The 144,179-nt window shown below is 34.8% G+C and overlaps 6 protein-coding genes and 1 long non-coding RNA gene across 9 annotated transcripts in view; 5 read left to right on the plus strand and 2 right to left on the minus strand.

Annotated features, from left to right (window-relative positions):
- Positions 1-6,639: 6,639 nt before the first annotated feature.
- Positions 6,640-17,936, plus strand: LOC18434445 (receptor-like cytoplasmic kinase 176). Its single transcript, XM_006844515.4, has 6 exons — positions 6,640-7,338; positions 8,204-8,532; positions 8,800-8,935; positions 11,391-11,533; positions 11,682-11,805; positions 17,251-17,936. The coding sequence occupies exons 1-6, from the start codon at positions 7,269-7,271 to the stop codon at positions 17,712-17,714; spliced, it is 1,266 nt and encodes a 421-aa protein (XP_006844578.1). The 5' UTR covers positions 6,640-7,268; the 3' UTR covers positions 17,715-17,936.
- A 2,319-nt stretch (positions 17,937-20,255) lies between these two features.
- Positions 20,256-23,625, plus strand: LOC18434444 (uncharacterized). Its single transcript, XM_011625135.3, has 4 exons — positions 20,256-20,604; positions 20,772-21,019; positions 21,465-21,684; positions 22,288-23,625. The coding sequence occupies exons 2-4, from the start codon at positions 20,774-20,776 to the stop codon at positions 23,325-23,327; spliced, it is 1,506 nt and encodes a 501-aa protein (XP_011623437.1). The 5' UTR covers positions 20,256-20,604; positions 20,772-20,773; the 3' UTR covers positions 23,328-23,625.
- An 11,396-nt stretch (positions 23,626-35,021) lies between these two features.
- TIM8 (translocase inner membrane subunit 8) lies at positions 35,022-47,255 on the minus strand. Its single transcript, XM_006844513.4, has 2 exons — positions 47,056-47,255; positions 35,022-35,522 (listed from the first exon to the last, which is right to left on the minus strand). Exons 1-2 carry the CDS (start codon positions 47,101-47,103, stop codon positions 35,337-35,339), a joined length of 234 nt encoding a protein of 77 aa, XP_006844576.1. The 5' UTR covers positions 47,104-47,255; the 3' UTR covers positions 35,022-35,336.
- Positions 47,256-77,920: 30,665 nt separating this feature from the next.
- LOC18434442 (glycerophosphodiester phosphodiesterase GDPD1, chloroplastic) lies at positions 77,921-82,199 on the plus strand. The gene is made up of 8 exons (XM_020667255.2): positions 77,921-78,334; positions 78,454-78,635; positions 79,844-79,903; positions 80,035-80,115; positions 80,505-80,705; positions 81,045-81,140; positions 81,260-81,456; positions 81,801-82,199. The coding sequence occupies exons 1-8, from the start codon at positions 78,244-78,246 to the stop codon at positions 82,033-82,035; spliced, it is 1,143 nt and encodes a 380-aa protein (XP_020522914.1). The 5' UTR covers positions 77,921-78,243; the 3' UTR covers positions 82,036-82,199.
- Positions 82,200-105,325: 23,126 nt separating this feature from the next.
- On the minus strand, positions 105,326-122,605 carry LOC18434440 (uncharacterized). 2 transcript variants are annotated; one of them, XM_011625131.3, is made up of 3 exons: positions 122,167-122,605; positions 114,743-114,837; positions 105,326-105,604 (listed from the first exon to the last, which is right to left on the minus strand). In XM_011625131.3, exons 1-2 carry the CDS (start codon positions 122,296-122,298, stop codon positions 114,754-114,756), a joined length of 216 nt encoding a protein of 71 aa, XP_011623433.1. In that variant the 5' UTR covers positions 122,299-122,605; the 3' UTR covers positions 105,326-105,604; positions 114,743-114,753. The 2 variants fall into 2 exon arrangements, with proteins under 2 accessions (XP_011623433.1, XP_006844573.1); XM_006844510.4 differs by lacking the exon at positions 105,326-105,604 and having other exon boundaries at positions 114,441-114,837.
- LOC18434441 (NAC domain-containing protein 83) lies at positions 106,506-109,180 on the plus strand. Its single transcript, XM_006844511.4, has 3 exons — positions 106,506-107,571; positions 107,699-107,985; positions 108,679-109,180. The coding sequence occupies exons 1-3, from the start codon at positions 107,391-107,393 to the stop codon at positions 108,913-108,915; spliced, it is 705 nt and encodes a 234-aa protein (XP_006844574.1). The 5' UTR covers positions 106,506-107,390; the 3' UTR covers positions 108,916-109,180.
- Positions 122,606-134,455: 11,850 nt separating the features above from the next.
- LOC110007279 (uncharacterized) overlaps positions 134,456-144,179 on the plus strand; it is a 10,553-nt gene continuing 829 nt past the window's right edge. Inside the window, exons 1-4 of one of the 2 annotated variants that reach the window (XR_002280961.2) lie at positions 134,456-134,809; positions 138,063-138,755; positions 139,013-142,330; positions 142,983-144,179. The exon at positions 142,983-144,179 is cut by the window's right edge and continues 829 nt beyond it. This is a non-coding gene — a long non-coding RNA (uncharacterized LOC110007279). The remainder of the gene's footprint in view (positions 134,810-138,062; positions 138,756-139,012; positions 142,331-142,982) is intronic. The other variant, XR_016058344.1, reaches the window with a different exon arrangement.

The following is a 144,179-nucleotide window of genomic DNA, read 5'->3' on the forward strand; positions in this document are numbered from 1 at the left end:
GGGTCTTTCTTTTGTGCCAATCGAATCTGTTGGATTAATTGGGGTTCCGCCTTAATATTGGCAATCATACTTACCACACCATTAATGGACGGAGTTGGATGCCAATCCACTATTTCCTCTAACAATCGCATTTCTTGGATCATTAGATGAGTTAAGACTCCCGTAGATTTTCTACTTAGAGCATCGGCCACAACGTTAGCTTTTCCTGAATGATAATGGATTGTACAATCATAATCTTTTAAGAAATCCATCCATCTTATCTGCCGCATATTTAAATCCTTCTGAGAGAAAAGGTATTTCAAACTCTTATGATCCGTGTATATTACGAATTGCTCACCATATAGATAATGCCTCCATATTTTCAAAGCGAATACTATTGCGGCTAGCTCCAAATCATGAATTGGATATTTTTTCTCATATTCTTTCAACTGTCTGGATGCATATGCCACTACTTTTCCATATTGCATTAATACACAGCCCAAACCTTTATATGAAGCATCACTATAAATAACAAATCCCCCACTCCCCTCAAGAATAGTTAAAATAGGTGCTGAAGTTAACCGAACTTTTAGTTCTTGAAAACTCTCCTCACATTCACTTGTCCATTCAAATTTGACATTTTTCTGTGTCAATCGAGTCAATGGGGTTGCGATTCGAGAAAATCCTTCTACAAATTTTCTGTAATATCCTGTCAATCCTAAAAAGCTTCGAACTTCAGTCACATTACTTGGTTGTTTCCAATTAACAACGGCTTCAACCTTTGAAGGATCAACTGATAGACCTTCTTTTGATATGACATGTCCTAAAAATGTCACTTGTTCAAGCCAAAACTCACATTTACTAAGTTTGGCATACAATTTCTTTTCTCTTAATATTTGCAATACCATTTTTACATGCTGCTCATGTTCCTTCTGATTCTTGGAATAAATTAAAATATCATCGATGAATACCACAATAAATTTATCCAAAAAGGGCTTAAAGATCCGATTCATCAAATCCATAAATGCAGCTGGTGCATTGGTTAATCCAAAAGGCATGACTAAAAATTCATAATGGCCATACCTTGTTTTGAAAGCTGTCTTGAGTACATCTTCACTTTTAATCTTAAGCTGATGGTATCCATATCTAAGATCAATTTTTTAAAACACTTGTGATCCTTGTAATTGATCAAATAAATCATCAATTCTAGGTAATGGATACTTATTTTTCACTGTCACTTGGTTCAACTGTCTATAATCAATACACAATCTCATAGTCCCATATCTCTTTTTGACAAACAGTACTGGAGCACCCCAAGGTGACGCACTGGGCCTGATAAAACCTTTATTTAATAATTCTTCCAATTGTTGTTTCAGTTCTTAAGTTCTGTAGGAGCCATTCTGTAAGGTGCCTTAGAAATTGGTGCTACCCCTGACACTAATTCAATGGAGAATTCAATTTCCCTGTCCGGCGGTAATCCTGGCAATTCTTCAGGAAAAACGTCGGGAAATTCTCGGATAACCGGAGTGGTATCCAAATTTATTTCTTCATTCCTATCTTCTTTGATATAGGCAAAAAAACCTTGACATCCTTTTCGAAGGAGGCGATTAGTTCGAATACAAGAGATTAAATATGATAGGGAGTCTTCTTTGACACCATTGAAGTAAAATACTGGTTGATTCGGAATACTAAAGGTAACAATTTTCTTATAACAATCAATACTTGCATGGACTGCAGAAAGCCAATCCATGCCTAAGATTACATCAAAATCTTGAATTTTCAAGAGTATTAAATCAACCAACAGTTCCTTTTCTTCTATCTTTATTACACATAATTTGTACATTATATTGGTGTTAATTGAATCTCCCATCGGTGTGGCTACCTCTATAATATATTCTAATTGTTCTGGTTCTACCTTTAAGTGGCATGCAAAGTGTTGTGACACAAATGAATGAGTAAATCCAGGATCAATCAAAACATGAGCTACTTTTTGGAAGATAGTAAGAGTACCTTGGATCACTGATTTTGAGGCCTGAGCGTCTTGCTCGGTAATCGCAAATACTCTTCCCTTCATCTGAGGCTTTGGAGCTATCTCTCCCTGTTTTGGAAGCTGTTGTGTCTGTAAGCTAGGACATTGTTTAATCTGGTGTCCCAATTTTCCACATTTAAAACAGGCTCCGGTATTCCAATAACAAGGGCTTGATCCATGATTTTCCCACATTTTCTACATGGTTCTATTGGGTTTTGAAATGGCGAGGGCCTTGGCTTCTTGTTTGGCCTTTCAAACTGTTGTCGATTAGATGATGTAGGTCTAACATGACTGTTCTGATTTTTCGTCTTTTGGTAATCTTCAAAATCTTTTTCGACAATTTGGGCACGATCCACTATTTCAGCATAAGTTCTTAATTTCAATACTGATATTCTGCTTCTAATAGCTGGCCTGAGACCCCTTTCAAATTTCTTCATCTTTCTTGCCTCATTATTAATCATATGTGGTGCAAACCTGGCCAATTCAGTAAACTTGGCCTCGTACTGTGCTACTGTCTTATTTCCTTGGATTAATTCTGGAAATTCCATTTCTTTTTTGTCTCGAATAAAATATGGGAAATACTTTTCATTAAATGCCTCTAGAAATACTTCCCAAGTCAAGGGTTTATTTTCTTTGACCAATACTCCTTTTGCCATTCGCCACCAGTGTTGTGCCTCACCTTCTAATATAAAAACTGCCAAGGCCACCTTCTTATCATCAAGACATTCCATAACCTCGAATATTTTTTCCAATTGCATAATCCATCCCTCGGCTTCCAATGGGTTTACAGCACCTTTAAAAAAAGGTGGGTTTAATTTCTTAAATTGTTCGATATTGCTCCCACCATTTCCTGTAATTGACTGCCTGGGTGGATTGTTGTTTTCCATCTGATGTTGCATTAGAGCAACCATATTTTCCAAGGCTTTGTGAGTTCCTTCCATATTGGCTTCTGCTATTCTAGATCTTGACTTTATCCCGGTCTGTGCACACAATAAATGTGATTTTTAAGTACATTCTTTTTAAATTTCCTAAGGATCTTAAACCTATTGCTCTGATACCATAGTTGTCACACCCTAAGAATTTACAATACTATTATTCCTGAGATGTGACAGACAAAACATATATACATCTATTGATAGGACAATTTACAGTGGCGAGGTCTTACAAAGTAAATAAAGAAAGCTAGCACAACAACAGTATATTCCAAGGTTGATCTTGACTAGCACTCAAAATGAATCCGCAGTTATCCTGAAAAATGTTTACCATAGTTTGATGAGTTTGGCTACTCAGTAAGTGATCATCATAATCCTAAAAATAATCATGATTGAAAGATATCAATATTTTCCAAAATGAGATCTATTAACAGAAATGCATCAACAGTTTCACTTTCAATAAATGCATAATTAAGTATAATCCGAGTAATTGAAATGCTTATAACACTTTTAACGGCAATACATAATTCAAAGGATTTCACAAAATACCCTACTGGCGTCTCAAGTAGGTCACCTATATACCCCATCAGCGTCTTGATGGGTCCACTTAATCCCTATCGGTGTCCCAGATAGGTCCACTTAATCCCTGCAGGTCCACTTATACCTCACCGGCGTACCGGATGAGTCCACTTAATCCCTACCGGCGTCCCAGATAGGTCCACTTATACCTCACCGGCGAACCGGATGAGTCCACTTGCATACTTAAATTATTTCTAAATCTCTTTAAACATTCGAAAGCAGCAATATCATGTACTCAACATATCACTGAAATCATTAATATGAATTTCACTTAAACCATTAATAACAGTCACTCTCTATAACATTTCAAAAATAACCAATCAAATATTTTGGGCTCAAATTTAGAAAGGTAGCAGTTTGTAAAGGCATTCTAGCATAATTGCCAATTTAATATGTATAGAAAAACTCTTACAGAAATTCAAGAATACGGAAATTATCACAATTTATGGGATATCAATTCACAAATAAACATTTTACAACAATATTATAATCAATTGCAAAAATGTCAATTTTTAAATAATAAGGCAGTCATTTGCACATGAATTTTCAATGTCTAAATATTCAAAACAGTAGAAGGAAATATCACAATTTTTTTACTAAAAGCAGAAATATCACATTTATTTCTAACAATAAACAAGAAAAATAAATAAATTTATTTTCTAATTTACAGCATTCAAAATTTCTAACATAGATAAAATATCACAATTTTTATCAAAAGATTATTTTTCAAGATAATGAGGTCACGTGCGCATAAAATTTATCGCGCCTAAAATTCATGATAATAAGCAAAAATAATTATTTCATTTTATTTTTAAAAAGAATGGATTATTTTTCGAGACAATGAGGTCACTTACACACAAAACTGATAAAATAAAGATCCTAGACGGAAATATCACTATTTATTAAAAATAGACTATTTTTCAGAAAGACGATGTCACTTATCCACAATTATTTGAGAGGGAGCTTCCGATAAAAAAATTCGGTTCGAGAGAGAAGTTCACGGTGTTTCGACCAGAGAGAGAGAGATCTTAAAATTTTCTAGAGTGGGAGTGCTCACCTCCCCTATTTAAATTCTTATAACGTATTATTATAATATTTTATTACGCTCTACCTCATACCTGAAGTATCGCGTTAAGCGTATGCTTTTAACATACGAAAACCACGTCCGCTAAAGGACGTGGCGAGCGGCAGGCATCAAAAGCAAAAGCAAAGTCAAAGGCAAAAGCAAAAACTTTTGAAAATAGTGATGGTCCCCAAGGACCATCATACTCAAACAGACCATCACCTATTTAAAAGCATCTTTTCTCCTTTTTTTTTTTTTTTTTTTTTTTTTTTTTTTTTTTGAAATTTTAGGATTGTTACAGGAAGGCTCTAAAAGGGTAAGGGTTAGAGATGTAATACAAGTAGTAAAAATGCATATGATGGCTTTGTCATCTTATCTAATTGGGATAAGGCTTGGATGATGATTTTATTTTGGGGTGTAGTTTCCACAAGGTTGCAACCTTAAACAATCCAACTAAGGTGCACTTTCAAATTTTATCATAATATATAATTTTGCTGTAAAATGTTCTTAGGATTATTTCAAAATCTATTTTTATATCTAATTATAAAATTTTAAATTCCAAAAATGGTTAAAATCAAGTAGATCAATAAACATATGAAAATCTTGAAAATGGATGGTGTAGATAATATGTTGTAAGATGCACTATTTCTAAGACTCAAAATATTTTTATTTTTCATAGTCATAAATTTCGATGTCGAGATGATCAATCACATGGGTTTTCAACATTAAAATAACATTTTTCGATGGATTTTTAAGGTGCATCCGTAGTTCTACATTTTAATGTTGCAACGTTATATTAACTTTTTCCTTTATTTAGAGGGTGCAGTTGGCATATGCGGATGCATTCGTAGCTATAGAGGTAAGGTGCACCTTCAAAATTTATCATGTTATATAATTTTGATGTAAATTGTTCTTAGGATTATCTAAAAATCTATTTTTATATCTAATTATAAAATTTTAAATTTTAAAAATGCTTAAAATCATGTAGATCTATAAACATATGAAAATCTTGAAAATAGACGGTGTAGATAATATGTTGCAAATTGCACTATTTCTGAGACTTAAAATCTTTTTATTTTTCATAGTCATACATGCCGGATGTCGAGATGATCAATTAATGGGTATTTCAACATTAAAACTACCTTTTCCGATGGATTTTTGAGGTGCATCCGTAGTTCTACATTACAAGGCTGCATCCTTATATAAAGTTTTTCCTTATTTAGATAGTGTAGATTAGATACTATCTTAAAATATATTTGATAAGTTTTAAGAGACATGTCAATTCTATACCTCTTGGTAAACGTTATACAATTGCCACCTTTGCTACAACACCAAATAAAAATTGGACCTATTTAAGTTAGGGAGCTCGTATACTTTGCTCCATCTAGAGCATAGTTTATATCTACTCCATCAGTCAAAATACCTACTTAGAAGATTTTTTTCAATCTAAAATTTTGGAAACCACATAAGAATTACTAAAAGATTATTCTCAAGAGAAAAACTTTTGAAATTTGAGTTTTCTGACACTTAGATCTATTTTTTTCAAGTGCATAGAAGATATAATTAAGATTTTTTATTTTTATTTTATTGAAGTTAATATATGAGTTGAAGTGGTTACATCTACAAAAAAAATTTGGGGTACTAAAAAAAAAAAGTTAATATATGAGTTGAAGTGGTTACATCCCAAAAAAAATTTGGGGTACTAAATTTGATTTTAGGAATGATTTTATTTCACCCAGGGAGTAAATAGACATTCTCATCCCGTGGGTACATTATATTTTGGGTTAAATTCAATCGTGGGACCACAAACTAATTACGATTGGACGAAGAAAACCAAACAGGGGCAACCTTGTTATATAATAAAATTTTCGTGGGATTTACGTCATTCAGAAAATTGTCAGAAAAGAGATCATTGTGAATCCTCTTATTCCTGGAAATGTTTAGGGGGATTCACAGCAATTTGTTCCCATTTTCTCTCTCATGTTCTATTCATCTCTCTCCACACTTTCTCTCTGTAGAGCTTCTCATATTCTCTCTCTAAACTATATTCTGGTTCATCTCTCTCCTGAGTAGCTTTCACGTTCTTCTCTTTTTTTTCTGAATGTTGTGTAATTTTTTATTTCTTTCTCTCTCTAGAGTTTCTCTCTTGAGAGAGTGGACGTAGTCGACGGCTGCCTCGGAGTCACCAACCGTAGGAAAATCCGACATTTTCGTAACGCCTTTCTCTCTCTAGACATTCAGAGCGGAGTCACTGATTTGCTTGCTGCCCTTTCTCTCTCTAACCTCCGTGTAAGAACCAGTGGATTAACCCTCGTTTCTCTCTAGCGTCGAAGAGAGCTCATCAGCCTCTCTCTCTCTCTGACTGAGCTAGGGTTCCTGGATTCTCTGCTACGCTAATTACTTTCTTCTTTACCTCTATGACGAATTTACGTCTCTGATTGCTGATGAGTTCGGTATTTGCTCTCTCTCTCTCTCCCCTAATTGGAAAGAATTAAGATGATTTCTATTTTGGGTAAAGCCCAGCTAAGCTGGTGTCTTTCTATCTGTGTCTGAATATGCCCTTCTGAGTCAATATTAACTAAGCCTTAAACTGAACTAGGGTTTCTGCAATCTCCCTCTCTTTCTATCTCTAGAAGGTTTCTACTATATCTTTCTCTCTTAATGAGGGAGAATTTCTAAAGTTGCGATGGGTAATTGTTGGGAGAAACCTGTCAAGGAGGAAGAAGTACTGGTAAAGTTCAGTGCTCCATCTTCAGGTAATTTGAATTACAGTGGGTTTTTTTCGTTCAATTTTGACTTAAGCTGCTTTATGTAATTTTTTTCGAATTTAGTTTCATTTTGTCTTTGATCTGTGTATTGCAATTTGATCTTAAGGTAAATTACTTATTATGAATTTCATCTTCAATTAAGCATTTGAAACGTTCCATGTGTTTCCATACTGTTGTTTGGGGATTTTCATCCTGTTGTTCTGATGTTGTGTGATATATGCTGTGTGTGTGTGTGCCCATGCTTGCATTCGTGCCATGCATGTGTGCGTGTGTGTCTGGTTTTATTAGCTTGATTTTTCTTTCTTCTTTGTAAGTGTAGTGAGTGTTATCACTTAATGAGACTTTGCTTAATCTATGTCTTTTTGGGGATCTGGTTGAGATTATGTTCATGGGATTTGTTTTTTCTAATTTCTGTCTGGCAGGGAACTGTAAATTATGCTTCTGTTATCTTATCTTTGTCAATGGTCATTGGATGATCAAATAGAAAAATAAATCACTTAATATACAATCATAGTGTAAAATCAGGGCTCCCTTCAACTGTGCTGTAGCTGTTGGATCAGAGACGGTATAGTGTTTTGAAGATATTGAAGTTCAAATGTCTGATTTTGGGAAGCCATCCATCTACATTATCACTCACACCCCACCACAACTCGGGTTTCGAATTTTCTTCATTAATAAATCATGCATGTGGATTTCTGGGGTTTAAGCCATCACATTTTGTAGTTAGATTGAAATTCAAAACTCTAAATTGGACCTTGAATATGAAGAACAAGTAATTTGTTTTCTTCTATTTGCTCGTCTCATCACAATTCAATCAGGACTTTCAAGTCTGTGATTTTATCTGTCTTTACAGAGGTCCCAAAGTCCAGTAGTAGAGATGTTAAGTCTTCGTCTACCTCTACGCAAACAATGTCTTCTGCCAGTGACAGTGTTTCATCAGAAAATGCATCAGAAGGTCAGATACTCCCTTATGCCAATATAAGGGTTTTCACTTTCAATGAGTTGAGAAGTGCTACAAGAAACTTTCGCCCCGATAGTGTACTGGGAGAAGGGGGATTTGGATGTGTATTTAAGGGCTGGCTCGATGATTCTGGGCTCATGGGCTCGAAGAGTGGATCTGGTATGGTTGTTGCGGTTAAGAAGATGAACAATGAGGGCTTGCAAGGTCATAAGGAATGGCTGGTAAGAATCTAAATCAACCCCTTCTTCATCTTTGTACTTGAATTGGTTTTGATTTTCTGTCTGTTTTCTTATTGGTGATGTGGGTGGGCTGTTCTTTTCTGTTTTTTTGATCGGTGGCCTTTGTTGGCTACAATAGACGTTTATGTAGGCTGAATCGTTTCCTCCCCATGCAATTGATTGTTTGGTAACTGATATTCATTCCTAGGAATACAAGTGAAGAAAGCAACTTCATGGAGTTTGTGTAACTTTTACTTGCCATTTGAATAGGCTGAGGTGAACTTTCTAGGTCAATTCCAGCATTCCAATCTGGTGAGGCTGCTTGGATACTGCTTCGAGGACAATCACCGGCTCTTGGTCTATGAATACATGTCAAAGGGGAGTCTTGAAAATCACCTTTTTAGACGTAAGTATTGACATGTGTCTATTATTGCTTTCAATTTATATAAAGCACTAATGAGATGATCGTGTCGGTTGCCTTTATGTTTTGTCAGTAACTTTTCCAAAGATGACTGAAATCCTCGTATGTTTTTTGTGTGCACTTTCAAATCCTTTCTTCTTTTTTTTCTTGTTTGTTTGTTAGAAATGTTTACATTGATAAACTTCACTTCCTCTTATTTACCCTGCATGTTACTCAAAAGTCTCAGATTTTTATTTTGGATTCCTAGTGTAATGATATGCTCTGTATTAGCTGTGTACTAATGAATAGTATATATTTGTCCTGCAACATTACATGGTTCAAAAGTTATCTGAACTCGGAGTTGGATGGGAATCACCCATTGGAGTGATCATCCAGCTGGGGACCACTGGAGTTTCATTTCTGGTCTTCCAGACTTGCTTTCATCGACGATGTTGGTGTTGGGGCGAAGGGGAATGCCACTATTACTACGCTACGAAAAAAACCTAGCCCTTTTCCTTCGCTACTAGGAGTGTAAGCAACTTATATTAGCGCCGGACCTTTACTCGAATTGTTCGTGTCATGTGCAACATCTGTCAATGATGGTTCAAAGAAAATGTAATACAGTATCCACTTTGTTGATGGGAATCATTCTTCCATCCCTATAATTAAAGAAACAATGTAATGTGATATCCAATTCCCTTGCCTTTTATGGTCCAGCTGACAGGGTCGAAGAGAATATCTTTGGTGGATCGTCAGACCTTTATGTTACGTAGTATGTACTATGATTAGTCCCAGTTGATGCCATTGACAAGAAACTATGGGCTTAACAGTCCAACTTGAGTCACTCAGTCCAATAAAATAGGAAAAGTACAGCTTACTCATCACATGTATTCTATAAACAGAAAGTGCATCCACGTGCTTTTTGGAGTTCTATGAGGACATGAAAGGTCAACTGCCATTGCTATGGTTCATCTTCACCATTGAGCTCGAGAATGGATGACCTATACCTTATTGATGTATTTTCTAGCATATAGGTTTTGCTTTTCCCAACAATGTAAACCTTTCTTGATTCCTTCTTGAAAACCATTAACTTTTGAAAAGTCCCGAGGTTCCTTTGCTGCTATTGTTCCAACAGCTCAAAGGTTTTGGCTAATATTGGGTGTCTTAGTTAATAGCACCTTCTAGTCTCTCATGTTACTGTGGTGGAAATGGCCTTAAAATTTGGAAAATGGTGATCAGTCGTCCAAAACAAACTTGGAAAATATTGAAGGCATGCATGAGAACATAACCGAAATACCCTTGATATAGATAGGCCTTTATCTATGTGCTCCTTTGTCCTTGTATCTCGAAGGGACAGGGTTCTTAGGAGAATTTTAGAATTTTAATCCGCAAAATTTATGATCAAAGTGCTCATTTATTAAATATGAAACTGCAGCCTCTTGCTCTGTGTGAACTTCAAATTGCAAACTTTCTCGTTGAAAATATTTGTATATGTTGACATGTGAGTGAGAAATGCCACTAACATAGGACAACCTTATATATGTTGAAACTTTCTACAGGACAAGAACTAAATCAGAAATAAATACCAATATCCATCTCATACTGTACTTATTAAAGTGGATTCTAGGCATACGCTTGCAGAGACATTGTATTTGGGGATGGGATAAATGTATCGCTGAGGCAATACTTGTATGTGTTGGCACGCAAATGAGAAGTGCCCCTAATACATGACATCCTTATAGTTGTTGGAACTTTTAGCAGGACCTGTCCATTATGTGCCTATTGAGTTGGATTCTAGGCATAGTTGTTAGACAATTAGGATTCTGTTTTAGCTCTGTCTCTTCTCTTCAGCCAACTGACAAATGAAGACATTGAGATTTTCATTAAGGGTTGTGGGCCGTACCCCAACAGAAATTCTCCTTGCACCAAGCTTGTACTCTCACCAGGATCTGGAATGTAAACTGAGAATCCCTTTGCCTGCTGGGCCTTGTAATTTAATCTGTCAAAGTTTTTTCTTATATTTTATATTTTTCTTTTTAGTATCACACTCTTTGTTTTACGCATAGGCATAAACACATTTACTACACCCACTGCGGTCCGGACTTCTTTTAGTTTCAGGGTTCTTGGCCATCACATGCTCAACAACTGATTGTGAATGTGTCCAAAGCTTCATGGTTCAAATATCGATTGACATATTTTTGAATGGGCCCTTGTGAATATTGGGTTACATGATCTTTTTGGGAAGCTTTGTGTTTGATACTGGTTTCTATGGGCACTATTCCTATATTTGGATAAAAACAATATTCAGCTTGTTTCATTTTTCATAAGACAGCAAAATATGTTTATTCTGGGCTAGGACTTTCGTGCAATTAAAGCTTACTTGCAGAGATTAGTTTGCTCTTTATTTTCCATTACATTGTCAGAATTGATTGCCAGTGTCTAAACAGGTTTTCCTTTGCAGGAGGTAGCACCCACCAGCCACTTACATGGTCTATAAGAGTAAAAGTAGCGCTTGGAGCTGCAAAGGGACTTGCATTTTTACATAATGCATCCAGTCCTGTGATATTACGTGATTTCAAGACATCTAACATTCTGCTTGATTCGGTGCGTGTTTTGCTACTCTTTGATTCAGAGCTCTTAAATTGTTTATTTTTTTGATAACTGGTATGGGTCCCATTTGCTTGGCATATACTTAAATTGAGTAGAAATTTTATCTCCATTGGCTAATGGTTAAATTCCATTGTCTGCACAGAACTATAATGCAAAGCTTTCTGATTTTGGCTTAGCTAAAGATGGTCCAACTGGGGATCACACACATGTATCAACTAGGGTGATGGGCACCTTTGGTTATGCTGCTCCTGAATATGTCTCTACAGGTGATGGTTCTTGTATTTTGAGATCAATACACTTCCAGACACTTGGGAGCACTGTTGATGAACAATGTTGATATTGGTCTTATCTGGCTGTGTTTTAAGCGATAGATTCTACTTGAAGCATTATGTATCTTCCTCAAAGATCTTACTGTGCCCGATTTTCACAGTTCACATATTTCCTTTCGTTGAATGTGTAGGATTTGAATTTTTTGATTTGCATGCTTTTATTCTCTTGGTTATTGAGCATCTACACACTGTGTCTTGATATAATTCTTTTCGTATGTTTATTTAAATAATGTGACTGCCACCATGTATTGTGTGTAATTTGGTGGATATAATTCTTTTTGTATGTTTGCTTAAATAATGAGACTGCCGCCGGGATTGTGTGTTATTTGTTGAATAAGGTATCAATTCAACTCTTTGTCATACCTCGGACCTGGGAAATTTTGATTATGTCCTAGAGTTGAGGTTAACTGCGAAGAAATATGTTAAACACATGTGGGGGTATGGTTCTTTGTATGCTGATCTTATAGTAATATGTACTGGAAGTCTAGAGACTAGATTGAAGTTTATGAAGTTATCCCACAAAAAAAAAAAAAAAAAGAAGAGAGAGAGAGAGAGAGAGAGAGAGAGGCATTTGATATATCTGTTTAAAAACTCAATTTGAGTCTAGCTGACTCATACTAGAAGGGACCTTAGTCAAATGAGTTAAACTCATTATCAGACTCCCTTTGAATACTATAGGAGAACTGTTCTTCAACTCTTTTCTTTCCTTCTACTGGGGAGACCCAAAATGGTGTAAAAGATTCAATAAAGTTGTTTGAGTTGCAATCCTGTTTCATTCATGAGGATTAACTATTTTTTGCTGTTCTTATTTAATGTGTTTATTGTCTTCATAAGAATAATCTTCATTTGGTTTCATTTGTTTGTCGAAATAAGTTTGTTTACCATTTATTTGTAAGCTTTTGGTTTTAACAGAAACCATCAGAATTATTATTAAGGAAAGTAAGATTTCATTCAAGATTTTCCATATTTGAATCTAATGCACACTTTATTTAAAATGTGAAATGATAATTATTGTCCCTCTTTTAGTGCAATTAGATTACAAATTGCTTTTATTTTATTTTCCCTTTCTTTAATTACCCCCAAAGAGAAAGAAATTGGAAACTTTCTGAATCGGCGCAGTGTTGCTTAGGACTTGAGTCCTAAGTTGAAGTTCTAGTTGTGATCTATGTGTGGAGTTTGAAGCCACAGGTGTCAAAGGCTAGGTGCAAGCATGTGGTGGGTATGAGGTATAGTTACCAGTTGCCTTTGAGCATGTTGTTTGAGGCACACATTGAACTTGAGGCTTTTGCCTCTTATTAAGTAAAGCAACCTTGAGAAACTATTTTCTCCAGCCCATTGAAGCCCTACAAGGGAGAATGGTGGTTTTAGGATTTATTAGAGCCCTTTTCCCCCCTTTATTGTGGGTGTCAAGGCCTTGTTATTCCAGAAATGTTTTTGTGTCTATATATTTGATGTTGGAAATCTTGTAATTTATGAACAAATTCCATTCAAATACAGTTTGTTCCATGAACAAACAAAATGGATGTTTTGGGGTCTGGGACCCTCTCCCTTGGATTTTCTTGGGCCAAAAATCTTATTGAGGCACTTTGCTTGTGTATATCTATTCATTTCTTTGCTCTAACTATAATTATGTGATGAACTATAAATTAAATTATGTTTTAACTTTTTTCTTTTGGTTCTATATTTTATGGAAATGTATACAATAAGACCATTTATCTTTAATACAAGGAAGCCACAATCATTATCGGCCATTAGATGTGAAATCGGGTGGTTGGGGATGTGTCATTGACTAGGCACAAGGTTCAAAATAAAATTTATTGAATTACGCAACACACTTTGAGCCACTAGATATCAATTTGATGGCTAAGGATAATTGGGACCTCCTTGTACCAAAAATACATGGTCTCATGGTATACAATCTCATATTTTATTCAATCTAATACACACTTATGCTAAAAATAAGTACAATAATAAGCATTTATTTTGTTAGTAATTGTTTCATCTTGTAAAAAATATTGACAAAATGCTGAAAAATAGGAACTAATTTTTCTCTTTCATTATTATTATTATTATTATTATTATTATTATTATTATTATTATTATTTGTATTGTAGCTATGTTCTTTTATTTTCAAGCTTGTTGTGACAACATCCAAAATGGAAGATCTGAATGGATTCTTATTTGAAGTGGAGAATTTCCTTGGGAATAAATTACTCTTTATTAAAAATTGAAATAGTCTTCATTGTTTCACCTTTTCTTATTTCCATGATATTGCAAGTTATAATTTAAATTCCTAATATTTGAAATGTAATCCAGTAATGCTTACTTTATTTTCCCATTCTATAATTTTTCAAAAACCAAAAATGAAAAGGGGAAACATTTCTAGTCTACTCAATTTTGTTTGCTGTGGCTTGTTATTTATGGAATTGTGAAATGACTATTGTTGAAGCTTGAGGGTGTAAAGTCTTTAAGTCTCTACTTTGAGCCTCACCAGAAAGTAAATTGTGACTATCCATTGTTTGAGGCAGTGTTCTAGGGACATGGATATTTGAGGAACTGCCAGAAACAGGTATGGGGCATCGGATTCCCCATTCCATGATGAACAAGGTTCATACAAACTATCTTATAAAGATATAGAAAAATCCAACATTATTTATTAATATTTTATTATAGGATGATTGGCAAAAAAACTCAACTATGCCTTGGTCAAATTCTATGTTTTTCTAAGTTCAAATATGTCCACTTTAGACAAAAGAGAAGATTGAAGTATGAATTATTGATGTAGTCAATTGTCAGTCAACAAAAAGAATCCAACGAAATATGTAGCACGACGTGTGTCGTGTGTGTCCGACATGGGTACAACATCCAAACAGAATAATCTATGTAACGTAGGTTTGAGGAATACAACTCACTCTTGAGGCTTATGCTTCATACCAAGTAGTGTCCTCTATGAAGCCATTCTTAGTATTTCTTTTTGTCTCTCCTAGTATTGTAAAACTGTAATTAAGGGCAAAAGGGGTGCTAAAGACCTTATACTTGTCATTGTTGGCATATTATTGGAGGAAGTACTTTTTTCAGATTTTATCATGTCGGTCTTTTTACTTGGATTTTTCTATGGAGTTAAATATATTTAATTGAAATAAATACATTTATCAAAATGATTTTTTATTCAAGAAAGTGTAGATGAATTTACACGATTGGAAGATAAAATTATGTTAGAAATTTTAAGAATTCTTTAATTTTTACTTCCAAGCCTTGCAACTAGCATTAAATTTCTCGGTTAACCAAAAAGGAAAACTAGCCTTAAGGTGCTAGCTTTTAGGCAATTCCTCTTTAGGCAAGCACTTTTCTAGACCTACTTTTTCGGTAAGTGATAATTTTAGTTTCTAAATTCAAACAAGTCATAGAATTTCAAACTACTTTTTAGGAGAAATAATAGATTTTCTTTTTAAATTTAATTCGTAGGCTACCATCTAGATTGGTGTTTCATATCTAAAAAATTTGCGTTCTTAACTACAATCCCATTATTATTGGATATACTTTTGATTATGATCTTTTAATTATGATAATCATGGGGGGGCTTAAATTATCTCAATAAAATTCATTTTACTGGAAATTACCCCAAATATTATTTGTAAAACAATTTAGTGTGATGATATCATGATAATATGATGCTATGAGAATAATTGTTACTGTGCTAGACACCCCATTTGTGGCCCTATGTAAAGGATTTGGAGCTTGCCTCTTATTTTATTTTTAACTCCCGAATTGTGTTTTCAAAATGCCCCAGCCAATTTTTTTGTGTTGTATGACTTGTATTGTGATGCTGGCGGCAAGAGGTATATACAGTCTCAGGACTCATGATGCATTTAGAAAACTTTCTGATGTTAAGCAACATTTTGTTTAAACAAAAAGAACCTTGGTCGAAGACTTAACAACATTTCCATAAGAGAAACATATCTTGAGCTGCAAAATTTTTCGTCGAAATATCTCACACATGTAATTTTGTCACTTAATCACTCACATTTGTCAACTAACTGTGAAATCATTTACCCACCACTTATCCATTGACATTTAGATATATATATATATATATATATATATATATATATATATATATATATATAGTAATGCTGAAAATAGATCATAATGGATGTGTATTGGTAAATGGTCTCATCATATGCTTTCCCTTGCAAGAAAAGAGTGTTGTGCTCATTTTGAATCCTAAATCCCAAGGATAAAAGACATAGATCTTTTGTTTGGGGAGAAAATATCCTTATTGCTAATCTCATGGTCTTATGAGTTCTGGACAAAATGGCTAAAAAGTATTGCGGCTGTTCATTTCCTACTACAAGAATTAGCTCCTGCTATAAAAAGTAAAGCTTTTGGCTTTCATTCCCGTACCCGTACTAGTCAAGATCAATGTCTTACTGATTTCTTACTATTAAAAAAATGCCTTGCTTATCCTTCCTATATAATTATATATAATAAAAACATTATTCCTACTCACTTTCAATGGTTTCTTTCATGAATTGACATATTTACAACGAAATATGGTTTTTCCTTGATGATGCGTAGATGTAGCTGAACTAAATAATTAATGTATTCATTGGCTGACATGGCTGCTAATTGCTCTATTGTCCATAGCAGCACGCAGAGATATCTTTTGATTGCGTGAACTCTCTTAAATTTAAGAAAATAGAGTCCTTAGCATTGTCCATTCATTTCCTGTTGGTAGCTGTGGCTTCATTCATGCCATTTAATTTATTGAAACAAAATCAAGTAGCAAAGCTATGTGAATTTCATTGTCTAGATGCACACATCCTTACTGATGCCAGATTCTCAAGCAGTGTAGCATTATCATTTTTTGGAAGAACTATGGAACTATATATTTTTTAGGAAGTGTACTCTTTGATACTTGATGACATTATTAATTTCCTTCAAACCTCACAGTATGTGAATTTATTTTGTAAATCTATCCTATCTCGTTTTCATCAACAAAAATGCTTCTGCTTGTGAGTGATGTAACATCACCCGTCCAGCTTTAAAGCTGGCAAACGAAAAATTGGCTATGAGGTCTTAATGCCTATATGAGAATTTCATTTTTCTATATCAAAATAACTTGGGGGAAATTTTGCTTTCTTTTTGTGACCATTCATGATGATCCAACCTTAACAATTTTTTTCCCCTCTTGCCTAGTGCATTTCTGGGTTGAGAGTTCTCAAACACACACTCATGCATACAAAATTCTCATGTTGGGTTTCTATTTTTACCTTCTCTATTGTTCTGTACATAGCAAGATTGAAACTTCTTAAACTTGCACAGACACACACACACAAGCATGCATAGAAAATTCTCATGTTCTGTTTACTTTTCCTTCAGGCCATTTGACTGTAAAGAGTGATGTCTATGGTTTTGGTGTGGTTCTTCTCGAAATATTATCGGGGCGACGAGCTCTGGACAAGAACAGGCCTACTGGAGAGCAAAACTTGGTCGATTGGGCCAAGCCCTACATGGGCGATAAGCGTAAGGTTTTCCGTATCATGGACAATAGACTGGATGGCCAATACCCAATGAAGGCAGCCTGGGTGGCTGCAACAGTTGCTCTCCATTGCCTCTCTCTTGATGCAAAAAATAGACCTCACATGAATTCTGTGGTTGAGACGCTCGGGAAACTGCATGATATATCAGAATTGCCCAGGCCAAGGCCTCAAAAGGTCGTAGGAAATCTCAATGATAATCGACCACAAATGAAGTGCAATAGTGTGAATAATCAATCCTATGGCCATTCCTCTGAGAATGACCCACATAAGGATTGTTCTAAGTCTGCAAGAAACTCAAGGTGACAACTATTGATTATTATCTTGATTTCTTTTTCTTTTTGTTTGATATATAGTTTCACTCTTTCATGGCTAGATATATTGTGGTTTTTTCGCAACTTGTAAATTGCGATTCCCTTGGGTGGCTGATTGTTTCTTTTCAATTTATTTTACTTTATTGTTTGTGTAACTTCAGGACATGTGCCATATGAAATTTATAGATTCGATTGTCTGATTGTGAATGGGTAATATGGTGTCTGTTTCCTTACCTTGTATGTGCATAGAGGCCTTGATGAAAGTTTTCAACTTCATTTGTTTGATAAAGAAAGAAAAAAGGTCGACTTCATGGATAATTGATTTGGGTAGATTGTTGTAATTAATCTCATTCACAGACTTATATGGACAGGCAGCAGCTCATGTGGAATCACAGGCTCCTGCTTAGGCATGTTTTTTTTTTTTTTTTCTCTTTTTTTTGCAAGTCAGCCGGGAAAATAGTCCCCTACCATGTGTATTGATTGAAAGAATAGGGATACAAATTGAGTTGCCTTACAATTTGATGCATCAAAGACAAGAAGATAAGACACAATGTCAGGAGGTCGAGACCTCAGAACTATTGCTGCAGACATATCAAGCTCCCCCCTTGCTAAAGCAAGAACAACAAAGCATATGTGCCGAATGGACTATTTGTCCGTTCATATGGGAAATATTTGCCATTTGAATTTTCATCAGGGGCAGCCCTCTTTTCTATACAGAGGACACAGGACCTTTAAAGAAGAATCACTCAGAAACCAATTTGTCACAGCCCCATTCCAATGCAAGGTTGTAGAAACAAGAAAACGAAGAAGGGAGGTCATAAAACAAGTTAATTAGTCCTCTTTCCAATTTAAGGGCCAATGTGGCAGCAAGATACAGAGAGGCTTATCTTGAACTTGGCTAACGGCTAGCCGAGGAAACCAGGGGCCATGGTTCAGTGTATTTGAAGCTTTGGTGGCATGCCAGGATAAGATTACCCTTCGACGATAATTATGCATTTAATCACTTTGACAATAATGGAAAATGGTTGTTAGAAAAGACGAGAAATTGGGGTTCATGCAACGGAGCGTGGCATGCAGTGGTTTGGAGCTCTTAAACTCAGAACCTATGTTTGGAATAGAATCTCAAAGTTACCATACAGTAAAAATGAAAGGAGAGAGAAAAATGCAAAACATTGTTTTGATTTATATGCTGGCAAATAACTAAATTTGGTATTGTTTGAGGACCCACTCTGAAATTTTTGACGGAACTTTCGATATGGCGGTTTCTCGCCTCACGCCTCATGGCCACAATTTCAAATTTTTGGTCCATCTGCTTGCTCATCATACGGTAACATTTAAAAGAAAAAACTGACATAAAAAATAGAGGTTGGGTTCATTTGCCAATTGCATTGGAATTGTTTGGCTATGAAGCCTTAAAATAAAGGGGGGGGAGGGGGGGGGGGAGGGGGGGGGGGGAGATTAGACTACACTGTTAAAAGATAAGCAAAAAGCAGAGAGGAACTCAGGACTGGTGGCCTTTTGCTAGTCATTCACCTTACTACTGAACAATTAAAGTCATTCACCTTCAACAATAAATTTGTAATGAAATTCTTTAAAGCATTGATTTGTGGAAGAGTCTTTTAGGGTATTTCAAAGATTGAGGGGCAACTTTGGCAATTTAATAAAGCATATACATTTTCCTCTGTTATTAAAAATATTGATAAATACCCATTTCTAAATGCACTTTAGAAAATAGGAAGGTACTGGCCTATTTGTAAATCCATTTAAATGTTTTTGGAAGAGGGTGAGCATTTTTTTCATTTAAACATAATTGGAAATATTGATGGACACCCATCTATTGCCTAGTGTCAATAAAGAAAATGACCCGGATTGTATGCGGCCAAGCCAGCATATGTAGAAATGTGGACCTCTTAATAAATCTATTTTTGAGATGGATTTTAAGACCCAATTTTTAAAGACATTTAATCTCTAATATGGAGATTATGAATATGAAAAAATAAAATAAAATTTAAAAACCAGAAATAATAATTTTAATAAAAAAATATTTAGACCAATGGTTTCTTTTGTTTTAGATAGAACATCTACTTGCATCCATTTTAAAGATGGATGCTTTACACTTTCTGGTCTATATATGAAGAAATGCAGTTCAGCCTGTATGAAACAATTTTACTATTGAACATGTCCAAGAAATTAATGGGTGGTGAGAAATTAATGGGTGGTGGGTACCAAATGCACTAAACCCCTGAAACCCAAAAAAAATAAGCAAAAGCACAGACCTAAAACAAAAATAAATGGATCAGGGGAGAGAAGAAATGGGATCTAAGAGAGAGAATGGGAAGAGAGAGAAAGCGTGAGAGGGCCTTGATTGGAAGAAGACCATTGACTTTGAGGGTGGGTATAGAGAATCTTTTATAGGGCATTTAAATCCATGGTTAGGACCAAAGCAATTGCATTTAAGCCCCTAAGTGAGAAAAAGTAAAAAAAATAAAAAAAAGCTTTGCAGCTATAAATGCCCATTAATAGCACAGCGGAAGGGAAATGGCTCATTTGGGGCTCACAGTACTGGAAAACCGTGCTGTATTGGGAAAGCGTGCGTTAAACCTGGCAGTAAAAACACAGCAAAAGAATCCTTTTTTCCCTCTCAGTAACTTTCAAAGAAAATAAGAAAAAAAACCCAAAAGGAAATTGAAAATATGCAGCATAAAGGGCTCAAATTTTAGCCTACAGAGTAACATTTCTCTTCTTCCCCTCTCTCTCTCTCTCTCTCTCTCTCATAGATCTCATAGGCCTTCCATGTCCAGCTTGAGAAGAACTTGCAGGAGTTCTCCTGCCCTTTCCAGAGCCTGAAACTCTGCAATATTGGCGAAATTTAGGCCTGGGAGGTAGGCTACTGACCCATGTTTCTCTCTCTTCTGATCTTTTGGCTTATGGGTTTTTCTGGGTTTCTGGTTCCTTGCTGTTCTTCACAGATTGATGGTATTTGTTCACTTGTTTCTCTCTTTCATGGTTGTCTCTATCTCCCTCTCTTCTTTCTCTCTCTTGTTTACAGGAATGTATAAGAATCAGTTGCAGGAGTTAGCCCAGAGGAGCTGTTTCAATCTTCCATCTTATGCTTGTATCAGAGAAGGTCCAGACCATGCTCCAAGGTTTAAAGCTTCAGTGAACTTTAATGGAGAGATCTTTGAATGTCCAAACTATTGCACCACTCTTAGACAAGCTGAGCATGCTGCTGCTGAAGTGGCCCTTAATACTCTCTCTACAAGAGGACCCTCCAGGTCCTTAGCTGCAAGAGTTCTTGTATGTAAAATCATTACTTTTCTCTTTGTAAAAGCCCGTGTTATGTTAATTTGGTTCTCTTTTTTCTGTCATTTTTTGCAAAGACTCGGTCTTCCTCCCTCACACCAAACCCATTTCAGTTTTCATCTGTTTATCTCTTCTCCCCTGCCATTTTTGTGCATATGAACGAGCCTCTTTCTCAATCATCAAATTGGACTCAATTTTTTTCTTCCCTTTAAGCAAAAGAAACCAGTCTTTATCTTACTTGAAACCCATTGTCGATTTCTCCGTTTTTATCATTTTTAGGCTGAAAAACCAGTCTCTCTCACTAAAAGTATTTTTAGTCTCTCTCATTAAAAGTATTATTTTTTATCATTTTCTTCTCTTCTGTTCTTGAGCTTATGGATGAAACTGTCTTCTACTTTTGTAATTACATATGGGTGTTGTGTACTGTTTCATTGTTTAGGATGAGACAGGGGTTTATAAGAACCTTCTTCAAGAAACAGCTCATAGAGCAGGGCTAAACCTCCCTCTTTACACTACGGTGAGATCAGGGCCTGGTCATCTCCCTGTTTTCACATGCAATGTTGAGCTTGCTGGTCTGACATTCAATGGTGATTCAGCAAAAACCAAGAAGCAAGCTGAGAAAAATGCTGCCATGGCTGCCTGGACGGCTCTCAAACAATGTAAGCCTATCTGTAATCTCTCCCTATTTTCTTGATTAAATTCCTTAAGTGCAGCGCTCTCTTGTTTTTCTTTCTCGCTCTACAATTCTATTGTCTTCTTCTCTTTGAAATCCAGAACTAAGTGCATTGCTCTCTGGGTTCCCTTTCATCCTTTGCATTGTCTTTCTTGTTTATAATTCAAAACTATGCAATGTTCTTTGGGTTTTCTCTTGTACTCTGTTTTTCCGTCTCTGTGTCATTTTCTTCTCTCTGTGTTCACTTTCTCACTCTACTTTCTTTCCCTTCTCTTATTTAATTACAATTTCTCAGTCTGTTTTTCTTCTCTCTCTGCCAATTTTCCTCTCTGGGTTCTGGTTGTCACTCGACTTTTCTTCTCTCTGCCAATATTTCTCTCTGGCTTCCCTTTCTCATTCTTCTTTTCTTCTCTCTCTACCATATTCTGTGTTCATTGTCTCACTTTGCTCTTCTCTCTATACCAAAAAATTTATCTTTGCGTTCTTTTTGTAACTCCATTTTAAATTTCTAATCTTGTTTAAAATCCAAAACCGTCCTAGGTTCTCTTTCTGATTCTGTTTTTCTTCTCTCTACCATTTTTCCTTGTAGTGCCGCACATGGGTTCCTCTCAGACAAACAGGGATCCTGATAGCAATGAAGAACAGGAGCAAGTCATTGTAGCCAGAGCTTTAGCGAGCTTGAGACCCAAGGACGAGAGTGCTAAACCAGTGAGACAAAGCCAGCACCAACAGGGCATTCCAAGAAGAAGAGTGATAATGGGTTATAACAACAACCCCAGCAATGGTCACTCTCTCTCTACACATTCAAATGCTATGCAGCAATATCAGCAATGGAGATCCCCTGATAGGGTTCCAGACATTGTTATTTATCAGAAACCCCAACAGACCCAATCTCGATTCTTGGCTCTTCCTGCTCCTCCCCCACCTCAAACTTCAAAGATCTTACCTTTAGGAACGATTTTTAAGCCCTCTGCAACTCAAGAACACTCTTCACCTAGAGTATCAAATGTTCCTCCAATTTGTGCTAATGATCCTCATGCATTTGTTTCAAAGAGAGTCATGCCAGTTCAGATTAGAACCAGGCCTCAGGTTAAGATACAGGAGGTCCAACCTCCACTAGAGGAGCACCAAAAAGATGAAGATGAATGGCTTGGTGTGAAATCTGAGGTCACAATTAAGCCCAACGAAACAGAACCCATCAACAATGGCAACAATAGCAACGGCCCAACCCCTGTTTTCAGGCCAAGAAGTGGGTATTCAAGGCCTTTCTCTCTCCAAAACACTGTAATTTTCAATGCTCCGCACCCTGAACATAAGAACCATCCAACCCAATCTGGCTCCAAGATTTTCAGGCCTCAAGCTGCGTCTCTTCCACAGTTGATGGTGCCTGTGGTTAGGGGTGGTTGCAATGTCAATCCTCGAATTCTTAGAGCCGACAATTTTAACGGAGGAATTCGAGCTCATGCAGTTGCTCCTGCTGTTCAGATACGCTCAGTGGTACCAGTTTGTGCGTCTCCTCCATTGAGGCCGTCTTCAAACCCAGTTGAGAAGAAAGAAGAAGGTCCAAAAAAATTAGAGGAAACCACCATCTCAAGAGCCAGTTCAAGTCTCAGCAAGCTTCAGTTATGAGGCCTTCTTAAACCCAACAAAGAGAAAAAAACACATACAACTCTCTCCCCCTCTCTCTCTATCTTTCCATTATTGTGCCCTCATTTCCCAATCTGATACTTTTACTATATGATGGATAGGATTGCTTTTCCTTGCATGATTCAAAGTCCATGTTTTTTCAGCCAGGGGAGTTTGGGGGATGGGGGTTCCCCTCAAATTTTGTTTCACCTGAAAGTATGTTCGTCTGTGAATGATTTTTTACTGTTGAAAAGTTTTCTCGAGTTTTTTATGAAAGAGAGAGTCGGTGCCTTTTCTTCAAGGGTCTCTTAATTCAAGTTATTGCCTGATATTGAATGGTTTTGCAGGCATAATTCAGATAGGAAAGGAAGTCTTTTAAGAGAGAGAGAGAGAGAAACTTAATTGTGGGGAGTGAACAGGGATGGGCAGTTGATGGCATTGAATGCCAAGCAGGAAAGGAAACAAATGGGGAGTGATAAACGCAAGCGTTAAGTTGTGGTCAGTCAATTAATGGCCTTGTCTTCTTCAGTGCCCTCAATTAATGCCTTTCTGTAAAAGAAGTTTGCAGTAGGAGATTACCTTCCTCTATCTCTCTCTCTTTAACTTAGCAATTGGATAACTCTCTCTCGAAAGTTTGAATGGAGTAACTCTCTCTCCAGGTCTAGTTCCTCTCTCTCTCTCTCTCTCTCTCTCTCTTAACTTAGCAATTGGATAACTCTCTCTCTAGGTCAAGTTTCTCTCTCTCTCTCTCTCTCAACTTAGCATTTGGATCTCTCTCTCTCTCTCTCTAAAGTTTGAATGGGAGTAACACACTCTCTCTCTAGGGCCAGTTTTTTTATCTCATGATATTTTCATTTGATATGGTGAAATCTTATATTAAAGGGTTGGGGATTTTCTTTTTCGATGGGGAAATAGCCGTTTGGGTGGTTGCATGTGATGGCCTCACACCTATGGCTTAAGTGATGCAGTGACTTACGTATCCCTAGAATGGGCCCTTTAATATCAATGCTCTTCACTCTCTAATCAATAATGGTAGGCCTCACGCTCAGCAGCAATCTTTAAGGCCATTGCCTTTTTCTTTTCTTTTTTTTTTTTATTTTCTCTTGCTGGTGAAAGGCAATGCTTCCTCCTTAAATGCTCTTAGGGTATTTTTTTAGTGCCTTTTTGTTTTATCTTTGGGTGTGGTTTTATAATTTTATTATGAGCATAGTTTTGGTGTCCAAATTTGTTTTCCATCTCTAATTATAAAATTATAAAGATTTATTAATATTTGAAAATCTTGAAAATGGACTGTCCCAATTGATATGGATGCTAAGAGGGTACACATGCACCTTCCCCACAGCCAATATTAGACAATAAAGAAAGGAAAAAGTTTATTCAATGTTGCACTCTTAAATCGTAGAATTACAGATGCGCCTCAAAAATCCATTGGAAAATATTGTTTTGATGTTGAAAAACCTTTTAATTGATCATCTTGACATCAAGAATAATGAATAAAAAAAAATATTTTTTTATTTTCAGAAATAATATATCTTGTAATACATTATCTAGACCGTCTATTTTCAAGCTTTTCATATGTTTATAGATATATTTGATTTTAACCATTTTTGGAGTTTAAAATTTTATATAATCTTATGAATTTTTCAAATCAAAATTATATGTTACGATAAAATTTGGAGGTGCGCCTTAATTGGATTGTTTAAGGTTGCAACTAACCATACCTATAAAGCCAAAAGATATTATTCTCCCACGGGAATATATTGCCTATTTACTCCCTTGGGTAAAAACCCTATGTACATTTGAGTTTAGGACTCCAATTTTGGAGTGGAAACTTCTTCAACCCATGGATTAACCTCAATAATAAAATAAAAATAAATAAATAAAAATTCTTAATTGTACTTTCTATGTACTTGAAAATAATAATGTTGCAAGATTGAATAGAGACCGTCCAATTTTTAGAAGAAGAGATCTAAGTATTAAAAAACTCAAAATTTAAATTTTTTATTATAAAAATAATTATCTACTTATTCTTAGGTCGTTCATAAAATTTCAAATTGAAAAAATTCTGCTAAAAAAGTCTTATGACGAGGGAGTAGATATACATTGTGCTCCCATAGGAGCATGGTTTACACATCCAAAATTAAAATTGAAAGCAAAATAAAATTGTGATCATGAACTTTATTCCGTTATAATATGGACCATTGGAGGTGCTTGTGCACCAATTTCCTGCCGGGATTATCTATAAAGAGGCCATTTATCTTTTGTATATTGAGGCACAATTATTTTTGTCTCTTAAATTTTAAAATGGGTGGTTGTAAGAGTATCATTAAATAATATGGACCATTGGAGGTGCTTGTGCACCAATTTCCTCTCGGGATTATCTATAAAGAGGCCATTTATCTTTTGTACATTGAGGCACAATTATTTTTGTCCCTTAAATTTTAAAATGGGTGGTTGTAAGAGTATCATTAAATAAACACAAAGTTCAAAATAAATAAATTTCTTGGATTTTGTGACTCACCTCAAGCTATCTAATTTGACATCTAACGAGTGAGAATGATTGTGACGTCCATGTACAAAAGATAAAAGATATCTTGTTAGACAATCCCTTTAATCCCACATGAGGTTGATGCTATTAAACAATAAGGAAATGTATATAATTATACCATTATTTTTTTTTGTACATAATGGTCAAAAAACGTTTATATAAGGATGAGGCTCTAAACAATCAAATTAAGGTGCACATCAAAATTCACTAAAAGAGGTTGTTTCTAAGCTGAAAGACCCTTCACTCGATCATCTCAACCTCAAGATGTATGAACATGAGATAAAATATATTTTAAGTCTTGGAAATGGTGTATCTTGTAATGTATATTTAGACCGCCAATTTTCAAGATTTTCGAGTGTTCCTAGATTTGTTCGAATCTACACTATTTTTTAATCTTTAAATTTTATGATAGGATGAGGTTTCTATAGGGCCTAGGTTTTATGAAAACAAATAAATCCTCACCTCAAATCCTCATCCAAAATGCACTTTTGGTAACGAAAATCTCCATGATGACTCTAAAATCAATTTTCAATACTGACAATGAATTCGAAACTAAAGAAATGGCACAAATCTTGCAAATCTATGAACACTTACTTTTAGGGCGAAATGAATGGTCTAGATAATTAATTACAATAGGCCCTATTTTTAAAGCTTGAAATCTTCTTCTTTTTTTTCTCAACAATAATGTTTAAGCCAAGATAATTGATGTAAAAGTTTTTTTATGCTGAAATTACAATATTTGATGAGTTATGAGGTGAGACTTTACTTATTTTAATAAGATCGTAGCCCTATCAAACTGTTTTTCTTTATAATAAGATTTGAAAATAAAATTTCATCATAATATTTCAGATACTAAAACAACATATTCCCGTACTATTTAAAGGTGTGCCTTACTTTGATTGTTTAGGGTGGCAGCCTTATACAAACCACTGTCATATTTAAAACTATAAAGTATGTCGCCATCATAGAGTTGGACATTCGCCATAGTAGAGCTCCTTTGGCCTTTAGAGGAATTAGGCTGTCTCCAATTAACAATACTCTCGTATGTTGGGTCTCCTTTTTGTAGACCAAAAGAATTCCTCTTTTCTTTGACAAGAGCATCTATGCTATGATTCCACGGGAATATATTGTGTATTTACTCCCTCCCCCAAAACACTTATTTAGAAAGATTTTTTTGATCTTAAATTTTTAGAAACATATAAGAATTACTAGATGAATATTTTTAAAATAAAATGGAATTTTGATTTTTGGAGACGCTTATATCTAGCCCTTTAAAATTGGACTGTTTTGATTCAATCTTGAGGTACTAGTTTTTTCTACCAGATAACGTGTTTATATGGGAATTTTTTTTAATTGATATTATTCTTTGGATAGTAGAGATTAAATCCCCAAAATTTGAAATCTAAATAGAATCCCATGTGTTTTCCCTGATGGAGTAAATGGATAGTATACCCGCATGGGAGTAGGAAGTCTTTTGGATTTTGACAAATGTAATTTATTGTTATAGAGGAAACTACAGCCTATCACTCAAATGAGGGATACATTAAAAAAAGGGTAAGGCAAAAAAGAGAGAATCCATTCTTAAGTAAACCATTTGGCTCCCTATGGACATGAGAAAAAGGTAATCACAAACAAAGGAGATATTCATAACTTGCCGCCATAGCGACCTTAAGCTCCAAGGTACTTCTTGCTCCCTATTACACCTAATTATCTGTGTTTGCAAATTTGGGCGGTTCAAATCGGAACCGCCCAGGGGCCGGTTTCGATGATCCGGCCGGATATTTTAAAAAAATACAAAAAATTATATAAATTTCTCAAAAATAAGGGATTCATTTGTAATGTGTTTTTAAATATTTTTCATGATTTTGGCAAAGATTGAAATGTGTTTTGGCCATCAATACTTATTTTTACATTTTTCCCATTTTAAAAATAATTTCAAATATACCACTGGACACAAATTGATTTTTTTAAAATCCATTTTTTCACTAATTTTCAACTTCACTTTGACGTGTTTCGTTTAATCGTGCTTTAAATATAATTTTCATATTTTTATAGATTTGTTTTATATTTTTTTATTTTTTAACCACTTTTTGTCGGGACTTGCCAGGTTAGGCCAGTTTACCGGCTACTTGGAACCAGCCCTTGGCATGTTTCCAAGGCTGGTTCAATTTTTCAAATTCTGCTAATGACATTCATCGAATACCCTTCCACCACCAGAGTGCTATTGAAACCTCTATTCCGCAAAGTCAATAGACCCTGCAAAAGAGCATTTAATTTGGCATAATTAGTTGTGTGCACCCCACGAGGAGCAGAAATAAAAAATTACAGCACCATAATCATCTCTAAGAACTCCATCAAAACCAGTTCGATCAGGGTTACCCAATGGACTTCCATCAAAGTTGAGCTAAGTGCTAACCACATCTATATCAAAATTCCAGTGTTTGGAATTCTTGAAAGATGGAGATGTTTTAAGATGTTTTTGTGGCACCTGGGAAGCACCATGGAGCATCCTATCTTTGAAAAGCCTCACTCCCAGAGATCAAATAAAATGACAATGAAAAAATAAGTGGCCCCTGTTTCTTCACCCATCTTACAGAACAAACTTTTCCTCGCGTTCTCCAATTATCCACAGTAATTTTTATTTTGGATGCAAAAAATGCTTAAGTTTTATGTGGAATAGGCCATTTCCAAATCTTATTTAGCCTTAGTTCACTCCACCGCTAATCTATTATTAAAGAGCAAACGTAAGCAGCTTTCCACCATTACTTGAAATATAAACACAATCCAGATTCGAGAACAAGTAAGAAAGTTGAGATATCACAATATCAGAAACCTTATTATAGGAGCATTGAATGTTTTATACCCAACCAACATTAGTTCATTGCACCAAATCAGCAATCTTCATCAAAGGATTCATAGCTCTCGCAAACAAATCCGGGTACAAATAGCAAGGGGCCCATCTCCAAGCTAATTATGAAACCAAGAAGAAGTATTATCCCCTTTTCTAACCAACCATCGGATGTTTCTATCCACTATACATCTGCATTGGGATATAACTTTCCAAACTTGTGATTGCTGCTCACCTCCTTGACCACTTTTCAGCAAATTAGTTAACTGGTCCACACCATATTTAGCTCTTAGAACCTTCAACCAAAGTTGATTATCATCCTGGATTTATCTTCACCACTATTTAACTAGCAACTCCTTGTTAACCAGCTTGCTTATCCTAATTTCCAAATCCCAATTCTTTTTTGAAGTGCAAACTTTTTCCCAACTAGCAAGATGACATTTTCTTCTGTCCTTATAAAAACCCACAAAAAGTTTTTCATCAACTTTTCTAAGTAAACAACCACAGGACTTGGAATATGGAGTAAGGACATTTAGCATATAGGAAAATTTGCCAAAGAGAGTGGTGTGCCCACCCAAAGAAAGGTATTTAGCTTTCCAAAGGTCTGTCTATCTCGACTTGAAATCTGTAGAAGTTGGATCCCATATTGCTCAAATCTATGGAAGCTGGATCCAATATTACTCTTGGCTGTCTAGAATCCGAAATAGGTGAACCAAGGTATATGCTAGGGAAGATTCAACTTTATAGCCAAAGGAATCGCCAAAGAGTTAAGCAATATCTCATCACATGCCACAACCAACATAGAAATTTTTTGAAAACTAAGCCTAGATTCACCTCACAACACCTGAGAAATTGAACGATATTAGTGATTTGTAGAGGTTTCGCATCACAAAATATGAGTATATCATATTAAAGATGTGAGACCCAAGGGTCCCGAGCTGAGATCCATTCACCCATCCCTTATCGATCGCATTACAATACATTTTGCTCCAAGCCTTTGCAACCAAAGTGATTAGAAAAGGGGAAAGGGGGTCTCCCTACCTTAAGCCTCTCGTGGCCTTAAAAAACTCCTTGAGACTGCCATTAATGATAACTGAGAAGTGTGCATTAGAGAGACTGCCAAAAATTCACTTATACCATTTACTACCAAAATCCATACTTCTTAAGATTTCAAGCAACACATGTCATTCCACCCTACTATAAATCTTTTCCAAATCGAGCTTGATAACCACCCCTAGATTATCTCTCAATGCTCTAAAGTTAAGACATTCCTGGGCTATAAAAACACTACCAACAATAAGCATATTCCTGATAAAAACAGATTGTGGGCCCGTGCAACTCGTTGGAGGAGCACCTCTTTTAACTTACCAATAATCTTGTAAAGGCTAGTTACTAAACTAGTAGGTCTTATGTCCCCCAAATGGGCAATGGCAGACTTCTTGGGGATTAAGGCAATGTATGTCGAATTAATTCCTTTGAAGATCTCCCCCGTCTCCATAAATTCCTTAATCATCATAAGTAATTCATGCTTTAAAATGATCCAAAATCTTTGAAAAATGATAATATAAAACCCATCATGTCTCGAAGTTTTATCCTCTGACAAAGAGAAGACTCTCTTTAATTCCTCCTCTAAAACTTCTATCCCCAATTGTCCAGCGACAGAGGAAGGTAAGTGACTGAAGGCCACTCTACTAAAGCTTACATCAAATTTTAACTCGAGAGAAAATCTTATGAAAGTGGTAAATAATTTCATTTTCCCAACTTTCATAATCATCTTCTTCAATTCCAGCGAATTTTAAACCTGACTAGTCATTAGACCTACATCTCGCACTTACAATTCAATGAAAGAATCTTGTGTTTAGATCCCCTTCTTTAAGCCACTTCACATGAGGTCTTTGTTTCCAATAGAGCTCCTCCAATCTCCAATAATCATGCAGAAGATTTAGCAACTGAATTTTTCAATTCACTTGCTCCTAAGTTAAAAAACAGCCGTCAAAAAAATTATGCTGGAGAAGATCAATCTCCACGTCTTTCTTATTTTCCATGTTTCATTTAGCCAAGTTTCCAAGATTTGGAGGGCCAGACTTTACTCTTCGAAAAGTCTTTCATGGTTTATTTATAGACAAGTATACCACAAAATTATGATATCTACTGCGAGGGGTGTCCACCACCCGATATCACTGATGAACGGTAGAGATTAACAGTTGCCAATCCATTTGGTTGACTTTTGGGTGAGACGGCAATATTGAACCATTCTCTATTATAATGTAATCTTTTTTTTGGGTAAATTTATTTTGGGACCTTTTGAGGCACTTGTTTCTCTAGTCCCGCTGGATCAGCCATTGCCTGGCTGGAGCTGGAACAATGTTTTCGATTCACGAATCTTTTATTCATATCAAACATCCAGAATCGGAAAAACAAAAAAAATCCCACAAGTTTGAGTGCAAATAATTAAGAAAACAGAAAAAGGGGCAAAACCGAAAGGGTCAATTTTTTGGAGAGCAAATTCCCAATTCCGTAAGACAATCGCCCGATTAGTCAGTGAGGCTAATCTGCGGATCCGGATTTGACGATTACAATCCAAATTGACATTTCTTAAAACTTTGGTTTCACCTCATAATTCACGCACTATCCTCTTTCCCCAATGAAGAATTTGGGGGAAAAAAGAAAAAACTTTTAACTTGATTAGATATCTTACAAGGGTGTGGTTTTGTATGAGAATGCAACCTCAAACAACCAAATTAAGTTTGTATGAGATTACAACCTAAAACAATCAAATTAAGGTGCACCCCCCAACTTTGCCGTAAGTACTATTAGCATTGAAAATTATTCAGATGGTATGAGAATCTTTTTTAACTCTAATTATATAATTTTAAATTTCAAAAATAGTTCAAATCAAATAGATCTATAAACACATAAAAATCTTTAAAATAGATAGTCCAAATAACATGTTGCAAAAGATATTATTTTTAGGACTTGAAAATGTAACATGGGTTTTCTCCAAAATCTTTGAAAAATTAGGGGTGGCAAAGGCCGGGTCCGGGTTGGGCAAGACCCAGATCCGGAACTAATAATATAATGTGGGACGTGGACCTAACCCAAAAATTAGAATATCTATGTATTTAAGTATATTTAAATATATTTTATATGTTGGGACCCAAAAAATATTAGCGGACCCGGACTCGGACCCAGACCCAAATAGTGTTCGGATCTAAGATTTGGACCCGGACCCAACCCACCGGGTCCAACCGGATCGAGTCTACCCCTCGGGTCGGATCCAGGACCATTGCCACCCCTACTTGGAAAAGTGTTTGGTGAGTTGACCGACTCATACGATTTTTGTACGGTCTCCCTATGAAATATATCTCAAAGATGGATTTTCGAACCAAAATTTTAGAGTTCAATAATCTCAACCCTAACAATGATTGAAATTTGAAAGTTTTCTTTTTCAAAAAATATAAATGCTATTTTATGAATTCATTTCTTCACCGTCCATTTTATCTTTTAGTGGATGTAACATTTTCTGACATCCATCTTAGAGATGGACATTAGATAGACAAGGGATCATAAGTCGGCTGACTCACCAAAACCATGTCCTTAAAAGAAACTTCACAAAAGCTCTATTAACGCTTCTTACTGATCCCCCGTGGTAACATGTACTCTCCTGAATCTGAGCTTAACGTTGCCATTAGCTTCTAATCCTGTTGTATTCACCATAGTTTTCAGAGTCTCATCAGTTCTTGCAACCATGCTATATAAATTGGGAATCTGGATTTTAAAAGATACTTCCCCTACCCATTGGCAAAGCCAGCACCAACTCAATCCGGAACTAAAACCCTGCTGCATCTTATAAAAACGTCAGAGAAGTTATGCTCTTCCAAGCAAAAGATGCCGACTTTCGGGTCAGTTTTTTCATGATAATCTGCTCCTCACCCAACCCATATTTGTTTTGCAGAAAAAACTTCCCGAGGTGACTTATTTGCTGCTCCCCTCCACCACCACTTGGTTAATAGCGCTTCGTTTTTTAGTTTCAACCTACACATCCCCAGAACCCCCTTGCTTCTTTGGAGTGCATATTGAGGCTAGAAACCTAAGTGGTATTTCTTTTTAGAACATGGTTTCTATGTGTTCATGTAGAAATGAGTCACGTCTTAAAAATCTATTTTTGAAATGGATGTAATCTCTAACATGGAGATCATGCATATGAAACTCAAGAACGAAAACATTTGGACCGTTAGTTTCAATTATTTTTAAATTGATCACCTATTTGCATCTATCATTAAAATGGATGTTTTATACGTCGGGGACTAAAAATGTGGTCCCTGCTGCATGAAACAATTTTCCTTCTTTTTACTCCTTGAACCACTCCAAAGGAAACTCCTTATCATGCTTTCTAGTCTATTAAGGACAACAGTGGGGCCCTAAGCAATGAGAAATGGTATACCGGTAGATTAGATAGTGTTGCCTGATCATTTCCCTGCCATGAAAAATACCTTAATTTCTAGGAATCTAGTTTATATTAAAACATATCAATGATTGGATCCCAAATTGATCAAGTCCGCCTACCTTGCAACAATGGAATACCCAGGTATTTGGTGTCGATGAAGTCCGCATAACAAAACCGAATCAGTTTGCATACGATTGGACAACCTTGGACCTGCAGTTAATCCTTCTAAATTCGGTCTTCCTCATATTAAAATTTCAGCCCGAAATAAGTACTCATCACAGAAGTGGAAAAGTCAAAAGACTCTTCACTATGTGCCGTATCAACATCATTAAGCAATGAAATATCTATCTACATATTGAAGGTGCGAGATGACCCGGCAATTTGCTGGAGTAAGGAATCCACTGAAGACACCTTTCAAATTTATATATTATATCGTTAGGCTCAAGGATTGAACTACCAGAATAGGAAAGGGAATAGAAGGCTACCTTGTCTAATTCTTCATATACCTTTCAAAAAACAATAGATCTCCTTTCAAACAGTATGAAGACCCCTCCCCCAGGAGAGGGATCCCTAATCCAATTTCTCTCTCTCTCTCCAAAACCTATCAGCCTTTCGATTTCAAATAAATACTTCCACTCGACCTTATCATGAGCTTCCCCAAAATCAAGTTTACATATAAGGCTTGCTTCTCCTGAGATATTTTTAGAATGAATGGCCCATTGGGCAATTAAATTGGTGCCAATAATTTGTCAATCATTCAGAAATGATCCTAGCAACCAATACCAAAAGGCATAGTTCTTTCAGAGATCCCCATGAACAATGATCAGTTCTGCTACCCTAAAACTTCAATATTTTTCTGGTGGCCAGAAATTCACAACCATACAAAGCACTTTCTAGTCATGCATTTGAAGTCATGCGTGTACTCTTCCGGTCTTGCAATGGTCTCAGTTTTTTTCCAAAATGGAAAAGAAGCCATAGCCATTGATATTCCCAACAGTCAACCAAGGAAAGAAAATACCACATGCATGTGAAAGCAAATAGACCGCACTCTGGAGCCCTCTTAGGGTCATCGGTCTAACTTCCTTTTGTGGCAAAAAAAAGTAGACAAAATAGGAAGATGTTTAAGCACATGACATACAAGATTTTCCCTCAAGTCATGGCCCCACCTATAGGAAATTGGCCTCGAATCTAGCCTGCAACTCCATTGGTTATTTGCTTGAGCTTGCGAAAGAAAAAGGAAAAGTATACAAAAAAACTATTTACTTTTGGAACAAGGTGGCAAACACTATGTCCATTAGATTTCCAAAAGGGTGGTTCCAAGAGTGTCCCTAAACAGACTCAAATTTCAAGAAAAAAAATCTTGAACTTTTTGACACACCTCAAGCCATGTAATTGGTCATCAAATTGCTTGGAGTAAGTGTAGCCTCATTTAACAAAGATATATGCTATCATAGTTTACAATCCAAAGAAGAATTACCACTTATTTCAGTGATGCGGTTAGCATGCGCAAGCCCACACATTTAGAAATGAGGGCCCTTAACAAATTTATTTTTAAAATAAAATTCGATCCTAATTTTTAGAGAATATATAATATTTAACATGGAGATCATGAATATGAATAAATAAATAAATTTTGAAAGCTGGAATAATAATTCTATTAAGAAAACATTTGGACTGTTCGTTTCAATTGTTTTTTTGATGGACCACCTATTTGCATCCATCTTTAAGATGGATGCTTTTATATACCTTTGGACCGCATATTGTACAAATACGCTCCAGCTGGCATGAAACAATTACTCGTATTTTAGTGTATGGGATGACTCATATAGACTGCAAGAGAAGTCAGGAAGAGAATTTGTGAACCCCAGAAACTGGAGGAGTCTTTCACAGGGGAGGAATCTGCAATATTCATGGGCCTTTACTGGCATGAAGAAACAATACCTTTCAGTTTCACATCAACATAAGCATGAGTACTATGACATTCTAAAGATTGCGAAAGCAGATAAAGACTGCTGAAGTAGTTCTAACTATGCATATCCAGATATCGATCAACTGCTTTTTTTTTTTTTCCAGTTTCTGATGTAATTTTCCATCTCTCAAGTTCCAGTGTTTTGAACTTAATAAAGACAAAATTTTGATTTGTTATTGGTGGAGCTCACTAGATTTCCATTACATGGATTGGAAGCGCCTCAAGATAAGTTGGCTCATCTCCAGGTACCTCTGAGCACAATTGTTGAGGCAGGTTGATTCACTAGAGCTGAACTTGCTTCCTGGTGAACCAGAAATACACTTGTCCCAACACACACTTGTAAGCTTCCCCACCATCTCACTGAACATGGCTTTCTGCTTCTCTTGCTGCACAACACCCAAGAGGCATCAACCCAAAACCCTAAGAAATATCAAGATTTCCTATGTTGTTTTTGTTATTTTTTGTTATTGCTTTCTAGGGTTGGGGGGGGTAGAGATATTGGTTTTGCATGAAATTTCATGCATATATCAAGCAGGCAAATCCTGAAAAAATAAAATAAATAAGAATTGAAATAGATAAAAGAGATTCAAGTAGATGACAAGCATGCTCAACAACGTGATGCTGTTCCTTGAGGATGAAGAAAAGAGATTAATTTTTCTTTTTTATTTTTGACAAAAAAGCATTCACAAATAATTTTCAGCTTTGGCCAGTCACAGCAATGAAACAGTCACGGCATATCCAAAGAAATCTTGCAACTGCATTAGGACGATCCGTAAGAGTTCCTACCTCAAAAAAGTCTTCCATTATTTTATTCAAAATAAAGATCTATAATTTTGTTCAAAATAAGTAAAAACAGTGCAGTAAAGTACTATATTCATAATTCTCTCAAAGAGGGCCTGATACCAGGGAAGCTAATTTAGGAAGTACATAGAAAATGGAACTCTTTCAAGCCAATGATCATCAGTTGGTAGGTCAGAAAAACGATTTACAATATTTTTAGTCCATGGGATGAGTCATATTCCTTGTGACAGAGAAGTCTTGGCCAACAAAATAATGCCATTTTGAGTTTGGTGTTAATCTCAATTACAAATGATTCCTATGTTGTTTTTGTTATTTTTTGTTATTGCTTTCTAGGGTTGGGGGGGTAGAGATATTGGCTTTGCATGAAATTTCATGCACATATCAAGCAGGCAAATCCTGAAAAAATAAAATAAATAAGAATTGAAATAGATAAAAAAGATTCAAGTAGATGACAAGCATGCTCAACAACGTGATGCTGTTCCTTGAGGATGAAGAAAAGTGATTGATTTTTCTTTTTTATTTTGGACAAAAAAGCATTCACAAATAATTTTCAGCTTTGGCCAGTCACAGCAATGAAACAGTCACGGCATATCCAAAGAAATCTTGCAACTGCATTAGGACGATCCGTAAGAGTTCCTACCTCAAAAAAGTCTTCCATTATTTTATTCAAAATAAAGATCTATTATTTTGTTCAAAATAAGTAAAAACAGTGCAGTAAAGTACTATATTCATAATTCTCTCAAAGAGGGCCTGATACCAGGGAAGCTAATTTAGGAAGTATATAGAAAATGGAACTCTTTCAAGCCAATGATCATCAGTTGGTAGGTCAGAAAAACGATTTACAATATTTTTAGTCCATGGGATGGGTCATATTCCTTGTGACAGAGAAGTCTTGGCCAACAAAATAATGCCATTTTGAGTTTGGTGTTAATCTCAATTACAAATGATTCCTGAATAAGACAAAGTGCGCTACATGTTTAGGCAAAAAATATGGAATTCCTTTCTTAATAATAAATTGTAAGACATGTCGGTTTTTCATTTCATTGTCGTAGAAGATTATATTTGTAGACATGGATTGATTCCATAATTGCAAATCTAGGGGAAATCCAAATTTCAAGAGTTTTTAAGTGATACAGTGTAACAATTTAAGCTCAAGAGTCGAACTCCTTGCCCTAAACTTTGAATAGATTGCAGACCGTTTCATTCCTTAACTGCTCTAGGGTGGTTAGGAGTTGATCCTCTAGGGTGTTAAGTGTTGATCCTTTAAATACAAATGCTCCTACTCTTTCTTGCTGATTTTTCGAGTAACTCACAGAAAGTATTCCTACACAAAAAAACAGCAAGAAAGAGTAGAAGCATCTATATCCAAAATTTTGAAGTATTGTACACTACGTACTTAGCCATATAGAGTGCATGTTACTCAAACCAAACAAACACATACAAATATATGTACATACAGGGACATTTATACATACACGATCAAATAAATATATATACACATATACAATATATGTATGTACATGAATTTCTAAGGTTAACATCCCATAAATACCAGTTGGATAAAGTTTCAACATCTCATTAGCCATCTAATTGCAAAAGTGTTTGTATACTATGAGACCACTTATTTTTTATACGAGAAGGTCACAATCACTTTTAGCCATTGGATGTGAAATCCAATATATGAAAGTATGTCACAACATTCGAGAAATTTTGTTTTGAACTTTGTACCTAAACAATGATACATCCTCAACTACTCAATTTCAAATCTAACCATCAATGATGATTGTAACATCCTTGTATCAAAAGTAAATGGTCTCATTGTATACATTTCCATTACAAAAACACCCTATCTTTTCTTGAAATTGTATATTAATAGGAGATATCTTGGTCATTTTGAAGTGGCATGTCATCTCAACATCACCTAATAGATGCTATTTCTTGCAAGTACAATCTCATTTTAAAATATCTTGTAAATTTCAAATGTACCCCAAGGCTGAAAGGGCACTATGAATGCTATAATCCATACCACAAACACAAATGCATGTGGAGGAAACTTCACTTGCATACCCACAAAAGTAACCAAGGATATTCTTATGCATACAGATATATATAAACCATAGTTTTTGGGTACGGGATCAGGAATGGTTCCAGGATCGGCGGATCAAAGCTATATTGAGGATCCCTGTGTTAGGGATCGATGCCGTACAACCTCAAAGGTCGGGATCGAGGTCCATGTGTGTTGGGGATCGAGCTCCTTTATTATATAGAATCGAGAATTATTATATAAAGGTGCGAGATACTATACGTAAGAAGCGAAGTTCCCAAGGGCATTTTTTTGAGTTCCTAGGGAGCACATTAATGAAAGTGATCCAAAATATTAACAAGCAAGGAATAACTTTTATAGGAGCAAGCTCCATTTTCTTAGAACACGAGTTCCTCGTGTAGGTAATAAGGATCCGAGGCTTTAAAATGTAGCTCCCGGTGTTGTTAACCAATAACATGTAGGCTTTGTCTTTCTATGAAATAAATAAGGAACTTTAAAGCGATCCCATATTGGTGGGCTCTGGATGCCATATATGGAGATGCTTGTGTTCCGTTATTTTGGAGTCTAGATCCCAATGCACTCTGGAGCGCGAACCATAAGACTAGGGAACTAGATCCTGAATTGTTCAGGAATGCGAAATTAAATTGTAAGGAACTCATTCCCTTATAAGATGGAGCGAGATCTGGAAAACACTAAATTGAGTTCCAAACGAGATCGGCTCTGGGGTCGAGAAAATCAAGGTTCTGCAAGGGAACGCCAAGCAAGGGAGGAGATCCAGATAACTATGATATAAATGAGCTCCAAGCATTTTCACAAAATTAAGGACAAAACCCAGAACAAACTCTAACCTCTTGGTTTCAGGGATTGTTTTAGCTAGGAAACCCATAGAGCAGGATACTTGAGCCTGACAAGCCTTCCAAAAACATTAGTTTAAGGTTCAAAGGGGGTGTTAGAAACTTCACTTGCACCGTCACAAGAGTTACCAAGGCTATTCTTATGCATACAGAAATATATGAACGAGCTTCAGGCATTTACACAAAATTAGGGACAAAACCCAACCAACTCTAACCTCTTGGTTTCAGGGATTGTTATAGCTAGGAAAGCCATATAACAGGAAATTTGAGCCTGACAAGCCTTCCAAAAACATTAGTTTAAGGTTCAAAGGGGGAGTTAGAAGCTTCACTTGCACCCTCACAAAAGTTACCAAGGCTATTCTTATGCATACAGAAATATATGAACGAGCTTCAGGCATTTACACAAAATTAGGGACAAAACCCAAAACAAACTCTAACCTCTTGGTTTCAGGGATTGTTATAGCTAGGAAGCCCATATAACAGGATACTTGAGCCTGACAAGCCTTCCAAAGACATTAGTTTAAGGCTCAGGGTGTTACACTAAATTACCAAAAAAATAAAAAAGAAACGTGCTTAAATTAATATACCTTCATAATTTTATAAACATGGGTGTAACCTTGGTTATCCAATAGAAATTTTCAGACAGAGAAGGGAATCCATACTATGAGACAGTGTCTAAAAATGATAACCAAGCCTTGTACTTGCCAGGGACCTGAGCCCAAGTTGGTCAAAGAATTGGCCAAGCCAAAGGCAAGCTGAAGTCCTAATTCAGCCAAAATTTTTGGGAGAACACGCACCCTAGGCTCAGGAGACTCGCCTGATTTTTGACGACTCCCTCCAGAATCACTATGGTCCCGATCCCGAGCTGACTAAGGCAACTCCGAGCAGGCTTGGCGATATTTAAACCACTCTTATGAGGCAAGAACATAAATGAGGTGGCAGTGATGATACCATAACAGTTGAAAGGTACAAAAAAATGATATATAACATACAACAGTTTTATGCATCAATAGCATTTACCAAGTGATGCTGGCTTGACAAGACCATACGAAATGGCCAAACTACAAATTAAATAACCAACTGAACCATTACTAAAAGTAGTTATGTAAATAGACTATCAACATATGTGTGTGTAACAATAATTTCGGGAAGGGTTGTAATAACTTTCACAATGCATGCTGGACGTCCTTATCATTCACCACCATTTTTTAGACAAAGCTTTATCCTCCTTTCTAACAATATTTAATTGTAAAGTAAGCATAGTTTCATCATTTCACATGATAATTTCCAAATTAGTGCTAAATGCATATAAGTGACTGTTCATTAAGCACTCGCCAAATGTGAGGTAACTAATTGCTTATTCCCATCAATGTATCGACACATTTCTTACACACACACAACACAATACCTACACACACACACACAAGTTGACCGTAACAACACTTAAAAAAACAAAGGTTAGCGTTAGAATGGGTTGTGAACGATGTATTTATAAAAAAGTTTCTTTACATTAAATAGTTGTTTTTCGTGGGTAGCTTGATCACAAAGGGTACACGTCTAATTATCACTATTCACTAAAAACAATAGGTACCATTGTCATCTTTAAAAAGATAGAGTTAAAATTTTCATTAAATGATAAAGGTATTTCTACTAATAAAATTATATAACATTTACATCCCAAACACCATTGTACTTTTATAAAAAATTCAAATGTATCCCTACTTAATGGTTAAGATACCTATAAAGGGCAACTTTTTAACAAAAAACAATGACTTTGCAATAAAAACACCCATCACACCATATTTTAATATTTATCTTTATATTTCGAGTATATAGGATGTATAGTGATGGGTGTTCTCACTAAAAAGTCATGGGTGTTCTCACTAAAAAGTCATGGGTGTTCTCACTAAAAAGTCACTGCTTCCTTATAAAAAGTTGCTTTCAATATGTAGCTTAAGTAAGGGTACATTAAAAATTTTCATAAAAATACCATAACATTTTGAAAGCAAGTGCCTTAGAATTTTATTACCAAAAATATTCTCGTCATTTAAGTGAAAACTTCAAATATTTATTTATCAAGTTAACAAAAGTACCCCTTGTTTTTTTTAGTGATAATTACACATGTACTTCTACATAATGACCAAGCTACCCACAAAAAAATGAGTCTTTAATAAGAAACACTACATATTTGCTAATCTACCCTTCACAACCCATTCTAGCTTTAAACTCTAAACAGTTGTTACAAAAGGGAAATTTATGTACAATGTCTTTTTTGTGTATTTTATCTTTTCCAGTTTTGGCCCCGACTTTGTTGCAAACATTGAACTGCATTTTTATCATTTTTTATTACTTTTGTGGTTTCTAGGGCAATCCACTGCCCTAGATATCGAATTAGCCATTTCTGGCCCATCATTCCATACAGTGGGTTTGAATGTGGCAGACTGATGTCTGAAATATTGGACCGCTTTTAAGTTATAAAAAAGACAATTTTAGGCAGTCTAATGTTACTAACATCAAACTGTCTAATACCAACCAATTTGGGCACCTATAACTTGATTATTGAGTTCTTAAATGAGCCACAAGCAAACTATTTAGCTTACTTCTGAATAAGTGTTGGAAAGTTGTCAGAACACAACATTCGCTCAAATGGCTGGAGGTTCACCTTCAAACACGTAATTAGTATAGTCATTACCTTCTTGGTTCTAGAATTCCCTATTATTGAATTGCCCTTCAAAATTCAAAAATCAAATTATGATTGGTATCGCCACAATTTCAGTTGCACATATGCTTGGTGATCAAAGAAGAGGTACTTGTTGCCAAGTAGGTTATCTGTAGCTATATAAACTCAAAGGGAAGATACAAGGGCCCAAATTGGATAGTATTGGTAGTTCGATGTTGGCAACATCGAACCACCCAAAATTATATATTTTTTATAATTTAAAAGCAATCTAATGTTTAAGACATCAAACTGCCCCATCAAACCGACCATATGGAATGACAGGTGGTCCGATGTTTCTAATATCCGAGCACCCCAGAAATGCACCGGTCTGATATCTGGGGCACAAGACTACCCCAAAAACCACCAAAAAATTTTTAAAAAATTTGTAATCAAGTGGAAAAACTAGAACAAAATAGAAAACATAAAAAAGAAGGTCCTCACTGTAAAATTTTAAAAAAAAATATGGACAGTGGGTACTTGCGTAAATTTAACCCAGTCCATAAGTAAATTAACCATATATATATGAGTAATGATACTATGAGACCTTCCCACACCCATGTGAGTAGGCCGCAAAAGGATCACCATTAAATTTTGACACAGATCTCTAGAAAAGTTGTCAATAAACCCATTCACCCAAGTCCCACACCCATGTGATAACTTTTCTAGAGATCTGTATCAAAATTTAATGGTGATCCTTTGGGGTCCTACTCACATGGGTGTGGTAGGGTCTCATAGTGTCATTACTCTATATATATATATAGAAAATGCTAGCATAGGCCCACTAGCCTACAACTACATATGAGCCCAATGGCCTAGATTCAATCTGGGCCGACCTGACGAATACAACCTCATTTCGTATTTGAATTTTAATATATTTTCTACAAATCCAAATCAGGTGAAATTTTAGGCGTCTATTCTTCTCATCAAGGCGCACCTAATAAAAATATTAAAAAATAATTCTCAAAATATAAATTGACCAAAATACCCCTAAACAAATTTGGGGGTATTTTGGTCAACTTGATTTTTACAAAATATTTTTTGATATTTTTATAAAACACACACGCCCAAAATTTTAAGTGATTTATATTTATAGAAAAAATTAAAATTTAAATACAAAATGAAATTGTGTTCATTAGATTGGCCCTGATTCAATCTGGGCCGTTGGCTCATATGTAGCTATAGACTAGTGGATCTATGCCAGCATTTTCCTATATATATATATATATATATATATATGGATAATTGGTGTAGTTTACATTAGGTTCCAACCTTACTTGCAGAAGTATGGTTGTGATGTTCAACTCTACGTTGTTGCAACCTTAATGTAGAAGTATGGTTGTGATGTTCAACTCTACATTTGCAACCTTACTTGTAGAATTGTGGTTGCAATGTTCAACTCTAAACCATCCATTATTAGTCAAATGGCGTAGATTTGGCATGTCTACTAAAACAGTGTGCAAAAGCCACACGTCTTTTACAATAGTGTCAATTTGATGAGGGCATCATGGCCTTCTATGAGACAACTTACTTTAATTTATCAAGGATTTTAATTTCTTTTTTTTATTATTATTTTAAGAGTGAAAACTAGGGTTATTTGGATTTTTAAGTACTTTAGTTATGTTGGGGGGGAGGGGGGGGGGGGGGGGGTACTTATGTCTTTTAGGTATGTAGAGAAATCAGGGGCAGTTTGGTCATTTAACTATTTCATTTTAGTTAGGGGTGTATTCAGTCTCTTTTTATAACTATGGATATATCTCAAAAAATGCAGCCAAGTTTCCACAAGATGGATGATTAAATCAAGCCATCTAGGTTTTAAGAACATCAAATCTTTGGAAAAAAAATTTGATCACAAGGTGAACCAAAGATGATATGAAAATTTTCAAGTCATAAAACTCAGTTTAACCAAGTGTTTTGCCCACAAGACCACACATATACACACAAACCTCTTTCCTACTGCAAAATTTAGATATTGTAGTTCATGTATGCTTATTATAAAGACATAAGCACATAAACATATCTATTGGTAGATATATACCCCTTTGATGGTAAATTTAGATAAGGCCACATATTTTATGGAAAATACCCTTACGAATGTGCAAGTAAAATTATCAAGAAGGCATGTTCTTACAATTGGCTAATGGCAATGATGAAATTATCATAGTGCCTGGGGAACTAGCCATCAAAAGGAGCAGAACATATTAATATAATGAAATCATGCCCTTTTAATTGTATGGTATTTGTGACAAAGCCCTTGACAAATAGCAACAAAACCCTCTTCCCAAACATGTTTTGGGACACATGGGAGCACCACCTCTTGCCAAGATAAAACATAGCACACTTCAGAGGGGTGCGGGGCTCACATGGGAGTGTTTAACTCATTATAAACAAAGGTGGTTGACATAGCTTGGCCAAGCTCGCATCTTGCTTTCGATAATAATTTTGGGAAGGACATCATGTTCATCATTTGGCAAGTGAAATCTTGAGGATTCTAAACAATGCGAGGGTAGGCATTCCGACACCATTGACTAATATTTGTCAATTAAAAAAAAAGACTTAATGAAGCACAAAGGTTGACATTATGAGAATGACATTCCTTGTTTTGTTTAGAATTCACATGAGTCTTCCTGGAAAATGGAAAAACTAGCCTGGCCAGAAATGAGTACAAGTACAAGGTGGGCATATTTTTTGCTAAACGAGAAAAGTAGTACCTTAACCAAGTCATTGCCTAGAAGTGTGCTAGCAAAACCCTTAGATATACCCCGTTCTTAGCCACATGACAAATGTGAGCATGGCATGCTTTTACCAAACATAATCCAAAACCCTTAAAAACTTCTTCCGTCATGTGTTACAATAATTACTAAGCATAAGAACATAGAGATAACCTTTTCTACGAAAAAATAAAGAATATCTAAACGCCCCTAAAAGGTAACAAAAATAAAGAAGAGAAAGACAAAGGACAAAGGTTCATAGTTTTCTTCTGCCGAGCAGCAGTGAAGTGCTCACAGAAGCACCGGCATCTCACTTTAAAGCCTTTGAATACCTAGAAACTTGGACACAGGCCTGCAACCAGGCAAGGCAAAGGGTCTGAGTCAGTGTTCCAAGCAGCGGGTCCCTAAACAACCTAAGCTCGAGCTACAAAATTTGGCCTAAGGGCAGGGCTGGCCTGGCCTGAATTCTAGGCTCGGTGGCCACGGCAAACTGGGGGTCATGGACCAGCCCGGCCCATTAATAGCAGCACTAGGCCTAGGCCAAGATCCCTATGGCCAGCTCGGGCTAGGTTTGAGCTAGTCCCCCACCTTTGCCACACCTATTAGCAAGTCCATCTGAGTCTTAAAATAAATGAATAAAAAATAAAAAAAATTCTTGGGAATCTGTGCGACTCAGCCTGGTCCCAAGTTCTTCCACTCGGAGCCAGAGCCATGCTGAGTCCAAGTCACTCGCCCAAGTACTCAGCCTGGTCCCAAGTTCTTCCATTCGGAGCCAGCACCATGTTGAGTCCAAGTCACTCGCCCAAGTACAAGCCTGACTTGAAAAGTTTTAAAACACCGCCACAATGTGAAGTAATTAATTTGGAGTATTCTAGTTATTTGAGCCCATGATCCATATAAGCCCTTCTCAATCAGATAAACATGACAAAAAAACTAACAAGAATAGAAGCTGCAGCAGCAGCTTATAAATGATCCCTTACGCTGCTGGAAATGCTCACAGATGGTGTTAGGAAGAAAAAAAGAAAAAAAAATTGAACGAACGCGTTAGGAAATTTACTAGGAGCACCATTCAAACAATCAAAATATTCCATCACTACAAAGAAGAAGGCAGCATTCAGTAACCCGTAAGTGGCAAACTAAACTAGTCCAACCAGGTGATTCCAATATGGGCTCATAATTGACTTGGTGACTTGCTTGGTTGACTTAGGAAATGAGCAAGCCACTGCACCAAGTCATGAACGTATTTAAAAATTACCAAAGATAATAAATTAGGGGGAAAAAGAAGAAAAGAGAAACAAGATCATGAAAATTCAGGGATAATATATAAATTAGATGAAGATAAAATGGTAATATAAAAAACAAATATAAGTTCTCATAGTTCAATCATTATCATGTATCATAAAATATAAATATATTTGTGTTGTTCCGTGACTAATTTTGTGCAGAAAGGGTTTATGCATGATAGAACCAAGGAGCCAAATTCATTTTTTCTCATCACTAAAGAGGGTTTATGCACGATCGACTGAAGTTCTTGAACAATGTTGTTTAGCACTAAGAGAAGAGAACCTTGGTTATGCAACTCAAATGACCAACTATTATTGAATCAAAGAAGCTGACAAGAGAACAAGGGGTTTTCAATTAAATTCTCCCCACTTCGGCTTTCTCCCCTTAAGACCATAAACCAACTTCTCAGCCAAGATCACCAGCTACCTCGAATGCAGATGAAGCACTATATATTTACATCAAAGATAGAGTTTCATTTTATAAGTATCTATTAACTGGATCTTCACATCTAAATCGACATCCATCTACTACATATAGAAAGTAATGGATACTGAAGATTCTTACGAGAACCAAGTTAATCTCATGAAGAGGCCACTGCCATTAATCTGGCACTGAAGCATTCAATGGCCGGGGGGGGGGGGGGGGGGGGGGCGAAGGGGTAAAAATATTGCAGTATAGAGAAAAAGATGGAAAGTGTTAGAGATCTACTCTCCCTGAGTAAAGGGCATGCTGAATCATCTAGATACTAGATCTCCATTATCAAAAGTTCAAACCTATAAGAAAAATACACTGACCCATCAAGCTCTTTGCTATGATAGCTCCTCCATTGAACGGTATGCTCATTAAAAGGGAACTCAGGAAACACTAAGAGAGCGATAGATGGAAAAAATATTAAATAGAGTTATGAGTAAATGCAGAGGACTAGAGTAAAGCATTAGACCAAATTCTGCTTCACAGTAGCAAGCACCAAATTCATCATCACTATTCAATCTATACACTACTAAAGAAATGGTATTATCAACCAATGGTTAGCAGTGAAGTCACTAAACTGGTTACTAAAAAGAACAGTACAGTAAGAAATAAACTTAGTCCTAAACTAAAACAAGATATATACAGAACGCATCGCAGAACGCATGGCATAAAAAGTGGAACTTATTTACTCAATATTCCAAGATCTCCCCAAATCGCAAATCTCCATTTCTACTAAATAACCCAAACATCTACCCATCTTTTGAAAGCTCATTACCTCAATTAGTTAAAGGTTTTTCAATATAAAATTGCTTTTCAAATTTCACTGTCATTCTCCTACATCAGAAATGTCATATTTTCAACTCTTAAAATTATTTTTCTAACCATCCATCAAAGAATAAGCAATGTTCAGTAATCAAACTCAATAGTCTTTTGAACCAGAAGAGATAGAGTGATTATATTCCAGTACAAATCACACGAAGATAATTAGAGAATAGGGGAAGAAAGTAAATGTTAACATGGGAAGTTTCCATGTCTTACCTCTAAAAATCTTTGCAACTCTGCTGAATCCAACGATGAACCATCCATGGCCGTAACTGATAAAACCCTAAAACCCCCTTATTTCGTTGTTTTTCTGCAGGGTTTATGAGTTCAAACCCTAAAAGGTCGTGGAGTCAAGATTATGGAAGTGAAGTTCAAACCCCCTTATTTCCTTTATTACCAATTTGATTGGACGGTGATGATTTTGCTGATGGATGACGGCCTCTTCGTCTTGGGCATGTGGATTATATTATGGATGCGGTTTAAATAAGGTGGCGAGTTTAAATAATCAAAGTTATGTGAACCTCTAAACCTTGTCACAAAAAAAAAGTGCAGTTTTGGTACCAAAAACCTTTAATTATAAAATTTAAGGATCCAGACATTGTGTGGGCCGAGCAGATCTATAAATGCTTAAATTTTTTGAAATTTGACTATTTAGATAATGTACTCTATGACACATTAATTTTAAATTTAAATTTTTTTTTTCCCATATCCAAATATATCTTGTGGCCATATAATCAATTATAGCATTTTTGACATTGAAACAACTTTTTAAAGTAAATTTTTAAGATACACCTTACTTCTATAGTATAAGGTCTGCACTATTTTGGCTAAACCAGTAAACATGCTTTCTTCTATTTGGTTAACACAATAGGTTGAGAATTGTTGTACAGTGTAGTTGTCTTTGTCCAATGAGAATTGTTGTACAGTGTAGTTGTCTTAGTCCAATTTTTAAATATGCCTATTTCAAAGCGCCACAAATAAGTGACTAATTCAGTTAACATCACAATGACACTAGTTTTGCTTTTGGGTGAGGTTTATACAATAATACGCACCTCTAAATATTGCCCAGAGATGTTGTCAGAAACCTTACGATGGCTTGAAAGACTATTCTTATCTTAGTTATGAAATTTAAAAGTTTAAATATTGTACAAATTGGACAGATCTATAAATACTTGAAAACCTTAAAAAATAAATGGTCCAGATAATTTTTTATACGATGGCATTATTTTTTGGACTTGAACTTCTTCTTTTTTTCTTATCCATACATCTCAAAGTTGAGATGATCAATTCGAGGGTTTTTAGCAATTGTATGATTCTTATTGACATGCCTCTCAACTTGGATTGTCACTATTTACAAAGATGAGGATGCCATTTTTTATAACTTCACTTATTCTTAGAAGGAAAAGGTTTATATAATGCTGCAAATGTAAAATGTAGAATTAAGGTGCACCTAAAAGATCTATCTTAATAGACTATCTTGAAGTTGGAAAGCCCTCTGATTGATCATCTTGATATCGAGATATATGAATATAAAAACTAAAAAAAATGATTTCGATTCTATTTGAGTTTCGAGATTTTCATTTGTTTAAATATCTATTTGATTTGAACTATTTTTGGAGTCTAATATTTTGTAATTAGAAATGAAAATGGATTCTCTGGCCATCCTATGAAATTTAGAAATTGCATAAGGTTGCAACCTTAAACAGACAAATTAAGGTGCACCCAAATCATGATTAGGTGTCTTTTGATGGATATTTTGAAAGAAAATAAAAAACATATAGGGTGGAACATTAAATAGTTCATCTCTGATAGATATCTGAATAAATTTCCTTTAATTATTTGACAGCGCTATGTCCCCACATAGGGCTAGGTCCCAGAAAGAAGGGGGTTTAGGTCCTAACAAGAATATAGCCTTCTATTGGGTACCTTTCTTCCACTTGGGTTGTGGAAGGTTTATTTTCCCAACACATTGCGTACTAAGAGAAAATCTTGCAGTTAGGATATTGCCTAATTGGCATTGTATACTAGGATTTCATGTCTATATGGACGTCTTAGAAAGAAAAAAAATTATTATTATTATGACATATTAACGGTGGGAATGGAGGGTGAACATTATGTTGAAGCATCTGCTCCCCTAACCACCAATGCCCCGACATCATTCCAAGAATCTTCTAAGTGACTTTATCATCATTCTGCTTCAAATGTTGAATATGAAAATTGAGCTCCTCAAAATCTAGAACACCTCGATTACTCTTGTCCTATGAAGTCTCAATGACTGAGTCAAGAGTGTCAGACGCATATTGGTTATCCACGGATGAGAGCTAGATTTGTTTTTAACAAATCATATAATTTTACAATTAATTGGATCCTATTCATCATCAACATCAAAGTTTTTTCCAACTATTTAGGGTCGGCTATATGAATCTTGGTCCTCCATTCTGTTATACTAATTGGATCCTATTAGTTCTACTAATTCTATGATGAATTTGAAAAAATGGGTGTGGGTCAGTTTGAGAGATATGGGCTCGAGCTCGACTGTCGAGCCACTTTGTAACCTCTGTCTACTCTTTTTTGGATTAAGGAGGAGTGGCTCCTAGCTAGTCATGCTGTAATTGAAAGCAGTGTGAATGTATAGTGAGGTGAAAGAGGTGGCTTGGAAGTTGTTTAGGGTTTTGCATCGCTAAGTAGATTAGCATTGAATTTGCAAGCTCCTTTTGATTTTTTAAAAACTTGTTTTCATAATCACTGACTGTTCAGTCGGGTGGAGGAAGAAAAAAAAAGCAAAAATGGTTGCTCACAGGAAAGAGGGGACATCCCCATCTCCTTTCGTAGGCAAATATAGGCCACATAGGGAGGGGAGAAGAGGTTTTCAATGCTCTCATATGAACAAAAAGGGAAATTTATGCATGGAATTGCATGGTCCACATTTTTCTCAAGTTTATAACAAGGGAAAAGTTTATATAAGATTGCAACCTTAAAATGTAGAATCACATATGCACCTCAAAAATCTATCGAAAATGTTGTTTTAATATTGAAAAAGCTCTCTAATCAATCATTTTGACATTGAGATCTATGAATATGAAAAAAAAAAAAAAAAAAAATTGAATCTCGAAAATAGTGCATCTTGCAACACATTATCTAGACCGTCCATTTTCAAGATTTTCATATATTTATGGATGTACTTGATTTTAACCATTTTTGAAAATTAAAATTTTCTAATTATGTATGACAATAGATTTTAAGATAATACTAAGAATTTTTTACAACAAAATTACTTGTTATGATAAAATTTTAAGGTGCGCTTTAGTTGGATTGTTTGAGGTTGCAACCTTATAGAAACCGCACCCTTATAATAATGTCTTATCTTATCTTTTTTATTTATTTCAATTTTGCCCCAGTTCGATGTTGGCTAAATAGAACCACATGTATTTTTTATGTGTTGATTTTTGGTTAAACAATCACCGAATACTGCTACCAGTTTGGTTTCTTTATTAACAATCAAGGTTCAAAAATACGGATTGGTGACTTGGACTGCCCATTTGGAAAGCTGATGTGGTTTGGCAGATTGCGGATCAGCGATCTAGCCAAGTGAATCGTCCAGTGACAAATTTAAAAAAATTAGAGAACAAAAAAATTGAAAAATAAAAAGCAGGGCATGTTTTGGGAAGTCTTTGTCAGAACCGGCTGCTTCATAGAGGGAGCCAATTGGTTCCCAATATTTTGGGAAACTGGGAAGGCCCCTCCAAATCTCAACCCAGATCAACCAATTCTGATTTGGATTGCAATTTTTTTAAAACCTTGTTAACAATCTAAGGTTTTTGGTGCAAGAATCGATAGCTATCAAGCATTTTCATTTATATATGCTTTTAAGGGCACGACCAAATGCAATGACCACCAAATATGATGAACTGACACTCCTCACTCCACCAGATATCTTTTATTATATTGAGTGGATTTCACACTAGAACATTGGGCATAACTTACCACCAAATTGCCAAAAGACTACAAAAGGTGAGAAAAATTGTTTCACGTGGGCTGGATCTGATTTCTACATATGCGGTCTAGAAAGTGTAAAACATCTATCTTAAAGATGGATGATGTTCCATCTAAAAACAACAGAAACTAACCGTCCAAATGTTTTTTTACTAAAACTATTATTTTTAATTTTTAAAATTTATTTATTTATTCATATTCATGATCTCCATGCTAGATATTATATCTCCCTAAAAATTAAGTCTTAAAATCCATCTTAAAATAGATTAACATAGAATGCTATGTGGATGACATCATTGCCAAGGGAAAAATAGGAGTCTACCGTTGAGATCTCAATGGTGTCTATGCAGAATTTTCTCAAGGGAAAAGATTTGTTGTTCCCATGGGAGCATATTGTCCATTTGCACCATTAGGAATATTTTTAGGACCAAATGTTGGAGATATAACCTCTTGAACCTAGTGGCAAACATGAATAAAGGGTTATATTAGGGGTTAGGGTTCTCATACTATAGAGCATTTCATAATTGTACTCAACACATTTTGAACATTTATATACCTTTGTTTTGTAATATAATATTTTTTTAATAAAGATATTTTTTTGACATTAGGAAGAATATGACATCATACACATGAAGTATGACATAACCCGTATGGAGCATTAAATGCTAATAGTGTTCTCTATGTAGGTGATGTCACATCCATGTAGAAGATGTCATACCCCTCCTAATAACAAAAAATACTCTTACTAAAAAAATACTCAAAGTAATTGGTATGAAAATATTTCCACGCTAATTTGTCCCCATGCATATTTTTACACCAATTGGCAGCCTATTGGTATGAAAATATTTCCGCATCCGCACCTAATCACATGAATAAATTTTTTTTTATGAAAATATTTCTGCACTTAGCCACATAAAGAAATTTTTTCACATAAAAATATTTTTCATATTTTCCAAAAACTTTTCCAAGGCAAACCAAATGTGCCTATATGGATAACACAAATCATTACTTACCCAAGCAATGCCACAAACCTTTATAAAGTTCATAAGAAGGGTGGCCCATTTATGGACCAAACAGCGAAAACACTTGTGTAATATTCCCTTTATTGCTCAAGAGATACCATCTAAGCCACCATTGATTTGTACTCATATATCCTTTATTGCTCAAGAGATACCTACTAAACCACCATTGTTCTAGCGTCTCATTAACTAAACATGGCAATTTTACTGTAAATATTTCCCGAGAAATATTTTCACACCAACCAAACATGCCCTAAAGGATGACAATGGAATTTATAATACAATGTATAATTGAGGACCTCGCTGGCCCACAAAGGATGAAAATAGAAAAGCAATACTAATTCTTTGATATTCTAGGTTGAGGACGTGGTCCCATACTACCTAGTGCCACTCTTCCTTCTTCTTTTTTTTTGCCATGACTTTGCGTGAGCAATCATTTCCAAACATTTTGCCACCATCTAAATGTAAATAAGTAGACAATAAAGTAAATTTGTGTAGACATTGAAAACTTGAAATCGACCACTCATGAATAATCAATGTCTTCAAAAATAAAAGGAAAATAGTGAATACCAACAAGAAGTTATGGTGGGTAGACAAGCAGATAGCTATAACATTCATCACTTCTGATTGACCCTTGCCATAGTAGCTAGTGCTGTAAATACCTGAGGTTGGTGTCACAAATATTTAATATGTTTTAGAAAAAATGAGGCACATCTGTATATTAATTATTTATAAATAAAATATTATATTGTTATTATGTATAATATAGGTCGTGTGTTATAGTTTTTTACATATCAGTTTTTCATGATATATAATATAGTTTCTCTTTCTATAACATAAACTGAAGTGTGGTCATTGATATTTTAATATGTGATTGTATACAATGGGATCATTTATATTTAGTAGAAGGACGTCACAATTCCTTATATATAAAATCTATAGCTTGGGTGAGTCACAAAGTTTGAGATTTTTTTTTTTGAACTTTGAGCTTGATCAATGGAATAAATGCAACCACACAATTTCACATCCAATGGTCAAGATTAATTGTAACCATCTCATATCAAAGATAATGGTCTCATTGTATACTTTTTCCTTTTAATGTTTACAAATGATCAGTACCAGCATGTGTCAATATGCAATACAAGGCCAAAGGCCACATGTCATAGTAATATGGATCATAGCTTGGAATTTTGGTCAAGTCTATGTCAGCCACATGTCAATTTTGAGTGCACTTGGCCTGACCTAGGTTGGATCTGAGTCCATCTTGGACCCTGTCGGGTCAGGTTGAGTATGGGTTGGGGTCAACTTGAACTGATCCAAATCCATTTATAAAAGTATGAGATACATGTAACTATAGATTATAAAATAATTATTTTGTATGTTTCTGCTTCCGATCCAAGCCCGACTTGAGAATGGCCTGAAGCCTTGGTGGTAGTATTGACAAGCCCCATGGTGAGGTCTCTGACAGTATTCTCACCAAAAAGTAGGGGCCCAAATCCCCACTGACATACCACTTTGAGAATGGGGTTGCGGTCGTGGAGGTAGTTTCACTTGTTGCCGGACAAAGGTCTATACTTCCATTCTCACATAAAACATTAAAAAACCACTAAAAATTTCAAAAACGGGTAGGGACTCGTTATCCCCAGTGACTTACCCAACAAAAAAAAAAATCTAAGCCCGACTCAACATGGTAGGTGTAGTTTGAGTCCAATTGACTCGTGCCAACCAGGGCAAGGTTCGGTCAAGGCCTAACTTCAACCTTAGTCGGGTCAGGTCCTAGTCAACAGCCATATGTAGGATCCCATATCCATAGTCAATGGCTTAGCGTAGATGGTGGAGATGATCCAGGACTGCCTGACAAGCAACAGTAGGCCCTTGACAAGGTTATATAACAAACGGTATTACCCCTGGTTTTCTATCAAATCAAACCTTACCTAACAAGAAATGGCCAGGGACTTGGCTGGCCCATTGAGCTCGGCTAGGTTGACCAGGTGAAGCTTGAAATTCCATCTTCGAAGCAGGGTTTAGGGTTGGAGATGTACTCTTCCATATTGGTGATTCTAGATCCGAACAGGCTGATTCTCTCTAAAAAAAAAAATACTAAGTCTTTTGGAAAATAAAAAAATTGCACAAGTGGGATCCATATAGAATCGACTAGTATTTTGAAACCCGGATTTGTTGGGTGGATCAATCATCCACATATCTGTATTAGATCGTTGGATTAGGCCTAGATTGGCCTACATCACTTATCCATGTAAATATTAAAATAAAATAATATAAAAATAAAAATAGGAGTTTATAGGTTAGGGATTTAATAGGACCTAAATAAACATTAGTACAGTTAATATATATATATATATATATATATATATATATATATATATATATAAATAAGGGTAGGTTTCAGGGGAGGGAACCAGCCAAGACTCATAGCATCCTAGAGCCAGTTCAATCCAATATAATTCTCATCCAAATCGGCAATTCAGAATGAAAATCACAGGGTTTGAAATCATTAGAATCACCTATTCAAATTGATGATCGACAAATCAAATCACCCAATGTTTTTACACAACGAGCGATTGTATGAATATCAGATTGATTCTCAATTATGTAAGAGAATCGGCCCAGGAACCTCTCAGTAATGATCTGAATCGACATGAATCAGCTTCTTTTAACTCTGTTTCCAAGCATTTAGCTCAAAAAGTTCACACCTAAACAGGCCAGCAACGAATATTGGTCAGGACAGATGGATCCAGAAATGTGATGATAATCATTTAACTTGAAAATTGAAATTGTTTCATTTGGTAGGTAAGGCTCAAAACAACCAGAAGAAAATAAAATTTGAGATTAGTTGGATTCAAACTTGGCAAGCTGACCCACATATGACTTATGGATGGCACCTACTTAGACTAATAAATTGAACCCTACTTTCTAATTATTTTTAGGGTTAGTGGTAGGATTCAAACGTTTTTAGGGTTAGTGGTAGGATTCAAACTTGGGATATAGGATGCAATGCACTAAGCCTCGCTTTGTTCAAAACTCAAAATCTTGCCCATCAAATTTAATTTTGGGTCAAAATGAGGATGTGTGTTCAACTTGGGGGCTTGAACTATAGTCTCGACTAGTGTTTCAAAACCAGATATCCCCATGGTCTGGCTTGGGTTAGACCCAAGTCAGACAGGAAATTTTTTAATAAAACTTAACTATATTGAAAAATCAATTCGGTGTAGAATTACCAGCCTCCTGATCCGGTCCGCTTGGAGAAATCCCTCAAATGGAGCATTGGGATATTGCCCTTCTCAATATTAAAACATCAAAAAATGAGTTTCTATATGATAAAACCACCAAATTATGGCGTAGCCAACAATATGAATTATAAGTGGAAATGCTTAGGCGTTAAAATTAAGAAAAAATAAGTGGAAAGGGCACCTTAAAAGACAACCACAAACTCCATGCCCTAGATAGAGTTGGGCTAGGTACCATTCATTTTTTATTAAAAGCACAAATCATCAAAGGTTAATTGAATAGGTCAATCTAATGCTCTAACTAAAGCACACCCAAATCCTATATAGCTTGGCACTTGGCGTGTTTATTGTGTGCATAGTCATGCTGATGATTTTGTTCAAATCATGCCAAAATTAGGTTATCAATTTTGGCTACTTGCATGAGCCAACTCAACAACAAAAAGATTAATAAACATTATGAGGGTGGACCCGATATACCCTAAGGACGATTGGTTCATTTTTTTTTTTGGGTAAATGATTGGTTCATATTTAGTCCAGTGGAAGGGCATAAGGTTGCAGCCCTACAAATGACATTCACTTCACCAAGGACAAACAATAAAGCTTTGCGTTATTCTCCATATTTTTTGAAATTTAAAAAATATTCATAATATTTTATATTTTATGTTTATATCATTCTTTTTAAGACCACATAAAGTATTTCGATTTTATCTTCTTTTATATATATATATATATATATATCGGATAAAGCTCAAGTTTTTGTGTATTTGTACTTCTCACCATGACGCATTAATAAAAATATAGATAATTAAATAAAAGTTTCAAAATATATGTACAAATTTTAAAGGTGTTTTGGTCATTTATTTATTTAAAAATATTTTTTTATGTATATTTATAGGTGCATTGTGGTGAGAAGTAGGAGCACCCAACGTTTAAGTTCAATGTGATATATTAGGGAAAAAAACATTGAACTATTGGATATGCTCAACATAAAATATGAAATACTTCGGACTGTTTCTAAACTTCAAAAATATATACGATAGTTACGTAAATTTTCTAAAGATAAATAAAACAATAAAGAGACACAATCTAATACCATAGACCCTGAAAATCGGGTCTAGCCAAGCCGAAACATGTCGTTTGAGTTGAATTGGCTCTAGATCAAGATACAAAATAATGAAGTTAAATCAGAGCCGGTCGCACAGGCTCAAGTCAAGTGAACCTAGACCCCTACCTATCGTGTCTACTAGGCAGGTCTAGAAGCGGGCCCTGGTTCAATCCGAAAAGGCTTGATCTGACCGCTTTTTGAGCTAGCCATGTTGGCCCTACAATAAAAGTCTGACGCCATCATAAAACATCGGTTGCTCAGTTGATTATACACGTGTCCAACACACATACATATCCATGACTATCATAGGCCCTTTGAACGGAAAAAGTTTATATAAGTGAGGCTCTAAACAATCAAATTGGGGCACAAATAAAATATTTCACTGGAAGAGGTTGCGTTTGTCCAAATATCCACAAGATACATGGACATGAGAAAAAAAAAGTAGATTTCAAGTTTTGACCGTCAATTTTTAAGATTTTTAAGTTTTCATGTATATGCTCGATCTACACTATATTTGAAGCATTAAATTTTATTATTAGATATGAAAATATATTTTAAGGCTATTGCAAAGATTTTAACTATTGAAACCATATTTCTCAACACTATTTGAAGGTGTGATTTACTTTGATTATTTAGAGCCTCGGCTTTATACAAACCGCACCCAGAAATAAAGGGTGAGGTTTGTATAAGATGTCAACCTTATACTATTGAAGTAAGGTGCACCTCCAAACTATGCCGAAAATACAGTTTCGGTACCGCAAGGCTTCGTGATGATATGAAAATCTATTGTTGCCCTCAATTATGAAATTTAAAGTTATGGTGATGATCAAACAGTTCTATAAACACTTGAAAATGTTAGAAGCCTAATTATTTTTATAACTAGAAATTCCCTTTTTTTCATATATATATATGAATTTCGAGGTCGAGATAATCCATTGGAGAGTTTCCTCAAAATGGAACAGCCCTCTCTAGTTGGTATTTTAGGTGTACTTTATTAGTACAATATAAGGTTGACACCTTATATAAGCTTCTTCATAAAGAAATGGCCTTTTGCTGAAGTTTTACATATTTTTTGTGGTTTTAGAGGAATCTAAAAGCACATGCAAATTTTACAAGCACTATGAGTTGTGCAAAGTGAAGACTAGGAAAGAATGTGCTTTGGCATCTTGTGTTGGGAAAGAATGTGCTTTGGCACCATGGTTTAATGTTCAATGAAAAAAAAAAAAAACAAAAATGCATGGCATGTTTCATACTCAAAGGAAGTCATTTTCTCTCTCTATTTTTTCTCTCTGTAGAAAAGTCTCGATCCATAGAATCGTAGAAGACAAAGGTGGACGAAGTTGTGTACGTAATTATTCGAATTCCTGACAAATTCAAAGGTTGGGGGTGCAAAAGTCTCGCGGATTAAACCATGAATAGCTTTGAAAGCTTCGGATATGCGGGACGCATTGTGCCACAAAAAGCCAGACCATTCTAGAGGAGTGCATGTGGCCTTTTCTTTTGCTCTTTTTTTACTTTTTGTAATGGGCAGGTAATATTTCTATCCTTCCCCTCCTCTATAAAACATATATACTTCCCTTTATCCGATCGTTCATTATAACAAATATTTCCCTTCCTCCTTAAAACTTACGTACTTCCTCTTATCTAATCGTTCATTATAAATGGATGACTGAGATGGTCCCAAATCACAATATCACCGTCTCTATACTGTTTTATTTTAATTTTTTCTACAAAATATTTTAACGACAAATTTTGAGCATCCACTCCTCTCTTAAACTTGTACTGGTAAAAAATATTCATAATAAAATAAAATAACGAAAATACCTATAAAAGTTTTAAGGTTTATTTTGGTCATTATATTTTATCAAAAAATTCTTTTTAACATTATTTTTAGGTGTGCTCCATTGAAAAGATGACACATACTAAATTTCGTATTCATACAATACGTAAAACAACAAAAAATAAAATACTTTAAAGCATCAGATCTAGATCAAATGGTGAGTAACTCACTTGATCTAAATTGGATTGGCTGGATGGGGGGAACTGTGTATCTTCCACACTATAATAGCAGTATACAAACCTTTCCTTTATGTAATTCTCCTAATTACCTTAAAGTATTTATATTTTTTTATTTTCAAAAAATTCAAAAGGATTTAATTTTTTTGACAACGACATTCATGCCTATTTTTTCATTGTTAATGAAAAGTCATCACAGTCTACCGAAGACCGTGATGCATCAAAAACGATGGGGCATCATGGTCTTATTAGGACCGTAATACATCAAAAATCTGATACACTTCATAATGGGCATCACAGTCCCGTTAGGACTGTTATGCCCTATCAGCTTGGACCATCCATCTTTTAACTCCCGGTCCACTCCATGATATGTTAAAAAGTGAGATTAATCTCTTCGAAGAATACTGCACCAATAATATAAGAGATTGTATACAGTGAAGGTGGGCACAATTCTTTACAACCATTTAATGTGAATTTTGATAGTTTGAATGTGTCACAAAATTCGAAAAATCCTTTTTTGAAGTTTGAGCTTGGTCAATAGAATAATTGCAGCCACCCAACTTTACATCTAATAGTCAAGATTATTGTGTCCACCTTACATAAAAGATGAATGATCTTCTTTTTATGCTTTTCAATAATATAATATAAAATGTTATCACAGTCCTTTTATGATCTTGAGCCCGATGTAATTCCCAAAATGCATTGCGGTCATATTAAGACTATTATGCATCCAACACCTATTACACTTCTTAGAATTCCAGGAAATCACGTATCGCCATCTTATAAGGACCGGACTATGATGACCTTTTCAGAATTTTAGGAAATCACGCATCACCATCCTCCTGACTACGATGACCACGATGACCTTACACGACACAATTTGATATGCAAGGGATGTAAAAACAAAAGTGAAAAAACGTATGAATGTAGTCTTCAAAAAAATTAGGGTTCTTTTTTAAAAAATAAAATAAAATAAAATATTTTGATGTTTTCCCTATTTCTTCAAAGTGAAATTTGTAGGGAAAAAAACATTTTTTTTACATAATTTAAAATACAGTCTTTTAAATTTTCTATTGGGATTTTATACAATGAAACTATTTACCTTTAGTATAGGAAGGTCACAGTTACTTATAACCAATGTGAAATCTGATAACTTGGGTGTGTTACAAAATTCGAAAAAATTTCTTTTAAACTTTGAGCTTGGTCAATGAAATAAATGCAACCACCTAATTTCATATCGGATAGTCAAGATTAATTGTGACCACCTTATACTAAATAATGCTTTCCCATTTCTATTTTACGTCAAGTCATATATTGAGAGTATAAGCATTTTAAGTCCAAAGATTTAATACTCTTGAGGGGGCATACTGTCTATATACTCCCTTGGGACCCAATCTAGTAGTAATTGCATGACTCTAAAGTTTGGCGACGTAAATTTCCAAATTTGTACTCTCTATTTACTTTAAAAAAAAAACGTATCAAGATTGAACAAAGATGGTCCAAAATATTGAAAGTAAGATCCAAGTGTTAGAAAACTTAAATTTTATGATTGAAAAAACTTTCCCAAGTAGGTCATCCGAGTGGGGGAGTAGATGTATAGGGAGTAGATATATAGTATGCTTCTTTTTTTTGGTTAATATAGTATGGTCCTATATGGTATATTCACTAGTCTTTTAATTTTAGCTTTTCTTACATTGGATTAAGCTGAAATTTGGAGCATATATAATGCTAGTGTAAAAAACTAAACAACCATAATTCAATAATATAACATAGAAACCTTTACAAGATCTAAGGATATTTTGATAATTGTATTTCTTTCAAATTATGTTTTAGTATTTCTATTGGTAATATTTTTAAATTATAAACATAAAATACTCAGAGCGAGAGAAATTATACCCTCTCTCTGGACTTCCAAGGGAGTCTTTTTGAGTTTGCAAGGGAGACGACCCTAAAAACTTTTCACAAGATGATTTTTTTTTTTTTATTCTCTAATAACTCTCTCTACAAAGAAGTGACTTCTTCTCTTTAAATATAAAATTATAAGAAGGGAAGAGTTTATATAAGGTTGCAACCTTATATGTAGACTTACGGATGGACTTAAAAAATCTATCGGAAAAGGTTTTTTTAATTTTGAAAAACCATGTGATTGATCATCGAGATCTATGACTATAAAAAATAAAAAGATTTTGAGTCTCAGAAATAGTGCATGTTATAACATATTATCTACACTGTATATTTACAGGATTTTCATATTTTTACAGATCTACTTGATTTTAACCATTTTTGAAATTTAAAAATTTTATGATTAGATATAAAAATAGATTTTGAGATAATCTTAAAAACATTTGTTTTACATCAAAATTATATACTATGATAAAATTTGAAGGTGCACCTTACCTCTATAGCTACAAATGCATCCGTATGCCAACTGCACCCTTATAAGAAATAATAAATAAAAATTACAAAACTAAGCTCTATCTCTCTCATATCTATAAATGAACAAGTCTAACATATCTTAACCAACTCAGCCATGTTAATACCTATCCATATTCATTTAAAAAAAAAAAAACTCTGAATTCTAATCTTTAAATCTCTATGATTTTAAAAAGACAAGAATAACCCTAAAGAAAACTAAAAATCTAAATAATATATTTTCTAAGTCTTAAAAAAATATAAAAAAATTAAAAATTATTATTATTTTATTTGCATAAGAGGGAGAGATGTCTTGGGTGATGCATTTTAGTGTGAATAGGGCTGGCAATGTGCTGGGTGGCATGGCCCTAAAAAAACAAGGCCTACTACTCGTACTGGCCCAGTTCAACTTGGACTAGCCCTCTTGTTTTTTTTCTTTTTTCATTTGTTTGACCCTGCTTTGCCATACCTTAGTAGGGCCAAGGCCGGGGCCGGTCCTATGGGACAGGGCCCGCTGCCTCCTAATGTGCCTGTAGGTTGCAGAGAGAGAAGAACGCTTATAAATTGTAAGATTATATGTGAGAGAAAAAATGACGTCTATGGTCAATTTCGATGGCAGCTTACTTGCCACTCAAAAAAGAAATATTTGCAAAAGAAAAAAAAAAAAAAAAAAAAAAAAACTTTAGCCTACCACTCAAAAAGCAATTTTTACATGAAAGAGAAAGATCCAAGTAAGAAGAGGGGAAGTGCTCACAAAAGGTACGATAAAGGTGCATAATGGCTACAAACAACGTCCATGGTTTCAATTTTTGGTGGTGACATGTCACCAAATAGAGCAAATTTGATTAGCCAACATACAATGAAAAAAAATAAAATTGTACCTTACCACTCAAAAAAGTAATATACCAAGTATTTTGATTGAGAGAAAGATCCTATTGGTAGGTCTCAGAGTGGGTGGGATCGGGTTTGGATCCATCGGGATCCGAATTTGGATTTGAAAAGTATATATGGGATTCGAATATGAATTCAGACCTAATTGGATCCAAAATTGCATAGGATTTGGATCCGGACCTGATCGGATCCAAAAAATTATTTTATTTATTAATTTATATATAAAATAATATATAATAAACAATATTACATAACATATATATATGGAATCCAATTCGGATCCACCTGTACCTGGATCTAATCTAAACTATCATTCGGTTCCACCTGTACTTGGATCTAATCTGAATTATTATTCAGATCCATACCCGGATTTAAATAGGGTATGAAATTCGGGTTTTGGGTTCAAAACGAGGAAATTATCAACCCTAACTTTTGGAGAATAGGAGAGAGAAAGAGAAAAGCCTTCCAGATTGTTAAATAAAGGTGCATTAGGTCTACAATGACGTCCACGCTACATACTTCATTGCACTCTACCGTCTAAAAAATAATATTTTGATTGGCGAAAAAGAAATTACAGATAACTATGTACCACAAAAAAAGGGAAAAAATTAATATGTGAAATATACAAACCTAGTCCCTTGCCAAATTTCATTTAGATATTGGTTTTGGATCTAAAATTTCACAGTCATCAATCTCAACCACAATAATTAATGAATTTGAAAAATTATTTTATCTCAAAATTAGATTGTTTTAAAATGATTAAAATAAAAAGTTTAAGAGCAATCCAAAAGAAAAATTAAAAATAATGTTATTTTTATAAAGTTTGTTAAAAATAATTTTATTTTTAAAGTTTAAAATCTATTTAACTTTGATACTCATGATCGCGATAATCAATATCATCGACCTATTAAATTTTAGTTCTAAAATGGATCTCTAGGATGCAATGTTTTATAACTTGGCTAGGCCTATTCGGTCCAGTCCGAGTGGACTTGGCTGAGTAGTTTGCACCTAGAAAAATCACAAAAAAGCAAAAAAATCCCAAAAAAAGGAAAAACATGGAAAATGTGGAGATTGGTTGGAGCAGAGAGAGGATTTGGAGATAGAGATAGAGAGACCATGGCAAATTTCGGCCCCTGAGTGAAAGAGAGATGAATGAGGGGTGGATCTTCCCCCCTTTTAGAGAGAGAGAACATGGGGCAGATTTCTGCCACCTCTGTGCGAGAGAGAGTGTTTAAAGGGATCGGACATGCCACCCTTTGTGAGAGATGAAAAGGGGTTGGAACTACCGCCATTATTTTTGGATAATTCAGTGGGCAAGAGAGCCCCTACCTATTTTTTCAAATAGTTTAGGAGTTAGGGTTTTTGAAGGTCTTAGTTGGGTGGCATGGGAATGAAAACTACAACATAGTGACTAAGGTATGAGGGTGCTACCATAATGACCAGCCTCTTTCCCAAAACTTCCACTTTTTAAGAGAGAGATAAAGGGAAAGAGAAAAAAAATAAAAAAACACCACACTTTTAGAGGGAGAGAGATAAAATGGAGTGTAGGACTCCCCGTTTCAGAGAGAGAAGAAAAGTAGGGCAGAAGTGCCTTCCAAGTGAGAGAAGAAAAAGGGGAAAGGAAGAGATGGGAAAAGGGGGAAGGGGTCCGCCCCCTTTTTAGAGATAGAGAGAGATGCAGGTGCAAGTTGGGCCCTAGAACTTGTCTTAGTTTGAGGGGACTTGGCCAAGTCTTAAATACTACTAACATAAATTTTTAGAAGCAAATCGCACTTCAACCAGAACCCATCCCCCCCCCCCCCCCCCCCCCCCCCCCCAAAAAAAATTAGCATTATTATTAAAGAGAAGAACATTGATAAATTTGACCTTCTAATTGTGAAGAGTTTGAGGTTTCTCTTAAGAGACTTAGTGTCCATTAATTGATATAAATATACAGATTTGTCTTTCATAGATAAAATACATATTACACTAATAGAAACTAAATCATAAACATCTAAACTGTACCCAGACTTATCATAAATACAAGACACAATATCATGCCATTCTCATAGTTACTGATTACAATATACACTTTCTATCTTAACCGGATATACAATATATACTTTCCTTTTACACTCCCCCTCAAATTCAAGATGCTATAAAAGAGAGCAGTTAGAGTTTGAATACCAAGTTGTAGAAACAAGCAGTTAGATTTTCAGGTACATAATCAAATTGTTTAATCAACAAGCACAAAAAGTAATGGCGAATCAACAAGCCTCGAGAACAAATAGCTTCAGGAACTCTTGGAAAATATCAAACAAATCAGAGAGTCGAAGCACGACTTGGCATAGAGACAGATCAGAGAGTTGAAACACGACTCGACAGATAAACAGATCAAAGAGTCGAAACACGACTCGCCCGAGAGGACAGATTAGAGAATCGAAACAGGACTTGACAAAGTTGCACCGACTGGGTGAGCAACAGACTTGTCTTCAAAATTGGCAACAACGCTTCAGGGACGAGGAATGGACACAGCTACGTTGAACCTTGTTATGTTACCATGTGAAAAGTCACATGTTTCTATGAAGAGACTTAGTGTCCATTAATTGATATGTATATACGGACTTGTTTTTCATAGATAAATTAGTGTCCATTAATTGATATGGATATACAGACTTGTCTTTCATAGACAAGTTACAGAGGACATTAATAGAAATTAAATCATAGACACCTAACCTAAATCCATAGAAATAAATCATAGACACAAAAAATATACTTAGACTTACCATAAAATACATGACATAATATCCTACCATTCCCATATTTATTGATTACAATATACATATTTTATATTAACCGGACATACAATATATACTTTTCTTTCGTACTAATGACTCAAATATCTCTCTCCTTGGTGGCAAACTCCATATCTTTTTTTGCAAATGCAAGTGATCACATGTAACAATCCTAAACTTTCAAAAAAAAATACAATAAAAAATAAAAAAAAATAATTCTTTATAGTTTGATGGTTCATATAAGTATTATGGTCCTTAGGGACCATCACTACTTTTGTTAACTTTTTTCTTTCATATACCACGTCCTTAGTTGACGTGGGCCTTAAACGTTTTACGTATAATATTATTGTCATACCTCATGTATGAGGTGAAGCTTAATAAATAATATAATAATGTGTCTTAAGAATTTAGATAGGAGAGGTGAAGACCTCTACCCTAGAAAACTTTTGTATAAGCTCTCCCAACACACTGAGATCTTTCTCTCTCTAGTCGAAACGCAGTGAGCTCTTTCTCTCTGTAGCCAAATTTTACCGAAAGTTCCACTCAAACACTCAAATATTATGGGTAAGTAACTTCATTATCTTGAAAAATAATTCGTTCTTTGTAAAAATGAAATGAAATAATTACTTCTGTTGATTATCATGAATTTTAAGTGCGATAAATTTTATGCGCATGCGACCTCATTATTTTGAAAAATAATCTTTTTAATAGAATTGTGATATTTTATCTATGTTAGAAATTTTAAATACTGTAAATTCTTAGAAATAAATTTTTTTTTCTTGTCTATTGTTAGAGAATTTTAGATACTGTAAAATTATTAGAAATAAATGTGATATTTCTGCTTTTAGTAAAATTGTGAGATTTCTTTCTACTGTTTTTGAATATTTAGACATTGTAAAATTCATGTGCAAATGACTGCCTTATTATTTGAAAACTGATATTTTTGCATTTGATTATAGCATTGTCTGTGAAATGTTTATTTGCGATTTGACATCCCATAAATTGTGATAATTCTGCATTCTTGGATTTCTATAAGAGTTTTTCTATACATACTAGAATGGCAATTATGCTAGAATGTCTTTACGAACTGCTACCTTTCTGAATTTGAGCCCAAAATATTTGATTGCGTATTTTTGAAATGTTATTGAAAGTGACTGTTATTAATGGTTTCAGTGAAATTCATATTAATAATTGCAGTGATATGTTGAGTACATGATATTGCTGCTTTCGAATGTTTAAAGAGATTTAGAAATACTTTAAGCATGCAAGTGGACGTAACCGGTTCGCTGGTGAGGTATAAGTGGACCTATCCGGTACGTCGGTAGGGATTAAGTGGACTCATCCGGTACGCCGGTGAGGTATAAGTGGACCTGCGGGGATTAAGTGGACCTATCTGGGACGCCGATAGGGATTAAATGGACCCATCAGAATGCTGATGGGGTATATAGGTGACCTAATTGGGACGCTAGTAGGGTATTTTGTGAAATCTTTTGAATTATGCACTGCCGTTAAAAATATTATACGCATTTCAATTATTCGAATTATACTTAATTATACATTTTTGAAAGTGAAACTATTGATGCATTTCTGTTAATAGATCTCCTTTTTGAAAATATTGATATCATTCAACCATGATTATTTTTAGGATTACGATGATCACTTACTGAGTAGCCAAACTCATCAAATTATGGTAAACATTTTTTTCAGGATAACTGCGGTTTCATTTTGAGTGCTCATCAGGATCAACTCTGGAAGATATTGTAGTTGTGCTTAAACATTCTTTTGTTGCTTTGTAAGAATTCGCCATTGTAAATTTGTCCTAAAATGATATGTATATATGTTTTGACTGTCACATCTCAGGAATATCAGTATTGTAATTTCTTGGGGCGTGACAATTTTGGTATGAGAGCAATAGGTTTAAGATTCTTAGGAAATTTAAAAAGAATGTACTTAAAATCACATTTGTTGCTTTGCAAGAATTCGCCATTGTAAATTTGTCCTAAAAGGATCTGTATATATATTTTGACTGTCACATCTCAGGAATGTCAGTATTGTAATTTCTTGGGGCGTGACAATTTTGGTATGAGAGCAATAGGTTTAAGATTCTTAGGAAATTTAAAAAGAATGTACTTAAAATTACATTTATTGTGTGTACAGATTGGGACGAAGTCAAGATCCAAAATAGCTGAAGCTAATATGGAAGGAATTCACAAAGCCTTGAAAAATATAGTTACTCTAATGCAACATCAGATGGAAAACAACAATCCACCCAGGCAGTCAGTTACGGAAAATGGTAGGAGTAATATCGAACAATTTAAGAAATTGAACCCACCTTCTTTTAAGGGTGTTTTAAACCCACTAGAAGCCGAGGGATGGATTACGCACTTGGAGAAAATATTCGAAGTAATGGAATGTCCTGATGGTAGGAAGGTGGCCTTGGCAGTTTTTATGTCAGAAGGTGAAGCACAACGTTAGTGGCGAATGGCAAAAGGAGTATTGGTCAAAGAAAATAAACCCTTGACTTGGGAAGTATTTCTAAAGGCATTTAATGAAAAGTATTTCTCAAATTTTATTCGAGACGAAAAAGAAATGGAATTTCTGGAATTAATCCAAGGAAATCGGACAGTAGCATAGTACGAGGCCAAGTTTACTGAATTTTCCAGGTTTGCACCACATATGATTAACAATGAGACAAGAAAGGTGAAAAAAATTGAATGGGGTCTCAGACCAGCTTTTAGAAGCAGAATATCAGTCTTAAAATTGAGAACTTATGTTGAAATAGTGGATTGAGCCCAAATTGTCGAAAAAGATTTCGAAAATTACCAAAAGATGAAAAATCAAAAAAGTCAGGTTAGACCCACACCATCTAATTGACAACAGTTTGAAAGGGCAAACAAAAAGCCAAGGCCCTTACCACTTCAAAACCTAATAGAACCATGTAAAAAATGTGGGAAAAAGCATGGATCGAGCCTTTGTTATTGGAATACTGAAGCATGTTTTAAATGTGGAAAATTGGGGCACCAGATTAGAGAATGTCTTAGCTTACAGATGTAACAGCTTTCAAAGCAGGGAGAGATAGCTCAAAAGCCTCAGATGAAGGGAAGAGTATTTGTGATCACCCAGCAAGACGCTCATGCCTCAAAATCAGTGATCCAAAGTATTCTTATTATCTTCCAAAAAGTAGCTCATGTTTTGATTGATCCTGGATCTACTCATTCATGTCACCACACTTTGCATGCCACTTAAAGGTAGAACCAGAATAATTAGAATACATTCTAGAGGTAGCTACACCGACGGGAAATTCAAGTGACATCAATATAGTGTACAAATCCTATGTAATAAATATAAAAGAAAAAGAATTGTTGGTTGATTTAATACTCCTAGAAATTCGAGAGTTTGATGTAATCTTAGTCATGGATTGGCTTTCTGCATACCATGCAAGTATTGATTGTTACAAGAAAATGGTTACCTTTAGTATTCCGAATCAACCAGTATTTTACTTAAATGGTATCAAAAAAGACTCCCCATCATATTTAATCTTCTGTATTTGAGCTAATCGCCTCCTTCGAAAAGGGTGTCAAGGCTTTCTTGCTTATATCAAAGAAAATAGGAAGGAAGAGATAAATTTGGATACCACTCCTATTATCCGAGAATTTTTCGACGTTTTCCCTGAAGAATTGCCAGGATTACCGCCTAACAGGAAAACTGAATTCTCTATTGAATTATTGCTAGGGGTAGCCCCAATTTCTAAGGCACCTTACAGAATGACACCTGCAAAACTTAAAGAACTTAAACAACAATTGGAAGAATTATTAGATAAATGTTTTAACAGGCCCAGTGTGTCACCTTGGGGTACTCCGGTAATGTTTGTTAAAAAGACCATGAGATTGTGTATCGATTATAAAATGTTGAACCAAGTGACAGTGAAAAATAAGTATCCATTATCGAGAATTGATGATTTATTTGATCAATTACAAGGATCACAAGTGTTTTAAAAAATTGATCTTAGATCTGGATATCATTAGCTTAAGATTAAAAGTGAAGATTATCTCAAGACAGCTTTCAGAATAAGGTATGGCCATTATGAGTTTTTAGTCATGCCTTTTGGATTAACCAATGCACCGGCTGCATTTATGGATTTGATGAATCGGATCTTTAAGCCCTTTTTGGATAAATTTATTGTGGTATTCATCGATGATATTGTAATTTATTACAAGAATCAAAAGAAACATGAGCTGCATGTAAGAATGATATTGCAAATATTAAGAGAAAATAAATTATATGCCAAACTTAGTAAATGTGAATTTTGGCTTGAACAAGTGACATTTTTAGGATATGTCATATCAAATGAAGGTCTATCAGTTGATCCTTCAAAGGTTGAAGCCGTTGTTAATTGGAAACAACCAAGTAACGTGACTGAAGTTTGAAATTTGTAGAAGGATTTTCTCGAATAGCAACCCCATTGACTCAATTGACACAGAAAAATGTCAAATTTGAGTGGACAAGTGAATCTGAGGAGAGTTTTCACGAACTGAAAGTTCGATTAACTTCAACACCTATCTTAACTATTCCTAAGGGGAGTGGGGGATTTGTGATTTATAGTGATGCTTCACATAAAGGCTTGGGCTATATATTAATACAATATAGGAAAGTAGTGGTATATGCATCCAGACAATTGAAAGAATATGAGAAAAATATCCAATTCATGACTTGGAGCTGGCTGCAATAATATTCGCTTTGAAAATGTGGAGGCATTATCTATATGGTGAGCAATTCGAAATATATACGGATCATAGGAGCTTGAAATACCTCTTCTCTCAGAAGGATTTAAATATGCGGCAGATAAGATAAATGGATTTCTTAAAAGCTTATGATTGTACAATCCATTATCATTCAGGAAAAGCAAACGTTGTGGCCGACACTCTAAGTAGAAAATCTACGGGAGTCTTAGCTCATCTAATGATCCAAGAAATGAGATTGTTAGAGGAAATAGTAGATTGGCATCTGACTCCATCCATTAATGGTGTGGTAAGTATGATTGCCAACATTAAGGCAGAACCCCATTTAATCTAATAGATTCGATTGGCACAAAAGAAAGACCATCATCTTATAACAATTATAGAAGAGGTGAAGCTGGGAAAGAGAGACGAATTCTCTATATATAGTGAGGATTTGCTAAGATTCAAAGGTCAGAGTTGTGTCTCGAATAAGGAGAGTGTGAAGAAAGCTATATTGGAAGAAGCACATCACTCTCGTTATACGATACATCCCGAACGTATTAAAATGTATCAGGACCTGAAGAAAACCTTTTGGTAGAATAATATGAAAATAGAGATAGCACTATTTGTGTCTAAGTGCCTAACATGCCAGCAAGTAAAAGCTAAGCATCAAAGGCCCGCTGGGTTGTTGCAGCCTTTACCCGTGCCAGAGTGGAAGTGGGAGCACATCTTAATGGATTTTGTCTCTGGCTTGCCTAGACCAAATTCAAGACATAATAGCATTTGGGTCATTGTGGACCGGCTAACCAAAGCTGCCCATTTTTGGTGATTCGCACGATGTACACTTTGGATCGACTAGCCCAGTTGTACATTAAAGAAATAGTGTGGGTGCATGGAGTTCTGGTCAGTGTTGTATCGGACAGGGATACTCGGTTTATTTCTAATTTTGGGATAGGCTACAGTCAGCCATGGGGACGAGGCTCACCTTTAACACTGCCTTTCACCCCCAATCGAAGAGGACCGTCCAAACCTTGGAAGATATACTGAGGGCCTATGTCATTGACTTTACAGGAAGCTGGGATGACCATTTACCTCTGATTGAGTTTGCTTATAATAATAGCTTTCAAGCCAATATTCATATGGCACCATATGAAGCCTTGTATGGAAGGAAATGCAGGTCACCCATCTGTTGGGACGAGGTTGGTGAAAGAAATCTTTTGGGGCAAAAAATTGTCCATGTAACTACAGATAAGATAACATTAATTCAAGAAAGGCTCAAGACAACTTAGAGTCGGCAAAAGAGTTATGACGATAACCGACGGAGAAATCTTGAATTTGAGGAAGGTGATCGAGTTTTCCTAAATATCTCACCAATAAAAGGCATTATGAGATTCGACAAGAAAGAAAAGCTGAGCCCACTTTACATCGAATCATTTGAAATCCTGGAAAGAATCGGAGGTGTCGCTTATAGACTTGCCTTACCACCCGAATTGGCAAACGTCCATAATGTCTTCCGTGTATCATCACTACGAAAATATCAGCCCGACCCATCCCATATCTTGAAATATGAACCTTTACCGATTAGGAAGGACCTATCCTTCATTGAGCAGTCAATTTTGATACTGGATAGAAGGGTACAAGTGTTGCGCAACAAGGAGATTCATCTGGTATGTATATTATGGCAGTACCATTCAAGAGAGGAGTCGACTTGGAAACCAGAAGACGATATCAGAGAAAAATATCCCTATTTTTTTCAGTAATCAGGTACACAAATTTAGATGACTAAATTTCTTTAAGGGGGGAAGAATGTAATAATCCTAAACTTTAAAAATAATAATAAATAAATAAATAAATAAATAAATAATTGTTTATAGTTTGATGGTTCATATAAGTATTATGGTCTTTAGGGACCATCATCACTTTTGTTAACTTTTTCCTTTTATATACCACGTCCTTAGTTAACGTGGGCCTTAAACGTTTTACGTATAATATTATTGTCACAACTCACGTATGAGGTGGAGCTTAATAAATAATATAATAATGTGTCTTAAGAATTTAAATAGGAGAGGTGAGGGCTTCCACCCTAGAAACTTTTGTATAAGCTCTCCCAATATATTGAGATCTTTCTCTCTTTAGTCGAAGCGCAGTGAGCTCTTTTTCTCTCTAGCCAAATTTTATTGAAAGTCCCACTCAAACACTCAAATATTATAGGTAAGTGACTTCATTATCTTGAAAAATAATCCGTTCTTTGTAAAAATGAAATGAAATAATTACTTCTGCTTATTATCATGAATTTTAGGAGAGATAAATTTTTTACGCAAGCGACTTCATTATTTTGAAAAATAATATTTTTAATAGAATTGTGATATTTTATTTATGTTAGAAATTTTAAATGCTGTAAATTCTTAGAAATAAATTTATATTTCTAGTCTATTGTTAGAGAATTTTAGATACAGTAAAATTATTAGAAATAAATGTGATATTTCTGCTTTTTAGTAAAATTGTGGGATTTCTTTCTACTGTTTTTGAATATTTAGACATTGTAAAATTCATGTGCAAATGACTGCCTTATTATTTGAAAACTGATATTTTTGCATTTGATTATAGCATTGTCTGTGAAATGTTTATTTGCGAATTGACATCCCATAAATTGTGATAATTCTGTATTCTTGGATTTCCATAAGAGTTTTTTTATACATTCTAGATTGGGAATTATGCTAGAATGTCTTTACGAACTGCTACCTTTCTGAATTTGAGCCCAAAATAATTGATTGCGTATTTTTGAAATGTTATTGAAAGTGAATGTTATTAATGGTTTCAGTGAAATTTTGCAGTGATATGTTGAGTACATGATATTGCTGCTTTCGAATGTTTAAAGAGATTTAGAAATACTTTAAGCATGCAAGTGGACGTATCCGGTTCGCTGGTGAGGTATAAGTGGATCTATCTGGTACGTCGGTAGGGATTAAGTGGACTCATCCGGTACGCCGGTGAGGTATAAGTGGACCTGTAGGGATTAAGTGGACCTATCTGGGACGCCGATAGGGATTAAATGGACCCATCAGAACGCTGATGGAGTATATAGGTGACCTAATTGGGACGCTAGTAGGGTATTTTGTGAAATCTTTTGAATTATGCACTGCCGTTAAAAATATTATACGCATTTCAATTATTCGAATTATACTTAATTATACATTTTTTAAAGTGAAAACTGTTGATGCATTTCTGTTAATAGATCTCCTTTTTGAAAATATTGATATCTTTCAACCATGATTATTTTTATGATTATGATGATCACTTACTGAGTAGTCAAACTCATCAAATTATGGTAAATATTTTTTTCAGGATCACTGCGGTTTCATTTTGAGTGCTCTTCAGGATCAACTCTGGAAGATATTGTAGTTGTGCTTAAACATTCTTTTGTTACTTTGTAAGAATTCGCCATTCTAAATTTGTCTTAAAAAGAGATGTATATATGTTTTGACTGTCACATCTCAAGAATATTAAATTCTTGGGGTAGGACATCACATTTCATGGTCGACTGCGGACATGGACCCTGCATGCTGACTATAAAAAATGGTCCCACCGTTAAAAAAAAAAAAGGACTATCAGATGTGGTCTCCATGTCTTCATGACACCGTATACAAAAAAAAAAAAAACAAAGAAAAAAAAAACACTTATTTTGGTTGTATGGAACTACACTCCGTTGAATAGTTGAATCCGATGTGGATATAATCTAAAGAGTACTAAAAAATGTTTAAGCAATACGTGGACTGGACGTGTCTTGTTATCTTTTCGACTTACTAAAATGTTCCATGTCCTAAACTTTAAGGTACTAAGTCCCTTAACGTGCGGGCTACTTTTTTAAATTTATATTTTATTTTTTATCAATCCATCCCTTGTCTCACAGTTAGGAGAGATGCAAAACCACATTTGTCAATATATATTTATTTTTGCTCAATTATTTGCCTCGAAGTCATGACAGATTAAAAACATTTGTTATCTCCAAGCCGCTCAAAGTTATAATTAAGCAATGAAGAGATATCAAGCAATATACCATCATTACCGTTTTTTCTCAATTATTTAAATCGACTACACCAATTCTGATCCGTGGTTATATGCCATACCTCAATGACAAATCAAGCAATCAATATGTTTGGTGGCAACAAAAGATATCATAGGTATTACTTAATAAAAAAGAAAAATTTATCTAGTTTAATATTTATCGCTTCTTATATTCTCTTTGTTTCATATATAATATGAAAAATAAAACTTTCAATGTCAAAACCTCTTTATCTTCAACATTTGAAAAAAAACCTCTTATATTTATCCTTCATATGCTTTTCTAAATCGAAATCTTATCTAATAGAAGTCTCCCTACAACAAAAAATTAATTTGATTAACTAAAAACACATGTAATTAATGTGTTGATATATATTGTAAAATAACGTTTGACATAGCAAGTGAAAATTTAAGATCAAGATAATAATATGTAAACCATACGTTCATCTCTTATGCCTTAATTTAGGGTTGGAAATATGTCTTTTAAACACTCTACCAAGAAAGAGATTTTAATCACAAGGGTTAAGGTAGCATGATTCTTGATCTAATCTATTATTCATGTCTTCCATTGTCTTCGGTCCCTTTGATCCAATTATAATTTGAAGTCTTGAGTACAACTATAAATTTGTCAAAGGAAAACTCTCACAACAACATTTTTTTTTTGATTTACCAAAAAATAATATAGGTACATTTTCTATTTGGCCTAGGCTTTATGACAATAAAGTAAAGCTTCTTCTCAAATTCTATTTTAAAAAGCACTTTGATAATAAAAAATCTTCGTGATGGCTCTAAAATAAAATTCCAACATCGAAGCTAAAAAACTATATTCAGATCTGCATATGTGAACACTTATTTTTAGGGCTTGAAAGTTAAATATGTTTTTACGATGGTCAAAGTCGACGTGATTGATTTTAAGGTTTTTCGATGTCTGAACTGAAATTTTTGATGTGTTTTGAAATGAGACTTTATTTATTTTGATAATGGTGCAGCCCTATCAAAACATTTTTTATTATTTCTATGTCATTCTTTATTGAAAGAATACCAATCCCAAAGAAACTGGGTTGTGGATGTTTGAAAATTGAAAGTTGTGGATGTTTTAAAATTGAAATAAAGTAACCAATTGCTTGTTGTTTCTAACCGCACATGTGAAGCATGTGTATCCACCTGTTGGAATATTAAACCACTCTTCTTTCAAGCTTTGTTATACAACACCACGTCACATTTGCCAACACATTGCTTTGAAGCGAAAATGTCAATTACACTCGAACTAAAACTACACGTGCTATGCATGTTACACACACTTGTTTACTTTTTATATTGGAAAAAAGGAAAAATGAAAACAAGAATAGAAAGAGATAATTCTAAGAACTTAGAATACCAATTAGATATTGAAAATCTGACCCTGAAAATAATGAAAAAATGGATGTAAAAAATGTGTGCAATGATAAGTTAGAAACCAAATGCATATCCCCAAATGTGGTTTTATTGGAAAGGGGTTCTCTATAAAGAGATTATTTATTTTGGAGGTCACAATCATTTCCACTAATTAGATGTCAAATTGGATGACTTGAGGTGAGTGACTGTTGAAGTTGCAATAAACGAAATAGAGAAGAGAAGAGAGAAAATAAATCAACACACATATACGTGGTTCGGCAATGGTGCCTACATCCACGGACGGATAACCAGTATTTCATTAATAGATATTACTCTAACTAGTATTTCATTCATAAATGTTACTCTGGTTTACCAGATATTTATAAAGTCACAATTCTTGTCTTTTAAAAAACCAATCTCACTACGTAATCCCACAAAACAGGAAACCAAATATAGGAAACTTAATATCTTATAATATACAAGATAGGAAACTCAATATTTGGTTTTTATAACTGTCCATGTTGAAGTTGCAATAAACGAAATAGAGAATAGAAGAAGGAAAATAGATCAACACACATATATATGGTTTGACAATGGTGCATACATCCACAGATAGTAAATCGGTATTTCATTCATAGGGATTGCAATTCTTGTCTTTTAGGAAACTAATCTTGTCTATTAGGAAACCAATCTCACTACAATTCTTGTATATTAGGAAACCAATCTCACTACAATAGGATAATAGTAATCCCACAAAATAGGAAACCCAATATAGAAAACTTAGTATCTTTTAATAGGAAAAGATGAGATTAGCCCACTAGCTCATATGAACATATGAGCCTAATAGCCCATATTGAATCTGGGTCGATCTGACGATCACAGATGCCTAGTAGTATTTGAATTTTATTTTATTTTCTACAAATCCAAATCACTTGAAATTTTACGCGTGTGGTCTTCTCATCAAGGCGCACCTAATAAAAATAAAAAAAATTATTTGTAGAAAAAATGATCAAAATACCCTTCGAATCTTTGTAAGGGTATTTTGATCAATTTATTTCATGTAAAATATTTTTTTGATATTTTTAGAAGATTCACCTATTTTTGATAAACACACGTCTAAAATTTCAAATGATTTGGATTTGTAGAAAAAAAAAAAAAAACTAAAATTCAAATACTACCAAACATTTGTGATCTTCAGATCGACCCAGAATCAATCTGGGACGTTGGGCTCATATGTTCATATGAGCTAGTGGGCTAATCTCATCTTTTCCCTCTTTTAATATACAAGATCTGAAACTCAATATTTGGTTTATATAATTGTCAACAGTGACAAAGTTCGAGAATTTTTTTTTGGAACTTTGTGTCCATTCAATGATATTCTTATAACTACCTATTTTGAAATTGAAAGGACAAAAATGATGATGACCTCTATATAAAAATGATAAATGTTCTCTTTGTAAATAATTCTAACTAAAAAATATCACAATATAATTATAACAAGGGTAACCACCTCAACTCAATGCCACTTCTTATCCAACATAAGAAGGAAAAGTATGTAAAACCATTTTTTTTTAGTATAAAGAGATTAGAATTACTATTGTCTATCGAATTTTAAATCAAGTAACTCTAAGTATGTAATTGATTAGATTTAATGTTAATAAAAAAAATCTTAAATTTCATGAAACCTATAGTCATCCAATTTGACATTTGATGACTAGGAGTAATTACATCTCTTTATAATAAAGATAAATAATCTCGAAGTATACAATCCTTTTTAAACGGTTAAAAAAATAAAAGATAGTATTACAAGTATTTTCATCATTTTTGGGTAGTTATAGCACGAGGTCTTTACCTCATGAAAAAACATTAAAGCTCCTCCCTTAATATTTCATCATCGTTAAAACCTCTTCCCAACCAATTGGAGTTAGCTATATGAATCCTGGTCTGCCATTCCATTCTATTAAGGGTCATACCTTAGTGATGCCATAAGTTTATGTATCTTTTCTCACTACTTTCAACCACGTTCTTCTGGGCCAACCCTTGTCATTTTTTAGCCTTCCACTTGAACTAACTCGCACCTCATAATAAATGTTGTACTAGACGTGAACCACACATAGTCCACCTATCTAAATGTACTCTTTTTTAACATTTGTACGTCAAAAACTTATTTATCTGTACGTTGAGAATGGCATTCAAGGTTTCAAATTAAAATTTCTGTTTTTCTATCGTTTTCCTTTGCTACATTTCAGGATTTTGATGTCAAGAGATGGATTTACAAGTTTCTAGAATCTCAATCATTCATTTTATGGAGATGGGTGCTTGAAAGGTGGATGAGTGCTTCACCGATTCCTTTAATAAGAGAAATGAGTGTAAGTGTAGGTTTTGATATGCCTACAGCCTTAGTTAACTATTTTCCTTATGACTTTTAGCTGAAAGATGTGTGATTGAGTGGCAATTAAGTATGCTATTTATCGGGTTCAAATTCAAAAAAAGATTCCTAGACTTTGGGATACACCCTTAATTGCTTGACTTAATATGTGATGGCTAGAGATATTTTATTTTTCAAACTTTATGTTACATATCAAACTGTTGAATTTTACATCTAATAGCTAGAGATGTTCGTAACGAACACATAATTGCTCACATTTTAAATTTTCAAGGCATTCGAATCATTCCTCTATAAATTCCACCCCCTAATAAAGAAAGCTAAAGTAAATAATTACATCTAAATCGCTTTATTTTTGTTAAAATTAAAAATAATATATTTTATTTATATTTTACATCGGGTCATTTTTCACAAAATACCCTCTTTTTCTTTTTCTCAAGAAGTCGGTCCGGCACTTAAAAGTGTCGTACCATGGCATTATAGTATTGGCCTAGTACTTAATCCAAATAATTTTTAGTGCGAATTCAAAAAAGAAAAAAAAAAGAAAAAAAATAAATAAGGAGATTTTAAGTTTATTAAAAAAAAAAGAGAAAGCTAAAATAAATAAATAAAGAAAAGAAGGCTGGAATAAATAATTTTTAGAAAAGAAGATTATGCCGTGTAATTCATATCTTGACACGTGGCTGAAATCCATAAAAGGATATTCCGTTGCGTATGCCACGCGATTCGGAGCTTCGAGGAATGGGGAGGAGCCATCGAGTCGCCGTATGTAAACGGCCTGGCCAACGGCCGTAGGCCCTTCACGCCTTATCGAAGTGGGGCCTACCTTGGAGACGAATATTCCGTCAGGTGTGAATGTGCTAAGAACCATTGCCTAAACGAAACAGAGAATCACAGAGGATAAAGACAAGAAGAGGGTCCACATCGTTCCACGTCATCCATACGTATTATTAGCCGTTGGATAATTCGAAAAAGGATTAAAAAAAGCATAGGGAAAAAGCAGCGGAGGAATATGCCGTCGTGTATTCCTCAGGCACCCTCCTTGGCGCGTATTAAATCTCCAGGCCTTTTGGGCCTCTTTCAGTCATCGATTTCCCGAGAAACCCCATAGGGCTCTTTTTCCGGCGCGCTACGTGAGTTTTCCGGCGAGTTTCGACTTGTGTTTGATTGCTTTACGGCCAGTTTGAAGAATTTCCGGAGAGTTTCGGAAGGTTACCGGTGGTTCTTGGAAGTTTCCGGCTGATTCTGAGGATTACCGATCTTTTTCCTGCCTGCTTTGGCCCCTCAGGGCCAGGGTTTAACGTGGTTTCTTGCAAGCTCAGGATTTTCCCCTGCTGTTTTTGTGTTCCGGCGATCGTCTCTGATTTTCGGGCTGTTTATTTCGAAGTCTAGTTCCTTTCCCGACGATAATGGCTCTCAAAGCAGTTCATGTTTCAGATGTGCCTAATCTAGATCATGTGCCTGAGAGCGTGGCACTTTCCGCTAGCCTGTATATGCCTGGTAAGGAGTTTTCTGGAGATGATCCTGGCCAAATATCCTCTGTTTCCGGCTATTGTTGGTCTTTCGTTTTTGATGCGATTTTATGGGATTTTGAAGTGTTTCTTGTCCGGTTTTTGCAGGCATTGAATCGGTGAGAATGAATTATAAGCCGCCAATGTTTATGGTGATAGGGCACAGAGGAAGCGGCATGAATATGCTTCAATCGCCTGATAAAAGAATGAAGGCCATCAAAGAGAACACCATTCTCTCATTTAACAACGCTGCTAAAGCTGACCTCAATTTCGTTGAATTTGACGTTCAGGTAAAAACGATGATATCAATCTCGTTATTTTTCTCACTTGATTTAAGGAAAGATCTCCTTCTCTCTCACTCTCTCTTTTCTTTTTTTCGGATTTTTAATGTGAGGGCCTTTAAAGAAGTATCTCTTTGATTCCCTGAAATTTAATGTGCTCTGCAACTCGCCTGATTTTCTTTTCCCGGTTGATTTACCGTTCGCATGGAATGGTTGATTTACCGTTCGCATGGAATTTTAATTAGAGGCTTTTCTTAGATTTTTCCGATTACGTCTGTACCTTTTTCAGTTAAGTTGGCCGGAAATTTTTAAGCAGGCAATTAAAATGGCGATAGGTTTATGAAAATTTTAAGAGAAGTTGATAAACAACGTGCTATATTTCTACAAATAGTAACTGATTTTTGTCGAATATTGAGCAACAAGTAAATATCCGCAAATACTTTGAAAATACGCGGCTAACCTTCTAGATTTTCTAATAGTAGATAATAGATCCCGCAGAACCATGGTGTCCTCTTGCTCCCTTGTACGAAAAGTGCAAATATTCTTTTTTGGGTTAAAATTTTTGTGTTCGAAACATTATTTTCAAAATATAAATTTGTTTTTAAATAATTTAATAAATCTGGAGGTTTAAATTTCAATTATTTTCAAAATATAAATTTGTTTTTAAATAATTTAATACATCTGGAGGTTTAAATTTCTTTTTTCATTTATATTGATTTGTGTTATGTTATTTTGCGAGTCCTTTGATGGCTGGAAAAGAGCGCTTCACAAAATTTGAGGACCTAAAAGATTTACCAAGCGACCGTATGCTCCCGCGGAAACATAAAAGCATTACCTTTTCAATGATGTAATCCGGAGGACGGAAACACTTAGTGTGGTTTTGGCGGTAACGAAGTACGGAACTATAAATGTAGAAAACTGATTTATATCCGAAATTTTGAAATCTCGCGAAGTTTCGAATCGACAGCCTTACGCCGCGTAACAGAGACTTTTTGAAGTTTGAAGTTTGAACTTTGACCGATTACTCACGAGTGTTTTTTTTATTTTTATTGTCGTTTATATTATTTTATTTTCTGTTTTGCTTTTTTTTATCTTTTATCGCATGGTAAATAAAGGTGCTGATTGGTTTATTTACGGTGTCTTTTTTCCTCTTTAATAATAAAAATATAAAAAAAATGGAGATGGGAGAGTCTTAGAAGAGACTGTAATTTTTGTAGGTGACCAACGATGACTGCCCCGTTATTTTCCATGACAATTTCATCCTCACAGAAGAAAATGTAAGTTTTTTCTCTCGATTATTCATATTTTTTTATGCACTTTTTCATTTTTCTGAAAATTAGAAATACCCAGTTTTTCTAATTTATTTGTTTTAATCTGACAGTAAATTTGATAATATTTGTGTTTACAGGGGAGTTTATGTGAAAAGAGATTCACAGATCTCACCCTCTCGGAATTTCTTGGTTACGGCCCCCAGAGAGACTCTGCAATTGTAAGTATATCTTATTTTTCACTCTCTTTTTTGTTTGATATGAAATTTCAGGGACAGGATTCTTAGCCGTGAATCTCTCTCTCGGGCACCAAAATCTCAATTTTCCATGTCACAGTTTCCTGAGTGCCATGATTCCTCTGCATCTCTCTCTGCATTGTCACAGTTTTCCTGAGTGCCCGTGCCCTGATTCCTCTGCTTTTTCTTTTTCTTCTGAGTCTTCCTCCTCCTTCCTCTTCTTCTTCCTGCTTCTTCTTCTTCCTCTTCCTCTTGAATCCTAATGAGAGAGTATAGAATTAGAAATACAGAGAGAAGTTACAAAAGCATATTAGAAAGTCATAGAAAAGTGACAAAAGAATATGGTTTTGACTCACTGTTTCTTCAATTTACAGGAAGGAAAATCGCTGTTAAGAAAAACAAAAGATGGGAGAATTCATAGTTGGAATGTGGAAGAGAATGACACCTTCTGCACCCTGCAAGAAGCCTTTCTGAAAGTTGATCCGACCTTGGGCTTCAATATCGAACTCAAATTTGATGACAACATCAATTACCAAGAACATGATCTTATCCATACCCTCCAAGTAATTTTGCAGGTAATTTTTGACAATACTTTTTGCACAAGCTGATTTCTGGGTAGCTCATATTCTCCTGATTAAATTTTACTTATTTTTATCACTTAAATAAGAGTGCAATTTTGAGGAGGCTTTTTCCTTATCACTTCAGAGGCAATATTAGGGGGTTGTTCCAGTGTGATCTCTATAGTCCCAAAATTAAATAAGACTATTGGGTGCAATTTATGATAGTTAATTTGATCTTTTCCTTTGGTTAATCGATTATAGCTTATGCAATCCTTCGTTTAGAAATTATGTTTTTTTTTTTTTCATGTTTAATCTATGGATTTTGCTTTAATAGGAGCAATCTCTGATTTGCAGGTGGTATTTGAATACTCCAATGAGAGGCCTATCATTTTATCAAGCTTTCAGCCAGATGCAGCACTCTTGGTTAGGAAGCTGCAGAGCACATACCCCGTAAGTTCCCATCAAATATAAGAGAGAGAGAGATGTGAATAATTGGGGTTCTCTCAAACAGACTTTCTTTGGGAGATTTTTTTTTACATGCTTGTGAACAATTGCGGTTCCCCTAACAGGTCTTCTTCCTTTCAAATGGAGGATCTGAAGTATACAGTGATGTTCGAAGGAACTCCCTTGAAGAAGCCATAAAACTCTGCTTGGCTGGAGGCTTACAGGGAGTTGTCTCAGAAGTAAAAGCAATTTTCAGGAATCCAGGCTTCATTTCAAAGATCAAAGAAGCCAATCTCTCTCTCCTCACCTACGGCCAGTTAAAGTAAGCAAACCCCACTTTCCCTTTCTTCCCTGTTAATGCTTGAGGCCCTTCCTGTGGAACTTACTCTCTCTTCCAACCAGGAGCCAAGCTATAAAATCTCTTGTTTTATCGAAAAGTTGAATAATTTTGAAACAATACATCACTCACATTTGTATTTGTTCGACATTGCTTTAGAATCATCACATATTTTCTAAATTAAACTGAAAATTGGCTTCAATTTGAAGAGGGTGTATTCAGCTAAATTTCTCTGATTTCTATTGATACAGTCTTTTAAATTAAATGCTCATCTGTGTAAATGTTGAATGAAGCTAACATTTCCTATTTATTTGACTGGAAATAAACAGCAATGTACCTGAAGCTGTTTACATGCAAAACCTGATGGGCGTCGATGGCGTGATTGTGGATCTTGTAAGAGAGATTTCACAAGCAGTTTCGAGCTTCAACAAGTCCACAGAAGAAGAGGATACCGCTGTTGCAGGAATTGATGAGAGAGACAGTTGGGTCACTTCAAAACCCAAATTTTCTGCAAAGGAACTGTCCTTCCTCTTCAAACTTATACCAGAATTAATACAGGTTTAGGTTTTTCCTTTTTTTTATACAGTTGTAACTATTTTTCCCCCTTAAATTGAGTCAATGACTTTGACGATCGATCCTACAACAAGTTCTGGGATCGTTCGGGGCAATGATATTGTGACATGCACTTGGTTGGATTTGAATGAAAAAATTGGTCTCTTACAAATGTATATTGGTGTCTTACAAATGTATAATGGGTTGGGGTTTCAAGAGATTGAAAATATTTCTTTTACGAAGAAAAGTTAGGTTCAAAGTCTTAATTTGTTTTTTTTTCAAAAGTAATTTCGATAATAAACAATGGGAGTGAATGAAGACAAAATACCTATCATTTCCGGGATCACCCTTTTGGAGGTTATGGGAAAGGATCTCTATCAGGGTCACCCCTTTGGGGTTTATGGGAAGGGATCTTTAAGATGGAGAATGGTCTCCAAGGTGACTGACTATTTGGGGTTTATGGTAAAGGGTCTCTAAGATGGAGAATGGTCTCCAAGATAGATTTTTCTAGAGAGTGGCAGTATTTTCATGAGTTTTGGGTTGATAAGGCTTCCATTTCTAATGTGAGAAAATATTTCGGTTGCTCTCAATATTATCTTTTTCGTAGCGGCATTGCAATGGGAAAGAAGGTATTGATGGACGGTGTCTCTCAATCGGGAGATCTTCATTGTGATAGTGGGTTTCGACTTGTAGTGTGATTTTTATGTTTGTTTTATTTCTTGCACTCGATTTATAGTTTTATTCATTTATTTCGCATTTAACCAATTAAATACATGATATTGAGTGGGATCCCGGTATTTGGGATTCTCGATTCTACAACCTAGAGATTACCGAGAACCCTATAAATACTTCATTGATGCTAGGAAAGAGTAAAAACTCCCAAAAAAACAAAGACATGAGCTTATAGAATCAATAAATTACATAGGTTTCTAGTGAAGATTGAGAATTTGTTGTATGAACTCAGTGCCCTGGGATATTAAGGTCCAAGAAATATAGGAATAGGGCTTGGGCTAAGACAGTAACAACTAGGTTTCATAGCACTATGTCTCAATACCCATTCCTATGTAACCTTTTCAAAAGAAAAAAATAAAAAATAAAATACAATTTGTGTTCAACTTAACTTTTTAGCAAATGGACTTGAAATTCAGCATACTCTTGTGGGAGCATACTATATACTTGACTCACTTCGGCAATAGGCCTAAATGGTTTGGAATTTTGTGTCCAATTTAAATTCACCAAGCAAATGCTTGTAAAAGAAAAATATAGTTCAAGTTCATGAACACCTACATTGGACCATGGACAAATTCAATACTGGACATAATTTTTATGGTACACAAATTCAATCTTAGACATTGTTTTCAGGGAGGCAGAGATGTCCTGCATGTAATTTTTTTTTTAGCTTTTTAAGAGAAAAATGAGATGTTTTTTCTAACACCTATGTCATAGATTTAATATTTTGGCAATATTTTATTGAGAGAAAGGATATCGCAGGTTTCATATTTGAGCTCGTTTAAATGACAGTTAATCTCATGACGAGTGGACCATCTTATCCGAGTTCAATATACTTCGCATGTTATAAATTTGCTTGCTCTTTGGTACATACTTTCTATTATATATAATATTATTTAATTATTTATGAGAAAGTATATTATGAGACCGTTAACCTTTTGTATAAAGTGGTCATAACTAACTTTGACCACTGGATGTAAAATTGGGTGGCCGCATTTATTTTATTGACCAAGGTCAATGTTCAAAAGAAAATTTTTCTAACTTTGTGACATACCTAAGCTATCAGATTTCACATTGGATGGTTATAAGTAATTGTGACCATCTTATGCTAAGGTAAATGGTCTCATTGTATACAATACCATTATTTATTTTTCAGATAAAAGAGGTGGGGTTGTGTTAAATAAGCGACCAACGTAAAATTTTGCACCTTTCATGATTCAATTAATATTATTATTATTTTAAGATTTTCAGCTATTTTTCCAAAAAAAATAGTCATGCTAGTATATCACTTTGAATAAAAAAAATACATTTCAAAAAGATAAAGTTACTTCGTAAATTGTTTATAAGTTTATTCAAATAAATTTGTGAAAGACATTGCCAAATAATAAAAAGAATGATAAATAGTGATAACAAAATACATTAAAAACAAACACTTTGGCAATAGCCCACGAATTTGATTCATCATGTCCTCTCTCTGTGGATAAATAAACACTAGGATATTTTTCTCTTTGGTTGGAGAGAGAGGACAAAATTCAGTGGCAATGACCATTTACCACCCTTCCAAAATTAGTTCATCTTACACAAATCGAGTTCTTCTCACTTTATCTCAAGCTTCAACTTCGGCAGAGTGAAGCTGCCATTGAATAAGACATCTTCTCTCAAAAAATATTATGGAACCCGGACCTGGACCTGAAGTCACCGTATCCACACCTGATCCAAATATTCCAATACCTATGTATTTAACTATATTTAATTTTTTTTAATATATAAAAAGGATTTGATAGGGCTGCAATCGTATCAATATAAGTAAAGCTTCACCTAAAATTCAAGCGTTGGCAAACCATTACATCGACCATCTTGGTTGGAACACTATAATTGTGAAAAAAAAATTAAGATTTTAAGCTCTAAAAATAGTGTATATTGTAACAAATTATCTAGACCATCCATTTAACCCTTAAAATAAGTGTTATAGATCCATAAGATCTGTAATGTTTTTTTAGTTTCTAATTTTACTGTAGGTATTGGAAATTAATTTGAGAGCCATTGTGGAGATTTCCTTTTCCAAACGTGGATTTGAGGTGAGGCTTTATTTGTTTTCATAAAGCCTAGGCCTTATAGAAACCTCATCCAACCCAAAATTATATTTTGGACCTGGAACCAATTGGATCCAGATCCAGATCCAGACCTGAATAGTATTCGGGTTTAATATTTAGACCCGGACCCAATTCGTCAGGTCCATTTTTTTGACCCACACCCAGACCCATGTCGGGTATAGCCGTTGGGTTCGGGGCCATTGCCACCCGTATGCACAAGCTTCATGAAATCAATGGCATTGATGTCAGGAATATGACTTGTCAGTGTTTTGAAAATCGACTCGGCCAAATTACTCGGCTCTTGGCCGAGACGACTAGCTTGCCCGAGTCCAGCTCTATTTTCAAAAAATAAAAAATAAAGTAAAAAAAATTAAGAGATAAAACAAAAAGAAAGACAAGGATGGGATTCGAGAATGCAAAATGAACGCGCGCACTATCCGGCAACCCTTTGAGCATATTTGAATTGAAAAGGATACATACATCATTCTATATAACAAAAAAATTCGACGTGCAGCAAAACTCGCATTGCCAATGGGGCGGGCCAAGTAAGGCAATCAGCGAGTCTTACTCCACCCCAAACCCTCTGTCCCCCTCCCCCCCTTCTCTCTCTCTCTCTCTCTCTCTCTCTCTCTCTCATAATATGGAAATGCAATAAATACTCTCTTTCAGCATGATATCCAATATCAGTTCATTTATCAAAAACAACTTGGACTGAGTTTTAATGAACAAAGGAAAAGCAATAAGTAAAAGGAAAATATTTATGTAAGCTCTGAAAAAGTTGTTTGGCCCTTGGAAAACCTTTCATTATCATTTCAAGCTCAAGATATAAAGATATATATATAAAAAAAAAAAAAAAAGTATTTCAAATCCTAAAAATAAATTTTCTTACAATTAAGTTTTATGAGTAGAGGTAGAATTAAATTTTCAACATCGTAAGGTTTGTGGCATCAAAAGTGCATCTTCTTACTCTTTAATGAGCATGTATAATATACTCCTGTTGAAGCATATACTGTGCATTTACTCTCTTAGTCAAAACACCTACTTCAGAGATTTTTTGCAATCTGAATACTAACAATCACTAGATGATTATTTCAAAATAAAAATTTGAATTTTGAGCTTTTCGATACAAAAAATTAGATGTTCTTTTGTCAATATTGATACAATATATTTTTTCTAGTATATAGATTGTTTAATTTGGATTTTTTTTTTCGTTATCCTAAAATTGATAGTATAGTCCCATGGGAGTATAAAATCTTTGATTGTTTAAGGTGAATGCCTTACGAACTTCAACTACCAAGCAAATCAGGATTGTTTTGGTGAAAAGGTGAAAATTGCTGAAATTTTCACCATCAGTAGAGAATCGCAACCTCGGATTGTCCACACCATTCCTAGCCTGCCGAATGAAGCAAAGAAAATGAAGAATAAGTTTTATTTTGGGACATATTTTGCTTGTTATGCCACGTAGAAACGGACATGCGTATCTACTTGCGATATGGATGCGAGTGTCACAAACGTAAATCTATTTATCATATGGATGTGAGTGTCAGAAACGTAAATCTAAAAAACATAACATCCAGACACAAATCCACGTAAAATATATGTCTACATGCATGCACATGTTTATATATATACATATATTTCTACATTTATATATTCAACAATTCATATGTCACAAAAGTAGTAAATCAACAAATTTGAATAAAAATTGTGTCAAAATGATATGGCAAGAAATAAAAGCTATTAGCTACTTAGTAATTCAAAATGTAGCATCCTTATTGCATGGCTATTGTATAGGGTCCTAATGTATTCATCCAAAGCAAGAAAAAGCATATTGACATCATCATTTTTTTTTGACAAAGGCATATTCTCACCATCGTTTTTATTAGGTAAATGACTTTTGTACTGGACTAGCCCTACGTGATGCACATAGGACCATGATCTGCACCATTGGTTCCATGAACGGGCATCAGAGATTATCCGTGCTACTCCTTAAGGCGATTGTGGAGATTGAGGTCCTATGTGAATCCGGTAAAGATTTTCCCGGTTCGCTCGGTTTGAACTGGAACCAGTGTTATAGGTAAAAAATTCATCGGATTCACCGGCTCCCACCGTTTTGATCTGTCTATGCATATTCTTATTTATTTTTAGTTTTATACAAATTTTTGCTAGTGAACCAAATCTGAAGGAGCCAATTCGTTGATCCAGATCTGTTTGGTTTGTGAGAGGTCCAGTCCATCAACTCAAAACACCAATGGAATCATATTTAGAGACCAGCTCAAATTCTACTGACTTCCACTAATCCACTCTCGACTCCCTAAAATCTCCAAAATTTTATGTTAATCTACATTTCCCTAAAACTTCCACAATTCCACTTTAAACTCCCTAAAAGCTACAACTTTCCGGGAAAAAAAAAAACTTCTAAATTCTATAAACTAGCATTGATAACATTTTAGTTGTAGTCATTACAAGTTAAGCCAAACTCACTCATAATACTCTCTCTCCCCTCCCAACTTATGACGGAGAGCGTGGATAAAACACCTCACTATTCACGTATACTATGCTCCTGCGGGAGCGGGAGCATACATTTGCTCCCTCTGTTAGAAGATCTACTCAGGAGAACTTTTTCAATCTGAAATTTTGGGAACCACATGATAATCACTAGATGTATTCTCAAAAGGAAAAAAAAGAGTTTTCAATTTGAGTTTTTCTAACCCTTTTGATTTTATCATCTGAAAATTGAATGGTATATATTCATCTTGAGGCATTATTTTTTCAATTATATAGATGGTGAAATTGGGAAATTTTTTTAGTGAAATTAGTCTATGGGTTTAAGATGTTATATCCCCAAAATTAAGGTCCTAATTAATCTTATATCAGGTTTTTCCCAAGGGAGTAAATGGATTTCATACTCCTGTAGGACCATAATATATCTTGGCATTAATAAGTTTGAATTCACAGCCTAATCTAGATTAAGCCTGGACTTATGGACCATGAATTATTTGTTGGCATAGAGTTCTTGGGAGTCTTAAGTGGCATTTAGTGTCATCCCAAATGTGTCGGTAAAGGACCATGATAATGCGTTAGTGGTCTTGGCTTTTCAAATTCTTTCATACAGATGTGGGCTTGGGCTTTAGGGGTCTTGGCTTTTCAAATTCTTTTATACAAATACGGGCTTGGGCTTAAGTGGTTAGCAGTTGACTTTAGCTACGTTACATCTCAAATTTGATTATTACAATGACTAACTTAAAAAAAAAAAATTTCCTACAAATAGAGCATCAATTTACACTTGGTAGTCCATAGTGTTGCAGCCGGTCTATGATAATAGCATTTGATGTCATGTTTGTAGTAGCTTTTGCTCTTATTGTTCCCAATCTTGAGGTTGAGAATCTCCCATCCTCAAGACCCTAGGTGGGCGATGAATATCACTTCCCTAAATTATTTTAACATAAAATAATAATCTTTTCAAATAGATAAATTCCATATTATGTTCTTAAAGGGTATCATATGCTTGTAAAGCATACTTTCCATTTACTCCCCCAGCCAAAACCTAGCCTAGGAGTATTTTTTGAACCCCAAAATTTGCGGACATAATCTCTTAATCCTTGAGGCTAACATCAATAAAAAAAAAAAAAAAAAAATCAAGTTGCACACTCAATGTGTCTTAAAAATAATTTTCAAGACATTAAAAACATGTCCAGATTATCTTTCAAGCAAAAACAAAAAAAATATATAATGTCCAAGATTTTAACCAGGGTCGCCCAATTTGAGGAGGGCAAGATCTAGACGTTGAAGAACTCAATTCAATATTTTGTTAAATAATCATTAAGAGATTCTTAAATGATCCCATAATAAAAAAAAGGCGTGGTTCTATAAGTTGCAACCTTAAACACTCTAATTAAGGTGTACCTGCAAATTTTATCATAACATGTAAGTTTAGTGTAAAAGTTTTTAGGATTATCTGAAAATCTATTTTTACATCTAATTATAAAGTTTTAAACTCTAAAAATGTTTAAAATCAACTAAATCTATAAACATATGAAAATCTTGAAATTGCATGGTCTAGGTAATGTATTGCAAGATGTATTATATTTAGGATTCAAAATATTTTTTCTTTTTTATATCCATACATCTCGATGTAGAGATGATCAATTAGAGAGTTTTTCAACATTAAAACAATTTTTTTCAGATGAATTTTTAAGGTGCATCTTTAATTCTACGTTTTAAGGTTGCAACATTATATACACTTTTTCCTTTCTATTAAAAAATCCTCAAGTAGATCTTTGCACGACGGAGCAAGTGCAAAATATATGTTCCCTCGGGAGTAAGTTGTAGTCACCCTTCATCATTATGTTTGGCAAAGTGTAGAGCATATGACTTGGGGTCAAAGGAAGCTGGTGACATGGCTTGGGTAATAACGTACATATACATCAAAGGCCATAGTCATCGATGATTAAATATAGAGAAGCACGAATTGAGAAAATTGAAAAGGGATTGTACTCCATTTACGGTTGTTATAAAGAGGTTACAATCATATTAGCCATTGGATGTCAAATTGAATGGATTGAGGTATGTCATAAAATTCAAGAAATTTTTTTTGAAACTTTGACCCTAATAAATCAGACACGAACCCAAAACCACAATCCTTACGTAATAGCTCAAACAAAAAAAATAAAACGAAATTAAATAAAAAGACTCTGGTTTATCTGATTGCTGAAAAACCTCAAGCGACCATTATGAGTCTTGAGAAAATGCTAGAAAGAAGAGAAGGCTTACAAATTTAGATGAGTTCCTGCTTGATATCTGATTCATGCCCTCCCAAAACCTTTTCTGCAAAACGAAAAAATGATAAAAATAAAATAAAAATCGTATAGACTAAAAACCTTTTCTGCATACATGGCAGAATCGTTAAAGAGGTAGCGACCACGCAATTATGGTAATTACTCATTTTGACTCTTTACCATCTTAATTTTTGTCATAGTGCATGTACGTTTTGAGAAAAGCAACAGAAGATACAAGTTTTTTTTTTTTTTTGAACAAGTACACGGATTTCATTTTATTAAGGTAATGAAGATTACACAGACAGGAAAATAAGAAAGAGAAAACAAAAAGACGAAAGAAAAGGAAAAAAGAAAAACCGCACACTAGCGAGAATGCCGGTGCAAATCTACTTGGAGGTTGCAAGTTTCGCTAATAAATCAACATCAGAGTTAAAGCCACTCTTAACATGAATGAACACTACCTCGTGGGACTCCAGAACCACAATGATTTCATCCATAGTACCCCTGAAGTTCCGGGGCATGATGTCAGACCGATTGCACCATTTGATCACATTAGTTGAACTCCTTCAACAATCACTTTGAGAGATGTTCCGGGGCAAGTCGGGCAACTCGATCTGCCTTGTTGATCTCGCATCCATGCAGCCTCCTGTGGTAAGTCCATGAAGTAGCTCCATGGTGATCTCGAAGAGCTCGAAAGCAAGAAACAAATGCTAGCGCGGCGCGTTAGCGAATCTGTTTTCTTATAAGAAGCAACAGCTAGTGTGGCACATTAACGAATCCGTTTTCTTGATTGTCTCGGGCCTACGTAGGTGCTAGCATACTACATTTTCTTCGCAGCTAGTGCGCATTTAGTTTTCTTCGTGTCGTTTTCTTCGCTTCTACAACGAAGGCTTTTATGTTGCAAACAAAGCCCCCTACACTTGGAAGTCCATATCCACCAACATTATTACGAACAGCCAGTTTCATCAAAACAGAAGATACAAGTTAACATTGAGAGAGTGAAAGGGAGAGGATTGAACGCATTTTGCAAGATTTTGGAACCGAACATTTGTAGAGAAATGCTTCCTGAAAATTTGCTATAAGAGAACTATCCATTAAACATGTAGAGAGGAACTCAACCTGAAAATTTGCTAGCTATAGGAGAACTCTCGCACTAAACATTTAGAGAGAAACGCAACCTGAAAATCGCTTAAGGACTCCTACTAGGTGAAATCTTGTGGATGAGGAATTAAAATGGATGTAGGCCTTCGTTTGGAACCAAAATCTTGGCTCTTTTACCTTTGCGGGCCAATTTTTTGACCTAACATGCAGGGGATTAGATTTGTCCACGGGAATTTAAAAGAGTTCGGTGTAATTTTTATTTCACACTCAAATCCTATTTTTTTTAAATTTTGAAAAAAAATTATATAGAGCCGAGGCTCTAAACAATCAAATTAGAGCGCACTTCAAAAATTTCACAAAAAAAGGTTGTTTTAATACCCAAATATCCTCAAATTTATCATCTTGACATCAAGATGCATCAACATGAGAAAAAAATGGATTTCAAATTTTGGAAAGAGTGCATCTTATAACGCTTTTTTAACCGTCAATTTGTAAGTTTTGATAGATCTGCTCAATCTACACTATTTTTTAAGCTTTAAACTTTATATTTAAATATGAAAATATATTTTAAGGTTATTACAAAAATTTTCAATATTGAAACTACATTTCTCGACACTACTTGAAATCTTGGTAATTTTATTTTTAAAGAAATTTTAAAATATTTTTTAGGTGTGTGCTGGTGAAAAAAAGGAGATATCAAATTTGAGCTTAATCTGATGTAGAGAAACAAAATAAATTAAAATATATTATATATTTTCAGAAAGGGGGCTTGAGTGAAAAATATGAAATGAGTACCTATATTATGCTCCTGTACGAGCATAGTTTACTACTTCCATGGTCAAAAGACCTACTTGGGATCATTCTGGAATTTTGGAAACCACCTAAGAATTATTAGATGATTATTCTCGAAAGAAAAATTTGGAAAATTGAGTTGTCTAACACTCAGATCTTGCCCTCTAAAAAGTTGATGGTTTCTATTCATTCTTGACACATTATTGTTTTTACTAGCATATATATATATGAGTTGAAGAGGTTACATCCCCAAAAATTGAGGTCTTACAATCAATCTTAGGTGAGGTTTTAACCAAAAGAATAAATGGCAGCATACTTGCATTGTATAATATATGGAAATGTATACAATGAGACTATTTACTTTTTATATTAGATAGTCACAATCATTATTTGACTGTGGGATGTGAAATCGGGGGTTGGGGGTGTATCATTGATTGGGCATAAAATCCAAAATAAAATTTATCGTGTGTTGTGACACAATTCAATGTATTAAAATTTACAATTGAATGGCTAAACATAATTGTGACCTCCTTATATCAAAAGTAAATGGACTCATAATATACAATCCCCTACTTTATTCTTGTATATAAACTATATGACACTATTTTTGAATTCGAAAACTCATTGCCTATTCGCTTTGTAGGGAAAGTTTTCCATTTCCCCTCACCAAATGATAAGGGCATTTCTTGTTTTAAAAAGGTCCGGTGCCCTTAAATTTGTGCCTCTCAGTGTGTGTTTTCAGTTTTAGTAACTTGAAGTCAAACTTGTATAGCTATAGCCCCATATTTCAAGCCCAATGCTTTCTTGGAAGGCATTAGTCTTCAGCCTTCTCTAGATAATAAGTTTGCATGGATAGGTATACGTAAGGATCTCTCTTGACCTATGAATTGAATAGCAGCTGCAGGCATATTGATGTGAGCTAATATTGTATCTTATAATATTATTTTTGCAAATTTTGTTGATGATTTTCCTTTTGGTGAGAAATATATGCGGGCCATACTATATACTTGGTCCCATGGGCAAAATACTTCCTTAGGGTGGCCTGAGAAACTTTTTCAAACCCTAAAAGATTATTGATTTCTTAAAAGAAGTTATTGATTTTAAGCTTCTAAAACTCGGACAATCAAATGGATGGTTTAAATTCAATTTTGGAGTGGGAATTGTTTTGTAGCATTGTTTATATACTATGAGACTATTTATTTTTCTTACAAAGAGGTCACAATCACTTATAGTCTCCTAGCCATCAGATATCAAATTGGATGGATTTGGATGTATCACAAAGTTCGATATTTTTTTTTGGGAACTTTGATTTTAGTTAGCGACATATTCACAACCACTAGATTTGAAATCTGAAAGACAAAAATGATAGTGACCTTCTTGTACCAAACATAAATAGTATCATAATATACAATCCCTTATTTTATTTAGAGCATCTAGATGAGCGTAAATATGTAACATTTGATGTACAATGTATTCCTACTTTTTTAAGGAAAAATAGTTCTACTATATAATATTAGTGATTTAAAGAACAAATCAGTGATAAGGATTGGGCACCAGAAAAATTGGTTTGAATTGCTGAATCGGTGATTCGGATCGCCATCTTACCGTGTAGAAAAAAACAGTGAATTGGCAAAAACAAATGTGGAATAACCAGGAACTAGCTAAAAACCGGTCCAAATTGTCCCCCTTTTTTTTTTGGGTAAGTTTGTGAGGAAAACATACCATTACTTGTTTTTTTCAACAGATGAGGGAGTTACATTTTGAAAGTATTAATCGGGGATGGTAGGAATGGATACTATGATGAGGTAATTAGGTATGAGGATGCTACTGCCACAATCACTGTTTTACTATGCGGAACCAACGGTTCCCTTCTAAACTCAGTTGTTTTTCTATATACACGCAAAACCAATACATGGTGATTGATTCTTGTGTCGGACTAGCCCAAAGTTTTTTAAATCGCTACGTTATATTGATCATTCATTTCTGATGTTTGTGAGCACCAAATGCTCCATACTCGTATGATCTTTTTCCCATGACAAACGAAATTGCGGCTAGCTGATTGGTCCTTCAATGATAAAATAAAAAGTAGGTTCGACCTCTAGTCTTGGTGGCGAGGTCACAAGGGCCCAAATGCTAGAGTTATAGGTTTGGATCCCAACGTATCCACCTAAAGTTAGGGGACTAGAAAAAATACATAGAATAACTACCCATAAAACCAAACAATGCTAGGTTTGAGCAATATCTAGTCACCTAGCACCCAATCACATGCCCCCATTAAATATTTATAAACCTAAACATAGATCAGCTGAACAATCCCTAGTCACCTTGAACTTAATTCAAAAACCCTAGAAAGAATCTGAGAAAAAAAAGCAGGCTTGACAAGTACTTTCATGGAGCTCAATATTCAAAACACCTAACATAGGTAGGCTTGAGCGATCTCCATATGTAACTATTCAAGAGCACAGGATAGAGAATACTACATTAAATAATGACAAACCCGAACAATGCTACAAGAACATTTCAACTGATCCAAACAATAGTAAGTAAGCTTGAGCAATATTTAATGGGAAATGATTACTAGTGAGAAAGCATATGAGGACCTATGGCCTCATCGAGGGTATAGCTCTTGATCAAGCAGAATGGCGAATCAGAATTCATGTAGCTAAACCTAAATAGCTAAAAAAACGATCCGATGATGATGATCATGATGATTTCACATTATACTGTGCTACCAAAATTGTACACTTGCTCCCCCCTGCAAAGGACTATGTAAAAGGGATTCGTTTCACCCTAAAACTTCCAATTCATTTTTATTCATTTCTAGGGATCAAAAAATAAATAAAAACAGCTTTGAAGCTCACATAATGTTCCCATCGGCCCTCCAACCCCCAATGGTGGACTGTCCATTTCACAGGCCATTGGATTTAGAGTTTGAAGAACTCAAACGCGTTACTTTATTTTATTTAAATTTGCACATGATAAAACAAGGATGATTTGGTTAACTTCAGGTAAGAATACATGCCTCAGACATGGTCTTTGATTTGGTCTTTGGCCACAAAACATGCATCAGACATGGTTTTTTTCCCAAGGAACATGTGTACGCGAGGACAAGGGCTGGAAATTGGCTGGGTGGGTCAGACTTGGGCTAGGCTCAGGATAAAGACAGTTTGGTTCAGCCCAGACCAACTTTTTTTCCTTTTTTTTTTTGTCGCTTTGTTTTCTTGTATTGTATTTGACTTGGTTTGGACCTGATAGGGCCTGGTCCGGTCCTGCAGGGCTCCGATTGGCCCTATAGCGACTAAGATTGAGCTAGGGCCAAGGTTGGCCCCTAGGCCCTAGCCCGGCTCAGGCCTTGCCCATTGCTAGCCTATGCAAGACTTTACTATTGGCACCCATGTATATAAATCTACGAGATCACATGTGAAAATTAAAAGACAGAAGATTACATGGAACGGTGGAAGCATATTGTCCATTTACTCATTGGCAAAACCCTGTCCAAGAGTAGTTTAAAGACCCCACAGTTTGGGATTTAAACTCCTCCATCTAGCAACTAACCTCCAAGAAAACAACATTATAGGCACTCTATATACGACTTCAGAAGATAAGGTCCTAAGATTGATGTGCGACTCTCTAGTTCTCTTTGTATAGTTTAGGAGCTCAAAATCTTCATTTTGCCTTTCAAGAAAACACTTTTTAAAGTGTATCCCAAAATTTCAAGTAGACATAATGATCCCAAGTGGCTCTTTTGTTTGAGGGAGCAAACGCACAGTCTTCTCCGACTGAAAGATCCAACTGCTAAAAAAAATACACTTATTACATGTAGCTTGTATACTATACTATTGTGGGAGCAATACTGTAGACCTACTCCCTCGGAAAGAAGACTTACTTGGGAAATTTTTTTCTAATCTAAAATTTTAAGAACCACCAAAGAACCGCTAGTTTATTTTCAAAATGAAAGTTTTGAATTTTGAGGCTTTTAACACTTGGATATCACCTGCCAAAAATTAGATGATCTCTATTCAATATGGAGATCTTCTTTATTTTTTATTTCCAAGTGCATAGAAAGTGAAATTTGGAATTTTTTTTTATTAAGGTTAGTCCTAGGATGAAGAGTATATATCCCCAAAATTTAGGGTCTTAAAATTACTCCTAAATTGGGTTTTATCGGAGGGAGTAAACAGATAATATACTCCCACAAAAGCGTGAATATTTTGGCATTGCTTTCAAATTAAAATGGAAGGATTCATCTTATTATTACTTTCTTTCTTTTGCCTAAATCGGATCTACTTAGTTATGATCCTTCCTCATTTTCCATGTAGAGGAGGTCTTTCATTTCCTTTCTTCAATCGATTTTCAAAGGTAAACTAAATGAAGTTCCTAAACGTTCTAGAATTTATAAATCTTCATGTTTTGGAAAACCCTAACACGCCGGAGAGGGTGTCGATGACACATGGTGAAAATGAGAGAAAAATCAAATATCAACTAAAGCACAAAGCAAGCCTATCAAAAAGAAAAAATAAAGAACAACACATATATTTATATCATTCATCATAGATGTGAATACATCAATAGGCGAGGACGATCAACGGTTTTATTATGTAGCTCTACAAGGTATACGGCGACTCTCTCTTGAGAAACCACTCTGTGAGCCAAAAATATATAAAATACCTTATATACTTTCTCTGACCTTGATTTAACCCCAAATAAACATATCAATATGCCCAAAATACCCTTAATTTTGGTTGGTTAAGGTCCTAATTTCAAATCCGTACAGGGGTATTATCCTTCACAACCCTCAAAATTAAGGTCGGATGGTCAGAATTAACATAGAACCGATATTAATTTATTCACATAATTAATGACATAGCTACACACAGCACTTGTGTGATGAATTCAGTGAATAAATTAATTTATTCAAAATTCCTCTCACACCCGTAAGGTCGGAATTATCTAAAGAGCTACCATCAAAATTCAGCTTAATAACACTATCCATTGAGAGCATCCATTCCACCGGCTCTCCTCGTGGGAGCCCCAAGTTAATAGTATTCTTCAGATTATTAAGATCCGAATTATGTAAATTTGCATTTTACAATTTGTCACTAGTTTGATCTCACACGTTTATGTGCATGATTTGATTGTGTGTTTCTATACGTTTGCGCGTGTATGAAGAGGTGCAATCTCACCAAACATCCATAACAGAACATCCACATAATGAAATATTATTGTTGAATTGGAGGGACCTTGCACACACAAAAGCCCGGGCCTCTAATTATCTTTGATAAACGTCATTAGTGAATATTAGCTGGCCAAGCCTCCACTTTGAATAATAGATTCAGCGCTTTCGGACTTGGCCGTACCCGAGTAACTCGGTCTAGGGCAACAAATACCTCCTAAAAAAATAAAAATAAAAATAGAAAAATTAAAAAGCACCACTATATAAGTTAGAAATAGTATTTTAGACGGTTTTGATAGTTTTTAAAATTATTCTTGAACCTTTATTATATTCTTCTTTTAATTTTTCTGAAATATTCAAGTATAAATCAATTTTTTCTACTAATTTATCTTTTTATAGTTTTTTCCATCTTCTTTGGTCTTCTAATTATTTTTATTACTTCTTAAAATTTTCCTATTTCAACAATTGTTAGACTTTTTTTAAATTTTTTTGCTTTTTTACAATAAAACTTTATTAAGGTGTATATAACTCAGTCGAGTCAATTCGGACTTGGCTGAGTTACTTAGCTCAGCCAAGGGCCAAGTACCTTGTGACGATCTCTGGAACACTGATTAGATGTAAAAAATTATTGAAAATAGAATATGAATTATGTGGGAAATTTTCTTAAAAGTACGACTTCATCTCCCTTAAATTGAGGCTAACACAAGGAAAATAATCGGCATTCCTTATCAAGTATGTGATAAGCAATATATAGAACATAATGATGTTTAGAATGATAGAGAAAGAGGTATTAATTATCTAGATTAAAATATATTTGTCATTAATGGAGAATTATATAGATTAAAAGACACAAGTCATTAGACATGATGATATTTATAATGAGAGTGAAAGGCGTATTGATAAGATAGAGTAATAGATACTAGTCATTAATAGAGAAATGGGTATGGGTAATCTAAGATTGAAAGATACTAGTCATTAGTATTAATCTAAACATAGAATTGCAATTGGTGATGAAATGTGAGGCGTGCTTACGATTCAATGAACACGAATGAGAAGGCAAGGAGAAGTGAGAAATAACATAAAAGTATTGGTGATTAGTACTAATCCACTAATTAAATTAATTAGTTGGTACTTTTTAATTTGGGACGGCAATGATGCGTGGAACACACGTATCACCCTTCATTTTTTTAATTGAAGGTCTTGTCCCTTTGAGGTGTTTGATTCGAATTGCCCAACTCTCTTCCTTATTTTATGATGTTGAAAATACACGATTGGAGATCTTTTTAGAGAGAGAGAGAAAGAGAGAATATGTCAGAGAGAGAGATAGATAGATGTGTCGAAGGCGCATAAAAGATCTAAAAATGGGAAGAGTTTAAGGTCGTATTTTGAAGACCTGGCCTATTCGATTTGGAAGAATAAAAAAAAGGCAAGCTTTTTATGTTTTTTCGACGTCATAGAAGTTCTATCCCCCCCAATCCATTATGAATGGAGGGTTAAGATTGCTCCAATCATAATGTTACATCTTTTTATTATTTTATTTTTAATTTTTTTTTATAAACTATTTTGACACCAAATTTTGGACGTCCATTCCACTATTAAACTCGCACTAGCGAAAAATATAAAAAAAATATTTTTCAATAAAATAAAATAACCAAAATACCCTTAAAAGTTTTACGGGGTATTTTGGTCATTATATTTTATCAAAAAATTATTTTTAATATTTCTTATAGGTGCGTCCCAATGAGAAGATGACACGTATCAAATTTCATATTCATACCATTTGTATAAAAGAAACCAAAAATAAAATGCATTGAGACGTCGGATCTAATATCAAATGGTGAGTGGCTCTCTTGATCAAAATTGGACGGCTGGATGGTAATGGGAGGATAGAACTTCTATGATGTAGGTGAAGCATAGAAACCTTTCCCATAAAAAAATTTAACAATTAAAAACATGAGAATTGAAGTCAAAAGATGCACCAAGAAAAGGTAATTTAGAGAGAGAAAGAGAAAGAGAGACATAAATGTACATGGATCATAGAGGGGGGTAACCTCAAGAATCAAAAGTATAGTATGTGCCTGAAAAGGCCTTTTTAAGTTTGGATAAAGATAATCTAATTTTTAAATAAAATCTTAAAATTTAATTCCCTTGATTTTTTATTTTTATTTTTTATTTTTTGGTAGATGACACAATTTTGATCGATGACACCCGAAACGACATCAATACAAAGTTAGAACTTTAGAGGGATACTTTAGAATCTAAATGTCTCAAAATTAGTCGGACTATGACAGAGTATATAGAATGCAAGTTGAGTAATAACATGAGTAGAGATGTGGAAGTAGTGAAGATTGATGGCTAGGAAATATAAAAAAGAGTGCACATTCGATATTTTGGGTCGATAATCTACGAAATGAAGAGATTAGTGAAGTTGCACATTAGAGAATTAGAGATATGTGAAAGAAGTGGAGATGTACAACTGGAATTTTATGTGATTGCCGCATACCGATTTAGTTGAAGGGTAAGTACAATAGGATAGTTGTGAGACCGGCTTTGCTCTATTGAGTAAATGTTGGGCAATCAAAAAACAATATGCACATAAAATGAGTGTAGTGGATATGAGGATGTTGAGATGGACGAGTGACAAAATAAGAAGAGATATAATTCGAAATGACTATGTTCGAAAAAATTTAAGTGTGGAGCCAATAGGCGATAATTTGTGAGATAGTAGACTTAGGTAGGCTGGCCATGTATAGCGCAGACCGAATACAACACATGTTATGGTATTGTGAGTTAGTTCAAATGGAAGACTAAAAACAAGTAATAGGTAGGCTCAAAATGAAATGATTGAAAGTAATGAAAAAAAATATGGGGATTTATGATCTCACTGAATGTATGACCCTGAATGTATGACCCTTAATAGAGCAAAATAACATATAACAATTTGTGTAGCCAATCCCAATTAGGTGAAAAAAGACTTTTATAATGATGATAACGGCGACGATAATGATGTTCATCTCGTGATTCTACAACGAATCTTAAAATTTTAGATGAAAAAAAAAGTCCACGTCACATTTTACCCAAAAGAGTAAGCGTAGAGAGCCTTCCTACATGAGTACACCGCATACGCCGAAAAAATAAAAATAATAACATGTATGAAAAATGTATAGGCATGCGGGTTGACATATGTGGTGTATGCCCTCTTAAGTTGTTACATATAAATAAAACAAAACTTGCTACATGAAACGTTTCTTTCATATAATATTTGCTTTAATATGCTTTAACATGTAGATCAAACTTAAGAGAAAGAGAGAGATAAAAAAAAATCCTAATAAGGATGATGGGACACATCCAAAGTATATTAATCCAAAAACTCGATTGTGTGGATGCTATATGTGGTGAAACATATCCTTTGAGGCCTCTAAAACCTTGAATGGGTGGATGCTATTGAAGTTGGCTCAACTGCTTTTTGTCAGTGAAAATGTTATATGTGATAGATAGATTTTATCAGAGTCAGCAAGTCTATGTTCAAAACATGATTTTTTAAAAAAATTTCTCATTTTTTAAAATCGGTTGAAAACTCTGAGTTTTTCAAAATATTTTTTTAAAAAATCATTCTTTTTTAATGGAACCAATATAAATCCGTATTTTATCTTTCTTCAATCAAACTTTTCAAAAAAAAACTTATTTCCTATAACTTTATCTCTTCATTAATTTAACATCTTTGAATTTCAGATTAGAGGTAAGCACATTAAAAGTGAAAATAAATGAAGAATCTTGATTTAACAAAAAATTTCATAAAATATTTTCACCAATATATTCCCTTAAAAAAGGTATAATATATTCTCCATAAAATAATTCATCACAAAAACTATGTATATCAAAATAATAGTTAGAGTTAGAGGAGTAACCCAGGGAGAATCTTTTTTTCCTCTAAACATTGAGTGGCATTATAAAGAGCAAGAGAGACACTAAGTGACGACTAAAGATTTAGGCATCTAAGAATTCAAGATGAACTTTGAATATTTGGATTTGTATAAGCATTTTGTTGCTTTCTTTCTGCATACAAAAGTTTGATTCGCTTTTATGATTTTTTATTTATTTTATTAGTATATACACCATAACAATTTGGATGGACTATTATTTTACATTTTTGGGTTTTAGTTAACTATAATATTTTTGTGTTTCCCTAACAATAATCTTATATCTTGGGTTTCATTCTTGTCGTTCGTCAATATAGTTCATGTGTTTTGTATTGTTGTTGTTGTATTATGCTCTCAATAAATCTATCATACATTTTGTGTCATGACAATAGAGTAAGTATTATTGTCAAGTGTGCTTCTAATGATATTAGGTAAGGACATAAAAATTATAATTCAATGGTTTTAATGTAACAACATAATAACAATAACACATAAGCTTATATTGTGCTATTTTTACATATCTGACTTTTTTACTTCATTTTTTGAGCAAAATTTAAAAATATTCACAATTTTCTAACTTAACTAATTTTTGGCAATTCGTATTTTTTACCCGATTTTTTGCATCCGACCTTTTGGAGAAAAATTGATTTATTACTGATATGATGTTTTTGGTTTTTTGTTCGAGAGAATATTGTTTTCTCACGCACACACAAAACATGCTATAACAAGTTAGAGCTTTATATAGTTTTTGAAGACACAAGTCAAGCACTACTAAAAGTACAAAATGATCCTTATCTTCTCCACTTCAACAATTGTGGATATTAAAAAATAAAATAAATTTTCAACCTTAAAAAATTATTTATTTTTAATAATTTTTATCATTTATTTCAAATGTCATAACTATGTCAAATCCTCAATATTTTAGGAGCTTCAAATTCACATTGAGGGACATCAATGTATTGGGCAAGCCATCACAAAGTTTCTAGCACTGAATGTGATTTTTCATATAAGTTTTGAAGTGTGGGCTTGCTAAATTTCACAACCACAACATTTCCAAGACATCATCCATGAGTGAATGACACATGAAAATACATGCAAGTAACTCTCTCTTTCCTCATTAAATAGTACATGAAAGTTGGTACAAGTCTCTCTCTCTTAACATGCAAATCATGAATAATAAATTCCCAAATCAAACCCCATCTCTCTCTCTCTAGACAAATCAAACTCTCTCAATCTCAAGAATGCTTAAGAAAATGAACACTTGGAAGTTGAATGCATGATTGATTTTCTCTCTCCGCCTGGGAGTTTCGTACTGAAATTTTATGGGTTTTGGGGATGAGGTCAGGGTCCTAATAGAGGTGGAAAACACTGATTAAATAATGAAGGTCGGTTATCCTTTCGGAGTTTATAAGCATAATATTTTCTCTCTCTAACTACTGACAGGATTGCATAGACATCCACTGTTCCTGCAAAAGTAAGTTGCAGAGGCCTTAAACTCAATATTTTGATTAAAATGTCGGTTGTCTTTTCCAAAGTTCCAATATAACAATCGTAATGACAATTTTGATCTCTCTCTCTCTCTTAAAAGATATGTGATGGATATTAATCAAACAAAAATAGAGTTTCCATCTATCATTAATCTCCCGGGCATACGGTGGTTCAGTGTCGGTTGTCCTTTACAAAAATTCCATGCATGGCAATTGAAACTTCCTCAATAATTCATATCATGTGATTGCCTTTGCCCCTCTCTCTCTCTCACAAATTCCATATATAACAATTGAATTCCCCAATAATTCTTCATATCATGTGGTTGCACCTCTCTTTCTCTCTCTCTCACAAACACACAAAAATATCATATATAACAATTAAAACTTTTGAGTGTTTTTTTTAGTGTTTGAAATTTTATCAAAAAATTGTTGAGAACATTGCACTTTGAAACAAGTTCCTCTATCTCTCTCTCTCACACACACAAATTCCATTGATAGAAATTGGGACTCTTTGATAATTCTTCAGATCATATGCGTACATTTTAAAGTGTTGTCTCACTCTCTCTCTCTCTCACGTCAACTGAAGCGCATTTTCAAAAAAAATTGTAAAAAATAAAAATAATAAGCAACCTCTTTTGCAAAAAAATTGTCAAAAAATAATAGTCTCTCTCTTACTAGGGTCTGGTATACTACCGCATCCTAGTCACCATTTCCATTCTCACGGACACCACTCCACTAGCATCTTAAAAAATCCAACGCCTAAACCATTTAAAAAAAAAAAAAACGGGGAGAGACATGTCTTTCGAACTGAATTACCTAAAAAAAAAAATTCCTTTTTTGTTAGAAACAGGTCCTCATCCTTGGTCCCACCCTATAATTATACTTAACTACCTTTTGAACTTTATAATAAATTTTTTAAAAAATACCTCATCCTTAATTTCATCTTTTGCCAAGGAAATTTTAGTGAGTTCCTTTCAAAGACAAAGGCAACCATCGTATGTTATTTAAAGGCCACAAAATTTCATATTTAAAGAGCTTGGCCTTCATGAAATGTTCTCAGAATATATTCATTTCTCGAAAGCAAGCAAAGAGTTGAGGGCATATTTCTCATTATGAATGAGATAGAGATTTCACAAAATTAAAAAGACAAAATGAAACCTGTTAATGCTTGCCAACCAATTTACCGGTCGAAAAACACACAAATTAATGACTACATAAAACATTTTTGGTCGTTCCATTCTATAATAAATGGCGATTCCCAGTTGAGCACGTCTCCTGTGAGAACATATTGTGTATTTGCTCCTTTGTTAAAAAGTCATAGGAGGAATTTTTCCGCAAGAAATTTTGGTAACCACTTGAGAAAGATGACATAAATATTTTTAAAAGGAAAATTTGAATCTTGATTAAGCGAAGAGCCTGGGTATAAACCACGCAGCACGTCGGGCTATAAAATTCGTTGTACCTGGATCTCAAGCTTGAGTCCTACCAACACCAGGGTAAAGGAATCTCTCCATTGTACGATATGGAAAATTTGAATATTGGTACACGCTTGATCTCACCCTTCAAAAATTGGACAGAGACCCTTAAAAAATCGGCCGGTCTCTGTCCAATTTTTAGACATTTTTAATACATATAGAGCTCAACTAGAATTTTTTTTAGTGAAAGCTTCGTATAAAACCTTAATTCCTCGTATTATTTCATGGTAAACTTCTTTTTGTTTTTCTTTCAATCGGCAAAAAGAAATCCTAAGGATTTTACTGTACCCCATCATTTTTATCTCCTCTCTTATTGACTTTTGACCATAAAAATTAGTCCCAAGAAATCTTTTTATACCATTTCATCTCAAAAAAAATTTTAACCCTCTTTTTTCTTTTCTACCCATTTAAAAAAAAATTTGAGTTGAAATGATATAAAAAGATTTGTTGGGATTAATTTTTACGATCAAAAGTCAATAAAAAAAAAAAAGATGAAGGGGTAAAGTGAAATCTTTAGGGTTTTTTTATGTTTTTTGAAAGAAAAACAAAATGAAGATCTACCATGAAATAATACGAAGAATTAAGGTTTTTTTTTTTTTTAGGTTAGCCTATGTTGAAGATGTTACAGCACTAAAATTTGGGATCTTAACTGAGGAGTCAATGGACAGTATACTCCCACAGGAGAATAAACTTTTGGCTTCTCATTTGTTTTGGCTTCCTATTTTCTCTTGTTTGGTACATGTTCATACTAGGGTGTTTCTCAAAGTGACATGTTATACCATAACCGAGGTCTAGTGAGAACTGAACAATAGATAAAGTTTTGAGAAAAAATAATTAAGCAATAACTGAGGCATGAAATAATTTTTTTAGGAAATCAATACGATTTTATACCATGTTAACAACCAAGATTATTTGGGCAAAAAAATTAGACCTTCACCTGGTCTTTATGTGAAAAAAAATACGATAGTTTTATGATTTTATTGAAATTATGACCGATATATTGTGTAGCCAAGATTCATGTAGGCGATTACAATCGGTTGAAAACAACTTTGACGAAGATGACGATGATCACCCGCTACTTATATCATCATCCATCACCGACCCAAACCGTACACTACCATAACCCCTCTCTCACTCAACCTGGACTTTCGATGCAACTCATTCATGGCTTTTGGGGAAAAGGGTGGCAAAGTTGGAAAAACCGACAGTAGGTTTGTGAGTTAGAGAGAGAAGACTGGGTAGAGAGAGAGAAAGGAGACAGAAACTTAACTAGAGTGAGAGAAGGGACTAAATAAGGGAGAGAGAGAGAGGGAGATTCGACATTATAGAGGAGGTCCACAAATCACACCAAGCTAAGAGAGAGGCCCCATAAAGTTAGAGAGAGAGAGAATACGATACAAAGAGAGAGGAGAGGGTCCCGACCCACACTCAATGCGAACTTTATGCTCGCATTCATGACCTACCAAAAGGGTGTAGCCGCAATTCCAAGTTGGAAAAACCAGCACGAGAGTTAGAGAGCGAAACACGGGAGAGAGGAGAGTTAGAGGGAGAGAGAAGAGAGAGAGAAAGAGAGAGGAACGACATTCCTGCCCACATGATTGCCACTTTTGACGTCTACCTTCTCTCCCCCACTCCAACACGCAATACATTTAAAAAAAGTAGAGAGAGAAAACCATGGAAAAGGGGAATTAGAGAGATGTTTTGACCGGGCAAGAAGTGAGAGAAAAAAAAGGAAAATAACTTTTGGGGGAGAATAAGGAAATGAAGCTAAGTGCCTTGATGACGCAGGTGCATCCCCCTCACGAAACCCTAATTTTGTTTACACCATACACCAAGTGGGAGCAGATTTCCATGCCTGGAATTTTCTCCGCATTTGTGGTCCCACCCTCTCTCTCTCTTCTTTCTCTCTCTAAATATAATTTTCATTTGTTTTTAGGTTTCCCCTCCGAGCACGTAAGCGGCTGCAATGTCAAAGTTTGTGGCTTAAGCAACTCAACCCCATCCGCCCATCAGAACCTTCCCTTTATAAACACCTATAAATAAATAAAATACATTACAAATCCAGAAAAGAATAACCAATATAATTTGCAAAACACAAATGCATAAAGTAAGTCCTATTCACCAAGAATTAGACCGATTGTAAACCGGATCGGTAGGTGGATCGTCCACAGCATGTCAAGGGCTTAAGAAAAAATAAAATAAAAATTTATATAGTAGAGTTTTAAAGGGGCCTGAAAAAATATAAGAAAACCTTAAAAAAAAGAAAAATATGAAAGAGGGGTTTGGGAGAGGGAAGGGGAGAGTTCTTGGTATGGATCGGCAATTCCCAATCCAAATCATCGGGTTTTAAGAGACATGTTAAAACAAAAAAATATTAATTAATAAGAACTCAAAAGAAATTGAAAATCCCGTTCAGCACAAAAAAGAAAAACTCAAATAAGAGCTAGCATTAGAAAAACTAATAAAATCCTTAAAATAAAAAAAAGAAACCCAAAAAACAGGAAAAACCAAATGGAAAATGCAAAATAAGTCCCATGAACTCCCAACATGTAAATAAAGACCATCATTAGCAGAAAAAAATCATAAAAAATGCCCAAAACAGTTGAGCCATTAACATAACAAAAATAAAAAATATTAAAATAAAAAATAAAAATCACTCCACGAACGAATCCAATATATGAAAGAGGGAGACAAGAACAATAGGTACCCACTAAAAAGATCAAAATACCCACTAAAAGCCCATTATAAACCCAAGAGTGGATAAAGCCTCGCCACTCACAAAGGAAAAGAAAAAGAAAGCACCTAAAAAGAGATGAAAAAAAGCAAAGAACCAATTAAAAAGCCCCCACATAAAAAAAGTGGGAAAAAAAATAAAAAAAGAATAAAGAGAAGAATCTAATCCAATTAAACTTAGCCAAGAAATTAAAAGAACCCAATTAAAATAATCAACAATGAGGACGGGTCAATGCCGGAGGCTCCTTCACGTTTCTGCAATTATTATGCACCTCCAAGAGGCAGCTGAAACTGCCCCTCTTCACACTTCAAATGCTTTATTAATAATGGAAAATAGATAATAATTAATTGATTGAAAAATTGGTCAATTTCTTGTTCCCCCTCTCTCTAACCTTTCTGCTTCGGTTTTCTCATAAATTCACTCAATCCCATGTAGTCCAAGCCCCAATTTTAGAAGTATTTGATAGGGTTTAAACTTAACCCCTTGTAATCCAAACCATAAATTTAGAAGTATATGGGGTGTTTAGGTTAACATTTAGGGGCCTCTTGTCAATTAGTATCAGTGAGTTTTGGATTTTTCAATCAGAAAATGTTTGTTAAAAAAGTGTCAACGATGGGTTTGAGTCTCGGTTAAGGCAAACCCTTGTGTCTGGTTGTGGGCATGAAGACAAGGGTTGGGCAGGTATAAATGGAGATGGGCTTGGTGTCCTATGTCCCATAAGCAGGGACCAGGGGTGTGTGGGTTCTCTGGTTCTAAAGTTGGAACTGTTTCCATAATGATAACTGCCCATTTCTAGGCTCCTCCTCTCTCTCTCTCTCTCTCTCTCTCTCTCTAACAACCCATCTATGAGAAGAGCTCTCGAAAGCACCATCCACCTGTGTCCCTTTATTAAGGGCCCCCCTGCAACTCTCTCCCTTCCTCTCTCTCTGAACATTTCTTGGAGCTTTCTAAGTCCCCCTCTAGGCCCATTCCTTCAGGGCTTCTGATACTCTTCTTCATCCATCTTTCCCTCTCTCTAACCACCCAATCCTACTACAGCTTCCTATCCCTCTGCCCCTTACTTCAGGGCTCTCTCTCTCTCGAGCATGGAGAAGGAGAGAAGTTTCAAGGAGGCAATGGTTAAACTACCCCCAGGATTCAGGTTTCACCCCACTGACGAAGAGCTCGTAATCCAGTACCTGAAACGCAAGGTCTTCTCATGTCCCTTGCCCTCCTCCATCATTGCGGACATAGACATCTACAAGCATGATCCTTGGGAATTACCAGGTTAGCGAAACTAAACCTTCATGAACTCCAAGGTTTAGTTCAAGCTTCTTGTGTGTTCCATGGAAATTCCTTCCTCATTCTAGTGTTCCTTGTCTCACTAATGATTTTTCTCTCTTTTCTCTTCCAGGGGAAGAAGGGCAAGAGAAGTACTTCTTCAACATCAAAGAAGCAAAATACCCAAATGGGAACCGGCCCAACAGGGCAGCTGCTACTGGTTATTGGAAAGCAACTGGAATAGACAAGCCTGTATTGTCAAGCAGGAGCAACCAAGTTGTGGGTATGAAGAAATCTCTCGTTTTTTACAGAGGGAAGGCCCCCAAGGGTGTTAAGACTGATTGGATCATGCACGAGTATCGTTTAGCTGAGGCAGGGGCAAAGCCCTGCAATATTTCAGCAAGGAAAAGCTCAATACAAGTATGTGAGCTTTCATTTGTGATAGAAAAATTCACCGTGAATTGTCTTTTTTACGGCAATTCAGCCTGACCAGTGTTCAAAATGCATGAAAATTTTCTTTTCTTTTTCGTTGGGAGAATATAAGGAGATGTTTGGTACATGTGAAAACAACATTTTTGTAAAAGTATTTTTACACGGAAGAACTCCTCCATGTGACTAGATGCGGGAGTTTTTTCATACCTATTCGTTCAACATTTTTTCATACCAATTGGAAGCCAATTGTAAAAACCCCTATACCCAATGACATGGGGGAGCTCTTTTATGTAAAAATACTTTCACGAAAATATTTCCACGTCTATTAAACATGCCCCAAGGGAATACACTGAACTTTGTAAATATTGGGTGGTGAAAATAATCCCAGTTTATCAAGAGATGGAAAACAATAAACCCAGAACAAGAAATCAGAGAAATAAACAAAACCCAACAAGAAGCTAGTAAAGAGAATGGGTTTCCAAAAAACTATGAGCAAAAAGAAGGAAAAGAAAAAAAAAAAAGGAGGATCCAAAACAGTAAAACTCATCAAAAAAAATGGGGTTCTAGATTGTACAGAATTGCGGCTCAAAACAATTTTAAAAATAAAAGGAGTGAAAGCTTTCCATAAGATAATCCTGAGAGGCCTGTCTTAGATTGTTCTGTGGTTTATGTTTTCTGCAGAATTATATGGCTCCGGTGGAAGATTGGGTGGTATGTCGGATATTCTTGAAGAAGAGAGGGCCTAAGAGGGAAGCAAGAGTAGAGCATGGCATCCACCTCTCCAGCAATTACAGAACTGGCTTCATTGATTTCATGCTTCAACAACAGAATTCCAGAAATGCCAGGGAAGACATAAACAATGAAGAGAGCAGCAGTTGCAGTAGTACCCTAACTTCATCTAGTTCAAAAAGTGCATGAGCCCATGCAAATTAGTGAATGAGCGCTTGGGTTTTTTAGCCAAGTAAAAAAAACCATGGAATAATTAACAGTTGGGAGTATGTTAACCAACTTGATGTCTCTTTCACTCTTTGTTAATGGTTATGAAAGAAACCAAAAGAGAATAGCAGGAAGTTGGCTTTTGGCAATGTGGATCGTAGAAATCTGCCAATATGAAGCTTCCTCATGTAAAAGTATTTTGTAACATCAAAGAAGAAGCCGGCTCTTTTTCTGTTTTTTGGATCAATAAGGGGAAACAGGTTTGAGAGACCGAAGATTGAGATTTCAATTACCTAGTACACGTTGTCCTTGGTCCAGAGCATCAACTAGTATATTTGTATAATTTAATGCTAAAATTTTGAAACTGCAACGGATAGAAAGATGCTACAAAGACATGGATATACAGCAAGAATACAAATAATACCAGTTCACAAATGTGTGCAAACAAAATTATAGAAAAACCTTGGAAAATAAGCTGCAAATGTTCGAGAAAATAAATAAAGACATTTAATCATGTAGAACGGCGAATAAACACTTAAAACTATATTTTGATATATGTTATTTTCTAAGAAACTGGCATGATGGGCAGCGTGATTTTTATTATTGGTGTGGCTATTTTGGTTATTGTAAACCATATGTATCCATATGGCACAAATTCTTTGTAGGCAGATAGGGCTAAGGAAGAAGTATGAGCTGCATAGGATTCTAAGTTCCTTAGAGCACAAGGAGAAATGGAACATATAATATCATGTAATCACATGAAATCTTACACCCACATCAAGCAAAACACTCACTACAGGGAACATTTTCTGGTTGCAAATATAGAACTTGAAAAGATAAATTACGGACATCTATCCAAAGAGAAGTAATTTGTGCATCAAGGGATGCACTTCTACAATAGCGTTCCCCGACCCATGTAACATCCACCTTGGAGATGGATGATAGAAAATGGAAGCCCCACAATAATTTAAAACCGATTGTTAAAACTGTCTAAAAATGTGTAGTTTTATTTTAAATTTTTTCTTTTTTTCCAAGCTCCTACTTATCATGGTTGAGATTTTCATTCCCTAAAATTTCAAATCCAAAATTCCATGTCTGAAATAGAGTTTGGAGAGAGGACTCATTTAGAAACATTTTCCAATATCTAAATATAGAAATATCTGTTGTTGGACAAATAGAAGGCCACACATCCATCATAAGGGCCCTACATTTCTTGGGAATCTATTGCTCTCTTTCTCTCTCTCCCTTTATTACACCTTTAAAGGCCCAAGAATTAGCCTTTGCAACTTGCATTGCTTTCGAGCTATAGCGACCACAAATATTTTATTCTCTCCTAGTCATGGATCAAAACTTATCTTATGAATCCGACAAAATTCCTTCATGGGTACTCTTGTCTCCTTAAAGTCAAAATTTTACATTTCCACAATATTTCTAGCTTACCAGGTCCAAGAGTACCATCCTTTTACGGCTACACATACGATTCTAGTATTTCAGAAAGACAAGAAACTCGATACGAAATTTTCAAAGTCCTGTCTTGTAAAAGGAATACTTAATTTGGACTTCTGAGAGATGGAATTCATCTGAAATTGTCTTAGGGGCCTCTTCAGGCCATACCATGGTAAGCATTCTGTGCTCACTTAAAACCCACTCTGAAATTGGTGCAATTTCCATAAGAAATGCCACTATGTATCATAGAACTCCAATCATCATTAACACATTATACGACAGGGACCACTAACATATGCTTCCTATGACTGCAGTGGAGAGATGAATCCAAGTCAAATATGGAATAATTATAACCCCATTACTTTTGCCACGGGCCCCAAATTTCCACATGTCCAAAGATACATTGCAAGTGCTAGTGAAACCTTGAAATGATAAATGACGCCTCAAAATTTGACACTACAAGCCGCAAAAACTCAATATAAAAATACTATTTCTGCAAATGCGGCAAAATGCACATCTAGAAACAGACAGATGGAAAGTACAACCTGATTTTGGGCACATATTGGAAACCTCTAGTTGTACACCTAGACCAATCCTTAACAGTTCCCAAGAAATAATATTTGAAGATTGTCCATAATTGAGGCACATAAGCTTCTAAGAATGACGGATAATATCATGACACTATGAGCTTCGATATAACTAATAGTGATGTTGCTTTCAGATAATACCTAGACCAATCCTTAGCAGTTCCCAAGCAACAATATTTGAAGATAGTCCGGAATTGAAAAGGCACATAAGCTTCTAAGAATGAAGAATAATATCATGACACTATGATCTTCGATATAACTGATAGTGATGTTGCTTTCAGATGATACTTATTCACTTCTATCTATGCAACTAATTAAAACAGCCAAACACTAAATTCAAAAATAGCTCAGCTAGCCATCTCTAGACAAGGAAATAGCTTTGGCCCTTGCCTAGGGATTTTCCTAGCAAGAATTACTAGGCAGCCACCTCCCTGCTCAGGCCCTTGCTTAGGCAGGTGACTAGCTATGTTCGCAAAAACCGACAAGTGTGACCTAAGTAAGCTAGGTCCCCTATGTGAGTGCCAAGAATTTCATTTCCATTTTATTTCTAATATCTATGTTATTTATATATTCTACGTACTATTCTATATAATATATAATTCTTGTTTTAATGTTTCATACATAATTCTCTTATCAAACTATATTTAATATGTCGATATCATAAGGGATAGACATCATCATCATCATCATAGCCTTTTTCCAATTAATTGGGGTCCGCTACACGAATCCTGGTCTGTCATTCTGCTCCGTTTAAGGTCATACCCTCAGTGAGGCCATAAGTCCCTATATCTTTTCGGACTATTCCAACCACATCCTTTTGGGCATACCCCTTGCCCTTTTCAATCCTTCCACTTGAACTGATTCGCACCTCCTAATAGGTGCCGTACTGGGTCGATGCCGCACATAGCCAGCCCACCTAAGTCTACGCTCTCTCATCTAAGCTATAAATCATAAAACCAATACATTGTTGTAAGCATATAATCAGTTTTATATTAGATGCATATTAAAGTATACATAAATGTGACAGCAAATATACAAACATAATCTGGATATGTAAATATCTCCAAAACTATTAAAATGAGTATATAAATAAATAAAGAAAAAGCTGGTGTAGGCCCACTAGCTCACAGCTATATATGAGCCCAACAGCCCAGATTCAATCTGGAACGATCTAAAGGGCACGACCTTGCTTCGTATTTGAATTTTAGTTTTGTTTCTACAAATCCAAATTACTTGAAAATTTGGTCGTGTGTTCTTTAAAAATAGGAGAATCTAATAAAATATAAATAAATAATTTGCAATAAATAAATTAATCAAAATACCCCCGAATATTTTTAGGGGTATTTTGGTCAATTTATTTATTACGGAATATTTTTTTAATATTTTTACTAAGTACGACTTGATGAGAAGAATAGAAGCCTAAAATTTCATGTGATTTGGATTTGTAGAAAAACATTAAAATTAAAATATGAAATGAAGTCGTGATCTTCAGATCGGCCCAGATTGAATCAAGACTGTTGGGCTCATATGTACTTGTGAACTAGTGGGCCCACGCCAGTTTTTTCCAATAAATAAATAAACATATAAAGTAAGATAAAATGTTAAAACCCAATTAAAAATTCATAAATATTGAGAAAAGAAAAATAGTAAAAGATCCTTAGAAAAACTTATTAAGGGCAAATATGGCAATTGGAAAAGAGCTACAAAACTCTCATTCGATGTTCCAAGAATGAGAACTAAACAAGCCATAGCATGATGCTTGAGTTGGATCCCAAAAGAAAATTGTTTTAGTGATTCAACATGAGCTCATAGTCATTTGAGGGGGGATCTGATCTGACATCTATAAACATGATCTCATCCAACATTTACGACTGCTTCCTACCCTGGCAAAAACCAAGAGGAAAACCCAACAGGTAAGAGTGGGATATCACGTAACGCATGGTAGGCAATTGCCTAGTCATGCTCACTTACCCAAGGATCAAGCAAGGCACAAAGACATCCCCCTGCTTGAATCAATCTGCATGGTGACCTGGGCAATTGCCTTTGATAAAAGAGGCAAGCAGTGCTCGCTGCCTATAAATTTGGTGCAGGACCCTCATAATATTGGCATTTCGGTCATATTAGCTGACTTGGATGAAAAATTTGCAAGTCATACATTCCAAAAGAAGAGCATAACTCAAAGAGACACTCAGAATATTTTTATTCCGACTTCACTTTTTGGTTTCCTATTGCTCCCTATATGGCTTCAAACTAATTCTCCCATCAGAAACCACACCTACAACAACTGACATTTCCAGAGTTCATAGAAAACCATGGCTTCCAGTTCATGAAGCAAAATTGACCAAGTGTGGTTGGGATTACACCACCTTCTCAATTCAAAAACTGAACACTGTAGCATGTACTTCACATAAATACAGGTAGAGAAAGATGATGTCACACAAGGAACTCAACAATCGATATAAAGTAAACAGCTTTGAATTGCCAGTATTTCCATGAGGTCATCATTGCATCTACAAGATAAGATATATGAGGGATGCTAAAAATGGAACAAAGGTAAAATATGACTAGATGAAGAAGCAAAGGTGAAGCAAGACATCCTGATGACACAAGTATTAGTGGTATGAGTGGATGAAGATTAACATTCAAGGAATACCTCACAAAATGTCAAACAAATGAGTTTTATATGCCCGATTTTAGAGTCAAACTGAGAAGGGAAAGGCAAAAAGAACCTAAGGTTGGAATTGGATAGAGTAGTTAATTGTAACAGAGCATTATAACGGTTATTTCATTGTGTATACTAGAATATCAAACTATAGAATAATAATCTTCCTTAGTTGGGGTTATTCCCTTTTATTTGTAGGCCAACCACAATAACCAAAACCTCTAGGGTAGAAAGTTACCAAATCTAGTACGTATGAACTAGCACAAATGTCGAACAGAGTACTTTGCATGCATAGAAACAAAAAACTCATTGTAATACATAACAAGAGAACTTCAGTAAATGGACAGCCACTCGTGAAAATGCTCATAAAAAACACGGACATTGAGAATGGGACAGATTAAGGTGCTACTCAGGTCTCTACAAGACAGACCGTGTGCAGATTCTCGAAAAGAAGCTAGATTCCTTAAAGATCCAAGAAGTTAAAAGGCAATTTAGCAGCAATAAGTTGAAAGGAAAAAGGAACTGATATCAACCTGATAATCAAATTTTAAGGTTATGGGTGTATCATTTGGTAAAGATTCAAGATGCTCCAATGGTTCTCTGGTAATGTTTACATCTTAAAGTTTTGCTCCAACTAGGGGTTTATTATAGATATACAGTGCATAAAGACCTTGGACATTGTCTTCTACACCTAGGCCACCAGATTTTGAAAGTCAAGGTGAAATTTCACAGATCAGGAACTACCCATTTGGTATCCCTTTTGACACAGACACTAACAGTCAACAAGGTATAGAACAAACAAGAGAAACATATAAAAAACAGTCACCACTAAAGGAACATCATCTCATTGTACTAATAATACAGATTCAAAAAACAAAAGAAACAAAAAAAAGAAAAAGAAAATATTGTTAAAGAAAGCGACCAAGTATCTTGACAGAATACGAAATTGCAAAAAGACCCACTTCTGAATATATGAGATGTTTCTTCAACTTGCAATCCAATGACTAGAAAGAGAAGTATTGTGAGACCCAAAATGAAAAATACTGAAACCCCTCATTTGTATACTTTCCCTACACTTTAGCAAAATGCACATTGCACAATATATTGACCATACATGCTTACTCCCTAGGTCTTCTGGGCACCATCACCATCTGTTGTCGATGTTTTTTCAAGAGGAGGTTCAGAACAAGCCTTCAAAACAGCTTCATTCTGCAACAAACAGGTGGAGATCAGAAGCTTAGAATGCAACCGAGAACATCGATAATAGGGAAATTCCAGGTAATAACGCCATTCACAGTGCGTCAATTTATGAAGCAAGAGGGTCATTAAGTGTCTTCCTCACCGGGGACAAGTCGAAAATGACCCGCTGTTCAGATGCTGGACAATATCACAATTTCAAGCAAAAAAAACAAGCTCCTCTCCGCTGTCCATTTTTTAGGATGGAAGGTGGATGGGCCTTTTTCTACCAAATACTACAAACTTTCATGTGCAGTATACTTCTACCCTGAACAACATTAGAATCTAGTGACTAGAAAAACCATATTCTGTTAGATCATAACCATCCATTGAAATGCAGGATGGAAATGGGGAGAGACAAGGACCAGCCAGAGCAGGTCTGACACAAATGATGGTATTACTCTCTTCATCACTGTCCATTTGTTCGACAATTATGACGGTCCATTTTCCGTTCAACAATTATGACTGTCCATTTTCCCTTGGACAATTATGACCAATGTATTATGATTCCTCCATGTTCCATTGCATTTATAGTATGTGTATTCCCTATATCCATGCCACAATTGAGTTTTTTCTTTTGTCACCTAGATGAAACCTGAGTAACTTTAATATAAATACATGTGAAGGAATCCAGTATGGTTGATAATCTTCAGTAGCCATGTATGGAGAGTCTATTTAGAAGAAATATTTTTCTAGGATACAATTATTTTCGAAAATTGAAGCCAAGCAATTAAACCAGCCACCCACAAATTTCATTTAACTCCATTACACCTAAATTTCATGTCAAACAACCTGTGAAATGATCTAGTGGCCGTTCAGACCATTAATAACAATAGGAAAGTCAAGTAGCAAGAAGAAAGTGGTTTGGTGCAGAGGTTAAAAAACCAAAAAAATCAGATACAGCTATTCCCAGCCAAGTTGAAATCATAATTAGCATTAGAAAAATTGGACTCACTGGGTGCCAGGAGCAACTCCACTACGTGAGTACCTACTAGTGGAGATGCCAAGTCTACCCAAATTTGGATGAATTGCAAACAAAGGAGTCGAGGAAGATCAAGAAAAAATAGAAAATAAAAAATATTAAAAACAGAAAACCTATACGCAGAATGAAAATCAAGAGAAGTTGATTTATTGCTATACACTTGATGAAATTAGAGTGTTTTTCGAAATTTTCAGCCAACTAGTGTTTCGATGTTCAAAATCATGCAAATCAGAGCTTTGTGAAAAATAACCCTTTGATTTGATAGAGAACTCAAAAATGGACTAACGGAAGAACTTTTAGTGGCACTGCAAAAATTTCATAAGAATTCAAACTTCGGCCAAACCATAAATCGACAATCAAAATCTTATAAATGCAATGAATTTTCATATTTTGCTCTCAAATTTGACGTTTTTCAATTGTTAGAGGATGCAGAAAGAGGCCTAGGGATGATAATCAACAGAAGAGCTATTTTTTTTTTATAATGAATACAATAAAAACTATCCAACAGGGATACACATTAAATCAAGGAGAGAAAGCACTAAGCAAAATAGAGAGAAGCTCTAAGTGCCTAGTAGATAAAGAGGCAAAAAAACAGAGATGGAAGAGCTTGAGGGTGAAACAAAAGTATGATATATGGGCTTTCAAGTAGATATCAATATAAATATAGGAAGCACGAAGAGGCAAAGAATTTTTACGAGAACCAAAATTCTGTTATGCAAGTGAAAGGTAAAAACCAAAAAAACAAAATTCTAACATATGGTGTTTTTTTATGTTTCATAATACTTGTCTAATTCCTCATAAATCCCTAAGCTTATGCACTTGTATAGAACAATATCACATAAACAATAATTACAACAACTCATGGTGAAGCTCTTTCAAAAATATAGCACTGAGCAAGAAATGCTTTTCTCATTTCTTAGAGACTAATAAATGATTCATGCATTTTCACATATATGAATCCCGCTTGTTTTACAAGTCACATAGTTTGAAGCGTATCAATGCTATTGTCTTCACCGATTTGGTCATTTGGATATAGTCATATAGAGCACCAATCACGACATTGACTTTCTATCTTATGAACATATAGATTCCTAGAGATTTAAAAGATTGGAACTTTCTTATACATGAATTCCTCATTTTCAAAGTCATGTAAAGCATATCAAATTTGGTTTGATACTATATCAAATTTGGTATGATACTACAAACAAATTCCCTTATTGGAACTAATTGTGTTCATTTAATGAAGACTTCACATCAATGAAATGAACACCGGACCAGTGCTAGTCGCACCAGGAGTCATGCACTTGTGGGCCTATTGACCCAGATATCTGACCAGTAGGCTCAACCGTTCCAGATTGAACCAGCAGTCCCAATGCCGCTACAGTAATTCCAGGTGGTGCCATTTTCATTTTTATTTTTCCATCAGTTTTAGCCATTCTGCAGTGGTTTTTTCTGGCTTTCCCAATATAATTAGGAGCATTTTGGTAATTAGCTACATTTTACAGAGAGAGAAAGAAAGAGAGGAGACAGAGAGAGTTTGGCAATTTTTGCTCTCTCTCTTGACTCAGAAGTCCTACATTGGGGCCTATTTCCTAGCGATTTGTAGAGGGGAATCCAGCCACTCATTCTGCAGCATTTCAACCTCCAAGTAAAATTGTCCGATTTATTTTGATTTGTTTGTTTTAGATTTTGGAAAAGTTAGAAAAACAATTTCATTTTTTAAGATGTTTTGCAGATAATGTACTTTTTCTAATCTTTACAATAGGTAGTTTTAGAAATGTGTAGTGGCATTCTTGCATCCAATATAATGGATTTTTGGCTTTTGTTGTAGGTATTTACTTATCTGGTGGATTTTTTACATCTTTTTGTACATCGATATTTGTTATTGTGTTCTTTTATTTTTTATTTTATTTTTGGTTGTTTAATACTTCAATGAAACTATGAAAAATGTAGATATATGGAAATTGTTCCATAGGATTTAATGCATCATAGGCTTTCTTTATTTTAATAGGAAAAATCGATTTTTCCATATTTTTTATTGTTTAAAACATCTATGGAAAGTATTAAACTATTGAATCAGGATATCGTGTGTTTTTTTAATATTTTCGGTTTTTATTTAACTTGATATTAATACGAATAATCAATTTTTTGCAATTATTCAAATACTTCACATGACTAATCAATATTTTTTAAGGAAATGTAAGGGGTTTTGTTGTGTAGATTTTTGGGATTTCTAGGTTTGTGTCTTTCTTTGATATAGAGTTGTGAATTTGTGATTCCTGATTTCTTTGTTGATCGCAGCATGTATTTTCAGGGCAACTGTCTGGTCCCTTCAAGGTTCTTCCATATTTGTATTTTTTGATATGCATACGAAGACCTGATAGAAATCCATATCTTACTATCGATCGATTGAAAGATCTATTAATAAATGGATGGATATTGATCTAGGTTTTAGTAAAATGAATGTCAAAGAAAACAAAATAGTAAAGAGCCCTTTTTATTGTTGCCCGAAAGTATTTGACCTAGCAGTGGTTTGGGAATTTAGAAGGGAGATTGGTCATTGGGTGGTATTTGGTGGCTTGGTGGTTGGAATTTGGACATTGGGTGGTGATTGGTGATTAAGTATTTGAGTTTGATTGATTGGTGCCTAAATTGGGATCATGGGATTTGGGAGTTTTAATAAACAAATGCCTTCATCTAGGTCTAATAAAGCTAAATTAGACCTGGTGTAGGGCATGTAAATACATTATTGAATGGAGAGAATTATGAAAACACATGTACATGTTGTAAAACTAACAAAGGGAGGAGGCCTACATCGGGTCAGGTGTTATTGGCTCACAAGGTTGGCAATGTGAGTAAGTTCTCTTGGGAACCTGCCCATGTCATGAAAGATGTGCAAAAAATATTGGAAGTCATCAAACTGAAAAACAGAGAAGGTAACTAATTGCCTAAGAGATTGACAACCCTACCCTACCTCAATGGAGACTCTTAATATAGATGAAGAAGAGGAGCCCCAGCCTACATCCAACGTAATGTAATTTAAGAGATGAGGGGGTAACTAGCTTGCTATTAGCATTACCAGTAGGCTTTGAAGTCAAGGTGGGCTAGAAAATTATTTCCCATCAAGAACAATACCGAATGCCCAGCCAACAATTAAATGTGTTGGCTTGGGAGAAGGCAATGGAAAGCTTACACATGTGTGCAGCCCATTGGATGTATGATTATGCCATCCCATTTAATGCCCACAACTCCTACTTTTAACCTTTGTTACATGTAGTGAATCAGTGCCATCTTTAGGCTCAATGTACAAAGGCCTAGTTTCCATGATGCTAGAAGATGGTCGTTAAAGAAGAATGTGGCAGAGGGCAAATACTACATTGAGACATATAGGGAGATCAGGGTAGTCATGGATACTCAATCATGGTTGATGGGTGGACTGATGGGAGAGATAGACAGTTGATAAAAATTTTGGTGTATTGTTACAAGAGGACAATTTTTTTAAGTCTGCGGATGCCTCTGATATTGTGGAGAGATGGGAGGCATTATTTCAATTGTTTAAAGAGATTTTTGACAAAGTGGGACCATAGAATGTGTGGACCAATTTATTATTGATAATGTGCAACTACTCTCTTTGGGGCAGTTGCTGCAACCTGCAACTGCAAGAGCATTATCATACCATTCTTTGGACTTTATGTGCAGCTCATTTATCTATTTGATGCTTTGGGATTTTGGGAAGATGAAGGATGTTTCATCAGTTGTATATAAAGCAAAAAGTGTTCAATGTTTTTATTTGAGGAAATTTTCAACTTATTGTAATTTTTTTTAGGAAACAAAAGTGTTCAAAGTTTATCTGCAACCACTCATTCGTCCTCGGTTGGATGGAATAACATACAGAAGAGAGTTAATGAGCCACACAACTAGAAGGTTTGGCACAAATATCCTCACATTACATAGTATTTTACAGCCAAGGAATGGTTTGAGAACCGTGGTCACTTCAAGTGACTGGTTGAAATCTGTATGTGCCAAAACGAGTAGTTGGAGGGCCATGGTGGATTTGGTTTTGAGTAGCCAGTTTTGGAGCTTAATTGCCAATGTGATTAGAGTAACAAAGCCCTTGGCGAAGCACAAGAAGTCCAAGTACAAGAAATCATGCAGTATCACTGCAAGTTTCAAGCACAAGAAGTCCAAGTACAAGGAATTTTGAGAGATTATATATAAGAGATGGGATAGGCAGTTGCATTGCCCTATAGATACAGATGTTTATTGGCTCAACCCAAAATTTTTCTACAACAAAGCTACATTGTCTAACCATATGGAGATTGCAAAGGGCTGGCATACCATGATTGAGATCTTGTATCCAGATAGGCATATGTAAATGAGGACCGGGAAGGAGATGAACTTGCATGAGAATGAACAAGAAGATTTTGGGAAAGATGGGGGTAAACATTAGATATGATATCCTCTCAAGTAATTCATTTTATTTTGGTAAATTGTTTCATGCGGGATAGCCTGCTTGCCTGCATAAATCTCCACTGTGGAGATTGCAGCGGATCCCCACAATCCCCGTCATCCAACCATGTCGGACAGTGGAGATCTCACTAGCCCGCATAAAAACAGTGTCCTTTTATTTTTGGTTCTCTTAAAGTTCAATACAAATTAAACATCTCATGTTGTTTCTGAGTTTGAGTTTACGAAAGCGTTAAAGAACAATTAGATGAATGGATGGAGATGGAAACACCATCATTATCATCATCCAAGCCTTATCCCAATTATTTTGGGTTGGCTACATGAATCATGTTCCTCCAGTCTTTTCTATCAAGGGCCATACCCTTAGTAAGACCAAAAGTCAATGTATCTTTTCTCACTATTTCTATCCATGTCCTTTTGGGCCGTCCCCTTGCCCTTTTAGAGCCTTACATTTGAATCAAATCACACCTCCTAACCGGTGTTGTATTAAGGTCTATACTGCACATGGCCTACCCACCACAGTCTACTTTTCCTCATTTTATTGCCAATTGAAGCCACATCTAAGTCCACTCGTATGTATTTATTCCAAATTCTATCATTTCTTGTCTTGCCACTCATCCATCTCAACATCCTCAACTCAGCTACGCTCATCCTGTGGATATGTTATATCTTGACCGCCCAACATTCGTCCCATAAAGCATGGCTGGTCTTACAGCCATCCTATGAACTTCCCCTTCAGTCTCAATGGAATGCAACGATCAAATAAAACTCCGGATGTACATCTCCACTTCACCTACCCAATTCTAATTCTATGTACGACACCATAAGAGGTAAATTTTCAGTTTTAACTTTAAGCACTTGATTTGGAAATTTTGAATAGTTTAGGAATCAAAGCTCTTATGCCAATAGAGAATCTTTTGCATGGGTGGTGGAGATGATGCTATAGAGGGTCTCAATGGAGAGCATTTCAATGACAATGATGATGAAGACGGTGGATATGATGAGGAGAAAGAAGAAGGAGACGACGATGATGGATGCTGCACATGACTTGGATTTATTTGTCTTAGCATTCATGTATATTTAATCATTTATGTAACAATCTAAATGTGGGGTTTGGATTGCTATTATGCTTTATGCCATGGTTTATGACTTTGTCTTCAACTATTTATGACTTTATGGGAGAGAGATTGGAAGTGCAAGTATGGTGTTATGGATATGATTATTATGATGCAATGAGTGAACCATCCGGTTATTGGAAGTGCGCATTATTCTGAAGTTCTTTATTTTATAAAAATTTCACAGGTCTGATGAGTGAACCATCCGGTTCGCCTAGTCCAACCGAGCCAGTGCCTCCACTTGTTTAATGTCAGGTCAAAATTGCCTTACATATCAAGAACCCACTGAGCACCACCTAAACAATATGACAGATCAAGAACCCATATGATATATGCATTGGTCCACATATAACATAATTTCAATCTGACCAATTTTTGCCATATCTTCTCTTCACAATGTCATAGGAAGATACATAAAAGCCACAAAAACCATGAACCCAAAGGCATAAACTCCTCCTTCCAAATTCTCGAGTGGCATTTTCATAAATCTCCTTCTATCTTTTACAACATTTCTAGCCTTAAAATCTTCCTAATATGGATAGTTACACAAACACAGACGAAGGTTATCCTTGACGACCTACAGCTGTTTGATTACATCATGAAACACCAAAAAATATATTTCTAGCTGAGATTTTGCCAGATTTTCAACCATATTTGAATCAATTAAGAAAAGTAATATCTCAAATATGAGTTTTTTCATTTCTAGGTTAAATTCAGAGAGAGGATGAAGAAGAAGACCTGCCAAACTCGAAGGAGACGCTTCTTGGCATTGGCTTTGCGAGTTGTGGTGAGCTTGATCCTCTTCCAAAGAAGACCGCCCGTCTGTTTCTTCACAATTTCCATTACACGAGTTGGCGCAAAGAAACCCATTCTCTCTCTCCCTTTGCAGCAAAGACGATTATTTTGTCTCTCTACCTTGTTTCCCTCTCCTTTTCAAACCAGTCTACTTTTTTTCTCCTCTTCTCGCTCTGGTCTCCAAGGCTTTAAGGGTTTTAGAGAGAGAGAGAGAGTGAAAGCAAGGGTTTTAGAGAAGAGCGCGAGTGAACGGAAGGGTCTTTAAACCCAAGGAAGGAGGACGACATGTGAAAGCATGTGCGTCTACATGGTAAGCTAAAGGATTTTATGCTCCCCCGAGCATGCTGTCTATTTACTCTCACGATTAAGAGGTTAATTTTAGGACCCCAAGTTTTGGAAGTAATGTTTTGAACTTATGGATTCACTTGAGGTATGGCATTCAATAGAGTAGTCAAGCGGGTATAGAATTTAACATAACAGACTCATAGAGCATTTAATATAACAGACTCATAGACTAATTTCAATGGAAGAAAATTTCCTAATTGCAACTTTTATGCACTTGATAAAATAATATTTCAAAGTTGAATAAAGACCATCCGATTTTTAGAAGGTAAAAACTAAGGGTTAGAAAATTAATAATTCAAAATATTTCTTTTGAGAATAATCATCTAGTGATTTATAGGTGGTTTACGATTTCTAAGTGATTCTCAAAAATTTTGAATTGAAAAATATTTTTCATGACAAAGAGAGTAGATGTAAACTATGTTCCATGTGGGATTATAGTTAAGGGCAAGCTTTCTATGCTTCTCTTACAACATAAAATTTATATACTTCCCCTTATCCAACCGTCCCTTCTGAATGGAGTGCTGAGATTGCCCCCAATCACAATGTTATGTCTCTACATTATTTTATTTTTTATTTTTTGCTATAAACCATTTTGACACCAAATTTTGTACATCCAATCCTCTATTAAACTTGCACTAGCGAAAAATATAAAAAATCTATTTACAATAAAATAAAATGACCAAAATACCCCCGAAAATTTTAAGGGGTATTTTGGTCATTACATTTATCGAAAAATTTATTTTTACAATTTTTTTTATAGGTTTTCCCCATTGAGAAGATGGTGTACGAAATTTCATATTCATACAATTTGTATAAAAAAACTAAAAATAAAATACTTTGAGACGTCAGATCTAAGATCAAACGGTGAGTGGCTCTCTTGATCAAAATTAGACGGCTGGATGGTTGGGGAAGCATAGATCTTCTACGCTGTAGGGAAAGTATAGAAACCTTTTCCTATAGTTAAATCTGTATATCTAGTGATCATGATTGGATTGTGTATGTGTATGGTGTGGTATATGTATGCACATACATATAAGGACATGGTTTATGTGAATCATAGGACTCATATGTGAGTCCCATCTCAAAAAAAATCTATTTTTGAGATGGATACTGAACCTAATTTTTAAAGAATATATAATCTCTAACATGGAGATAATGGATATGTTAAAAAATAATTTTTAAAAAATAATAATAATAATTTTATGAAGAAAATATTTGATCATTAGACATTCCCCCAATAAAAGGATAGGGCGGGCACATCTACTATCTTGGACAAAGATGGAGAGCGGCATTGGGTCTAGGAACCGAATTCCAAGGCCCCCAATGGGCTAGGATGGGTCGGGCTAGCTCGAATGTGGCATGGGTCGTATAGGGTGAACCCGGCCTTGATAGGACAAAAGGGCCCTGGTTCAAGCCTAGCTCACACCCAGTCTTGTGCAAGCAGCCATGCCTAGTGGTTTTAAGAAATAAATCTAAGAGTCGGCCTCCCATGACCATTGCTCAGTCCAAAAGCCCGAGCTTGAGCCCGAGCCCCGCCCTCATGCCATATTTTATAGCCCAAACGACTGGACTGTGCCGGTCCATTACCAAACGTAACCATATTTCGCTAACTAGTAACTAATAGCAACAAAATATGAACTATATTCTCCTTTTTTCTAGGTAATACAAACACCAACAAAATATGAAATATTTTCCCCTTTTTGGCTAGGTAATACAAACTATGTCATAACTCATAATATACTCCTATGATAAATAAAAGCATAGTTATCATTGTGTGATAAATATCAGCAGTGATGTTGGGTTTGAGCACCTTATTTCATGATTGCCAAAAATATGAAAATTTTCCTCTTTTTTAGCTGGATACAAGCTATGTCATAATTTACTCCTACGATGGGGAAAGGAATAAAAACACGGCATATACACGATGTGTGTTCGCCCAAGGTAAAGTGGAAGAATAAAATTCAGGATAATTTACTTTGGTTCACGAAGATGATAGTTATGCTTAGTCATTAAATATGAAATCAATCTGGTGGTAGTACGCTATTGGCCAGGTTCAAGTTTAAAATAAATTCTCTAATTTTGCGATGCGTGTTAAGTTATTGAATTTCACATCTAACAATTAGTAGTTAATTGTAGGGAAAGAGCATGGGCTTAATTGGTTAGCGCTTCTCTGATTTTGCGATGCGTCTTAAGTTATTGAATTTCACATATAACAATTAGTAGTTAATTGTAAGAAAAGAGCACAGGCTTATTTGGTTAGCATTTGATGATTTTGCAACGCTACGTCCTAGGCTCCATTCCTATCCAGGGTAGGGCCCCCTCCCAAGTCTCCACTAACTCACCTAAAAAAAAAAGTTAACTTTGATGATTTTGTAACGCTACGTCCTAGGCTCCATTTCTATCAAGGGTAGGGGCCCCTCCCAAGTCTCCACTAACTCACCTAAAAAAAAAAAAGTTAACTATGACCTCCTTGTGTACCCTCTCCCCTCAATTCTCTACGTCCTAGGTTCCATTCCTAACAAAGGTAGGGGCCCTCTCCCAAGTCTCCACTAACTCACCTAAAAAAAAAAGAAGTTAACTATGACTTCCCTGTATACCCTCTCCCCACTAACTCACCTAAAAAAAAAAAACAGGAGGTTAACTATGACGTCCCTGTATACCCTCACCCCAGTCTCCACTAACTCACCTAAAAACGAAAATACCCTCACCCCAGTCTCCACCAACTCACCTAAAAACGAAAATACCCTCACCCCAGTCTCCACTAACTCACCTAAAAAAAAAAAAAAGAGAGAAAATACCCTCTCCCCAGTCTCCACTAACTCACCATAAAAAAAAAAAAGAGAGGAGGTTAACTATGACCTCCCGTATACCCTCACCCCAGTCTCCATTAACTCAACTAAAGGGGAAATATAAATAGTCTTGTCTATACTACATTATCCATATCTATAAATAGTCTTATCTATACTACATTATCTATATCTATACCTAAATGTAAATAATCTTATTTATACTACGTTATCTATATCTATATCTATATCTATACCACATTATTATCCCATATCTATACTACATTATCTATATCTATACCACATTATTATCCTAGACGATGGACACCTATTGCGAAAATAACAGGCGATGGACACAATTCCTTCCAAGGGTAGGGGCCCTCTCCGCAATCTCCACTAACTCACCTAAAAACAGTTAACTATGACATCCCTGTATAAAATGTAAATAGTCTTATCTATACTAAATTATACATTGTTATCACAGGCGATGGACATGTATCGCGAAAATAACAGACGATGGACACATATCACGAAAATAAGTAGGGGCCTAATTCTATACAGATTGTAGGACACATTTCTCACTTTAGAGGAAGAGAGACTAGTATCGCAGAAATAAGAAGGGCTTAATTCTATAGAGATTGTAGGACACATTTCTCACTTTAGAGGAAGATAGGCTAAAATTTACACGAAGATTTTAAGGAAGAGAGGGAGAGATTTCCATATTTTATTGAGAAATAAGAGAATTTTTTTTGTTCAACCATTTCCTAAAATTTGTGTGTGAAGAGTAGAGAAAAAAAATCTCCACCCTTTCCTAATATTTTGTACCTAAAGAGTAGAGGTTTTAGGAAGAGAGAGAGAGAGAAAATAGAGATTTTAGGAATAGAGAGAGAGAGAGAGAGAGAGAGAGAGAGAGAGAGAGAGAGAAATTAGAGATTTTAGGAAGAGAGAAATATGAGTTTTTCTTTTTTTCTATTTTTTGGTTCCTACTTCCTAAAATGGGTACATGCAGTGTTAGCAAAATCGAAACGGAAATGTTAACCGGACATGGGGCCGGAAACGGTTTAACCGGCCTAACCGGTAAACCGGCTGATTCAACCGTTCTAACCGAGCAAGTCCTGGGCAGTAAAAAATTTGTTGAAAAAAATAAAAGCAGTGAAAAAATTGTTAAAAAAATAAAAAAGATACAAAAAAATCTATTAAAATATGAAAAATATATAAAGAATGATTAAAACAAAACACATTCAAATGAAGTTGAAAATTAATGAAAAAATAGATTTTTAAAAATCGATTTGTGCCTAGGGTATTTTCAATTTTTTTAAAAAAGATGGGAAAATATAAAAATAAGTATTAATGACCAAAACAATTTAATCTTTATCATAATATAAAAATATTTTAAAAAATACATTACTAATCAAATTCTTTATTTTTGATATTTTATATACATTTTTTGAATTATGATTTTTTAAAATACCGATCGATCACCCAAACCCCCCAAAACCAGAACCGGCAAGTGGCCGGTTCCAATCTAACCGGATGGTTACCAGTTAGATCGCCTGGTTTTTTCAATATGGGGTACATGCCCCTAGCTCAAATTCAAGAGAGAGAAAGATATCTATATATATCTAAGATTGTTTGTGTGAAGAATAGAGATTTTAAGAATAGAGAGAGAAAATACTAAGTAGAGATTTTAAGAACAGAGAAGAGAGAGAGATTGTTTTCATATTTTAATTTGAGAATTAGAATATCTTAAAGTAGAGATTTTAGTACGAGAGAAAAAGATCGTTTCCATTATTTTAATTTTAGAAATAGGAAATATTTTCTTTCCATATTTTTTTGTTCAAACTTTCTAAAGTGGGTACCTATCTCCAACTCAAATTCAAAAGAGAAAAAGATATGCATACATATTATTTTAATATTCAAGGGGATACTCCAGCCAAGAATATGATAACCTCTCTCAATGCATGTACCCCCCTCTCTCTCTCAGTCTCACTCTCATTAGTTAAGATTTTGATGTTATAGAAGTTTGAAGTTGAATGGGGCTACGCCCAAGCCATTAGCTCTAATAAGCTATACTATCTTCTACCTATCTTTTTTTATCTCCCTCTCTTTGCTGTATAGGTTTTCCTTGCTATCAATTAGGCAATGATTAAATAACAATTTAGTTATTAGTGTTTTCTCCATCTCATACAATTCATTAGTTTCAATATCATTCTCTACTATACATTTCATTGCATGGAATGCTTTAGTTATGGATTGAAGCAAGTGAGAGTCTATGTTTACAAAAATGTAAAAATAAGTATTCATGGCCAAAATATTATTTAATCATTGCCAAAATTATAAATAATATATAAAAAGATATATTACCAATAGATATCTTATTTTTTGAAATTTTTTATTTTTTATATTTTTTTAATATTTGTGAGTTGGGCCAAAATATTTTTGAATCTTTACCAAAATGGTAGAAAATATAATATAATATATATATATTACAAATAGATTGTTTATGTTTTTGGGATGTTTACATTGTTTAAAATCTTCAAGTAGCTTCTCAATCATAGGAACAAAAAATGGTCATTTCTTTATTTGCTCTCTAAAGGTGTGAGGCAGTAGTAGTAATAAAATAATGAAATAATGAAATAATGAAATAATGAAATAGAATTTTTATTTTTTTCATTGTTTGCCATAATATTTAATAAAACTGTTGATAAAACCACTAACCAATTACTTAATTTATAATAGCCATGCATGAACCTATAAAACTATAAAAAATCAATGGAATTGGCCCCATGCATACATGCTATTTTTGTTTTCCTATTTTTGTTATTATCATATTATCATGCAGGTTGTGCCTCCATGAAATTAAATAACTTCATTTTTTTGTAGTGAAATATTTATCGACATCAATGGAATTGGCTCATGAATGCATACTATGTTTTTTTTTTCGTCATGTGTGTTGTGCTTCCATGAAATCAAATAACATATATTCAATGTTATGTAGTGCAATATTTATCTGCGATAATAATTATTTTCTCTATAGTAAAAAAATGTAGAAATCACTATTCTAATAATTATATTTATATTCATATAAATACCTGGCAAAATATGTTAGGCCTCGAGACATGTCATATTTCTAGCGTACATTCAGCATATGTTCAAAATTTATAATGATATTATGTAATAGAAAATAGATCATATCTCTAAAAATCACTCATTTCTTATTTGTTGCATGATTCACTGAATTGGTGTTCAATGTTTATTCAAAATTTGTAGTGACTATGTAATAACAAAAAATGGGTTGTAACCCTAGAAACCAATCAATTTGTAAGAGTTCTTTGAACAAATATCAACATAGAGATGTACGTTAACGTTACATATTTATATGATTAATGATCATTCTGTTCTACGTGCAACACACATAATCCACCTAGTAACATACAATCCCACATAAAGTATTAAGATGTTTACTATAAACTTCTTTATATGAATTTTGTTATGCTACTCCTACATATACAATATGTATTTGATGTACTCAACAATTTTGGACACTTGATACCTTTATCTTATATGAAAATGAGAAAACATAAAAAAAATAGATGAGTATAAATTTTGGTATAAAGGAAAGATAATAATAGAAATGATGGGGGCATAATAATTGATAAAAATTTAAGAGATAAAAGTAATTAATGCCAAAAGAATAGGTGTTATGCTCTTATTAATTAAATTTTTATTAAGAGAATAGATAATTAACATAATTAGTGCTTATAGACCATAAATATCATTAGATGATGGAATTAAGAGACAATATTGGAAGGACATAGGAATAGTTCAAGACATACAAAATGAAGAGATGAACTTTTTAAGAGGGGGCTTAAATGGTCATGTAGGGAAGGATAGCAGAGGATATAAAGAGGTACATGGGGCATATGGATTTGGGGAAGAAAATGAGATGGATGATACTATTTTACATTTTGTTATGGCTTACGACCTAGCAATAACAAAAACTTATTTTAAAAAGTGAAATGAACATTTAATAACCTATAATAGTATATCACATAAAAGCCAAACATACTTCTTCCTAGTTAAGAAGTGAGATCGATCATCATGTGAAGACTGCAAGGATATCCCAGGAGAAAGATTGACTACCCAACATAGCCTCGTGGTTATGGACATCTTCAGCAGGGCTTGGATAAGAATGTGTGAAAGTAATGGGTGTCCAAGAACTTGGTGGTAGAATTTAAAAAATGAGAGCATAGACTTATTTATAGATAAGTTAGTTGAAGGATGAAAATGGATAAATTAGTTTAGTAATAATAGGGGCAGAGATGAGAAAGTAGTTAAAATTAACAGCCACGAAGAACAAAAAAGACCGCACTTTCGATATCTTGGGTAGATAATCCAGGAAAATGGAGAGATTCAGGAAGATATTGCACTCATAATTAGAGCTGGGTAAGCGAAGTAGAGATGTGTAACTAAAATTTTATGTGATCACTGCATACCAATGAAGCTGAAGAGTAAGTTTTATGGGATAACTGTGAGACCAATTTTGCTCTATGGGGCGGAATGTTGGACGGACAAAAATTAATATACCCATAGAATGAGTGCAATAGAGATGGAGATGATCAGATGGATGAGTAGCAAGCAATAAGGGATAGAATTGGAAATAAATCCATTCGGGAGAATTTAAGTGGCACCAGTAGGTGATAAGATGAGAGATAGTAGATTTAAGTGGGTTGGTAGCACCGACCAAGTACAACACCTATTAGGAGGTGTGAGTTAGTTCAAGTGAAATGACTAAAAACAGCAAGGGGTAGGCCTAAAAGGATGTAGTTGGGCGTAGTCCAAAAAGATATGAAGACTTATGATCTCACTGAAGGTATGATTTTTAATAGAGCAAAATGGCGGACTAGGATTTATGTAATCGACCCCATTTAATTGGAAAAAAGCTATAATGATGATGATGAATTTTATTTTTATTATTTGAATATATCAATAATATTTAATTTTAATTTTAATAACTATAATTAATGAAACTATATTTGTTATATAGTCATGATACATGAATTACTACATTAATATTAATAAATTTGTAGTAAAAATAAATACATATTGGAATATTTATAATTAGTAACAAAAAATTATGATATTTATGAAAAAATCATATTTATTTTGTTATTATTCTATTAGTATTATGCTATAACTACTAAAGACATCCTCAAGTTAAATTGGTTTATTAATTCTTATTTTAATTGTACATTTTAAAATATAACTATATTTAATATTACATATAGTTTTAAAGAATTTGAGTTTTTTAAAGTTTGGTAAAAAAAATTGTATATTTTGAAATAAATGTAAAAAAATAACATACATATGCCATTTTATTTTGTAAAAGATGCCCTTTCTATAACATCCTTTATTTATGTGTGATTAGGACCAATGCTTGGAATGTGAATAGGTTTCATAGATGCCTTGTATAAATGCTTTATTCTAAATATCATTTTAACTTTAAATTTTAAACGTTGGAGTTCAACTTCATTTTAAAAAAACGATAGAGTTCAAGATTCATTTGAACTTGGATATATCTGACAAAATATATGATCATTGCAGCGGCAGCAAGAATGAGAAATTTCAAAAATATTGGGCCAACCAGAGTTATTATATGATCATTGCAGCAGTGACAAGAATGAGAAATTTCAAAAATATTGGGCCAATAATTCTACAGTGATATATACTTTCTTGGATCCAGAGTTGGGTTGTTGTAGCCTAATCACTGCGACAGGTTTAAGCACACTCTCTAATTAGTTGGATCCAGAGTTGGGTTGTTGTAGCCTAATCACTGCAGGTTTTAAGCACACTCTCTAATTAGTTTTAATCAGAGAAAAGTCATTGACACCTGGAAATAAATAGTTGATACGATGACAAAATATTGGAAAAAATCTCTTAAAATCTCGATTTCTATAAACATTAACGTCAAATTGCTCGGTTTCTACCAACATTAACATCAAATTGCTCAACTTCTTCTGTCGCATGCATGTTGGGTTTTCTTTTAATTCAAAAGATAATGTGGAGGTAAGAGAGGTAGAAATTTGTAAGAAGAGTTTCTAATGAATTCTCCATAAAAAGATCTCAAAAACTATCATTTTGGATGTACATAAAATTCAACAAAACAAAACTACTCAAGATGGGTAGAGGTCCATTTCGGATTGAAAAAACAGCATTGATTTTAAAAAAATTAGATTACAGCTACATTAACTGAATTGTAAATCTTATTTTTCATAATATTATCTATAATACAGAAAATTGACATTAGCCTCCAATTAACCAGCTCACAATGCATGAATGAACCCAGAGTTATATGCAACATTATCTATTTGTGTTTAGTGATATGCATACCCAACTTTAAGAACTTGGCTCGGGCCAGCTACAAACTTAGCCTTGGCCCGAGCCAACTTACTCGGGTCAGTCCGAGCAGGCTTTCACAAGTCCTGGCCAAAAAACCCTAAATATATATAAAAAAAATTCAAAGAAAAATGTTAAAAATAAAATAAAAATCATAAACGTCAAACAAAACTGAAAAAACATAAAAAGTCCAAATACACTGAAAAAAACATAAAACATGGATTTAAAAAAATTGATTTGTAGATGAAGATATTTCAAAAAATTCCAAAAAAAAAGAAAAATAATAAAAATAATAAAAAAAGAAAAAGAAAAAGTAAACAGTGCATATAAGAAGAAAAACTCACAAATCATTGTAAAAAAACATCTAAGTTACCAAATATCTAAGAAAAGTGTATCGTGCATCGGCGACGCACGTCTACATATGATTTCCTGATGCACCAACTATCCATCTCAAATATGGATGGTTGGCATGATAGTCCTTCCAAAGACTGGAGTGGAGGGTCTTAAATTAACATCAGAAAATATCAATTTTTGTTTCTCAAAAAATATTTTTATTCATATTCACCAAGGTGGAAATTGTTGACCTCTAAATTTTTGGATCCGCAATCCATCTCTAAGATGAATTTTAGAGAGGGGACTCATTTAAATAGATGAGTAGGGGGACTCATAGAAACCTCGGTCCAAATATTCATCCATCGATTTCACTATTTTTATACATGTATGTGGGCATATATATATATATATATATATATATATATATATATATATATATGGTGCGGTTTGTATAGAGTCTAGGCTCTAAACAATCAAATTAACGCCTATCTTTAAATAATATCAAGAAATGTGGTTTTAATATCGAAAATCTTTGTGATGGCCTTAAAATATACCTTCATATTTAATTATAAAGTTTAAAGCTTCAAAATTAGTATAAATCGACATATATATGAAACTTGAAAATCTTGAAAATGGACAGTCAAAACATGTGCCACAAAATACACTATTTCCAAAACTTGCAATCCATTGTTTTCTTATATCCATTCAACTTTATGTTGAGATGATCAATTTGAAAATATTTGGACATCAAAATAACCTCTCTAATGAAATTTTTGAGGTAGGTTCAAATTTGATTGTTTAGAGCCTCGGCTCTATATAAACTAATATATATATATATATATATATATATATAAGAAAAGTATTCCCAACGCCTATAAGTAAAAATGAACAGTGATTTCGCTTATGCTCATCATCGCCCAAAATTCATCGCACGGTCACGATTGTTTGATACTGTTTTCATTTTTCATTTTTTTTTCTATAAATTAGAATGATCTTAAATTTGGAGTGTGTGTACATATTAGTGAGACGCACTTAATAAAAATATATAAAAAATATTTCGTAAAATATAAATTAACCAAAATACCCCCATAAATTTTAGAAGATAGCGGTTTAGACATTAGACGTCCAATCCATTCTCCTACATTTGAAAAAAATAATAATTAAGTTGGAAATTTGGAAATTTGGAAATTCATTGTCGAAACTACTTTTTTACCACATGAGGTAATTTGATAAATTACAAAACCATTAAAAAGCATATAAAGGGAATATTTATCTTTGGTACAAGGAGGTGACACTTTTGTTCGTCTAATTTAAATTGGGTGGTTGTAAAAATATCATTGACTAGACTCAAAGTTAAAAAAAAAATTCTTGAATTTTGTACTATTTGACAAGAGGAATAATTGTCGATTTGTAAGTAGTGTACAACCGCAACTAAATAAATAAGAAATAAATAAAAAGTAGAACTTGAAAGTAAAATATAAATCACCAGAGGCTTTGTTTGTTTTTCTAAAAATAAAAAGGACTTTACATCACCCAAATTTCCCTAAAACAGAAACTTTACATCACCCAAATTTCCCTAAAACAGACTATGTACTTGTGCTCCAACATATGTGGTCCGCACATCTACCCCAAAGTAAATAGATGAACCGTTGTATGGACATGATCCATGTCCAAGCAAAAGACTGATCTTAACTGTCCACATATGGAGCATATGTGAACGTTTGCTTCATGAGAATTATGGTCAATTTTGCCGTCCGTGGCAAGGCAAACAACAGGCGGATGCAACTCTTCAACAAATGCGCACAGAATGTGTGGTGTGTGTGCATCATTGTTTTGCAAAACTCGGCCGGTCCAAAACCGGCCGGTCAAACTGGAACCAGGGCGTTGGTCGATCCGGTTTTAGCACGGTCTAGCATGGTATTTTGAAAAAAAAAATTAAAATTTCTACATAAAATCTCAAAAAATAAGAGATTTGTTTGTAATGTATTTTTGAATGTTTTTTTATCATTTTAGCATTGATTGGATTATTTTTACTTTGTTTTTTGAAAATTTTCAAAAATACCCCTGGCTACTTTTTCCTAATTTTAAAAAATTTTAAAAATACTCTTGCGCACAAATCGATTTTTTAAAATTTATTTTTTTCCCTAATTTAACTAATTTTCAACTTCAATCAGATTTACTTTGTTCAATTATGTTTTAAATATATTTTTTATTTTTTGACACTTTTTGGACAAGCCTGTTGAATTGTCGGTTTACCGGTTACTCCGATTGGCTCTGGGCCAGAGGCCGGTTCGATTTTTCGAACACTGGTGTTTAGTACCTGTGAAAGGAGTTTGACCTCAGGAGCCTTGTATGGGCTATGATTTGTTCATTCTACACTATAAACTATAAAGAGAAGCGAGAGAATAAGATACAATTCGATTGAAAATTTGAAAATTCAAGCCCAAGTTTCTCAGTCCACATAACAAAGAGATACAGGCGGGCCACACACACAGAGAGACCTTCCCTTTAAATCCTTTAACTTCCGTCTCATTGGGCCTTGGAAGGGTTGCCACTCAGAAAGTCAATATAAACTACCATGCTACTCTCTTCTGCAACTGCCGTAGTAGTTACAGAGAGAGGGGAGAGAGCTCCAACACAATAGTTTTCCATTGAGAAAACCAAAGTAAAACCACCTCACAAACCCCGTCCATAGCTGCAATGGCAGTTGTAGAATGCGGCCTCATGTAAGCTCCAATACGTGCCTCCTCTAATTCTAAATTTTGAGTACTTATGCATGCAAATAATTAGAACCCACCTTGTCATCCTTGGAATTCATCCTCACTTCCATAAATGTCATAGATTTATAGAGCAGGAAGCCAATCAAGTTTCTTCTATTCTCATTTACAAATCCCAAGACTCATTTCCTGTTTTAAAATTTTCTAATCAGTTATTCCTTTATTAATTATTTTTCGTTTATTTCAAGAGTTATAAATCCGTATTGGTTTTTCTGTGTATTTAGTTGGATTTTATGTTTTATCTGTAGGAGGATTTGAGTGCTTGTTTTCTCATGCCTATCAGTCTTATTTATTTAGCAATGGATATTCATTCTAGATCACAAATGGGTCCCCAATAAAATTAAATGTGAGTTATTCCTGAGTGGGTTGATAAGAAACCAATTTTCTCTCTACTGCAAGAAATAAATGGTTCTAGTGATACCCTCCCATCAACTATTGTAATTCTTCCTTTAAAGCATGAGAATATTTCATTTGTGAAGAAAGGGCTCATAGCACTAATTCCTGAAATTCTCTTGTTTTTGTCAAAACTGAGGTTAATTTCTGTCCAAGAGCATAATTCTAGCCTTAGCTCCGAACCTCTGTTCTATGTCTCATCTGAAATCACTATAGAAAGAAGAAAGGGTTTTAATTTTTAACACAAATTCGCAGAATTTCCCTGTCAAGTTAGAGAATTGGGTTGATGAAAGGAATAGAGTTAGAGATTGTTATCTTAAGCAGTTGCATCGCGAAACACCTGATTAGAAGAATGGAATGTTTTGTGCGAAACACCTGATTAAAAGAATGGAATGTTTTGTATTTTTCTAGATTCTTTCAATTGTAATTGTTTCAAGGTATCGCTTTATAGTTCATAAAAATTTCATTTGCCTCCATGAAGAAAGCATTAGAACAGAGGGATTCAGGAATGTATCCCAGTGCTCACATCTCTTGGGTTCATTTTGTTGTGATATTTCATGAATAAATTCTCACTTTTCCTTACTGCTAATTTCTGAGTTTATTAGAATAAATTCTCCCTTTTTCTTACTGCTTATTTCTCAGTTTATTGATCCTCATTTCGGACCAACCTATGGTACGTTTCACATTCTTCTCTCTCTGCTCCCTCTCTCTCTCCCTCCTCTCTCTCAGCTCCCTCTCTCTCTCTCTCTTCCCTCCTACACGCCATAAAAAGTCTCTTAAGGTCTCTCTCTGCTCCCTCCTAAACGCCATGAAAGATCCATTGACAGTGATCCTTGGCTTTTCTAAACTCATTTTTGAAGTAGATAGTTCGTATTTCTCATTACCTTTGAAAGTTTGAAATTTCTCTGTCTTTCATTTTGAGTACATGCTTGAATTGACGATCAGGAATTAATTTTAGAATTCTGGTAAAATTCAGAGTTAATCTTTCATTTTTCTCAAAATCTGTAAAATTCTGCTCTGGATTTATTTAAATAATTCACAGTTTTTATACTTCAATAAACTTATATTCGAGTTGCTTGTTCATTCTCAGAAATGATCTTTCATTTTCGGTTTTACTATGCATTTCAAGCATCTTATACAAACACGTTGTGACTTTTGATCTGGAGCTAACTAGTAGAGTTCACAGTTCACTTTCAGAGTTGATCATTCATTTTTTTGAATACCTGCAAAGTTCTGAAACATCTCATCTGGGATTAAGGTTAAGCTGTTGATCAGGAGTAGATTACAAAGTTCATAATCCATTTTCAGAGTTTAATAGGTCATTTTTAAAATTTCATCTGAAATTTTCAATCATGACATTTGAAAGTATGCATGAACTTCTTTTCAGGGGTTGATTTGTAAAGTTCATAGTTCATTTTCAGAGTAGATAATTCGTTTTCGTGATTACCAGTAAAATTTTAAGGTATTTCATCTGAAACCATCTTTGACGTTATGATATGGGCTTGGACTCGTTGAATTTTTAATTCAATTTTTGAGTTGATCATTCATCTTTCCTTACAAAGTTCAATCCATTTTCAGACTTTGATCGTTCATTTTCTAAACTTCGTCTGAAATTTTCAATCGTGACATTTTGAAACTGTGCATGAACTTCTTTTCAGGAGTTGATTTGTACAGTTCATAGTTCATTTTCAAAGTAGATAATTCGTTTTCGTGATTACTAGTAAAATTTTCAGGTATTTCATCTGAAATCATCTTTGAAGTTATGATACGGACTTGACTCGCCGAATTCTTTGTTCAATCTCTGAGTTGATCATTCAACTTTCCTTACAAAGTTCATAAATCATTTTCAGAGTTTGATCGTTCATTTTCTAAATTTCGTCTGAAATTTTCAATCGTGAGACTTTGAAAGTGTGCATGAACTTCTTTTCAGGAGTTGATTTGTACAATTCATAGTTCATTCTCAGAGAAGATAATTCGTTTTCGTGATTACCAGTAAAATTTTCAGGTATCTCATCTGAAATCATCTTTAAAGTTATGATACGGACTTGACTTGCAGAATTCTTAATTCAATTTCTGAGTTGATCATTCATCTACGGACTTGACTCGCCGAATTCTTAGTTCAATTTCTGAGTTGATCATTCATCTTTCCTAACTTCTTAATCCATTTTCAGATTTTGATCGTTCATTTTCTAAATTTCGTCCGAAATTTTCAATCGTGACATTTGAAACTGTGCATGAACTTCTTTATTGGATAGTTCATAGTTCATTTTCAGAGTAGATAATTCATTTTCGTGATTACCATTAAACTTTTCTGGTATCTCGTCTGAAATCATCTCTGAAGTTGTGATGCAGACTTGACTCGCCAAATTCTTAGTGCAATTTCTGAGTTGATCATTCATCTTTCCTTATCACTATGAAATTTCTGAACAATAATTCATTTCAAAGAACTTTGAAATCTACCATGTAAGTTGATTTCCGGAGTTCATAGTTCATTTTCAGTGTCTGTTTTAGTGGCATTTTCATGGTTAAACTTATGATCTAAAGTTGATTTGAAAGTTGCTAGCTCATTTTTGCAGTTGATTATCGATTTCTCATGATTCCGGTGAAACTTTCGAAGAGCTTATTTGAAATGTGCAGAATTTTTTAGAGTTTATAGTTCATTCCTCATTAACTGTAAATTTTCACATAAAAAACATGATGTGGACTCCTCGTTCTCTCTACTCCCTCCCTCTCTCACCCTCCTTTCTCTCCCTCTTTTAACTATTTGCGTTGTCTCTGGTCCCTCTCTCATTTTTTCTTTTTTCCACAGACCAAGCAAAAGAGAAAGAATTTGGAAGAGTGAGTTTATCATGAAAATGGTCTAGGTTCCTCGATTTCACATGAAGAAGCTCAAGCAGAAAAGAAGAGAAACCTCCGCCATTAAAGTTTCAAGGTGAAAGCTAAGTCAAATGAAGCTCAAGCAGGAAAGAAGAGAAACCTCCGCCATTAAAGTTTCAAGGGTGAAAGCTAAGTCAAATGGAATAAGGAGTTGTAGACACTCTAGGCCTTGGCAAACTAAGTCAAATGGAAGAGGTACAAGCTAAGTCAAATGGATTAGGTAGATGTATAGTAGTCTAGGTCAATTTATATATATAGGCCAATTTACATTCCAATAAGATGTATAGTAGTGTAGGCCAATTTACATTTCTTTAGGCCAAAATTGTTGCACAAAGATGGACGATTGGAGCAGTGGAGTTCTCCTCTCTCACTTCTCTGTCTTCTCTCTCTGACCAAGTTATATGTAAAAAAGCCATTGGAGAAATAGAGTTCTGCTGTATTATCTATCAAATGGACCTGTTTGTTTAGTGATATCTGAAGACAAAAACATGTGTTTTTTTTTTTTTATCATTTGCAATTTCTCAAAATAGTAGCTGGTTACATGATTGCTTGATTGGCTATTGGTCTTCTGGTTTATATGTGAAAGGCTCTTGCCTTGGGGTGATTGCGCTCAACACAGAGCATGGTACTTTACATTGATTCGATGCTTGTTCAACAATTTTAACAATTGGGATAGTTCTCGTCGTCCTTTTTGTCCTTGATAATTTTTCTCTTTTTTTTTTTTTGCGTTGGAAATTAAAAAAAAAAAAACCTATTTCCACTTCATGGTTTTTTTTTTATTTTAAGTCAGATGCTGAAATATTACCTGTCATCCGATAGTGATCGAACATTTGTTTTTGAGGGCTATTCTAATACCATACTGTGCATGATTTGATATATTAGAGCACGGGGGAGCTTTTTCCTCTGCAACATCAGAACATACATGTGCTGGTGATACTGATGCAATGGTGACACGAGCTGGACTTCCACTAGAGGTCTGTTTATGGTGTTAGATATACCATGCAAAGTCTAGTTATAACAGGTCTCTAGTGTACTAGTGTTGACAAGATTTTAAATTATCCGTTTGATACTGTTGTCCTGTTGCAGGATCTTGAGTTGGTGCAGGACCAATACCATGAATTTTAACCATGGTGTAGGCAGGATTTAAGTCTTTTTTATTTCTTTAATAGACATTGGTTTAATGCCATCTCCTTTTTTTATGTTAACACATAGAATGAAGTGACCAGTTCTAGTTGAGGCTGCCCCCTTTTGCTGTTCGGGGATAGTCACAAAATGACATTCTATTCATTTTTGAACCAGAGGGTTCTAGTTTACATGCATTCTTAATTCCTTGGTGGTGGAGATTAATATGTTATGCTGCTTTGATTTTTCGTATGTGACATTTGCAGTAATATTTGACGTTTTATATCTAATATAGAACCACATCTGTCTCCATATGAATCACCTTCCACCAGATGTGTATCAAGAAGAGATGCCATCTTTGCAGAAGTTGATGTTACCAAGGAGCCAATCCCTGTGATACCTACTGTTCATTAGATATGCGTGGTATCCCAACAAATTACCACGGAGAAGTATAATAGAACTGCGTGGTATCCCAACAAATTACCACGGAAAGTATAATATGGAACTAAGGATGATTTCATGTGTCATAGTTCCTTCGTGCCAGGTTGTTAGTGTTATTTTGTTTCAATATCTGTCATTACAAATTGGTCCGTCTGCTTCATAGGTTGTTGGTATTAAAGGTGATGACCATGATGCTATTGTTCGTGGATTAATGGTAGCTGATGAAGCAGTTTGTGCTTCAGTGCATAGTGCTAACATATTTGGTGTCAATTCCCTTCTGGATATCGTTGTATTTGACCGAGCTTGTAGCAATAGGGTCGTAGAAATCTGTAAGTCGTGCATGATTGACTTCTTGTTGAAGATTGCTGTTACTTAAAATTGGACTAGTGTGGCTACTGGTTCATGACAACATGTTCTTTATTTTATGTGCTTGAGAAGCAAAAGCCTCTAGTGATGATGGGCAGAAGACTGTTGCGAGGTTAGACAAGCAAAGGAACTCAAATAGCTCCCAGCCTACCATGAAGACTCTTCGTAATATGCAACAGGGTGACGCAGAAACTCTACCTTTACAGAGAATATTGAACTAGAAAAACTCTACCTTTACAGAGAATATTGAACTAGAAAACCTTTTGATAAATGCATGCATAACGATGCTAGGCTGGGAAGCAGAGCCGGGGTGCACATGCCCATGAAGATGTCGCACTAATATATGCCAGAAGAATTTCTTTTCAATAAGCTTCCATTTCTTATATCTGTCTGTACATCTCAATAATTCTGATGACTGTTATAGTGCATGTGAGATATGATGAGAGTATGATGAAACATACTTCGGGGTTTCTCTATCTCTCTCTCTCTCATGTTTCCATACATATCTTCCTCAATCTCTCCATATTCTCTCTTTCTCTCTCATGTCCATGCATATCTTTCTCAATCTCTCCATACTCTCTCTCTCTCTCTCTCTCTCTTTTATGTGTCCTTGCATATCGTACTCCAATTTTGATATTGAGAATTGTAGGATTGATCTGTAATGGTGCGCTTCCTCACTTGAAATTTTTGTCATGGGTAAAGCTTTGTGCTACTTATTAAGATTTCACGCATTAGTCATGTTATTTGATGTCATGTGCTGCCACATTGGTTATTGGAATATTTATGTCCCCAAGGATCTATGCTACAATTCCATCAAGAATAAGCATCTCTACTTCCCTCACAACTTCGTTCTTTTTCTGCTCTACAAAGTATCTTCCTAACTAACTCCCATGTGCTATTGACATTAGGATGTTTGTATTTAACATACCTCTGTAGTATTTTATACAGATAACTGTTGGTCCCATAATTATCATCATAATCATCTCCATCCAAGAACCTCACCTTCAACAGAGCAGCTTTCGTTTTTCGAGAAGGACATATCTGGAGTTCTTTCTTCTGCTCATCTTTCTTATTTTGCATGCACAATCTACAATTAACTTATTCTCTTCATCTGGAGATTTGAGAGAACTTGCATAAAGGACACCAACAGAAATCAGGAGCTTGAACAGCGCCTCTACTGCATTGAGAAATTGGGGATTGTTGATCAGTGACAGATCAACTGCTTGCGGAGTATTTGAGGGTTTCAGTTACTTCGATTCCCCTGCTGTTGCTTTTGGGTTTGGAGTTTATTTTATGCCGATGAATAACATTAGAGTAGCTGTATTCTACTCCATGTAAGGGAGTAGTTTATTTTGACTCGAATGCATGCATATTTTACATAGTATGTTTTGGCTCTCATGTGCATGGTGGTGAATGATGGAACCTTTCAAATGGGTTGGCTGGTGAGTAAATTCCATGGATGCACCGATGTGCACTTCTGCTGTTGGCTTTTGTGTGAAAATTGATCAAATAAAAAACAGTTATTTTTATGAAATAGTCTTGAATGATTGAACAAGTAAGACTAGAAGGTAATGAAAGATCATGCTTTTGCTGACTTTTATAGCTCTCAATTAGATTTCCTCAACCATGTCCATGTCAAGGCCCTGCTATACAATGAAAAGTTGAAAAAGAACAGTATTAGCAGAATATTTGGGATGGAATGATGCACAGCCTTCGTGTGATGCTTGATTACAAGGGCATCCAAACTGATCAAGATAATATGCACAGTGTGTGTGTTTTAAAACCTCAGAGCAGAATTTGAGCTAATTATTGTTCAGACAGAAAGCTTCATTCTTTAAGTATTTTGAAGATCTGTTGGATTCTTAGGCACATGAAGGGCAGTTAACTCTAGTTTTAACAGTTTTGAGGGCTGATTCGTTCTCCTGGGCTCACCTTCAACGAGTACAGCCTAATTGAGCATACAGTTATCTTTTCCTTGTAGTTGTTCTTTCAGTTCCATTGGTTTACTACCACTCATTTCTTGCCTTACTAATACTCCCATTCATTTTCTTTTGCAGTTCCTGTAACAGGTTCTCTGGCTTTAACGACCATGCTTCTATGGGTCAAAGTGTTGCTTCTGAGGCCTCAATTCCTCTTGTTTTTGGACTTCACTCTTTTCTGTACCATAGTCCCTGGGTTCCTACCTTGACTTGTGCAGATGACATGTGAACTTGCACACTGGCCAGTGTTGGCTGAACATGCCGTGAACTTTCTGTGTGACATCTGTGCAAGGTGGTTATGGAATTCTTGTGTTCTATAAGACCATTAGTCTTTTACATTCTCCTTTGCTTTGCATTGTATGAACTTCCCTTGAACTTTTATTGGCTTCTTTATTTTGGTTAGCCAGCCTAGTATTTTGTGTCTCAGACTTTGTGGCTAATACTCCTAAGCTTCTTGACATCAATCCGCTGTCCTTAATTCTAGTTAGTATTGTTCTTTGTATGCTCTGACTTTCTCTCTTCCGTGACTTCATTCGTGTTTATTCTTTCTTCTTGGTCTCATTTTTTAAGGCCATGTTATGGGGATCCCTCACTATCTATAAGGTTGCCTTTGTATGTTTTCAAAATCCTTTTCGGAGTTAAAATCTTGCATTTTCGCCACTTCTCTTTTTTAAGGGTTCCTGTTTGAGCTAATTATTGTTCAGACAGAAAGCTTCATTCTTTAAGTATTTTGAAGATCTGTTGGATTCTTAGGAACATGAAGGGCAGTTAACTCTAGTTTTAACAGTTTTGAGGGCTGATTCGTTCTCCTGGGCTCACCTTCAACGAGTACAGCCTAATTGAGCATACAGTTATCTTTTCCTTGTAGTTGTTCTTTCAGTTCCATTGGTTTACTACCACTCATTTCTTGCCTTACTAATACTCCCATTCATTTTCTTTTTCAGTTCCTGTAACAGGTTCTCTGGCTTTAACGACCATGCTTCTATGGGTCAAAGTGTTGCTTCTGAGGCCTCAATTCCTCTTGTTTTTGGACTTCACTCTTTTCTGTACCATAGTCCCTGGGTTCCTACCTTGACTTGTGCAGATGACATGTGAACTTGTACACTGGCCAGTGTTGGCTGAACATGCCGTGAACTTTCTGTGTGACATCTGTGCAAGGTGGTTATGGAATTCTTGTGTTCTATAAGACCATTACTCTTTTACAATCTCCTTTGCTTTGCATTGTATGAACTTCCCTTGAACTTTTATTGGCTTCTTTATTTTGGTTAGCCAGCCTAGTATTTTGTGTCTCAGACTTTGTGGCTAATACTCCTAAGCTTCTTGACATCAATCCGCTGTCCTTAATTCTAGTTAGTATTGTTCTTTGTATGCTCTGACTTTCTCTCTTCCGTGACTTCATTCGTGTTTATTCTTTCTTCTTGGTCTCATTTTTTAGGGCCATGTTATGGGGATCCCTCACTATCTATAAGGTTGCCTTTGTATGTTTTCAAAATCCTTTTCGGAGTTAAAATCTTGCATTTTCGCCACTTCTCTTTTTTAAGGGTTCCTGTTTGATGATGCAGTTCCCGAAATGTCTTGGGATTCTGCATTCTTTGTGGTACTGGATACAACATTTTTCTGCAAGTGGGTTCCTAAAACCAGTTGGTTGTCCTTATTTCTTACATTTTCTTTTTCCCTGTGTTCAAAGTTACCTCTGGATTCCTAGTTTCTTGCTTGGCCCTTGGATTTTTCTGCTTCCCCTCCTATTCAGCTCATTTACATCATTCTTCTGCAAATAATCAACTAGAGCTTAAATTATTTGCAGTTGTGATAAGATTTAATAATAAGTATGAGCTACTCAGAATTTCAGACATCAATTAGCCTTGTCCTTCTTGAAGAGACAGAACAGTGTCCCAATACCAGAAATGAGTGTTCTTCAAGATTGACTTTAAAAATTATGAAGTTGGTGAGAGAAAATATGTGGTTAAAATCAATGTTGGCCATCAGTCACGAGAAGAGTCTTTCCTGTTCAATTCCAAATGGAAATGATTTTTGCAGATAGGGCAGATCCGCAGATAGATGAATCTTTCTATTGCAGTTCTCTAAGATCATACAAAGAAGAGCTAAGTGAACTTCGTATGGTAGTCGCTTTGAGAGAACAA

This window comes from Amborella trichopoda, chromosome 6, assembly GCF_054954075.1.
Source record: "Amborella trichopoda isolate Santa Cruz 75 chromosome 6, AtrichopodaSantaCruz75HAP2 v2.0, whole genome shotgun sequence".
Taxonomy (NCBI): Eukaryota; Viridiplantae; Streptophyta; class Magnoliopsida; order Amborellales; family Amborellaceae; genus Amborella; species Amborella trichopoda.

What these genes read in the sequence shown, in the direction of transcription:
- LOC18434445 (XM_006844515.4), top strand. Translation starts at nt 7,269, where the DNA reads ATGGGTAATTGTTGGGAGAAACCTGTCAAGGAGGAAGAAGTACTGGTA. An exon ending in AAGGTCATAAGGAATGGCTG is followed by an intron (nt 8,533 to 8,799) that starts GTAAGAATCTAA and finishes CCATTTGAATAG; the next exon opens with GCTGAGGTGAACTTTCTAGG. An exon ending in TCCTGAATATGTCTCTACAG is followed by an intron (nt 11,806 to 17,250) that starts GTGATGGTTCTT and finishes CTTTTCCTTCAG; the next exon opens with GCCATTTGACTGTAAAGAGT.
- LOC18434444 (XM_011625135.3), top strand. Translation starts at nt 20,774, where the DNA reads ATGTATAAGAATCAGTTGCAGGAGTTAGCCCAGAGGAGCTGTTTCAAT. An exon ending in CCTTAGCTGCAAGAGTTCTT is followed by an intron (nt 21,020 to 21,464) that starts GTATGTAAAATC and finishes TTCATTGTTTAG; the next exon opens with GATGAGACAGGGGTTTATAA. An exon ending in CTGGACGGCTCTCAAACAAT is followed by an intron (nt 21,685 to 22,287) that starts GTAAGCCTATCT and finishes TTTTCCTTGTAG; the next exon opens with TGCCGCACATGGGTTCCTCT.
- TIM8 (XM_006844513.4), bottom strand. Translation starts at nt 47,103, where the DNA reads ATGGATGGTTCATCGTTGGATTCAGCAGAGTTGCAAAGATTTTTAGAG. An exon ending in AGTTGCAAAGATTTTTAGAG is followed by an intron (nt 35,523 to 47,055) that starts GTAAGACATGGA and finishes GGTGTTGTGCAG; the next exon opens with CAAGAGAAGCAGAAAGCCAT.
- LOC18434442 (XM_020667255.2), top strand. Translation starts at nt 78,244, where the DNA reads ATGGCTCTCAAAGCAGTTCATGTTTCAGATGTGCCTAATCTAGATCAT. An exon ending in CGCTAGCCTGTATATGCCTG is followed by an intron (nt 78,335 to 78,453) that starts GTAAGGAGTTTT and finishes CGGTTTTTGCAG; the next exon opens with GCATTGAATCGGTGAGAATG. An exon ending in CCCAGAGAGACTCTGCAATT is followed by an intron (nt 80,116 to 80,504) that starts GTAAGTATATCT and finishes TTCAATTTACAG; the next exon opens with GAAGGAAAATCGCTGTTAAG.
- LOC18434441 (XM_006844511.4), top strand. Translation starts at nt 107,391, where the DNA reads ATGGAGAAGGAGAGAAGTTTCAAGGAGGCAATGGTTAAACTACCCCCA. An exon ending in TGATCCTTGGGAATTACCAG is followed by an intron (nt 107,572 to 107,698) that starts GTTAGCGAAACT and finishes TTTCTCTTCCAG; the next exon opens with GGGAAGAAGGGCAAGAGAAG. An exon ending in CAAGGAAAAGCTCAATACAA is followed by an intron (nt 107,986 to 108,678) that starts GTATGTGAGCTT and finishes TGTTTTCTGCAG; the next exon opens with AATTATATGGCTCCGGTGGA.
- LOC18434440 (XM_011625131.3), bottom strand. Translation starts at nt 122,298, where the DNA reads ATGGGTTTCTTTGCGCCAACTCGTGTAATGGAAATTGTGAAGAAACAG. An exon ending in GTCTCCTTCGAGTTTGGCAG is followed by an intron (nt 114,838 to 122,166) that starts GTCTTCTTCTTC and finishes TGTTTGTTGCAG; the next exon opens with AATGAAGCTGTTTTGAAGGC.